Source organism: Thermobia domestica, chromosome 7 (assembly GCF_964235325.1).
Source record: "Thermobia domestica chromosome 7, izTheDome1.hap1.1, whole genome shotgun sequence".
NCBI classification, from domain to species: Eukaryota; Metazoa; Arthropoda; class Insecta; order Zygentoma; family Lepismatidae; genus Thermobia; species Thermobia domestica.
In genome coordinates, this window is record NC_137460.1 from 59,772,359 (window position 1) to 59,916,537 (window position 144,179).

Sequence of the window (144,179 nt, forward strand, 5' to 3'; positions counted from 1 at the left end):
TATACGCTGGACTACCATATTTAAGGAATATGTCCACAATGTCGTTGACTGGCGCAATTTTTCCAACTACTAGAGTTAACCAATAAATATAAGAATTTTCTTTTTTCTTTTTAAGAAATATTTAGTTTTTGAATTTTCTAAAATCTCGTACAAGTCATTTAACTAGGAGCTAAGCCGAATCTTGTTTTCTGGAGAGTATAGCTCTTAAGAGTATATCTTTTGTGCAAGTTTTTGGGAGACGTATATAATAGTGATGGAGCTGTTCTTTATATTTAATTTTTTCTCCTCCTTTAGTTACAAAGATTCGTCTATATCTCTCTCTTTTTAAATTATTATTTACAAGTGTAATTAATATATTTAATCGTTCCCTCCCTTTTTTTTTCTTAGTCAACCATCAGAGCTTCTGATTCTCTAAAGAATCCAATCTTTCAAATAATGCAAAGTGACAAATCTCGTAGTTCAAGAAGCATATTTAACTTACCGTACTATGTATATATATATTTATCCACTGTTGTTAGAATATGCAGAAGCAAATTGTAATCTAGACCATTTATGATGTTTACTTTCAATAGTACTTACACAATGCGGCGCAGCTGTAAAGCTTTTGCTTCCACTGGGGTTCACGACGATACTTTCAGTGACCGTTAGTAGCTACACCGGGCAGTGCAACTGTAAAGCTTTTTCTTCCACTAGAGTTCTCGACGACATTCGCAATGATCGATAGTAGCTACAACATGGAGTGTAGCTATTAAGCTTTTGCTTCCACTGGAGTTTACGCCAACAATCTCAGTGATTGATAGTAGCTACACTATGCGGCGCAGTTGTACATTTTTAGCTTCCACTGGAGTCGACAGTGATATTTCCAATGACCAAAAGCAGAGATACAATGGGGTGTTTCATATAGCCTTTTGTTTTTCTTACTGCTTTACCTGTTACTATATAGATTTTTTCGACACCAGCACAAAGTTAATTCCCTTATCAGGCTTCATACAGTAAATTGTTGAATCTGCTTTTTAAACCGCATTATAAATTTATGATCCTTGCTACCATTGCATTTTTTGTAAATGATACAAGAAGTACAGCCAGCTACAAAAGTTCTTTCCGTTTGGTAAAATTTATTTGGGGAATAACAGTGGTATAGCTGCAAGGTACAGAAAATTACATTCATTTTAATTTACTGAAAACTGTACTCAAATTGTCCTTCCATTCTGAAGTTATTTACGAAACTAATTTTATCAAACGGAAATAACTTTTGTCGCTGAGTGTACGTGTGCCACGATTAGGAAAGATAAATAACAAAATGCCAGTTGCTACATGTACAATACATAAATAAATAATTTCTTCTAGCAAGATAAAAACTGGCAATCATTAGTGGCAATGAACGACATTTTTTTTAGCGCCAAGAAAGTTCTTTTTTCTATCTTCTCGAAAACTACTCATGAGAATTTACCCTCACTCAGATCACTTTGTTCAGCTGGATGAGATCTATCGACTGAAATATAATATGTATCATATTTGGACAATATTTCAATTAAACAGAAATTAAAATATAAGAGTTAATGATAAGAACGATAATTTTAGGCTATTATCTAATTAACCATGCTATGTACTGTAGTCTTGCTAGTGTCATAATAAAGAGTTTAATGTGATTATATTTCAGGATCAGTTTCACCTCAATAAGTAGCCTAGTTCTACCACAGTATCAATTTTTAAGTTTAGAAATTAATTGTTTTTCTTCCATTTTCTAGAAAATTATGCATGATCGTTTACACTCATGTACACAATTTTATCCAGCTCAATAACACCGATCAGTTGGTATGTGTCTCATCTTTAGACAAAACTTTTTCTCTTAAATGCTAATAATGCTCTAATTTCTTATTACGAGGGTAAGTCCAAAATTATACGCAATTTTGAGATAGCTTTTTACGTTATTCATACTGAGCTCTCTCCTCTCTTTATTTTATTATTACGCTGTTGTGGTCAAGATATTAAAGTTTGATCCTAATTCCTCCATTTGTCTTCCCTTTTTTGGATATAGATCATGACCACTAAATTAGAAGTTTGCATCAAAGAGGAACAACGAACAGTGATCCGGTTTTTATGGTAGAAAGGTGTATCAGGGGCCGCAATCCATCAAAGACTTTTGGCAAAATACTGAAACTGTGTCAGGGCGCAACGGAGAGTCTACGAATGGATTGAAAAATTCAAAAATGGTCGCACAAGTGTTAAGCACGAGGATGGGAGTCGGACGACCATCTACGGCTACAAAATGCTGACAACATTGAGCATGCACGTGACATGGTTCTGTTAAACAGACGAGTGACTATTGATCAAGTGGCACATTGTCCAGAAATTAGTCATGGTCCCTGATACACATTCCGATCACAAAAGCCGGATCACTACTCAATGTTCCTCTTTGGTGCGAACTTCTAATGGAGCGACCACGATCTATCTCCAAGAAAGGGAAGAAATAGAAGAACTAGGGTCAAACTTTAATATAATGACGACAACAGCGTAACAATAAAATAAAGCGAGGAAAGAGATCAGTATGAATAATGTAAAAAGCTATCTCAAAATTGCGAATAATTTTTGACTTAACCCTCATAATAAGAAATTATACAGTATTAATAGCATTTAAGGGAAAAAGTTTTGTCTAAAGATGAGACAAAAGGCCTCTCTTTATTTCTTCTAAAGATCACAAATATAATCATTTTCCCTTTTTCCTCTAATTTTTCTTTTTATATCCATGAAAAAGCCTCTTTTTACTTGCTCTAAATATCACATATAAAAATATTTTTTCCTTTTTTTTTTCTTTTTATATGCATAAAGAGGTCTCTTTCTACTTTTAAATATATCATATATGAATATTCCCTCTTTTCTCTCTTTTATATCCATAAAAAAAAAAACACTTTTTACTTGCACTAAATATCACATATATAAATACTTCCATTTTCTTTCTTTTTATATGCATAAAGAGGTCTCTTTTTGCTTGTAAATATCTCATATATGAATACTTTGTTTTCTGTCTCTTTTTTATCTATGAAAAAGCCTCACTTTTACTTGCTCTAAATATCACATATAAGTACTTCCTTTTTCTTTTTCCTTTTTATGTACATAAACAGGTCTCTTTTTACTTGTAAGTATCTAATATATGAATACTTCCTTTTTTCTCTCTTCTTTTATATCCATCAAAAATCCTCACTTTTTACTTGCTCTAGATATCATATATATAAATACTTGTTTTCTTTTTCTTTTTATATGCATAAAAAATCTATTTTTACTTGTAAATGTATCATATATGAACACTTCCTTTTTTCTCTTTCTTTTATATCCATCAAAAAGCCTCACTTTTTACTTGCTCTAAATATCACATATATAAATACTTGCTTTTTCTTTTTCTTTTTATATGCATAAAATCTTTTAACTTGTAAATATATCATATATGAGCACTTCCTTTTTTCTCTCTCTCTCTTTTATATCCATGAAAAAGCCTCTCTTTTTACTTGCTCTAAAAATCACATATATAAATACTTTCTTTTTCTTTTTTCTTTCTTTTTATATACATAAGGAGGTCTGTTTTTACTTGTAGATATCTCATATAAGAACACTTCCTTTTTCTCTCTTTCTTTTATATCCATGAAAAAGGAAGTATTTATGATGAAAGGAAGGATGAAAATGCCTCTTTTTACTTGCTCTATTTATCACACATACAAGGAAGTATTTATACCTTATAAAAGGTATCTCTTTACTTGCTGTAAATGTCACGTATATAAACACTTTCTTTTCCCCTCTCCTCTAGCCTAACCGGCATAACTGCGGGACGTAAAACTAAAGATTTTTCCTTCCCCCCTCTTTTTTTTATTTGCATAAAAAGATATCTTTTCACTTGCTCTAAGTCACGTAGATATGAGCACTTTCTTTTTTCCTCTCTTTCTTTTTTTGTTCATGAAAAGGCCTCTCTATTTACTTGTTCTAAAGATCACAAAAATAAATACTTATTTTTATCCTTCTTTCTTTTTGGAGATGGTTCGTGAATAATTACATGGTAAGAAGTGATTTTATAAACGATTTAAACCTTGTTACATTTGCAATTAAGTTTATTTACATTGGATACAAATCTATCATAAAATAAACATGTGCCCGTTCTTCAAAAGTGATGGTTATGTGATAAAAATTACTAAAATGTGATTGAGTTATTTGTGTAACATTTTCCGAACAATGTATCTCCATCTCGACAAGCAATCCATAACTTGTTTGCAGGATTAAACAGATTCGTCTGTAGCAATCCATAACTTGTTTGAAGATTTGAGCAAATTGGGTCTGTAGCAGATTTTTGTAGACCAAGTGAAATGTTAGCGCAGTGTTTTGTGTAATCTCATTAAAAATCATGGAGGACACCTAAACCCTTTCAAAATCTTGCATTTTTAAAGGAAATTTTAGACTTTCAGTCAAAAAACTACTGCATAATCATAATTTATCCTAGAATCATAGTTCATACTCCATTCTCTTCGGAGTAAGACACACATTTAAATGGTATCTTGCGCATGTGTGGGTACGCGGAAAGGAAAATTCGGGAAATTTTTACCTTAAAAAAAATCTTTCTTGACATTTTGTGTCCTCTGGGTCAAAATTAGTGTAATAACCCTAATGTACCTTGGAAAATACTATTAGTTTGGCTAAATACTGTTTAAGGAATTGGTTTCCTAAAATGGTGGGGAATGACTGCAGGGGTGAAATGCGAAAAAGAACCGAAATGTACGTCCTGCTATTGTGATTGGTAATGTAACTGCGTGGGTAAGGGTATCCGGGAGGTTAGATACACCATGAAGAACCGTGGTCAAAGGAAAAGGCCGCGCTTTTTGAGGAACCAAAAAACATATTAATGGTTCCTCTTTTTTTCTACGCTCCGCTAGGAAACCAAATACGATGGCTTAGATTGTTTTTTTAGCTGCGTATTTTTACTAGAGGAGGTAGTTAAACTTATAGGTAAATGTGGAAACCTCTCACCCAAAGTCCGTGGTTTCTTCCTTTTCATATGGCTAACTCAAAATCACTCTTGACGTCTCGGCTGCCTCCGTGATTTTTTTTCCTTTTCTTTCAGAAAGGTGGGAGAAGCTAGGAAACCAACTACGATGGCTCAGATTGTCTTTTTTATAGCTGAGTTTTTTTTTTTTTTTTTTTTTTTTTTTATCAGAGGAGGTAGTTAAACTTACAGGTAAATGTGGAAACCTCTCACCCAAAGTCCGTGGTTTCTTCCTTTCCACATGATTAACTCAAGATCACTCTTGACGTCTCGGCTACCTTCGTGATTTTTTCCTTTTTTCCTCTCTGTCAGCCTGAATCCCATTATATTGCCCAATTTTATCAGTCTTTTAACTTCACATTAAAGACTTGATTTTTTTACAATTAAAAAGTCTCATTACCTTCTATTATATCCATTGTCCCTTAGGACAAGTCGTTATAACCAAAAAACATATTAATGGTTCCTCTTTTTTTCTCATTAAATCTGTTTTCAACACACTATGGTGTATAGACAATGCATGTATCAAATTTCATTCTGGTATCTTCAATAGTTACCAGAGGAGAAAGTTTTACCAATGCTCTGTTTATATACCTAATCTAAAATATAAATAGGTTATGTACTATCGGAGACTCGAACTAATGAATAACAGTCCTACTTTATCCTACAACACAACGGGGGGCGCGGTGACTCAGTGGTAGAGCGTTTATCTCCGGTGCTTGGGGTCCCTGGTTCGATCACAGCTCGCGCCGTGTGGACTTTGTGATGGACAAACACCGTGCTCGTGGGTTTTCTAGGGGTCCTTCCGTTTCCTCCCACTTTCTTCATTCCACCATTTCACTCATCTCATCACCGTCTCCTTTAGCCTAACCGGCATAACTGTGGGACGTAAAACTTAAAGATTTCATTTCATTTTTCCTACAACACAACGTGATGCAATCCAAAAATCTACAAACTTAATCTTTCACCTTTTTCTCACACACCAACACACGAAAATCAAACACAAATTAATGAAAAAATACACTCCTGTAGCACTTAGAAAGAAAAACTCCGTAAATTAAATATTCAAAATATAGAGGAGGGGTGAAAAGGAGTGGGAAAATGTTGTAAGGTCCATTTTACAATATTTCTATATGTGCTGTAACCCTAAAAGAATGTTAGACAATGCATATGTACTTTTTTACTTTTGTTGACAAGAAGAATTTTACGAATTTTACGAAGAATTTTAAGAATTTTATTCCAGTTAGAAATCACGTGGCAATATGCCAAGATCAAATGACGTCATAGCCGCTACAGCAAGTGCAAGCCGAACGACAACGTATTTCAACGTTTTTTTTTTTTTAATTGACATTTCTAAGAAGTGTGTGAGAGAAAAAAAAATCATATTGTGAACTATTATTACAGAAATGTTTCTGCTCGCTCAGAAGCATGGATAAATACCTGTGGATAAAACAAACGCTTGTAATGACACATGATCACTGAAAAATCTAACTGAACACAGCTATGTCATATAGCTCACCGTCTGTTGCTTGTCACAAGTCCGGACTTTTGAGTTGAGTTGATTTTGAGTTTAATGTCCTTTCAATAGCGAGGCTATATGAGACGGGACCTACTGATTAACGTGGAATCCGAACCACCTGAGCTCCCGCCGGAAATCGAACCCGGGTCTCCCATGCCAAAGGCTCGTACGCTAATCGCTTAGCCACGAAGGAGCTCAAGTCCGGACTTTTGTTGGCAGAAATGTTCATTACGGGGTGTGATTTTCGAGAACAGCTTCAGGGTGCACCTATACTACAAATGAGATAATCAAGCAACTACTGTAATGAACCGTGTCAACCTTACACAAGCACCTTGCGCAGTTCAGCAATTGACCGTGATAGAGGTGTTAAGGCTACAATTCGTCTCCCGAGGGTATCTCATGCTTGCTCAATCGATTTGAGGTCTGGTGACTGCACTGGCCACTCACGGAACCTTACAGTATACAATGTACATTCGTGTAACATCAGTATTCAGTTTGACATGATACGTAGGCATCAGAAGCAACTTCAAGGTTTGGGCTAGTGTACTTCTATGCTCGTTGGTCTTTGTCGAGCATTTAAGACCAGATACTCATCCTCACGCAGTATTGTTGTACGTCGACGACTTCTATTTTGCCTTCCAATATTTTTACCAGCGAGAAAACGATTCCACAGTCGCGATACAACACCGCGAGGAACATGCAAGTCCCTAACCACACCCTGTTAACTATGCCCCATTTCTAATCTACCAATGATCCGAACGCACATTACATCATTCACATGTGCTCTCTGGGCTATCGTGTGTTCCTAGGATACATTCACTATGACTGATATGCACTGCACACTCTGAGAAACACAATTCACTAATTACGTATTTCGTCCGCTACGGACGTTCGTCGTGCTATCGCAGTCTAGAAAACATCTATATCTCCGAACAAGCTGGTAATTTCATTTTATTCAGCAGTGCCAGATGACATTATGGTTACTTTTCGAAATTAACATTCCTCTAAGTTTTGGACATGGAGTGCATATTTTCTGTTATGCTTTTTTGGTGTGTCTACTAAATAGTTATTTTCAAATTTAATTTCTTTTAGATCTGTCGTTTTATATCTTTTTTAGGCCTTGTCATGCCTGATATTTATCATATTCTAATGACCTTTCGTTTTGTTTCATGTAAACAAGATTTACATATTTTATCAGTTAAAAGCAGTATACATTCATATCAAGAAAATACTTTCCTTTAAGACATTGTAAAATATTTAAAAACATATATCTTGACTAAAAAGAACACTATCGAAACATTTTAGAAATGGAACTGTTAGAATTGAATATCTTCTCTTAGAAGGCTAGCTGAGAATAATTTCAGTAACTTTTAAAAAATTAAAGACTTTTTCTTTCATCAGAAACAACATAGCTTTGAGACTATCGGCAAAAGTAACTGTAAATATTCGAAGCATTCTGGTTCAATCCAAGAATTTTTCCAGTTCTGAAAGAAATTCTAGTTTTTCGAGCCCAGAGGTTTCCTGTTTTGATATGACCTGTCTTTAAGAACTCTACATTACACTGTTGAAAATTTCTTTCCAGGCAAAATAAAATGTCTTTACAATAAACAAATTACAAGTTACTTGCGCATATTCAGAAATAAAAACACAATTGTATTTTAAAGTTACCATTTACTGTCAGTTTCTGTGATACAGGAATGAATATAGTTTCTGTGGTGTGTGGAAAAAAGTATTTATTTTAAAACATTCAGTTCAAAATGTTGAGTTGTGGCTATGAACGTGCTGCAGGACATGGTTTAGGCCAGCTTTTGTCAAGGCCTGGGCAAGCGTATTCCTTTGAGGGAAGGTAAGTTGGACAAGGATATAAGGGTTCATCTACTCGCTGATCTGTGGGGCAAGGATCTACAATAGGGCATGGACGACCTTCTCCAATGTCAAAAACATCACATGGCTCTGCAGGGTACAGAGGGCACTCAGCGTTTCGTTTTGGTGGACCACCTTTGTAAGCAGGACAATTGGGCACTTCTTTATAATTTGGACAAGGTTCAATAATACCCGCTTTGTTTCTTGGATGTGGATGGACTTCTTTTCCTCTGTATGCAGAGCACGACCCATATTCCATAGCTTTGCCTTGTGGTGGTGCCCTTTCTTCTTTAAAATCGTAAACAGGACAAGGCCTTGGTTGCTGGATTTCAATTTTGGGATTTGGTGGTCCACGGAAGGCTGGGCATTTATTGGATTTACGCGTGTATGCTTCTGGACAACCACTGGTCTTCCCATAATGTCTTGAGTGGCCTGCGCTATGTGGTGTTAATCCTTCGCACTTGAGGTATCTCTCGCCAAAATTCGGGTAGTACGTAGGAGGTCCACCGCCGCGACTCTTCTTGCCACCTCCGCAATCGCAAAGCTTTAATTCTGCATAAGGGTCATGCTTTTTATGTGAATAATCTGTAACAAGAAACATTTTATTAAAAATAACTTATACTTCTTGATACTTTTTAGTGTTGCAATTGAGGCGTGCGGCAGAACAACGGTACAATCGATAACTTGAGTAAAGTTGGGATTTTCAGTTTAACATCGAGAGCTAGGCTTTCCTATAGTGTCTCAGTTAATATATTAATAGAACCTTTTAGTTTTTCAAAGCTGAGAGGAACAACGAAACACATGCACTATTTGGACTAAGTCGATTCAGCATGAGTTAAAATTTTTTGAATCCCCTCTAATGCACAATTTCTTTGGTGCTGCTTGTTTTGTTGCTCGCCCGCACGCCTCAATTTACAATACTATGATAATATAGTCTGAGTTAAAAATATTGTCACTGATATGCTCATTTGTATTCATGTATTCAATGAACTGTGCTAAAATCAGTAAAGAGGATAACGCGAAACCATTTATGAATAATTGAGTTTTCGTTTATAATAAGGATTTAAAAATGTCTAAATATTTTCACAATTGGGAAATGGATATTTGTGGTAAATTTCATAGTAAAAAAAGAATTATAAATACGAAAATTAGAGCGAGTAAAACAAAATGTTGCTAAATGGACAAACATGTTTTATTTTCGTTTTATTGTTCTTATTTACTGCTCTTTTGACATGAAATTTGCCACATACGTGTCTTTGCTGATTATACAGGGTTTTCATAAAGTCTGGACGGATTTAATTTGCTTATAATTTTCATAAAAATGTTCATAATGAAATCAAATAAAGTACAAACGGTAGCGGAAGGATTAAATTTTTACTTGGCAACACTGTTAGATAAGCGGCAACTCTGAACACGTTGAGAGAGGGAGAGGGAGGGCATGGCGACGTTCTCCTTTCAGCCATCATGTTCTCAGATGAGGCAACCTTCCATGTGTCCGGGAAGGTTAACCGACACAACTGTCGCGTTTGGGGCACGGAAATCCCAAAGGAATTTGAGACACATGAGAGAGATAGCCCTAAAGTGAACGTTTGGTGCGCTGCGTCCTATGATCATCTGATTGGACCTTTTTTTTTTTTTTTTTTTTTTTGAAGAGGAGACCGTGAATGGAGATTCGTACCTGGATATGTTGCAGAAATACCTCATTCCGGAACTGGAGGTACGTGAAATCCAGAACGACATCGTGTTCCAACAGGACGGGGCACCCCCTCACTATGCAATCAAGGTGAGACAGTTCCTTGACGAGAAATTCCCTAACCGATGGATTGGCCGCGGTGGCCCGACCGCTTGGCCGCCAAGATCACCCGACCTTACCCCCTGCGACTTCTGGCTTTGGGGTCATGTGAAAACGGAAGTTTATGCAAAGAAGCCAAGTGGTTTTGAGAACTTAAAGGACAAAATCAGGGCGTCTGTGGCTGGCATTTCGGATCAAACACGGCGGAACGCTGTGAGTGGATTCCAGCGCCGCCTACGCGAATGTGTGGACGTAAATGGCGCCCAGTTGGAGGTGTGGCGGTGAATGAACTGAGCTGGTGCAAATTACAGGTAAAAATTTAATCCTTCCGCTACCGTTTGCACTTTATTTGATTTCAATATGAGCATTTTTATGTAAATTATAAGCGAATTAAATCCGTCCTGATTTTATGAAAACCCTGTACACATACAAACATTATAAGAAATACCGGTCGAATTCGTTATCGAATTATATTCCTACAAAAGCATATTTATAGAAATGCGACAATAATTTTGGACATAAGTGTACATTTATGAATATGAACAAAAACACCAGAGGTGCAAAAAGTGCAGCCAAGTTCGTCAGCCTCAAAAAGTGTTGAGATGAGGATGGATGAGCCAAGTTCCTTGGCCACTGCATCTGAAAGAAACACTGGAACTTGGCGCGAGGTGTCTAACATATTCGAATACATTAAGATGTCTGTTCCTAGTTTCACGGCCGGGACATTTCAGCCATAAGGCTAGTGGTGACCCCCAAATCCACCACGCTCACAAACACCATCCCAAAGGCTCGTTAACATCATTTACTTTGACACTTCGTAGAGGAATATAAGTTTTCCTTGTCTGGGTTTCGAACCACCAATCTTACTGCAGTATACTGTATATGTGCCTTAGCGCATTAGCAAAGTTGATATTCCTAAGGTTGATGGTGGTCCTAAACCCACCCGCCCACCACCACTATCCCTAAGGTTCCTTAACATAATTTTCCTTGACACCTCGCGCCAAGTTCCAGTGTTCCTTTCAGATGCAGTGGCCAAGGAACTTGGCTCATCCATCCTCATCTCAACACTTTTTGAGGCTGACGAACTTGGCTGCACTTTTTGCACCTCTGGTGGTTTTGTTCATATTTCACTTCTTTTTGTAGTTCACCATGTCAATATCGTATATTGCAATTCTCAATTGTGGCATATTACTGGATTTAAATTTAAAATTGTACACTTTTAAAGGAGTCATAATGTGTCACATACAACATTAGTTCCCAAGGGCTCTCCTACCGGGAATCGAACCCAAGACCTGTACAAGAAAGGCGCACATGCTAGCCACTAGAACAGCGGAGAGGATTTATTCTATTAAATATCTGTCAGAGCGTTATGTCCAAACGAGATTCCAAATCATTTACCCGAACTACAAAATCATGATCGCTAACATCTCATTTTTCATTACCTAAATACGAAGAGTATCAACAGAGCCCAAAACCCTTGATGCTGAATCCTCGCTGTTACATCACTAGACATAGCTGGTGTTTCAATATACCTAGTTGTTCTCTACCTTTTCACATTGCGAAATTACGGAGTTCATTACATGACGCGCATACTCAAGTTATTGTATACTCAAGTTATTGTAGGGTACCTTTATGCGAAGTTACAAGTTTCTATCTCATTGGGAAGAACCTAATCAATTTGTTGAGTGAGTAAGTGAATCGATTTCTTGCTTGGATAAGGACAGTTTTTTGCCTATAAAAAGTTTCTCATAGAACATTCTTCAAATTTCCGACTTTTTTTCATACTCAAATTGTTGTAGGGTACCTTTATGCAAAGTTTCAAGTTTCTATCTCATTGGGAAGTACCTAATCAATTTGATGAGTGAGTGAATGAAACGATTTTTTTCCTGGCTAAGAACAGTTTTTTGCCCATAAAAATTTCCCATAGCTCATTCCTCAGATTTCGGACTTTTTGCATACTCAAGTTATTGTAGGGTACCTTTATGCATAGTTTCTACCTTATTGGGAAGTACCTAATCAATTTGTTGAGTGAGTGAGTAAAATGATTTTTTCCCTGGCTAAGGACAGTTTTTTGTCCATGAAAGATTTCCCATAGCACATTCCTCAGATTTCGGACCTTTTCCATACTCAAGTTATTGTAGGGTACCTTTATGCAAAGTTTCACGTTTCTATCTCATTGGGAAGTACCTAATCAATTTGATGAGTGAATGAGTGAAACGATTTTTTTCCTGGCTAAGGACAGTTTTTTGCCCATAAAAATTTCCCATAGTTCATTCCTCAGATTTCGGACTTTTTGCATACTCAGGTTGTTATAGGGTACCTTTACGCAAAGTTTCAAGTTTCTATCTCATTCGGAAGTACCTAATCAATTTGATGAGTGAGTGAGTGAAACGATTTTTTACCTGGCTAAGGACAGTTTTTTGCCCATAAAAGATTTCCCACAGCACATTCCTCAGATTTTGGACTTTTTCCATACTCAAGATATTGTAGGGTACCTTTATGCAAAGTTTCAAGTTTCTATCTCATTGGGAAGTACCTAAACAATTTGATGAGTGAGTGAGTGAAACGATTTTTTTCCTGGCAAAGGACAGTTTTTTGCCCATAGCACATTTCTCAGATTTCGGACTTTTTCCATACTCAAGTTATTGTAGGGTACCTTTATGCAAAGTTTCAAGTTTCTAACTCATTGGGAAGTTCCTAATCAATTTGATGAGTGAGTGAGTGAAACTATCTTTTTCCTGGCTAAGGACAGTTTTTTGCCCATAAAAGATTTCCCATAGCACATTGCTCAGATTTCGAACTTTTTTCATACTCAAGTTGTTGTAGGGTACCTTTATGCAAAGTTTCACGTTTCTATCTCATTGGGAAGTACCTAATCAATTTGATGAGTGAAACGATTTTTTTCCTGGCTAAGGACAGTTTTTTGCCCATAAAAATTTCCCATAGCTCATTCCTCAGATTTCGGACTTTTTGCATACTCAAGTTATTGTAGGGTACCTTTATGCATAGTTTCTACCTTATTGGGAAGTACCTAATCAATTTGTTGAGTGAGTGAGTAAAATGATTTTTTCCCTGGCTAAGGACAGTTTTTTGTCCATGAAAGATTTCCCATAGCACATTCCTCAGATTTCGGACCTTTTCCATACTCAAGTTATTGTAGGGTACCTTTATGCAAAGTTTCACGTTTCTATCTCATTGGGAAGTACCTAATCAATTTGATGAGTGAATGAGTGAAACGATTTTTTTCCTGGCTAAGGACAGTTTTTTGCCCATAAAAATTTCCCATAGCTCATTCCTCAGATTTCGGACTTTTTGCATACTCAGGTTGTTATAGGGTACCTTTACGCAAAGTTTCAAGTTTCTATCTCATTCGGAAGTACCTAATCAATTTGATGAGTGAGTGAGTGAAACGATTTTTTACCTGGCTAAGGACAGTTTTTTGCCCATAAAAATTTCCCATAGCTCATTCCTCAGATTTCGGACTTTTTGCATACTCAGGTTGTTATAGGGTACCTTTACGCAAAGTTTCAAGTTTCTATCTCATTCGGAAGTACCTAATCAATTTGATGAGTGAGTGAGTGAAACGATTTTTTCCCTGGCAAAGGACAGTTTTTTGCCCATAGCACATTTCTCAGATTTCGGACTTTTTCCATACTCAAGTTATTGTAGGGTACCTTTATGCAAAGTTTCAAGTTTCTAACTCATTGGGAAGTTCCTAATCAATTTGATGAGTGAGTGAGTGAAACGATTTTTTTCCAGGCTAAGAACAGTTTTTTGCCCATAAAAGATTTCCCATAGCAAATTCCTCAGATTTAGGACTTTTTACATACTCAAGTCGTTATAGGGAACCTTTATGCAAAGTTTCAGGTTTCTATCTCATTGGGAAGTACCTAATCAATTTGTTGAGTGAGTGAGTGAAACGATTTTTTTCCTGGCTAAGGACAGTTTTTTGCCCGTAAAAAAATTCCCATAGTACATTCCTCAGATTTTGGACTTTTTCCATACTCAGGTCGTTATAGGGTACCTTTTTGCACAGTTTCACGTTTCTATCTGATTGGGAAGTACCTAATCAATTTGATGAGTGAGTCAGTGAGTCAGTGAGCCTGAAAACTGCATATTTTGGGGGTCCAGTACTCGAATATGGTTGAAGGTAGGAATGTGAGATTTGGCATATGAGTACATCTGTGGGATATCTCCTTACATTCTAAATTTCGTATTTCTACCCTTAATAGAATCGTTTTTACAAAGCCTCGAAATCGGCGATTTTACCCAAAACTCTTGTTCGTGTATAATATGCTTACGGCAGTGCAGGCCAGTTTTCATTTTCTTCGCGGAACTTGGCTGCCATGCACTGCCGTGCATGTTGATGAATGGGATTTAAACGACCACCGTGTAAGTCCCCTTACTCGTGAAGATATTAACGGGTTGATTCCATTAACAAATTCGCCTAAATTAATCGCGGTAGTAGCTGTTAAAAAAAAACTGAATTCAAAAATTCGCTTTAGTTCAAGGAATATTGTCTGTAGTGTGTAACATCCCAGTTGGATGATCCAATCTGGATTTATGGAACATCTCCTTATGGATTTATGGATTATCTCCTTTCACTTATTAAAAAACAAGCCAAAAAAATGGTAAATTATATATTATTTTTAGTATGTCAGGCTCTTATTGAGAGCCATTCATGTATTATGAGACACCTCAATATCTTTTTATACAACGCGTTCAACTTGCCAGTGACAACTTGAACTGCTTAGTTTAATATTGCTTTTTGGCGCCTTGTAGCTAATAGTTCGTGACTGAACATGTTTTGTTTTCTTGATCTGAAAAACTTTGAAAGATAAGTGTTTTGCTTTTAATTATAGTTCTCGTTCATTTAAATTAATTCTAGTATATTGTTCTAGTGGGTAAAACATCTAGAGCCCATTAATCATAAAGGAGTTGTGTTCCATCACAACAACACGAAACCATAACCAATTTTGATAACCAGTCAGACCTTTTATAGGATGTTGTCACTCACCATACACGCCTGACCTTGCGTCAGACTGCCACTTCTTTCGCTCTCTTCAACTCCTCTTACATGGTATAAAATTCAGATAAGGCTGGAAAATCATAACATTGTTAAGTTTTTCGACGATAAAGACAGGCCCTTTTATGAATTAGAAATTTTGAAGCTCATTGAAGGATAGTAAAAGGTTATCGAACAAAATAGGTAATATATAACTGAGTGATCTATGTTCTTTATACTTACACGAATCCCACAAAAAAGATCTATTTCTCTGACTTTCCCTGACATTCCGACACAAATTCTTGTTTTCCCTGACATAAATTCTTGAATGGGAAGATATGGGGCAAGTTCTATCATACACTTTTTTGACGGCCTTCTCCATCCCCATAGCCATCCAACACACCATCTTTAATTATCATTTACATATTTGTTATGTTCAATATGAGCAATTGTTATTTACACAAAATTTAACATGTAATTATATAATAATATATGTATGATACAGGAACACATATCTTGACATTGTAAATTAGACTATTTTTCTTTTTGCTTGAAAAAACAATAAAAAGAAGCCAAGAATATATTGCCAACTCTCTCTAAGCCTAATACTATCAGTCCTAATATTACCGACTCTGAGACACCTTAATCCTCACATTTACATTTTAAACAGAATTTTGTTTTGTTTTCAGTTCTTGAATTTATTCTACGAGAGTGTCTTGTTCTTGTTTGTAACATAATTCCATTTATTTCTTCCTTCTTCCAATTTCTAAACTTCAGCACTTAGTTTTCTTTTTTCACCTTTGATTCGTTTCTGTTTAAGGTATTCATCATAGCATCTCCAAACTGAACGAACCATTCTTCGATCAATAGGAACGGATTCCACACCTCCATAGTACACAATTGCATCATGCACCCAGGACCGTTTTAAACCTCCTCGGCGCCCTAGGCACTTCAAATTGTTGCACCCCCCACTATTTCCAGAGCACCTCTCCTTCAGTTACTACCTTGCCAGTTTTGCTTCGGGCGGAATTTTCCCTTAACTAATATTAGAAAACACGTATTTTTCCTAATATTAGTACAGTTAATAGTTTGTTTTTACCCCCAGTTATCCTGAGACAACTGTCCTTAAGTATTCTTATTTATCAAGTAATATAAATCTCTATTTTCAATTAACAAAAGTAAAATTATACAAATGACATTTACATTAGCCGCCGAGATCTAGTTTGTTTGTAATCAGGTAGTTCAACCGGAACGGAAATGACGTTTTCTGCACCAGAGTATTTGAATTTTTTCTCCTTTTTCACTCTCCAATTTTTGCGCCCCCAAATATTTTGCGCCCCCAAATATTTTGCGCCAGAGGCACGTATCTAGCGTGATATAATTAGATTATTATTATTATTATTATTTTTCTTGGCTTCTGGATATATGTAACTTACATGTGTTTTCGTGATAATCCAAACTTTCAACATACAAGTATTAGTCTCTTAGATTTTCGTAAATAACTATAAAGGTGATCCTAAAGTTTCCAAATAAGTACAGATAACGATTACTAAAGTTCATAATTGACATTTTGAGAATATGCTGGCCCTAATTGATATATCACATGACTACCTTTCTACTTAAAAAAAAAAAAAAACGGATTTCAAGATGGCGGCGGAGGTTCGTGATCAACTCTGCCCATTCTTCTTTTAAAAATATGTAAAACTACCACCATTTGCATTGTCTTTCACTATTTTCAAGATTCAACATTTATTTGATGTATTTCAATAACATAGCATAGCCCTTCTCCCACAAACTTTGACCTCCTCCCTCTCCGTTTCTTATGGCGATCAGCCGCTATAACTTTGCACATCTACATATTTTCACATCCTCTATCAGGCGCACTATGTCTAATCCCGCAACTCGATTCATCCATTTGGACCCTTTACTTGTGAGGCATTGCCGTGGGATAAAATTAAACATATTTTCACAACATGCCACAAATCGGAGTATTCTTGTTTCTTGGACATTACCTTTACAAAGAAGTCATCTAACCAGAAGCTATCTATCTTCTCTTCGTATTCTCTGAAGTCAATTGCAAGAGACCCCTGGATTTTAGTACAGAAAGCCATAAATTGACACTTTGCTTTCTCAGGTACAGAATCAGATATTCTGTTATGCTCATGCAGAGTTTGTAGGATGCGTTTCAACCTAGTCTAAGCAAGTTCTGATTTTTTTTTATTTTTTATTTTTTATTTTATTTTTATTTATTTTTTATTTTTTATAATTTTTTATTTATTTATTTATTTATTTATTTATTTGTAGCCTGGAGTCCAAAGCTAACAGGAGACGTACTAATTTGTACTTCAGAGTGCTCCTTCCCACAATCTTCTTGATTATGCCCAGCAAAAAGTTTCGACAGTCAAGCCTGAAAGCTAGTTTATCTAATGCTTTCAGTAGTTTTTCTAGCTTAAAACCAATGTCCACCTTTCTTATTTCTATTAAATTTTCATTTACAGTCAAGTCAAGAAGCTTCATTGTACCGTCAGCAAGTTTCATAACGCTTTGTTTAACACGACGACTCATTAGCTTCTTAAGAGAGATAGAAGTTCTGAGTGCAGGAAACAAACAAATGGCTCAAGACTGGAATTTTCTTTAAAATGGTTCACACTCTGCTGTGATAGTTTTGAAGAAACAATTTACACTTCACGAATTGTTTTGCACACTTACGTTCCCTGACTTTCCCTGACATGTTTTCATTTTCCTGACATTCCCTAACTTTACCTGATTTTCCAGAATATGGGAGCACTGTACATCATATAAATGAATGACCCTTGAAAAACAGAAAATAGCTTCGACTTTTCCGACAACCTAACAGTTTTAGAGAGCTGCCTTGTGATATTTGGTTTTAATTCCCGTGGGAGCTCATGTGGTTTAGATCCCACATTAAATTATAGGTCTATATCTCAAATTGGTTCGGAGTTGAAATGGACGACACTTAACTCCAAACCTACCCCCCCCCCCCTCCAATAGCTCCAGAGAAAAGAAAAGCTGATTGACCACAAATGGTCAATATTAGTAAGAGTAAAATATGTGCGCATTTCAACACAGATAAACCAAAGTGATATCAATATAAAGAGAAACCTTTTTATTTATTTTTATTTGTTATTATTTTTATTTTTTTAAATGGCTGGCAAAGTTGCACAGTTTATCGTTAGAGATGATATGAGACGAGAGATGCCAACAAAGACAGGAGACTGCTTTGGATCCTCGATTTTCACTTATTAATGTCCAATGCAGTTTGCGAAGGAAGTTCGTTGAAGATTCACCCAGCAGGCATATGCTCGAAAGTGGTACTCCGATTTTAAGGAAAGTAGTTGCATCTGTAGCTAAAAGTCATTCGGCTGTCCGTCAATAATAGCTGAAGCAACTGAGCATATCCTGCAACTTTTAAACAAAGTTCATTACTATCAGAGCCAGCAAAGAACTGAATATCCCGCAGGCGATTATATGGAAGATTCTACGCAAACATTTGTTATTCCTACCGATTGCAGTTCTTGCGATCTCTCAAACCGGCCGATAGTGTGAAGCAGCTTTCTTTCTGCAAAAGTATGCAGATTCTAATAGAAACCGATAATTTGGTAGAGTCCTTACAACTTTTGAGAATACTGAACAAACATAATGTTAAAATTTGGACGAAATCCGCCAACTGAATGTGTTATTCATAAAAAAGTGTACAGCTCTTCATTCGTTATCATGGGGATTTCGTACGTAAACACGTTACAGACATGTTTTCTACCGCAGGACGAACAGGACATTCCGTTTTTCATTATCAAATAAAATAGTTCTCTTTCCCATGGATAGTTTTTCCTTTCCCATTCTCATAGAGAATTCGGAACTGAACTCAATAGGCAACTACCAAACAAATGGATTAGCAGTGCTGATCATGTCCATTGTTAACTTCCTCTTTCGCCTCCATATTTCCCGAATATTCTCTCTGAAGGTATGTTAAAGATAGTCTACAAGCACCTTACCACCTCCATGCATGATCTGCGCGTATGCATTACAGAAACACTGCATCATTCGATCGTGATATACTACAACGCGTATGACAGAAACTTACGAGTCGTTATGTGTCAAGTGACAAAAGGACCTCGCACAAAGCACTTGTAATTGGGAAAACAAGTTTAATGTAAACAAAGTTTTTTTTTTTTTTTTTTTTTTTTTTTTTTTTTTTTTTTACTTTCTCTTCCCAAAGATCTTACTTTTATATTTTGTCAACGTGCGTTACGAATGCTTTAATAAAACTAAAAAAACTTCTAATAATTCTGTATTTTGTCTAGGTATTTGGCAATGAAAACAAGCAACACAAAATCTTCAACTTTTTATAGTTAACGTTGATGTATTTTGTTACTAAAGTTATTTCCAATCTTCACTTGATATTTACTAATAAAACACGTTAATTTCTGTCATAGAGAATCTATCATTTGATCTCTCTGTATATAAATAATTCCTGACTGACTGATTCACTGATCAACGGCTAGCCAAACTGCTTAAGCTAGGAACTTGAAATTTGGACAGTACATACGATCTGTAATGTAAGGTAAAAGGAAGAAATGATTTATAGAAATTCGAATAAGGTTCTCACTTATTTGGCGAGCATGAATTTCTTGACACTTCCAGGTCTCCAAGGTTAAGTTTACAAATTTTCAGGTCTATATGTAACGCAAAAAAACAAAACAACTATATTTTTCCCCCGAGCAGGGAGTTTCTCATCTACTATCCATGTGCAACTATCTAGTATGTTTGTGCGTAGAGAAGTACTGCAAAATAAACAAATTTATTTTATAAATTATCCTCTACCACACATCTGGATAATTAACAACGGAGTAAGAGTTCTAAGAAGTGAAAATCCGTATTTAAAATTCCTTTAATTTCCAATGGTTTTGTTTCAGCTTTTCATAAAATCCTCAGACTTTTCCAAAACTTTCTGCAAGTAAACTGAATTCCTTGATCGTTTTAGATTTCCAAGTCGGCGGGAACCCTAACGACTTAAAAATGGGGAGAAATGGGGAGAGATAGGTATATATTTCGCAATCTATTAAGTTAGAGACATGAAATTTGGTAATTTGACTTTATATTTACAAGAATTAAACATGCGTTTCTGTGTTGATATATATTTGGCCTAGAAGGAAAGAAAAAGATATAGAAATGGTTCATTAAGATTTCCGTATCTAGAAAAGCCTTACGTTTAGGGAAATCAATCTGGTACTTTTTATTAAAAATAATTAAACATGTGTTTTAGTGTTCTTTGATACTTGATCTAGAAGAGAAAGGAGGTGAGAGTGGTTTACTAAAATACTTCAAATTTCGTGCGATTTTGAGTTCAAATGAATTCTATATGAAAGACGCAGGAGGAGAAATGCAAAATATTGGCCTCAACAATATGTGGGAGTATTTGCAAATTAAATGTATTTCAATTCCCATCTATTAAAAAGTTGAAGTAGAAGAATAATCGACGTACATGAGGTTTTGTGGCGTAGGAATACATGTTTCCTGGTCATTCCATATAACCAGAAACTGTGGAGACTAAAATCAAGTGACCTTGCAGGCCAAACCAGATTGAATTCAACGTTTTTAACAAATGTTCTCGACCAAATATTTCCTGAACTGATGAACGCAATGAGCAGGTGCACCGTTATGTTGAAATTCTCAATTTCTTAAAATAATTAGTGGAAATTTACCACAAAATTTTTCAACCTATCCAAGTATAAATTCCCAATTACAATCATCATTTAAAAAATACGGACTGATTATTTCTAACCTAGAAACAACACCTTAAGGGACTCATTATAACATTTATGCTCATTGTACACCTAACATACATTATACTTCCATAGATGTAGCCTATACCGAATTTACATCTAAATCAGCCTTTCCCAACCTGGGGTCCACAAGAGTATATCAGAGGGTTCGCAAGCCAATCTGAGAAAGGCACACACAGTGGTAAGAAATACACCATTTTAAGTTAAATGATCGAATTAATAATAATAAGTCAATTTGCGTGAGAAGTGATATTCGACCTACAAGAAGTTGCCTATATACTCCTACGTTTATTTATTTATTTATTTTTCTGACAGAGCCAAAAAGCGTGTAGAGACTGATGTACAGTACGTGTTGTAAAATATCTTCAAACGAAGATCTTCTTTGACGCAACAGGTGACTCAAAAAGGAAAGAGGGAATGAGAAATTCTTCCTCGGAATTCTTTCATTTGTCAAATACCCTTGACCCAAGCTATTTTCTGTGATACACACATTCTTCCTCCTTTCTCCCTGCACCCTTTCCATAGCTTTTGTTATTACAAGTGCGAAAAGTGCTGTTTCCCCCAGATTATTTATTTACAAATGATTTTACTGAATTCCCGCAAGAGGTAGGTGGTAAGAGAAAAATCTGGTGAGTGGGATGCGGCTAGTACAGTACGCAGCAAGAAACCTGCAACATGAGCATGTAAGTTTATTGTGAAACTATGCCTAACAGTGCAAGGAATCAACATAACGTCTAAGTGGCACCAATCACACCAGGAGAAACCTCGGCGTCCTCCTCTGCACATTTATTTTGGAACAAAATACTTCGTCATTTCACAATAAACCTACATGCTTATGTTGCAGGCTTTTTGCTGCGGACTGTACAACCCCGACCATATTTTTAACATACTGGGTGCACATTGAACTTATGCTGTGGTTCTTGAGCATCGAGACGGAGAAGCTTGCACCTATTACTTTATCTAGTTCCGAATGCAAGTCTTGAAGGGGTTGGAAAGAAATACTCTGAATCATATTCCAGAACACAGTTACACTTGGTAGTTGGTGTTAGTAGACAGTAGTGTACTTTTGAAGCTATGGCATTGTGTTTATCGGGAGTTTATGTGTATGTGTGTGTGAATTCCACATAATGGATCGGTGGCTAAAATCAGGTTCGCTAAAACGCGGAAGAAGCGAAACTACTGACACTATAGAAGGAGAAAACAAAAAAACTGTGTGAGCTCAAAAGAAATTACTCAAATATTGTGATAAATATTTAGGGATGTGATTTACTGTAGTTGAGGCAAACGATGTTCGAAAACCGCAGTGTGTTGTTTGTGGCGAAGTGTTATCGAATGAGTGTATGAAACCGTCGAAACTGGAAAGACATGTCGAAAGTAAACATTCAGAGCTGGTTAAAAAACCGGTTGAGTATTTTAGAAAGAAGCTAACAGAACTTAGTGCTTCGAAAAAGATACTTAAGGACATTTCCTCCGGACAAAATAACGAAAAAGCAGTGTTGGTTTCTTATGAAGTAGCTTTATTAATTGCGAAAAAAGGATTATCTCACACAATTGGTGGAGTTGGTTCTTCCAGCTGCCAAAGTGATGACACGCCTAATGTTTGGGGGAAAATTATCAAACGGGTTATCTTCAATTTCATTATATAACAATACCATCAAAAGAAGAATCCAAGAAATGGCTGGAAATGTACAGGACATGTTAATAGCACAAGTGATGGACAGTGAATACTTCACTTTGCAACTGGACTAAAGTACGGACGTTTCTGATAAACCATATTTATTAGTTTTTGCCAGATATGAACACGATAGTGCCATACAAGAAGACCTTTTGTTCTGTAAACAGCTTCTGTTTCACACAACGGCAAAAGCTATGTTCGAAATTCTTAATTCTTTTTATGGTGGAGAATCACATAGAATGGTCACGTTGTGTTGGCATTAGCACAGACAATGCTCAAGCAATGACTAGCAAACATAAAGGACTGATAGTACGCATTCAATCGATTGCTCCGTTAGCGAAATGGACCCACTGTAGTATCCACAGAGAAGCATTAGCTTCACGTGATATGCCATGCAAAATGAAAAGTATTCTGGACGATGCAGTGAAAATTATGAATTATATCAAGTCTCGTTCTCTTAACTCTCGATCATTCAATGCACTGTGCAATGGGGAGTAACCAACAACATCATTCCGAAATTCAATGGTTATCTCCTGGAAGAGTCTTGACCCGTCTTTTCGACCTGCGCAATGAAATGAGGTTATTTCTTTTAGACTCCAAATTTGAATTGAGTGGCCGTCTGAACGATTTCACTTGGCTCTCAATTCTAGCATAGACGTCAGATATTTTCGGCTTTTTAAACTCCCTAAATACACGCCTTCAAGGTAAAAGTGTTACTATATTTATGGTTCAGGATAAGATTGAAGCAACAATCGAGCAACTAAACGTTTTGTCCCGCAGCCTAGACAAAAAGAATATCATTCTTTCTCTTCCCTTAGCGACTTCTTGTCAACAACTGAAGAAGATCCTCCTTCTGATGTTGTTATGAACATGAAAAAACATTTAGAAACCATGACCTTAAAATTCAGGGAATATTTCCCATTAAACAAAGAAAAACTGGAGTGGGTAAAAAATCCTTTCCTAGAGATGGAAAATGAGTTGCCAGGTAACGAAGAAGATTAGTTGTTTGCTCCGTTATGAAAATAAAGTATTCATCCTCCACACTGACTGATTTCTGGTTGTATGCGCGACCAGTGTATCCCGAAATCTCGAAAAGGGTGCTACGATGCTTAATGCCGTTTGCAACGACATACCTTTGTGAATCAACGTTTTCTGCTCTTTCTTATCTGAAGAATAAGTAAAGGAATAAACTTGATGCTGAGGCGGATCTTCGCTTAAAATTTCTTCGTTTGATCCTGACATTTCTAAGTTAGTGGCTGAAAGACAACACCAACCAGCACATTGACTGAAGTGTGTACCTCGGTAAGTCATACACTTATTATCATAATAACTTGTTGAAGTTAATACATTTTATTTATTTATTTATTTTTTCAGAAAAATACTTTTTTCTATACCTGATGGGTAGGCTATTTTGGTTTAGTTTTATCTACGTACTGGATTTATTTATATATTTGCAACATCTTAGTCAAGGTGTCCAGCCCCAGGTTTGAAACCCAGGACCACGCGATTACGGAGTAGGCATCAAACTACTCTAACATGATATACCACTGAAAAAAAAAACACTATATATATTCTATCTCACTATGTCCATTATATGTATATACATTTTTTTAAGCACAGATCTATCTTCGTTAATTTTAAAACGGGAATTTTTGCGAGTCCTTTCAATTTCGCTACACAGGTTTTACTATATGCTTATGCCAGAAATGTTTATTTACTTCTTTGAGTATATTTATTTTGTATTCATAGATACTTGGTGGATTCTAGTCTTTTTTATTTGTAAATTATTTATATATATATATGCACAAATATATATACAAATACAATATTATATACAATATTATATATATACAAATATATAAATAAATATTTCTGGCATATAGTGTTTATATAACCGTATATATTGCATGTATTGTAGACTTCAAAGGGGGACCGCAGTGTGGAAAAGGTTGGGAAAGGCTGATCTAAATATATAGACCCTTGTAAGTTTCTCCTAGCGGTTACATTCTTAGACTCACTTTATTCTAAGTCGCGTGTGCAAAATGTTTATATCGTGGATCAGTAAGCACTTACATCATATTTTCTTGCTACATTTGGGTTTCCGGGATTAACAAGTTTTCTTTTGCTTTTCAAATTAATTCCTTTTTACCTTTAGCCCTCCCATTATTAGTTGCTGTGCACTTAATGTGCTTGTCCTTTGATTTAAGATGCAGAATAGACTTCAAAATTATATTTGTTAAAGCGTGTGGGTAGCTACAGAAAATATATATGCTAACTACTATTTTTAAATTTGGATGTATCTATATTCGGTTTACCTGAGGAAGCTATCATCAGATTATTGATTAGAAAAGTTTAAAAAGTATTGGTAAAAGAGGGGGTAATTTGTAATATGTTGAAGCTACGGAAAGTTGGAAAAAAATATCATAAAGAAAACTGAAGATACATTATATTTACAAGAACCATCTCTCTCTTGGAGGAAAAAACCAAACATCAAAATCAATATGGCCAAGTAGTATAGATTGAAAAATACTGATTGTAGATTTGATATTACTCAACCTTTTATAGTTTACTAATTTTTCTTCTCTTCTAATTAAAAAATCTAACATAGTTTTCATAGATAAGGACAGTACAAATTCATCTTAGTTCAAGTCGAATCAGTAAATACATTTTCTGTAGTTATTATGCTACAAGTACCCAATATATCTTATTCACCAGAATTGGTCCGAACAACTACTCTCTGTTCCCCATCTAAACAAAGAATTTTGAACAAACTATTAGAAAATTAGACCAAATAAGAACTTCTTTCTTTATATTTTCCCATATATATAGTCCTTAATTTAAGACAGTGATTGTCATACTAGAAAAATCTCTAGGGGCAACGGTGTTTTATTAAAATGAAATTGTCAATTTTTAATGCAACACTAAAAGTTTAAAATAATTAAGATTTTCACGAACCAGCTGCAAGATTTTCCCCAAAGGTTACCTATCAGATTGCGAGGTACACACCAAAAGTACATACCGTTTTCTCATACCTACCATACTTTTCAATTTTTGAGTTATATATTTCTGTCAGTGACAGTTTTAACACAATTCCCACCTACTTCTACACACCACTGCAATTTTTATATCTCGCTATCAAAAGCACCTGTGGAGCAGAATAGATGAGGGACCATTTCAATGTTCTTATTCTGTAAAAAAAACACTTTTTCTTATCCGAGAGACCATCTTCTCTTCATCCAGCTATCGAGGGTCCTAATGTGAACCGGCCTTCACAACTTAAGAGCTCTGTCAAATTTATTTCCACGATGCAAGAGAGAATCCTGTAAGATTACAGACATCCCCAATGGTTAGCCTTCTGTCTTTCCTGGCCAGGACCTCAATATAAGAGCAATATTTTTTCGAAATGGTTACATAAATTGGGCTTTCGTACCTTGGTAGATCTTCAGTTGCTTCCTCCCCTCCCCGTAAATTCCTCCACATATTATAGCTAGCAGCGGCAGTGTATCCACAAACATCCTTCAGCTGGCGATGAATATCGATACGTTTTTTACCATATGTAGACAATATCGTCGGCGTTCAGGCAGAAGTCACTAACTCCAAAAACATACGAATGAAGTTAGGTACTTCTAGTACGATAACGATACACAAGGTGAAACACAAGCGATTCTAACGTCAGCCTAGATGTAGCAGGTGAAATTGTTATGCTAAGCCTGGTTATCCTTAGCATAACAATGCCATCTGCTGCATCTAGCCTCATATGTATCAGAACGTCGTACATTTCACCTTGTATATCATGCTCGTACTGGAAGAGGTACCTAACTCCATTTGTATGTTTTTGGAGTTGGTGACTTCTGTTTGGACGCCGACGATATTTTTATTACGCACCTCTATGGAGAAATCCGTCATTTCAAGTCAATACCAAAAAAAAGGCTTTCTTTCCCAGGTAAATATATTAGAAACAATCATACTCAGAAACTTAAATTTTTGCACAGTTAAGATTTAAAGTCTAAAGTTAAGTTAGGTGTAATTATATTAATCTACCCATATTTGCTTTAAACTGTAGCATAACAACATATACTTTTAGTGTGCACGTCGTACATAAATGTTACAGCATGACAGCATGAGTCGCCTGTGCAGTACGCGACTCCCAAGGTAGATATACTTTGAATATATTCGGTTCACGGGGCCCGGGCGTAAAACTAACTGAGATAAATTCAAGTTGGATGCCAATTAATGTCTTAATGAGAACTAACTATTACAAAAATATTTCTTACTGCTTCCTGAGAATTTGTAACATATTTTTATATATATACATGTGTATGTATGTATGTTTCATATGTAAATATGTATTTTCAAAATTTTCAAAACGAAAAAGCAATGGAAAATAATAGTATTTCTAAACCTGTTTACAGAATATTATCGACAAATTAAGGTTCTCGAAGAAAAATTATCAAGGTTTACGATAACTAGTGTAATTACAGTTATCCCTGTTATAAATTCATATTTTCTAAATTTTAGTATGCATCTTTTTACATTCGTTATTTTCAAAATAGAAGAAAGAAATAACTAAAATAAAAAATACCTACTCGTTTTTTATTCTTTTCTGTAAATGGGAGGCATAGACATTACATTTAATCATATTTATATCCCTAACTACACTGAAATACTCTATTTCTTGTAAATTCTTCTAAAATTATATATCAGAAATTCAAATGTATTGTCCCCACTTACACTTCAGACATTCATTTAAGAATTCTTATTCAAATTGAACCGAGTTTTGTTCAACTCTACATAAATTTTGGTTGCAAGTGGGAAAATTTATGAATATTTGTTTAATAACTACATTACGTTTATTAATTCTGTATACAGACAGTTATCAATTTAATGGAATCACATGGAGTTGGAAATACATCAGATGTCTGGGTTGGCAATGGTTAGGCGGTGACCGCAGTGCCGGAATGTTGGTGGCGCTGTGTTAATTCAAACTTTGTACTAGGTGAAAACTAGTAGAACGGCAAAGTGTTATGAACTTAGCAGATAGTAATAGTATAAAATGGGTAATCTCTCTGATTTCCAAAAAGGGCAAATTGTTGGCACTCGGTTATGTGGTGTGAGAGTGACGAGAGTGGCTGGGGCGACTTGCGTTGTCCAAGGCAATGAGGGACTATAAAATTCACGGCAAAATTACATCGGCAAGGTAGAACAGTTGTTGGAAGAAAACTCTCAGTGACAGGTCCTCCATTGCACATTATCACTCAGAACCGTCATGCAATTGCAGTGCAAGTAACGAAGGAACTCAAGCAACGTCTCTCAGAACCTGTGTCAACAATGACAGGCCGCCGCGAGTTACATGATATTGTAAAACTTCGTCCCATATAGGTATAGGTAGAGCGTTAATAAAAAGAATGTCCAGAATCGACTCCCACTACCGGCTTTTATTATAAAATTTCCACTATAAAAAGTATTTTTACAAAATACTGTACAAATAATCTCTTCAAGTTTGCAAGGTTAGTTATAGGTAGTCTTTGACGTAACGTCATAGACAGGATCTCTACAGAGCCCCGAAGCAGGCTAAGCAGAGGGGAATTAAGGACCCAATGCTCCGTGGCAAGCAGAGGGATGGTTAGTGGCCAACAGAGCCCCGTAGCAGGCTAAGCGGCTGAGGTTGGGATTTCCAGTCAGAGCCCCCCGTAGCAGGCTAAGCCAGGAGATAGGATAGGCGTAGTCCCGTAGCAGACTAGAGGCCTTGGGTTAGATTACTCCTAATGTTCCGTGGCAAACAATAGGAGGGACACCAGAAGACTGGTACAGAATTGCCGTCGTCTAGCCAATTTATAGAGGTCCTTGGGCAGCGGTGGTGCTGCTGCTTCGTCGTTATCGTCTGCTCCATGGGAGGGGTCAGAAGCCCGTCGTCTGCAGGTGATAGTAGATTCATCTGGTGTGTGGAATCCTCTTGCTAAACCAGGTGGTGGTGTTTGTAAACACTGGCGTGTATAGAAGTGTTTATACACAATACCATGTGGGACATTACAATATAGACATACGGGGTCCGGTTATACTGGCGAAACCATTGATATAAGGTACCATAATGCTTTAGCATGACTCCAATGGTGCTGTGAACATATAACATTTACCGATGATGAGTGTAAACGTGTGAAATGAGTCGTTGTTCACCTTATTTCAAACTACGGATCTGGTTAAAATGTAGCAGACACCCAACCATGAAACATGGCGGCAGCTCTGTGATATTGTAGGCAGTAATATCCTCGTTTTCAGTGAAACCTATGCTGACGTTTACCTTTCGTGTCACTGCCAGTGATTATGTCGTCATTTCAGGAGATCCAGTACTTACTATTTTCCAGGTATTGTTTCCGAGCAATTACGTCATATTCTAGAATGATAATGCGCCTATTTACACAGCTACAGCTGTTACGGCGTGATTTGAGACCAGAGTTAAGTTGGACACCTCCCCTGGCCCACCCAATCACTGGATTTGAACATGAACATCTGTGGTCATTTTGGAGACATGAATCCGGCGCAGACTTCCGCTTCCATCCTCTCTCACGGAACTGAGCGATGCAATGCACGTGAAATGGTGTAATATTCGATTTGCTACCATTCACGACCTTTATGACTCCTTTTCACGTTTTTTCAGAACTGTTCCGACAGCGAAAGATGCTCCAACGCCATATCAACCTGATAAGTTGGACATTTTTCAAGTTTTTTCATTAAATTAATAAGTATCTCTATGTTTATATTATGCTTAAAATGTTTAGCGCTAAAAGTTAATTAACCAAAACTTATTAATACTTGCTTTTACAAGGTGTGATCAAAAGTAGTACGGTGAATGGAGTTGCACAGTGTCATCTATCAATGTTATGCCTACTGCAACTAGTAAGTCCGGTAACCTAAACCTTTGGTACAGTCAGTGTCGAATTGTGACATGTTAGTTGGTTTCCAGAGGCAGAAGAATGAGGAGGTGTTAAGAGGGTCTGTTGTGTGCAACATCAAGTTTTGTTCTAAGCTGCAAAAAAGTGCCGAAGAAGCTCACTAAATGTCAAAATCAGTGCATGGTAATGAAGTGGTGGCATTGAAGACTGTTTACAAGTGGTATGAGCGATTCAAAAGCGGGAAAGAGTCGGTTGAAAACGAGCAACGATCGAGACGTCCTTCGACGTCAAAAACAGATGAAAACGTGCAAAAAGTAGCATAATTGATTTGTTCAAACAGTCGAATGACTATTCGAGTGCCTTTCGAAGAACTAACATCTTGTATAGGTCCGTGAAAAGCATTTTTAACCGCCGATTAAATAGACAAATGGCTTTCTTCTTCACCACGAAAACGCGCCGTGCCACACCTTGCTTTTGATCTGCGAATTTTTGGCCGAAGAAATATTCCTGTTTGTCCACATTCGCTGTGCTCTCCAGATATAGAACAATGTGACTTCTGGATCTTTCCAAAAATTAAAACCGTGTTATGCCCCAGCAACTGGCCATAACAGCTCTGTTGATATTTTGTTTACTTGTTCGTTGTTTATTGTTTGTGATTACATTTCGTACAAGTTCAATTTTCTACAAAGTTGGGATTTATATGTTTTATTAAAATGTTAACCTGTTCTAGACCTGCACCAAGCAATATTACGAATTACATTGTTAATATTTAATTTAAATGCGATAGCGTATATTATATAACTGTACCGCTAAAGATATGGCTTAATTTATAATTGTTAAGTGTCAATTGGCGAAATAGCTTTCTTTCTCGGAACAAGAAGAAGAAGAAAGATAATTAATTTGAAAAAGAAAAAGAGATAATATACTTCACACAGAAACGTAAGAAATTATAAAAAAGGTTAATCCTTTTCATAAAATATTTGATTAAAATACGTTATTTGGAATTACAGGTGTACGAAATTAAGGATCTACGATATTTTAATCTGGTAATATATATCCGTAAATAATTAATTAGTTCTGATAGCAGTTATTCTAGATAATTATTAATTAAAATACACAATATATTATTTGTGATCATGGAGAGCGAGAAAATAACGTGTATGGCTAACTAAAGAGTTACTTCTGGGGGCTTAAGCCCTTCTACTCCTTGCTATGCCGCCACATAAATGAAAATTTAACATCATAAATTAAGAAATAATTATTATCCAAATTCTAGTATTTTACAATAATCTTTTGGTCAATATGGAAGCTACTCCGGATGATATTCAACCTACTACATATTTCATGGGTTTATTAATATTTACTGTCAGAAAGACCTAGGACACTTTATCAGCATAATATTTCTGATTAGTGAGATGATAACCAAAGCGCATAGCAACACAGCACTGCTTATTTCTAAATATTGTAAATTCAGAATACTCGAACGTTTCTTCTCTGTGCAATTTTGAAGTCATGTCTTGTCTATTTGGCAACGAGGTAAGGATATTTACAACATATGCAGAAGGCTTGATTTAGTATACGAGATTATGATGATAATTTAAATATATATGTATTAAAGAGTAAATAAAATGATGCTATTATTATATATTGAATAAATATGTCCCGTGTGGAAATATTGTCTTTTGCTGAAATGTTGTAACCTGAGATGCTAATTGAAACAGGACATGTACGGAAGCTGAAAGAAGAATTTTAATATCATTGTAAATAACACGGTGCTGATTTCTACCGCTTGGTAATCTATCTATATGTAAATATCAGGAAATATCGGAACATGACCAATATATGTGCTGCATCATTAAATAAACACTATTCATAGACATAATATTTAAAATACATGCTACGCAGTTTAAACTACAAGTAGGTTAATTTATCTGGTCTGCGATTTCATATGGAAACATGAAATAAATAAATATCTACCAATTGGTCATACTATAAAATATGTATAAGGAAATTCATGTACATGTAATATTGTTACTCGTTACTCAACTATATTCTCCTTTCTACAGTTAATTCTATGTATGATGTCTAATTACTCGTTTTTATAAACAAGTTAAAACAAGATTTTGTCTTTTTACTTATACTTAATTTCAGAGAATTTGAATGTTCCTCCAATGACTGTATTCATTCATATCGTCAGCCACGGTAGTTATCTATTCCCGTGCGGTGTGATTGAGAAATCTTCATGATTGCATTTACATCCTCATCACCGAACTTGGATCTAAAATACAACATCTTTCCACGGTTTTCATTCGTGGTGGCGACTCAGTCTACATGCCAGGGCCAAACGGTTCAATTGTCATAACGTCGCCTACGGTCGACGGAATGGATGATCGATGTACCGGAAGGTGAACAAAGTGGAGCGTTACAACCGTGCTTAAAGGAAAACGTTTTGATACTGTTCCTGACATTGAAAGGGCTACAATAGAGCAGCTGAACGCCCTTCCAAAAGAAGCCTTCCAGAAATGCTTCCAGTCATGGGTTCAACGTTGGAATAAGTGCATTGCTAACCAATGACAGTACTTTGAAGGAGATTAAATCAAATAACATATAAGCTTATTACTTTGTTTCTAATAAAATTATTCACCGTATTTTTAATCACACCTCGTATCTATTAACATCAGAAACGCGATAAAGATTATCATAATGATTAAAAGAAAATAGGATGAATTAATTTTGTAAGCAAATGGACAAGAACTACATAAACTTCCTACCTCTTTGATGTGAGATTGCCCTTTGTTTAACAGAATCTTCATACGCAGCTTTTCCACCCAAAGACTGAAATCATAAAAAGAGAAGAAAAGTTCAAATAGCATTCTTACATTGTAGTAGTGTAATGATTCTAACTATAGTTATTAACAGGGCCCGGATCTTGTTGACAAGTCAACTTTCTTCTGTTCCGCATAGGAGAAGGCAAGTTCAAGTAAAAACGTTATCCATCAACTCTAGGTTCTAAAAATATGTTTTTTTAGGATCAACTTTTGGTCTCTTTTTGCTGTTTTGAAATTTCAGGTCATTTTTTTTTATATTTTAAGGTAACTTTTAGGTCACTTATGGTCTTTTTATTCTTTTTTTCTACATAAGGAAATCTTTAAATGAACACGGTTTACGGATGTGGAAAAGACGAAGTTGAATAATCTCTTTTCTTACTTCCTGACTATTGGAGTGGAAAAACTGCATTCTTAACAAGCTAATGAAAACTAAACTGTAGCTGGTTAACGAAATGTGGGGGTTGGTAGGTGGCCAAACAGATAGTTTTGGGTTATTGACCACAAAGAATGTGATCACGTGAATAACTAAAAATGCATTAGAAGGCGTACAAGGGCTTTAAACGTGTTTTTATCTATTATTTTCCTGTAGTCTAAACTTGCTAAGTTTTATTGTTTAAGAGTGCTTCCTAGTTTCAACTCGGGAGTGAACTGACGCTTTCAATACTTACAATGCCGTACAATGGACTGATCAATGGACATAAGTGATAAATGGACTGCAACTAACTGAAACAAAACTTTTTGAATATGAGTGAGAAATGTTAATTAAAAATCCAATGGATATTAAAAAATGTCAATGTTTAATGAAATAAAAGTTTGAGAAAACGTAAGTTTTAAGGTCAATTTTTTGTGATTTTAGGGTCATTTTACAGGAATTTTAGTGTCATTTTATAGGTCACTTTTTTAAAATTTTTAGGTCAACAAGATCCGGGCCCTGGTTATTAAAGTACTGACAAAACTTTAGTAACATATTGCTTCAGACTTTCCTTGGGTTATCTGAAATGTAAACAGAAACAATAATAGGGTACAGCAGAAGTGACAGTGCACTCATCTCTGGATAATACAGACATCGAACCTAGAGAATGAGCTCTTTAATTAGGAGAGTTTGTTAATGGCACCGAAGCCATTTCAAGGAAACACATGCTTTAAGTGGGCAGGCACAATTCGAAGGAAAATTGATTCTTCTACCTGGGGAAACACAATAAAAGAAATGGAACTTAGTGAATATAAAATCAAAGTTTTTAAAAACAAAAATCTTGGAATACTTTTATACTCTACCATCAATCTAAGAGACTTTTGGCCGTGATTATACTGCTAAATCTTCAATGCCCTCTACCTTTTATCAAAACGGAGACGAAGCACAACAGAAAATGGTTCTTACAGCCATTTACAATTAAATTACAGAACTACGTTGCTTAATTAAAAACTAGTATTCAAACAATACCGGACTGCACCATTAAAGACACTGCGCTTACAGGCATGAGAAAAAAAGACCAAAATCATTGGTGGTGATAGGATCAATGACAGATAATATAAGGGGTACAGTGAATATAAGCTTTGTCCTACGGGTTCCTTCAGTACCATGCCCATCACACAGGAAGAAGTTTCTAATAATTTTCTTAGACACTTTCGTGCCTGTCGGACGTGACAATATGTTCTCTCTTGATACCGGTTCAGGCCGCATAGTACAGTATATTTATGACACGTGTACAACCTTAGTGATTATGTCGACAAAATGTCCATCCGTCTTTCAAACAAATTAATGAAGCAATATCTTTTAAATTGTAACTATATCGAATTCGTCGTCGAGGTATTTTAACTACACATTGTTTTCACTTCAAATACTATTTATACCACACAAAGTGTTTTGGCATGTGATTATAACAGAAGAAATATCAATAGTCCCTGCTAGTAGTTAGTCTAAATATGATTAGTCATGTACTACTTGTGACCTGTGACACAACAGGTACTACGTGCTTGTTGAGGTTTCTTGTTTAAGAGAATATGAATCTGTTGTTCATTTGAACAAATTGAAATAAAAGTAAAATTTCACCATAGGTAACACTTATTTTTACTAATCTGTGTTACTATTTCGGTAATATATCAATGCCTTGATCAGATGCCTTATCTGTTTATTTCGGAAGAACTCGGAAAAGGCAAGTTACCAATAGGATCAGTTTTAATTGGACAACTTTCTCGAGAATATCTCGAACAAATTTGTTTATAATTTGGGAGCAAAATACATTAGCTTATTTTGGTTACACAATCTCATTATGATATAATATGCTGCAAAAATTAAGGAACGTTAGGTTACTGATGGATATGATTTCTTGTTCAGAAGTTTGATTTTGAAGGTGGCACCAGGTATAAAAACATTGTCCAGCTATTTGCTAGAATAAAATAAAATAATTAATTATTTTGGTTTGTTTTCTTTGAAAAGTTAGTAACTAACATTAATATTTATGTATTAATAACAAACAATTTATGATGAAAATGAAATGTCCGCCATCTTCCTATTTTGAAACAACAGTGTTATTATATCTAAAATAATAAAGAGTGAATTGGACCATATTAAGTGCATAAAGATTTAAATTACATGAGATGCAATGAGATGCATTCGAACAAACATTATGAGATGGGTTAAACAGAAAACTGAAACTGTAGAAGCTATCATAATCGGTTATAACGTTATGAACCAGTTAACGCGCTAAACTTGCTTTCTGGTGATTTTCTGTTTCATCTGTTTGTATCTAATATGGCTGATGTAGAGGAAAGGATCGCAAATATTTGCAATGCAGTGAAATACGGGTGAATCAGTTGATTTGACTAACAATATCTATGATACTGGGTAAATCAGTTATTTTGATTAACGATTTCTATGACACAACGTAAACCTGTTGATTTTGACTAACGATTTCTATGATACCGGTGAATCAGTTAATTTTGACCAACGATTTGCAACATATTGGGTAAATTAATTAACTCTTTGAATATCTATTTCCATGACCATTTGGATGAACCTATCGTCTGCAGGTGCAATGAAGCGATTTTGCTAGATCTCGACTTTGATTACAATTAATCAGTGACGAATTCAGGTAAATTCATTACCTGAAGCTGATCATTTCAGTCATTTCCTATGAAATAGTAAATCTATTCTTTTGAGAATGCGAGAAAGAGATTTAGTTTGAGAAATGTCATTTAGGATGACCACGTAAAAATTCCTTTCGGTGGTCAAACAGTCTGAGTAACACTCTCCACGAAACTGGAAGAATCTTTGAAATTTTAGTTTCGGTTTCTTCTTTCTAAACCATAAGACTATGAAACCATATTTAAATATGCTTGAAGTAAGCAATATGGAATGCTAGTCCGCATTTATAAACTAAAGTCTAGAATGGATTATAGTATTTATTGAATGCGAATGAAATATCTTACTCTGGAAATAAACGTTTCATCAATAACAAGTTTTAAGTCAATGTTGTTAACAAAAACTTCTCTGAAAGCTGAAGACATTTTTATATTTCTAATCTACTTTTCTATAATAACATTAAGTAATAAGATTATTTATATATACAATATATAATATTAAATATCCATACTCTTTCACTGTAGCCAACATTTTATTATATCAATGTTCCATAAAATATGATAGAAAATGCATCCTGACGAACAATCGAATTAAAAGTATAGACTTCAAAATAGATGATTATCACATCTAAATTATGAATTAAGAATTTATTTCATTCACGAATATAAAATCAATCATCCTTTTAAGCATTGCAGTAGTACATTATAAAACACTTAAAATAGAAGTTGACCATAGAAGGAACCTTCATATTGTATTTGTACTTAATTAATGTAATAGATTAGAAATAGTTTTTACAGTCAATAAACAATAAATCAACATTTAAACCATATTAGTCTGTTCGTATCTAAAATATTTTAAACGTTCCTTTTTTTCTTCAAAATGAATCACTTCAGTCAGTTCGAGATATGTGAATCAGATTCCCGTAGATTAAACATGCTGTCAGTAAAATAATATTATGTATTTTCACTTGCATTTTCACTTCTTTCCTTTTATAGTACTCTGTATGTCTGTTCACACTGATGTGTAATATCAGAATCTTGATGTGTGATCGCTCAATTTATCAAAATTCAGATTGCACTTCCAATTCTTCTGTATATTCTCAATATATTATGTTAATTAATCTGTGTCTTCTTAAGATGATTTCCTAAATCAGCTTCAAGTGTCTTAATAAAATATACATCACTACTATGAAGATACAAGTGACAGACAGCACAGATAAGAACTACAGAACTAGAGATGGAAGCTTATTGCAGATGGGATATAACTCATGAAACTTGAGGCTTAATATTCATACAATGCAGATGCAGTTAAACAATCACGAAATTGTATGCATCTTTTATGCATGATTTATGTTCGGACTCAATATTTGAAAATGGCATCTTTCTTCTTGCTCGAAAACGTTTGAAGTGAATGTAAATATGTTGTTACAGACAAATTACTAAAAATATAAATGATTAACGGTGCTAATGCTGATGGAAGATTCCATACTCAAAAACTGTATTTTAGTTAAAATTGTACTATGTAAAAGAGTTGGTCTTCAATTGATCTAGAGTTAATAAAAGCTATATAAATAAGTCAGACAATGTTCATAAGAAGCATTTAAAGAAAAACTTCACTCTCCAGGGAAATCAACAGTATCACTTTAATGAAGTAGGAACATACTTAATTGTCCATCTTTTTGTCTAATTTATAATATTCCTGTAATCATCTGTTCCCTCTTGAGATTTCTTTATCCAATTTCTTTTCTAACTTTGTATATCTTTTTTACTATCAAGATATTTCACTGCTTCCGTTATTAGTTTTGTATTATTTTTTACTTTTTCAATCCTATTCGTATTTTGTTTTCCTTTTCATACTATTATTCTTCAATTTCTTTCTCATTCTATACTTCCATTATTTTTCTTTGCTTTTCAATTAACAGGTTCTATGATCTGAATTCATGCCAAGTCTGAGCAGTGACGTCTTTCTGTTAATATATATATCGTGGTAAAATGACCCTTGTAGTTGTCAATTCTTCTCCCTTTTCTTTACATATTTCCAAGTAATAAAAAACAACAAAATACTTTAGAATTTTTACGAGTCCTTTATTATATGTTTGGAAACAGAAGTGACCTTTATAGCTGTTCTGAACTTAAATTACACCACTGCATACATCATAAACAAAAGAATCTCTTTATCGAAACAATAAAAATTAAGTTTTTTTCTTTTATATATTTATGTCACCTCATAAGTCAGGTCGTTTTCTGACAGCGCCATGTGACAAGCGTATGCCGAAGTACATGGAGGCTGCTTTTTTATCTTTGGATGGGATAGTTCCTAGTTCAGAAATGTGCAAAATGGGCTGCTCCATGGCAATATGAGTAACAGAGATGTGCATTAGAACATGACAGAGATAGATCACATACGGCATATATAATGCTGTATGAGTTTCACCGAAGTTGTTGCAGTAAAAAAAAATCAACAATACATATGGAAAGAGAATCCTTAATATGTGGAAGTGTGAGAGATTATTCCAGAAATTTTGATTGAGGAACACCAGCCTCATCGATATCCTACGACAAACCAAATCTGTTAAGCTGGACAACGGTGTCCTCTGTGCAACTGTTGAAGCCAATTCACATCGAACAGTGGAAGAACTTGCCACAAAACTCTATTCCACTCATTCGACTCTTCACCGAAATCTGCAAGATTTCAGTTAAATGTCGAAACTCGGAATATGGGGACCCTGTGTGTTGACAATACGACAAAAGCTGCAACGTGTGAACATTTCTAAAAATCTTTGAGTTTTACGTCCCATGGTTATGCCGGGTAGGCTAAAGGAGACGGTGATGATGAGAAATGAATGAAATGGTGGAATGAAGGATGTGGGAGGAAACGGGAGAAACCCGAGGAAACCCACGCAGACGGTGTTTGTCCAACACAAAGTTCACTTGGCGCAAGCTGGGATCGAACCAGGAACGCCAAGTGCCAGAGGTGAACGCTCTACCACTGAGCCACCGCGGCCCCCGTGAATATTTCTAGTTTTCTGATCTTCATATATGTGTGATGTTCATTTCAAACTGTTACCAAACCATACGCTTACGGCAGAGGTCTACTGCCAGAAGCTGGAGCATTTAAGGCTACATTGCTCAAAAACACTTCCTGTACTGGTCATTGCAAGTGTGTGCTCATCCAGAACAACAACGCCCACCCGTATTCTGCAAGAATGACCTAAGTCAAGTTTGTGAAATTTAGATGGGAGAAATTTCACCACGCACTGGATTCATGCATCAGCAGATTTCAGTGTTTTTCAGTCTCCAAAATCACCTTGATGACACTGCATGATGTTGAAGATGTGTGGCACAAATGTCCAACAAGGTGACGTATTTTGATACAGGACTCCTATCAGGACACATAAAATACACACATTCGACTTCTATGGTCGACAGGTGGCAGAAGACTGTGGAAATAGGGGAAGACTATTATGATGTCTTAAAATTGCGTTCATGGTATTTTCTGGTGTTTATTCCGTGATTACTGAAAAGACATTACTTATAGGATGACCTGATATGAAACAAAAGCTGAACATACAATATCAACAGAGATTTCATATCTTACAGGAAAGCAATTCATAATATATTTAATACAAACTGCCACCTGAAAAAAAAAATACTCGATCTTTTCCAGACACCCCAAACTTTTATCTATTTTACAATATAATTAGTTCATTCATTCTGCGAATATCTAATAAATTACTACATTCATAAGAATCAAGAAATTGTTTTCAATTTTGTCTTCTAATCAATCAGCAATAATAACAAATTCGAGGAATCCTTGAAATCATCACAAATTCTAAACTTTTCATATTTACTTTTAAAACTTTTCCCATATACGAAATCCATTGTAATTATTGTTAAGGCAATTAAAAGAATGATTATAGAAGTACACAATTGTTAACCAAATCCAGTAAACAATATATATATAATGCGATGTTAAGCATTGCCTGGTATCTTTTCATATGTCTCGAAGTATCCTAGGAGTACATGTAGTTCCGATATAACTGCCTTAACAGCACAGATAAAATTTAGAAAATAATAGAGATTTTATGGAAACTAACTAACAGATATCTAGAACCTTTACATAGGTACAGTAGTATCTTTTCATACAAATTACTATTTCAAACCCTGGATAATAATGGAAAATCCTGTTAAATATTTTTTTTTTAATCAGGCTTCTTTCAAGTATCATTAAATCTTGCCTTTTATCTATTTCATTTTCAATAACTGAGGTCCGTTTTTGCAGAAATTACGCGTATTTTTCAAGAGGACATTAGAAGGTTAATTCCAAATTTCAGCAAATTATAAGCTGAAGCAAGAATGGTTCTTAAGCCTTTTAAGCCTTTCACCAAAAATATTCACATTACCGTACATAACTTTCATATGTAAATAAATTAATAAGAATACTTTTTTTTTTTTTTTTTTTCAGAAAGTAAGTTCTGCAAAAGCGGTCCTCAATTGCAAGGTTGAATTTCAATTAAGTCGTTGGTCTTCAAATGATCAAAAAGAGAATATTCTGACATTTTCACAAATCTAATTAGTTTCGTGGCATTAGGGTATACGAATACACTTCTTCTGACCTTTTGCTGCTAACAAAATAGCAAAACATACAGAGTTCTACTATTTCACCAAGACATGATGGAACAACCCTTCTAATCGTTGTCAATTCTTTTTATTTGATTTTATCCAAGTAATAAAGAACCCATTAGAATTAGGAATTTTAACTATCAATTATGCACACTTATAACCACAAAATAAGAAATGTAATAAGTTTCGGTCGCAATATTGGTTGAAATATTACATAGGTTAATTAATGAAAAATAGTACTAGGATCTCAGAATTATTAGTAACTTAATTACATAAACATAAGATCCAGTGATTCAGCAAGTGAAAATTATATCATTCATTTCTGTACCCTTTAGAAACACATGCAAACATGTGTATATGCCTACGTAACATATTTAGTGTTCAACATTAACTTGCACCATATGTAAACATCATGTTTTACAATAACTTTATTTCTGAGATAAGTTTAAATTGATAACTAAAATAAAAAGAAATACCGACCACTGCATTCATTTTATATTTCGATTTTTTAAGCCCCCCGATCGTTTTCGACCCGGTATCATAATTAGCCAATGGGAGATCAGCAAAAAGAAATGACACTAAATCCACCAAGAATAGGTCGAAAACTATCAATTTTCCAAAATAAATCAAAATTCAAAACAAAAAAGATAAGGGGATATATGGATTAAGTCACATCACACTGAAGAATTATTACAAAATATACGACGACTTAATTCAAATAAACGACTTAACACATATAAATCATATTATAACAGAGATTCCGAAAATCTTATTGCAAAAAAAACTCTCCCTATCAATAAACAACTCTTTTTGGATTCTTCAAAAAGAAATATCATATTTTAGATTTATTAATGAAACATTTAGTCACAAAACACCAAGAATGCCATTAGAACCATTTTCGTGAAAATCGTGAAAACAAAATAGACCCACATTAATAAACTAGTTTTCCTGATATTTTGTGAGAAAAATTAATTATGGTATATGGTTGTTAACGAAATCGAATTGTTTATTTATGAAATATATACAAAATAGTTAAAACAGGGTGTCTACTAAAATTCCGAAATGAAATTTCGTAACTTTTTCGTGACCTTTTCTTTACCAAATCATAAAATTTCCTAACATTTTCAATAGCGAATTCGGGTGCGAATAAGGCCGAATTTTCATCCATGCGATAGGAACGTACTTTGCTTGCGATTTGGTAGCGTCTAAAGCCGACCATAGACATTTTTGGTGGTGAATTTTGACGTTTTATAGAAAAAAAATTTCAATCTGTACTTACATTTGCACAATTAAAAAAAAATCGTGACCCAAACGCTAAATTTCGTGACTTTTTCGTGACTTTCATGACCGTTTTCTGATTTCGTGACTTTTTCGCGACATTCGTGACTTTCGTGACCGATAGACACCCTGTTAAAGCTGGTTTTTAAAATTCCCATTTCCAGATTTTTATTTTCCACTAAACTACCTTTATATTTGAGTGTAGGTTGAAAATTCGAAACATTCCTCTGGAGAACTTTATTAAAACAGTAATTTTTAAAATGTGATCTTGATATGTTGAACAATGTGACCAATATACATCTATATAGACGGAAGGATTCCAAAAATACATACTTTTAGGCTTGAACGGTTTACGAAACGTGTAAATATATTGAAATCTTGAATTTATTTTTATTTATTTATTTTATTATTTTTATATCTTTATTTTATTTTATTTGCGATTACGAAACTCTCCCTAGTACTGTTCCTCAAAAATAAAAATAAAAAATCCACTCCATCGGTAAACTACTGCTTCTGACTTCTTTCAAGATAAATAGCTTATGTCGGAGTGTGGAAAATAAAATATCTAATTTTAGGTTTCACGTTTATGTTCTGTAGGCTAAAGGAGATGCATGATTAACACGAATTATTATGAAATAATTGACGGAATATAAATGTGGGAGGAAACAGGAAATCTCCGAGAAAACCTAGGTACACATATTGTCTAAATAAAACTAGGAAGAGTCCCCTCGCACTAGGAACTTTACCGCTGAGAAATTTCACCTCTCTCGCAGTGCAGTGCTATTGGTGAAATTAGCGAAATCATCTTAGCCTCTTTTTTGAAATAATAACTAACTAACTCTATGGCCTATGGAACCCGGAGGTTCAATGCAGTGTTCACAAAAGCTCTCCATTGACTTCTATCCTTAGTTAACTGCATCCAGTTTCTACTTTGTATTCCTATTTCTACGAGATCTACCTTAATATTGTCCTCCCATCTGCGCCTAGGTCTTCCTAATGGTCGTTTACCGATTGTTCTTTCAGTTAAGACTTTGAAAGCTTTCCTACTTTCTTCCATTCTGGCTACATGACCTGCCCACCTGAGCCTCCTAGATTTGATGACCCTAACAATGTTTGGTAAACTGTATAAATTATATAGTTCCTCGTTTTGAAGTTTCCGCTATTACCCATTCCCGTTCCTCTTGGGTCCGAATATTCGTCTCAGGATCTTTACTTTCAGTCTATGTTCTTTCCTCAGAGTAAGCGACCATGTTTCACAACTATACATAACAGGCATGATTATCGTTTTATATATTTTAAGCTTCAAATTCCTCGACAGAATTCGCGACAACAAGAGATTTTGAACTGAACACGAATTCCCTGCTTTTAGTTGACATTTAATTTCTTCGTGAATATGGTTTTCGTCTGTTAATATTGATCCTAGATATTTGAAAGTATCCACTTTATCAAAAGTATTATTTAATATTTTAACGCATCCATAATTTGCCGGTTTTTTTTTAAATAAAGGTTTGGAAAAATAAATTAATTCATACCAAGAGTAAACTGTCTTTTTAAAAGAGAAATTATTTATGTTGTATATTGTATTCTAGGATTGTTTATGAACAAAATCACCTAACATGTTTTTGAGAAAATAGTTCGAAAAACTAAGAATAAAATATACTTTGTTGATTTTTTCAAGATGATGTCATATTGTAAGCTTGTTAATGTAATATGTATTGCTGAAATATGAACAAAATCACTACGACTTATTTTTCGAAGAGAAATTATTTATTCAATACTTCAGAACAAGTGACGAAATATTTATTTATTAAGTTTGAACAAGATCGCCCAAGCTCTTTTGAGAAAACTGTCTTAGAAAACCCTTTGTGAATTTATTCAAGAGAACTTCATATTTCATATAGCATTGTTAACAGAATATGATATACGGATACTTATTTGTGAAACATGAAAAAAATAATTTAAGCTATTTTTAATCCACCTCCCCTCGAAAAGGATAAATTAGTCCTCATGGTTGTTTTCAAAAGTGTGTCCTATTGTAGTGTATCGTTGTTTGTTAGTGAAATAAATATTTATGAAATATGTACAAAATCGCCTGAGCCATTTTTGATAAAAAATCGTGCAAAAAACTCATTCAAATCGTAAAGCACCCTTTGTTGATCTTTCGAGAAATCGCTTGTGCCCTATTGTACAAATGCTAATGAAATATAAACAAGATCGTTAAAGTCGCTTTGTGAAGAACGCAAATTTTCGATTTTTACCCTCTAGTAAACTAAACAGAACTTTTTACCGGCATACCTTCATATCCATTTAAAAATTGCTTTCTAAAATTTAAGATTTCATACTTTCACGCACAGGTTGTTCTGGAAAAAACACGAACTTCACATACATGTTAAGGACTTCAACGTAAGAAAAAAGTTAATCTGCGACTAGTCGGAAACGATTAAGGAAATAGAGCCAACTTAAGGTAATTAGTGGAATTAGAAGCAGAGTGGCTACACTGAATAAAACGATGAGGCGCTTCTAATCGATGTCGCAGATAAACCATTATTTTGTATTTAGGTCCTAATTTAAACATGTATGCAAAATCTGTCGGTTCTTTTACTCAGTGTAATCATCCTACGATCATTCCACTAATTACCTTAAATTGGTCTCATTTTCGTAAATAGGCGTTTCCGACCACAATCGCAAATAAAACGATAAGATATTTCCAATTGAAGTTGAAGATATACCATTATTTCGTATTTAGATCCTAAACACGTGTGCGAAGTTTGTCGGTTTATTCTCAAAACACCCCTGTACATTTTTAAGAAAATTGACTGATAATTTATCAAGTGTGAAACTGGTAATTATTATAGTAAATTTGACCGAGACAGAAGATAATGGAATACATAATATCATTATTGTGGTTGTCACCTTTTGCTCGTATGTCACTAAGTAGTTTTTAACATCAGATAACATTATTTTTTAATTTTTTTTCTAAAAAGATCATTCAACATGAAAAATGACAACTCACTAGATCAGAAGTTTTCAGTGGAGTAATTTCCTGTGTGAGTAGTTCTCATTTCACGTCTACTAAACTAGGTTATTTTCGAAGATATAGAATAAATATATGAAGATGGGATTTTATTCATTATCTAGCATTGTAATTTCATCTTCATTTTTAGAAACAGAAATAAAAAAAATAATGCAATTCTAGACGGAAAGGAAAGAGTGATTGGTGTAGAAGGCCGAGTTCCTTCTCCTTCATCTGCATATCAAAATGCAGATGAGGGGCACATTTACATATCATTATTTAAATATATTAATTTGTGGTAAAATTAATTGCTTTTAAATTAGCGTGTATATTAAATATTGTCTTGTTATTATAAATAAAAATGGGTAAACACCGAGCGTAATACGGAAGTATTAATACAATATTGTTGTATATTGTATTTAATTATGTATGTTACTTCCTTTATAGGCTAATTAACCTCTATTATTGCGTGCATCTCATTTACTGGAACATTGTATTGTATATATTACATATGGAAATGAAGTAAAATAGTTATTAAACTGTTCTACATTCAATTAATTAAAGAAGAAATCAAAGAATATACTATGGATTCATGCATAGTCACTTGAACTTTGGGTACAGAGCTACGTGGACAGAGAATTTTTTTTTCTTGGCGACTCGTGGCTGCATCGAGAACTGCATGTGAGGTCCATGACAACTCACACTTGAAGAAATCACTAAATGAGCAAGAGAATATGACTCATTACATATAAAAAGGATCCTGTTCACTTCCTCGTGAAAAGCAATGCTGGTTTGGATACATTGCTGACTGACGCTCAACATGCTTTGTTGAAAAAGTTGTAAAAATTTTAGCGTCATCATGATAGATTTTAAATTTGTAAAGGTGCGATTTCTACGCCTTTTAAAAGAATTTCTCGAGTAGCAAGCTCAAAGCGTCATTCCACCCCTCTTCACCAAAGTTCGTTACCCCATCAGCTAGCGGACCTAAGAAATTTTCCCAGGATGCACATCAGCTTTAAAAAATTGTATTTTATTTTGATTCATTTTATATGTAAAATATTAATATTAACGTATTACGCTCACTAGTTCTTGGAAAAACCGTTCTAAATTCATGACTATATTTGTCAACATGTTTCCCTTCGTTCAAGACATTTGGCTCTTATATCTTTCAAAATTAATAGTAACAGAAAATGTTTTCTTCTCTCTCTCTCTTGTAAACATGGCTACGGGTGTTGGTAGCAAACAGTTTGAAGGGAAGCCAAAAAAAAGGAGACTTCCTTCTAATACCACGAGAGATGACAGTTATGTATAATAATATCAATGTATTCTGTGTATATTTTTCTTTATTTTTGTATATAATATCATGTGTTTCTATTATGCAAAGTGTTGGTTCTGAGTGAAAATAACTAATGTTTATGTGTATATGCTATGGACTTCTGTTTTGGTCAGAAGCTTTTCATAGTTACCGCCATCAAGCTGAGGGCAGCACCTCTCATAGGTGTCTGGCTAACTATGCAGTCAGAAGCAAGTTTCTGTGGTCTGTTTGCACGAGACCACCCAGTAGATGTTGCCCGCGGCATCAAACCCTTTGTGGGAAGATTCCGAGAAGAGCGAGTCCCGCTTTTCTTGGAATTTCATAGTTTAATAACCTTGTTCAGTGGCTAAACGGAGGAAGTTGTTTGATAAATCTGGAGGAGTACACCTCAAACGATCGTGTGTGAAGTCTTCAATACTTCTCAAGTACCGGGAAATGTGACCCAGGAAGGTGAGAGAATCGCTCCCCTGGATTCCTGTGTATTATTATACATGTACCGACATGTATCGGGTACTTATTTGTTCTAGTGAACAGTGCTAATACCCACCTATTTGATTGTGAGTTACTTCAAGTGCATTCGAACAGTGTCAACCTTAAAATTTTGAAAACTACGTTATAATCAGTTGCTAAGTCTGAACATGATAGTTTCATTCATTAACTTAACTATAGCCTAGTAGCTATATTTTGGTCAGCAGTACCAATTAGCCGTTATTCGTCTATAAACTCTCTTAGTATCACAGTGGTGCATTTCACAAATTCCCAGCATGGAAGTGGAATTTTATATTCAAATCTCTATCTAAGAAATTTCTGGCCTGTCACGCTATTACGGCAGTGCCATCCTTGGACTTTGAGAACAAGGAGTCAAGCAGTGGCTTGATTTTTTTTTATTATGCTGACCTTTCCTTAAGTCAGCTCCAGCATAGTTTTGTCTATCCAGCTAATCAAAATCGTCAAGAACCTTTTCTTAGTTTTTAGTGGAATGAGAATGTGGACACTACCTTGGAGATTTTCCAACAGGAACTGTATGTAAAACCTTTCCGAATGAACAGTGCATCGAATATATATATTGATCGTTTTTTTTTATTTTCACATATAAAGTGTGTATTACTATTTTATGTGATATTATCATACTCCTCTCTGAAAGACGGTCAGAGACAGTGAACTTAAAATAATGACGAGTGCATATTAATGTAGCGTATCAGATCAATTAAGAAATCAAACGGATCTTCAGTATAAAAATCATTATCATCATTTTTTTTATGGTATAAATTTTTCAGTGGAAAAATTGTGTGAAATTTCAATTAAGAGTGTGTGTGTGGTGCACCATAAATAATAGAAATTCAATATAAGTGTATCTCAAATGGAAGTGTTAAGTGTGTCAATTTTCATCCATGGTCTACCAAGGCAACATTAAAACTTCATCTATCCAAAGTATTTCTAGAGATCTGTTTTTCCTGCATGGTGAGTACCTAATGCTAATTCCTATGTTTTGTTTTCAGGAGTGTGAGTCAAGGAATCATTTTTCCTTGTCTTTGTACATCTAACCATTTCCTTGAATGGGGCCCAGGGAGAATTACGCCCAAAGAACTAACAAAACACAGTCATGAGTATAAAGAGTAATTAACAGGCTGCTACCTGCTTGTTTTAAAACTAAACTTTTTTCTTTTAACCTATTGTTTATTTTGAAAACTCTCTATAAGTAGCTTCCAAACCATGACTGTAGTTCAAAAATACCCTGAAATCTTTTGTTCATTTATATTCATTTACATATGCTCTACCGACTATTAAGAGTGGCAGTGGCGGCGTCCACAGGAGGTCACCTTTATCTCCAAGCAGGGAATTATGTATGCTGATGCATTCTATTTGCATTTTATGTAAATTTTGGTATTATTTTAAATATCCCTAGCCACTCCACCTTAATTTTATCATTTTTATTGTGGTGGTGTTTCTCTGGTATGCTAAGTTTCGTCTCTAGCTACCTGCACCTCACATAAAACTTGGCTGCCCAGCTTCAGGGCATGATATTCCACGCTCTTGCGCCAAATTCTTGGCGCCAACAGCGTTAAGGGCGATTTAGTATTTCTCTTAAATACTCATGGTCAGTGTACCTTTGGATGTAAAATTTTCGGTTTATGTTTTGTCAAACCCCTCAGAAATTTCCAAGAACTGCGGTGCCTCTTATAAATGTTGTGAATTTTTATTTTTGTTCCTATGATTTTTGTGTTGAGTGATATACTGTGTTTTAGAGAATTCAGGTTTTTTTGAAGTTTAGGGGGGAAGTAAAACCTTTGTAATTTATTTATACTCATTAATGGTATTAACTAGAGCACAGGCTCGTAAGTTTGGAAATAAAGCAACAACACTAGTAGGCCAAACTCTGTTAGTCATTGTGATACAAGGGAGGAAATACCATACGTTGGGTATTATTATTTCAGGTTTAAATAGGTCTTTGATACTAGGTTCCAACTTCTTTACAGAATCTCGTGCCGTGTTAAACTATGACACCGGCCTTCTACATCTAAAACATTCACATGATGTAGAAGTAACATTTAAATCTGTAGATTGCGAGACTGAAGATCTAGTAGTTCGATGTTTGGAGTGGAATGGAGAGTGCAGCAAACCATTTAGTTTAATGGATGAAATTAAAAATGTTAATGTTAATTTTTCCCCGTCAAACAAAAGACGGAAGGCCATAAGGGTTAATGCACAAGATGAGTCTAAAACCCCCAAAGAGCAAGCAACTCGTGCACCAAACTTGGATGATGGAAAATTCCCAAGTGCCCAAAAATTGGCGAATCACGTATTCCCACCAAAAGAGTGGATGAAAGTGAAGACTCGCGCCTCCCATTCAGAGATAAAAAAGTTTGTATCGAACTACTCAGATCTGTCAGCCTCACAGAGAGATAGTTTGAAAGCTGTGCTGCTCAAGCATCAAGCTTTGTTTGATGTCAAGCCAGGTTGCATAGCTAACTACGTGCATGAGATTGAAGTAACGGACAAACGTCCAATCAAAACCAAACTTTATTCTTACCCTAAACGCTACAGAAATTTAGTATACAATAAAATTTCGAGATGGCTCGCGTGGGGTGTGATCAGAAAACAGCCTACTGCATATATCAACCCACTGGTAGTGACAGCAAAGAGTGATGGACGTATACGAGTATATATCGACGGTCGAGCTTTGGCTAAGATATCTGGTGATTTATCTGACCAACCAATGCCTCCCTTGTCTGTTCTCCAAGACATCTGCGATAATTCATGGTTCAGTTGCGTGAATGCAACTGAGATGTTCCTTCAGATTAAGGTCAAAGAAAGTAATCAAAAGTATTTAGGATTTTTACATAAAGGTATTTCCTACGTGTTTCAGAAATTACCTTTCGGTACAAAACAGAGCCTTGCTTCATGTGTTCAAGCACTAGATATGCTTATTGAAACTGAAGCGCGAGAGTACTGCGGCGCGTATGTCAATAATCTAATAGTAGCCAACAGGAGCTTCAGCAAACATCTTGTACACCTCAACAAAGTGTTGGGTTTACTCACTGCAGGTGGCCTAACTCTCAGGCTAAAGAAGTATAACTTTGCAAAAAAAAAATTAAACATACTTGGTTTCGAACTTTCTCAACACGGAATTGGTAAAGATCCGGAGAAAGTGAAGTCGGTGTTAAAGTTCAAAACACCCAGGAACGTGAAGGAACTGCGTTCCTTTATTGGCTACTGCCAATATTACCGTTGCTTCAGCAAAAAATACTCGGAAGTTCTCTATCCGTTGTTCAATCTGCTGAAGAAAAATGTGAGGTTCAAGTGGGAACCGAAACATCAGGCAGCGATGGAGAAGATCAAACAGATCTTCCAAGAAAAAGTAGTATTAAAAACCGTCCTGCCTGATAAACAATTAATTTTGTAGCAAACAGTTTGAAGGGAAGCCAAAAAAAGGAGACTTCCTTCTAATACCACGAGAGATGACAGTTATGTATAATAATATCAATGTATTCTGTGTATATTTTTCTTTATTTTTGTATATAATATCATGTGTTTCTATTATGCAAAGTGTTGGTTCTGAGTGAAAATAACTAATGTTTATGTGTATATGCTATGGACTTCTGTTTTGGTCAGAAGCTTTTCATAGTTACCGCCATCAAGCTGAGGGCAGCACCTCTCATAGGTGTCTGGCTAACTATGCAGTCAGAAGCAAGTTTCTGTGGTCTGTTTGCAGGAGACCACCCAGTAAATGTTGCCCGCGGCATCAAACCCTTTGTGGGAAGATTCCGAGAAGAGCGAGTCCCGCTTTTCTTGGAATTTCATAGTTTAATAACCTTGTTCAGTGGCTAAACGGAGGAAGTTGTTTGATAAATCTGGAGGAGTACACCTCAAACGATCGTGTGTAAAGTCTTCAATACTTCTCAAGTACCGGGAAATGTGACCCAGGAAGGTGAGAGAATCGCTCCCCTGGATTCCTGTGTATTATTATACATGTACCGACATGTATCGGGTACTTATTTGTTCTAGTGAACAGTGCTAATACCCACCTATTTGATTGTGAGTTACTTCAAGTGCATTCGAACAGTGTCAACCTTAAAATTTTGAAAACTACGTTATAATCAGTTGCTAAGTCTGAACATGATAGTTTCATTCATTAACTTAACTATAGCCTAGTAGCTATATTTTGGTCAGCAGTACCAATTAGCCGTTATTCGTCTATAAACTCTCTTAGTATCACAGTGGTGCATTTCACTAATTCCCAGCATGGAAGTGGAATTTTATATTCAAATCTCTATCTAAGAAATTTCTGGCCTGTCACGCTATTACGGCAGTGCCATCCTTGGACTTTGAGAACAAGGAGTCAAGCAGTGGCTTGATTTTTTTTTTTATTATGCTGACCTTTCCTTAAGTCAGCTCCAGCATAGTTTTGTCTATCCAGCTAATCAAAATCGTCAAGAACCTTTTCTTAGTTTTTAGTGGAATGAGAATGTGGACACTACCTTGGAGATTTTCCAACAGGAACTGTATGTAAAACCTTTCCGAATGAACAGTGCATCGAATATATATATTGATCGTTTTTTTTTATTTTCACATATAAAGTGTGTATTACTATTTTATGTGATATTATCATACTCCTCTCTGAAAGACGGTCAGAGACAGTGAACTTAAAATAGTGAGGAGTGCATATTAATGTAGCGTATCAGATCAATTAAGAAATCAAACGGATCTTCAGTATAAAAATCATTATCATCATTTTTTTATGGTATAAATTTTTCAGTGGAAAAATTGTGTGAAATTTCAATTAAGAGTGTGTGTGTGGTGCACCATAAATAATAGAAATTCAATATAAGTGTATCTCAAATGAAAGTGTTAAGTGTGTCAATTTTCATCCATGGTCTACCAAGGCAACATTAAAACTTCATCTATCCAAAGTATTTCTAGAGATCTGTTTTTCCTGCATGGTAAGTACCTAATGCTAATTCCTATGTTTTGTTTTCAGGAGTGTGAGTCAAGGAAACATTTTTCCTTGTCTTTGTTCATCTAACCATCTCCTTGAATGGGGCCCAGGGAGAATTACGCCCAAAGAACTAACAAAACACAGTCATGAGTATAAAGAGTAATTAACAGGCTGCTACCTGCTTGTTTTAAAAGTAAACTTTTTTTTTCTTTTAACCTATTGTTTATTTTGAAAACTCTCTATAAGTAGCTTCCAAACCATGACTGTAGTTCAAAAATACCCTGAAATCTTTTGTTCATTTATATTCATTTACATATGCTCTACCGACTATTAAGAGTGGCAGTGGCGGCGTCCACAGGAGGTCACCTTTATCTCCAAGCAGGGAATTATGTATGCTGATGCATTCTATTTGCATTTTATGTAAATTTTGGTATTATTTTAAATATCTCTAGCCACTCCACCTTAATTTTATCATTTTTATTGTGGTGGTGTTTCTCTGGTATGCTAAGTTTCGTCTCTAGCTACCTGCACCTCACATTGGGAAGCAGTTTTTCATGTGAAATGTATAACTTCCAACTATATAATAAAAATAATAATAAAAAGCCTCAAGAAGAAGACCGTCTCATTCAAAAATTATCCGTTCAGGTTGATATTTGTTCAATTCCTAGTCTCAATAAGAAAGATTTATCCCTCTCTTCACACCTGACTGAGTACTAAAAGCTTTTGGCTAATTAAAACAAAACAAAAGGGAAGTAAAATACTTTCAGAAATTAGATAATATAGAATTTAATTTAATTTGCACACATATGCCAGTGTTATTCTTCAGGGGTGCCCACAAGGGGGGGCTATGACGCAAACTGCGTCATTGAAATATTGTGGGGGGGTTAAAAATCCATATAAATATGTTTGATGGGGGGGGGTAAAATTAATCGAAAAGAAGATTTTTTTCATGGAAGAACACCTACGGATAGACAATTGGGGGGGGTGCGTCATGGACATAAGGGGGGGTGGGCACCACTGTATTCTTAGTCTGAGAATTGAAACAATAAACCAAACCTTATAAATTATTACGAAATGTTATTGATTTTACGTTTTACAGTTGTCCCTTGACATTTAAGCACAGACTTTAAAAAGTAAAAATGTACCTAACGTAAGGATCAAATACAAGTGTATATATATATATAATTGTGAAAGAGTTCCGGTTCGTAATTTTTAACTTTTAAATAACCAAGATAACATTCTATTGAACACCTAAGCTAATTGTTAAAATATTTACCGACATTGTGGCAAAATAAGTAGAATTATTGATGTATCCTGCTCAAATGTACATTCCTGGGGTTATATTTCGAGAAGAACAAATAATATTCAAACACGTATGTGTGTAAATGAACATGCCATTTTCAAATATTTCAATTCTGCATCTGCATATCAACTTACATATTGTAATTTTGCTGTAAGCTTCCCTCTCTATTTACTGTTGCTATTATGTTTGGTTTATCTCCTTCTGTTGAAGCATGATGTTATTCTATTGTAGTGATGGTTATTTTCTTTTGCAGTAACTGGATCTAAGTAGGCAGCGGTGAGTGAATTTGTGTGGAAATAAATTATCTGAAATTAGACAAAACAACAGCATTAGCATTGATGAATACAAAAATGTTCACTATCAATTAATATAAATTAAAAGATGAATAAAGCTACTGCTATATCAAATATATAGGTTTATTATTTTCGAAACAGCTGCGAGAATTGGTACGTGCACCTTTAAATCCAGTCGCACAGTATGACGTTTTACAACAGCCCGAAAACAAGTGACTAACAGCTCACGTTTCACACTCGGATCAGCACTGTTGCAAGTTCACCAAGAAATTAGAAAGTGCTACAAAGCTGTCAGAAAATAGCATGCATAACAAAATCAGACTAAATAAACGGCCGAAGAAAGTTACCTTGCGTTGTCAAATTTCCTGTATGTGTAGGAGGTATGTTCTAAAAAGAATGAAAAGAAAAACACTTCAAAACAACAGTATTCTTTCGATTTGTATATACACAACAAATAAACATGCTTTTACCCGGTTACGCAATTTCTCATTTCGCTTTTCTCAGACACATACTGACCACAGCGCTTTTACTGTGCGCAACTCATCACGTAACAGAATTTCCCCTCCCATGTTCTGGCTCTCTGACTAGCTTTGCGCCAGAAGTCATAAATGTTCCGAAAATAATTTGCCTATACCTAGGTAGTGCTTACTGTTCCATTAATAACAGGAAGGAAATCCTTTTCATTAGTGGTTGCAATATAATAATAATAATAATAATAATAATAATAATAATAATAATAATAATAATAATAATAATAATAATAATAATAATAATATAAAGAAAAGGTATCTTTCCTACCATTGTCATAACTCACATTGTGCAGATTTCATATGGAGCATCTACACTAGACCGAATTAGTCAACTTGTTCGTGTACATGTTGACGAAAAGTTTAACATTTTGCTGAAACTCATGCACATTTTCAATGTTTACGCACCAATTACTACGTTTACAACACGCAAGTTGATCACACAAAGATTTATGGCATGGGATATTGTGAATGGTTACATAACACATGCAAGAAAATTCCATCTCTAAATTTCAGTAGTTTATTTTTGGAAAACTTCATTGTGTAGTAATTTGTGACTACATAGTGACTACTTTATCAACTGCAAATTATAAGTTTGGTGTGGTAATAATATCTACTACTGGATACAATTGACAAAGAAATCATGTTTGACGATAGGTGGAAGAACGAATGGAGTTACATGTATTGAAAAAAGACAATCATTTAATTAAGTAAATTAAACGCAAATTACGCAGTTCTGTGGGATAGTACCTGAATAATTATAATAACAGAACGAAAAGAAAAGACGCTTACAATGATAAATATTGTAAAATTAAACTACGAGAAATAATATAAAATTAAATGAAACAACAATGTAGAAATATCTAATTTGTGTTTTAAAATAATGAAACTAGATTTAGATTTATGTAGATTTATGTGTTAGCTGATTCTATAAATTGCCATAGAGCAATCAATTTTACACATAAAACAATTAAACGTTCAAATCTACTTTACAAGACCACTAAAACAGAGCAAGTTTACAAGCTCAAATATTTCCAAACATTTGACTCCCAGTTTACTGTAGTTAGCTATCTTATGGATATTTCATTCACTACTGATTGCAAACTATTTTGCACTTGTTAAGAATATACTGGGTACTGTAAAATAAACTTACATCTAATCAATTATAATCCCACATTCCTTATAATTTTAAATTGTCTTGTCTGGTATATATAACTTGTATTTGATCATATGCGAAAATATTGGCTCTTAATGTATATTGCCTCTTCAAGTTTAGTCCTTGTTATTAGCCTTTTTTGCATTTAAACAATATAATTAATCCTTGTTCTATGTGGCTGATCATAAACTATTCTATTTGTACTTTTTATCCGCTGGAAAGTTATCACACCTGAAGATCACCCGTTCGTGAACGGATATTGATTTTCTATATTTCGAATTTCGTGTTACAACCTTGTGTCCAATTTTAGAAAGTAGTTCAAAACGTTAAGTGATACTCTAAGAAACTTTGAATACCAACAAGTCACCCATTTCCAAATCTTTTAACGTAAAGTGAATATTTTCTTGATATCCTTTTTCTAAAAATTGATCTTTAGTAAATTGTACATCTTTTTCTTTTCTGCGCAGAACATAAAATTATTAAATGAGATCAAATCGCTCCACGTTCTTCTACAGAAAGTAACTTAAAACTAATATGAACAGACAACATAACATGTTTATCAACTTTGCACTTTTGCACTTGTGAAAAAAAAAGCGTAACATGCTGAGCAACATGTCTACGAACAACGAACAGGAGGGCGCGGTGGCTCAGTGGTGACTTCGTTACAGACGGTTGAACGGAGCGGACGTGTGGAAGTACAGCTCCGACTACCGGTGTTACTAAGTTTGTTTAAGCAAGTGAATTTGTTTTTCTTACATTTAGTGTGTGCACTCTAATTCAGTGATTTTTGTTTTGTGTTTGAGAAGTACTGTAATCAAGTTCGATACCAGCAATGCAAGAACATAGGAAAAACTCAGTCAAATTTGTTTTTGACAAAACCACGCGCAGTAAACGACCTTCGCCAGCCGAATTATATTCCTGGTTATGTATACATTTCGAGAATATATTCCAGGATCTTCAAGCCTTACAATTGCACAATGAGGACTACAGCATGTACATTCAATTCAAAACTAGTGCCTTACATAAACAATTTCTCGACCACGCACCGGAAAAACTGTCTTTTACCCATTTCGATCAGACCACCAGTGATGTTTACATTCTGGATGCACAAATACATGTTACCCGTGTAAAGATCATGGACCTTCCTTTCGATTATCCCGATGAGAAAGTGTCTCAAGTGTTAAGTGACTATGGCGACATACTCAAAATTGAGCATGAAGTATGGAATACTATCTTTCCTACACGTATCTATAATGGCAATCGAGTGTTTTCTATGACCTTGAAAAAACACACTCCTACCAGACTCATTATTGATACTGTGAAATGCAGTGTATCTTACGGAGGTCAACTTCAAACTTGTCATTTTTGTGGTTCCTTGCAACATCTTATCTCTTTCTGCCCAAAGCGCCGGCGTCCAGCTCGTCTAATGAACCCAGACATCGAACCAGCAGTGATGACGGATCTTCGGAAAGTGTCCACGTTACATGAAACAAATTCGGGACCTGCCCGAAATCCCATTTCCCTAGTTCCCAGTGTGGATGATACGCGGGACTCCGTCCCAGAACCTCCCGCTCTTACGGCCACAGAATATCCACCGCTAATGTTGACATCGCAAACTATGGCTAGTGTACTAAAACCTCAAACCATACTCGCGGAAGTTAACGACGAAAAAAACCAGATACCAACAACGACGATCGCATCCACGACCTTCGTGATAGAAGCCTATCTCCTACTCCTAACGTGCTTCCAGAACAGACGACCGTGGCACTAACGGATGAGCATGACGTTAACACGGATATGTCGGCTCGTTCTCTCTCCCCTCCACCTTCTAGTGACGCGAGTAGTGCCGTACTTAGTGTTTCTCCAATATTATCCGTAAAACATGTTAAAAAACGAAAAACAAAAGAACGTGAGTTTCAAGGTGACCTTCAGGTTGTTAACTGTGAGTCTATGGTGTACGGAAGTTGTGTCTAGATAAGCGCTCTACACAACAAGAAGGAATCCAAGGTGTTTGTGATTATAACGTGCTTCTGTTTCTTGTCGCACTGTGGCAGTATTATTATTATTATTATTATTATTATTATTATTGGGGTTAGTGTTATGATTGTTCCATGGTCCACAGCCTGTACTCCCGAGCAATATTTCTTGCCTTGTTCACACACATAAACAGGTGAGTTACGATTGTGTTCTGTTTACTATTAATCGCCTCCAGTTACGGCGGTTGGACGTTTTGGTGCTATGTCTATACAAGGGTCACTGCTTTGGATAGGCGTTTTAAAACATGTTTTTGTTTATATCTTATGTGTTTATAAGATGATAGCCAGTATTAACGGACGTTCATATATAACCTTGAACATTAATTCTCTTAGTAGCATGGCCAATAAACAGGTTTTAGCCCAGTTTTTACTCGAGCAAGATTGTGACATATATTGCCTTCAAGAACTGACCTTTAGTGATCTATCATTTGTTTACAATTATACAGCAATAACGAATGTGGCTCCCAACGTGTTAGGTACAGCAATTTTATTAAAACGAGGACTAGTAGCTTCACACATACAACTCTGCTCGTCTTGTAGAGCGATTAGTTGTGTCGTAGACAAGTTGTGTATCCTCTGTGTTTACGGGCCTTCTGGAACAGCTCAACGTGTGGCCCGCGAGCGCTTTTATGCGGAAGAGGTTGTATCACTGTTACCCACCACACGTTACCCACTCCTTCTTCTCGGGGACACAAACTGTATTATGTCCCCCCAGGACACAACGGGTATTTTTAATCCATGTTTAGCTTTCCAAAAGTTCGTCACTCAACTAGGTCTCGCTGATATTTGGTTACATACTCATCATAATCACCAAGCCACATATAAGTCGGCGCGAGTTCAGTCTCGCTTAGATATGTGTTTTATTTCAAAAGAATATCTTTCTAGCGTGTTTGACATTCAAAATTTACCTTTGAGCTTTTCGGATCACTCATCATTAAAGCTCATATTGCGATTTCCTCAGAACATTCCCCGGTTGTATGGTCGTCCTTTTTGGAAATTAAATAGTCAGCTCTTAACTGATGACGTAATACAACAACTCTTTGCTGATAGATGGGAACAGTGGACACGTACCCAGACAGTTTATCCGAATATAAATATGTGGTGGTGTCATTTTGTCAAACCCCAAATTCGTTTGTTTTTTCAAGGAATGGGCAAACAAAAACGTCAGAGATATAGAGAAACTTTTGAATTCTTATATGCCACTTTATGCGATCTCTGGAAACAACCAAGCAGTATTTCAAATATGGCCGCCATCATGCGAGTGAAACATCACTTAAAACAGCTACAGTTGGAACATTCTCTCAGTGTCTGCGTTCACGAAGGGACACCAGGCAGAATGGTTGCGGAACCTATATCCTTATACCATTACATACATAGGTTACGACGCCAAAACTTACAATGTATCACAGAGGTGACGTCCACGACTGGCACAACCTTTACGACAGCTGATGGACTCTACGCCCATATTTGAAATTTTATCAGGAATTTTATACCCAACTGTACTCACTTCAGCAATGCGATACCTCGTTGTCAGATCCCTTTGTTGCCAGCATTCCACACAGCCTTTCCGATGAAGAACGACAACAACTTATCACACCTGTCACGGTTCAAGAAATACAGGACGTTCTCCGCACGGTCAAGCGACGCACGGCGCCTGGAAGAGATGGATTGATCTACCAGTTTTATGTGTCATTTTTTCCTTTACTAGGTCCGACCCTATGCAATATATATAACTTTTTGTTGCAAGGTGGTCCAATGTATCAGCACGAAGGAATCATTATTTTAATACCCAAAGGAGGAAACCAAACTGGAGTGGCTGATTATCGACCTATCACTCTGCTCAATACAGACTATAAAATCTTCACTGCTATCATGACTCAACGTATCAAGAAGATTGTCCAACCTTACATCAGTTCAGCTCAAACGGCGCTTCATTCTGAACGGAACATCCATACAGCTCTTGCAACCATTCGAGATATTCTAGCCTATTTCAAATTTACACGACTCCCAGTAGGTTTATTAGCTTGCGATTTCCACAAAGCTTTCGACACCGTGTCACACGACTATTTATACAGGGTCTTGCAAGGATACAACTTTCCTGCCCAAATTATATCTGTAATACGTCACCTATACGCAGGAGCGACCTCGCAGCTACAAATAAATGGGCATCTTCTTCCACCGTTTGAACTCCTTCGAGGAGTTCGTCAAGGATGTTCGCTTTCAGGTCTTCTGTTTTGTCTTGCCCTTGAGCCTTTACTCCATCGATTGTCGACGCTTAATGCGGGTGACACTCATCCCTTTCGGCAATTAACAGCCATTGCCTTCATGGATGATCTAACTATTTCTTGCTCAACCTCTCAACAACTCATGTGTGCGTCACAGCAAGTGGAGCTGTTCTCGCGCGCAAGCGGCCTTCATCTCAACATGCGGAAAACAACCATCCTTTCTGTAAACAACTTTCATACTTTGTTACCAGAACATTTGTTACAAGCATTTGATCACACAACTAATAAGACTATTTTAGGTGTTCCTTTCACAGCTGACCTGACTCCTTCCTATGATCACGTATGGAGCCCATTAATTCGAACTTTGCGTATGCATCTGGCAGACACTCGCCTGCGCTCTCTCACGCTTGCTCAGAAAATTCAATATTTAAATGTGTATGTCAGCTCAAAGTTATGGTTCACTGCCCGACTTTTTCCACTGCCAGAAAAATATGCGCGTCAAATTGATTCACTCTATGGATGGTTCATTTGGAAAACTTACATGTTTCGTGTGAAAAGGCAGGTGCTCTATCTTAAACGTAATCAAGGAGGTTTTGATCTTTTTAGCGTCCGACATAAATGCCTAGCATTATATATGGCCACAGCCAAGATGCATATGGACAATGAACTATTGGCACCACAGACAGCGCAGTGGCTTCATTGTTGGGTGCCTCATCTCTGGCAGTGGCCCAACATCCCGCATATGTTCGCTTTCCAAATGTGTGTCCTTCGTACATTTTACAGTTAGCACTCGCATGGTCCACAGTGCCTTTTGAGGATATGCCGGAACATTGGACCCCAAAACTCCTCTATACTGTGTTACTTGCGCCGACTATTCAAAGTGTCATACCCCTATGCCAGCAAAGAACACCAGATCGTAATTGGATGATTATTTGGAAAACAATTCATGCACCATACCTCATGGGACGAGCCACGGACGTTTGGTATGGCATTGTGAATAATCTAGTAGTTACCAACGTACGACTTGCTAAAATAGGCCGCAGTACATCCGAACTTTGTGACTTGTGTTCGCACATAGATACTCTGGAGCATCGCTATACTTCTTGTGTTGACACTCAACCTGTGTGGCAGAGGCTATGCGGCTTTCTCGGACTAATTTGCCGCTGTCCAGCGTCCGCCTTTACATCTACTATTCTCTTCTTCCCTGACTTTCAGTGGTATCCTCCTATGAAACGACGGGCAGTAGTTTGGTTAATTGGTACTACTATTCTTTTTATAGACCAATACAGACCTTATTGTGATCCTCGCCTATATGTAGAGTATCTTAACAGGGTAAGAAAAAAGACTTTCACTCAATCTCAAGAACAACTCCTCTTCGCTCGCTTTTTACAGGTAATATTTGACAATTGATTTTTTCTTTTTTATTGTACCATTCAATTTCTTTGTAAATTAACATTGTTCAGTGACAATATCACGTCTACCAAGCATCAATGTGATATGCTAAATAGCTTGGTCATGTAGCATGTTTTCCGGAAAAAAAAAAGTGGTAAAGTGTTCATCTCCGGTGCTTGGGGTCCCTGGTTCGATCCCAGCTCGTGCCGTGTGGATTTTGTAGTGGACAAACACCGTGTTCGTGGGTTTTCTCGGGGTTGTCCCGTTTCCTCCGACTTTCTTCATTCCATCATTTCACTCATCTCTCATCATCACCGTCTCCTTTAGTCTAACCAGCATAACCGTGGGACGTAAAACTTAAAAATTTCATTTTATTTCATGACTACAAACATGCTGAAAATACACTTTAATATGAACTTAGCCTTATGCAAACAACATGCCCTCTCAACCATAGATTTGATTCAATTGAACTCAGTTGTTTGTTTAATGCAAGAAAGGCAATAACAAAGATTAAACAATCATCTTAACATATTTTCATTCTATAAGGTTTTTTTTTTTTTTTTTTTTTTTTTAATTACTGAGCTTTTAGTATCTATGGTCATGTTAGCCCGTTATGTATGAGGGATGATGTTCCTCGGCGATCACACTGTCCAAGAAAAGGGAAGGAAGGAAGCGACCTGGGACCTATATGTTATATACTATCCATCCCTGCATTTGCCTGGTATGAAGGAAGAAAACCTCACTCAGGATGGCTGGACTGAAAAAGCTTCTACACTTTTCGACCGAGTGTCCCCACCGGGATTTATTGAATTTAAGGTTGATAAGGTTACCATATTTTGAAATGCCAAAATGCAGACACCTGCAATCTAGTTAATTCTCCGGTCCCAAAGGTACGTACCTAATAGCCACACGGGAGTTCTAAAAATAATTAAACAAGAGTAAACATGATGACTTTGCCTATTCAAACTTTTCAGTGAATCTGATCTCTTTTAACAATTCCTCCTTTAAATACAAATAACCAAACATATCTTTACATTTGAATTGTTTAACATTAAATTGACAATACACATGAGCTTAGAAAATGAAGACAAATCAGGGAGTTTCGGAAAATGTATGCGGCCGCAAAATTTTTACTCTCCAAATATGGATATGTCCGCATAAAGTCTAACGTTTAGACAAGATTGTCCAAGGCAATATACGCATTTTAGAACTAAAATGTTTCTTACAAGGAAATAAATAAATTTACATATTGAAATATTTAGAATTTTACTTACCCGCTGCCTAAAAAAGTTCTTTGTTGTCTTCTTAGGGCCTAGGATAGCGGCACTGTAAAACCAGATATCACAATATAGTTGTTATAATTATTATACATTAATTTCAACTCCCAATCTCGAAATTATTCACATTATTCGGATGTTGTCTTTTGTTGCATTGAAGCTACAGTGGTAATTTATGTTGCAAATTGTGTAGATTTCATTTTTTTTTAATATACTGTACATATTACTTCATGATGAATAGGTAACTATCAAATGTAATTTAAAGTTACTAGAGACGAACAAGAAATTACTTCAGAATGGATAATGAAACTTCCAAAGCATTTTCTTCTACATTGGAAGTAAGACAAGATTGTGTATTATGAAGAAATGTAGTTAATTTAGTACTAACATTTAGTACTACATAAAATGCTGTAAGAAGAATAAGTAGTATGAAATAATATCTATCATTAGACCGTAAAGTAGGCTTTTCAGTGGTGTTTGATTCCAAATAAACACAACTGTACTGAAGGCATATATAAGCAAACATGCCAATTGCAAGATTACGGCATATACTTGAAAAGATTCTGCATATTCACAAATTAAGAATAATGTTTTCGGAAGCAGAGACTCGGAACTTAATTTACATTAAGTCTCGTCTATTAATTTTATAAATTTAATTCACAGTATATATTTAAAATGTGGTAGGGGTCCTACAGACCGCAGCGTGTACTTGAAATTGAGTTAAAAACATTTTGGGCTTAAAAGAAAAATGACTTAAAAGTCAACACTTCCATAGTCGTAGTTCATGTCAAATATCTGAATCTCTAATGAATCGTTAGCCTACCGCTCCTTATCGATTTCCAGCACCGCAAGAAATAACTCTGCACCATGCTACTCAGAATTTTTTCTAACTTTCATTTAAAAGTACCAATTATATAGTTTTCTATTAGTCTTCATTTTTACCGAAGTCAATTTCTGATAATTCTTGTGCATCTTCTATTCCAGAATTATTCTACTCATGAAATACAATAATTATGAATTACAATATTAATAATTAATAAAAAATGAGGTTACAAATAGGGAGTATTGATGGGTATATTTCCTGTCATTCCAAATCCCGTCACATCCAACGTAAAATCATTGATTTCTCAGACTTTTGTAATTCAAAAGAAAGAAAAACTGGTTGTCTGTTATATGCTACTTTAGTTGTATTTTACGATACCACTTTAATCTGAAAGCAATCATACATCTTCCTCTTTTGTAAAATTTGCTGCATGGAATTAACGGGTTTTGGAATGGGAAATCTGATTCATTTGATTAAATTAAGTGCTTCGATGGAAATTGCACTAAGATATATCACTCCGATAATTGAGCTCACTTCAGCTGCCACTTATACGCCACCAAGCTCTTCTGTCTCAGTTGGTAGCAGCTGAAAATCTGCCTTTATTTTTCAGAGATATTTCGTAGAACTAAGAAAATAAAAATAATGTTAATATCTTGAAGAAGTAGTATTGTGGCCATTTTGCAAACAGAATTAAAAAGTTAAAAATACAAGAAGTGCTAAAAGATCTTAGGTAAGAAAAAGTTAAAAAGACAAGAAATGCTAAATGATCTTAGCTAAAGAAATGTTAAGAAGACAAGAAATGCTGATGGATCTCAGCCAACAAAACACATTATTTTCTTTAATAATTTAATATATTTATATGTTAAACTTACTCCACGGCCATGTGCTTTCTCTATGGCTCGCTGATGCTGATCTCTTTCAAAGCTCAATATGCCTTTGTTGGTCTCAGCGGCATATCGTTGGCCAAATAAGCTAGTTGCATAAGGAACATGACCTGGAAGAAGAAAATACATACACCTGTAATAAAATAAATTTGACAAATATTTGTAACCATTTTTGCAAAGAAAATAAATTGTTCATTGGCGCAGTAAATGAAATGCAGAAAGAATGTCTTACTTTTTATACATTGATGTAATAAAATCTTATTTTAAAAGACGAATTTTTCTTTAAATTCAACGCAATGTATACAGGATTTAGTCCAAAGTTGATACCCGGCAAAATCTTCTAGAAAAAGAATTATCAAGTTAAACTGGAACTTTCTTTACGTACATACATATGTGGTGTTAAACCTTGTAAATCACTTTTACTGAAATTCCTGACTTTTTTAAAGTATAAAAGTACTTTTAACCAACGAATATTTCCAAATTGCCCCTTAGTTCAAATTGCCAATGCATTTTTAATCCAATATTATATGTTAATTAATCCGGGGGAATTAGGAATTAGAATTCGGGCTTTCGACATCTAAGGCCACCTAGCCCGTCACTATATGAGGGATGACGTCCCTCGATGACGAGTACATTATCCGATGAAAGGGAAGAAAGAAAGGATTGGGGAAGGAAGGAAACGGCCTGGGAGCATTTTGCTAGGTACCATCCCGGTATTTGCCTGGTATGAATGAGGGAAACTCAGGATAAACCTCACTCAAGATAGCTGTCTTGAAAAAGCTGTTATACTTTTCCGACCGAGTGTCCCCACCGGGAATCGAACCCGAGACCGCTCGCACCAAAGGCGAGAGAGTTAGCGACATGTTTATTAATGATAAATAATTGACGTTTTCTCAACGCACAAAGCTTATTAGTTTTTTTTTTTAATTATCTAATAATATTGCAGGTTATAGATAGTTATTATACTACAGAAAATGGACACCAAGTAATATTTTTATAATTAATTTTTGATTGGATTTGTCTTAAACTTTTCACACTCATCTCCATGTTTCCTGAAAACAGACACAGTCATAAACATTTGCGATATCTCAAAAACTACTGTTTTTCTTCCGACAATAACACTTGCTAATTTTTCATATGTTCCTGCCTCTTATATTCGTATATTTCGGTGTTTACTCCTTAGCAAATCACAGTTGCTAATTCATAACTGAGAATTGTTTCATCTTTGATTAGATTTATCTTGCTCCCACTTTTTCATTGTTACAACATGCATCTGAATAGCCCAAATGATTAATATGCTTGCCTTTGGAAGTTGTATTCCTGTATTTCATAGTTAGTGAGGACACATTCTTCATTAGCCTATGAATTTGATTTTGGCATCTGAGAATATTCCAGATATAACATTTGAAAGCAATACAGAATATAACTGAAATATGGAGGATATAGTTCACAATTTGCTGGGTTCTTTTCTTATTATTATTAGGAATATTTTGTTTATTCAAATTTGTCTTACATTTCCGGATTCGTTTACCACTGCATTGATTTGAAACTTGTTGTAGAGTTAGTTGTATTTTATTTAATCACACATCTTTCCCTTTCCCCTTATCAAATGTTTTAGAGTTAGACTGAATGTTACTATACGGTCTCCAGTAAAAGTGCATATACTTTTATCTTCACTTCTACATGGTCTCTCGCCATTTTGAAAACAATTGAGCTACGAAACATTACAATGCAATTTTTTACAACTAGAGCAATTAAAATATGTCAATACTATATACACAATGATGACTCCCTTTATCTTCACAAAAAGAACAAAAATATACAAAAGCTTCTTACTAAGTTAAATATGATATACCCAACAATATTTTAGGATAGACTTAGAAAATAACAATAAACTTAATTTCCTAGATGTGATCATTAGCGGAGCAGATAAACAAATTTCGCACTAATATCCGTATGGATTATTTTTTTCTTAAGATTTTACAAAATTGTGTCAGTAGATAAGGCAATAGGGAAAAAAAAACTGGAATTTGTATATAAGCTTTGCTTTCAAAATGGCTACAATAAGTTTATGTTAGATAGATGGAAACATCAAGCGTTAGCAATTTACAAAAAGAACTCTAGCACACACGCACATAAAACCACACATCAATCCAAAAGATATGAATCTCCTTCCTGTTATGCCAGGACTTTTATATATAAATTGTGAAGAATTAGCAGTAAAAAATGGATTCAGAGAACTTTGAAATCTTCCCAAAATCTCAAAACAGTTTTTAAAAGTTATTAATCGGATAATAAGATTAACCCAGGCATATCTGAAGCAGTTTATGATTGTAATCATACGTATACAGAGATGAAAAAGGAAAATATCGACATCAAGATAGAAGAACATATAAGGGACTTCACACCTAAATGAATATAAGCATACCATTGAAGAAGTAAACATTTTACATAAGACGTTCTCGCTATTAGTAAAATTAACCCATGAGTCCTGTTTTATTAAGGCAAAGGTTCCAAAATTAAACTTGTACAAAGGAAGCTTAAATAAGTAATGAGATTATAACATTACTAACACAAAAAACTTCAAACTCTAGGAAACTGTTTATCATCTATGAAATGAAATGTTTTATTAAATTATTATGTTTCAAGATGAAAATCAACTACTATTCTAATTATATGAGCATTAGAATAACTATTGTAGTTTAAAGAACTTTAATAACAGAAGAAAGTTTTTGATAAAGGTTTTATAGAACAGGTACTGGATAATATATATTGTAGTGAATATTATTTACATAATATTACTTCAAAATGACAAACCGCAATATAAGAAATTGTACAATTTTAGTTTCTCTACACTGAAAAGTTAAGTTTTTAAAAGACTTATTTAATTGATTCGTTTAGTTTGATGCCTCTAGCAACATTTTGCTAAATGTAATTTTAAAACTACTAGTTTGATTTTTTTTTCTTTGTTTATTCGTTTCCAATCATGCTGAATCTAAAAAGATTGAATGTATTAACAACCCAACAAGAAATTTATTCTGCTTCTTTTGCTTTCATTTTTCATTATGTGTAATATTACTTCTCTCCTTCTTTTTTTATAATGTTGTTATATATGTTTATATCTTGATACTATACAAAAAAACTGTACTGTTGCTCAAAGCTCTTCGCGGCACTGAAATAAAAATAATGATGATGGTGGTGCTTATTATTATTATTATTCACGATGCTGCTACAATTATGCAGTTTTGTTGAATTTCTTTTCGTCATTGTAAGGTTTTAAGGATACGAATTTTAAACATCCTAACTAATAATGGAGCCAAAGGTAAATTTCTATAGTTGTTGTAATGGGATATATCTGAGCTATTGATGGCTAGGCCCCGCTTTGGCAGGTTCTGAGATTGTCAATGTAATGAGCAGAGAAGATGTTATGCTATATAAACCAAGCACAACTAACAGTTGTACTTTTTCTACAATTCTGTCACATGGAAATATGTACGATACTACAAGAATTGCCGCGGTATATGAACCCTATTTTGCCCCTTGTTTTCTCAGAGCTTTGTAGGTAAAACTAAGTCACTCAGTTACGGTCAACATTGATAAGCCACTGTTTCATAGATAACTTTATCATGAACACAACTTTAATCATATACTGCTTTACTATTGCTAGGGAACGAACACATACTGATTTATAACTTTTACGAACATGAGCACGGTACATCAATGACCAATAAATGAATACAGATATTAGTCCAGCTTTATTGTGTAAAGATGGCTGGAATTCCCCCCATACAAAGAAACAGAACGTGATAAACCAGGAAACAAGATGTGAAGGAATATGGTGGTGAGGACATGAAACGCACGTTGCCATAAAACGGAAGTTTCGATCATATCAGTAACACGTATGGCCACGTCCAATAGCACAGTATCCTCTATGTCTATTTGAAGTTACGATGCAAGTGCAGAAGTACTTATGTTGTCCCATTCTTTTATAAGATCAATTCTGAGAGCCTGGAAATTTTGGGGTAGTGGACTCCTCGGAATAACTCGTTTTCCAAAAGCATCCAGGCATGTTCGATGGGATAAAGATCTGGAGAACGTGCTACACCATCCACACGGTTGTTCCAAAAGTATCCCAGGTATGTTTGATGGCATAAAATTTTGAAGAACATACTGTCCAGTCCATACAGTTGTTCCGAAAGCACCTCTTGGAGAATATGCTGTCCAATCCATACGGTTGATATCTTTACTCAAGTATCTGTGTAATTTGAGTTGTTCTATGTGGGCGTGTGTTGTCATCCATATACACTCATGTTTAAAATGATTGTCGCATATCTATAACTGTCTTTTTGTAAGAATATAATTTGATAATGATTTTGCAGGGTACTTTTAATACTATGTGTATAATCGGGAAATGTATATTTGTGGTAAATTTCATAGGAAAAGAATTATAAATATGAAAATTAGTATGAGTAAAACAAAATGTTGCTAAATGGACAAGAAAGTTTTATTTTCGTTTTATTCTTGTTATTTACTGCTCTTTTGACATGAAATTTCCCACATGCATGTCTTTGCCGATTATACACATACTAACATTGTAAGAAATACCGGGCGAAGTCGTTATCAAATTATATTCCTACAACAGCATGTTTATAGACATGCCACAATAATTTTGGTCATGACTGTACATGAAGTCAGAACTCACTGCATCACGAAAGAAATGAACATACCCTCTTAGGATCTCGGTAGAATACAGTTTTCTACTAACGAATTCTACAGCATTGAAGACGAGTAGTGATAGTGTTCCATTTTCTATTATGCCTGCTCATACCAGAACTCCAGGATTTCCATTTTTGTCACATTCATATATGTGCTGTGGAGATATCGTCCTCCCTGTTCTCTCCACACCATAGAAAACATATTGGATCATCTCTGTTAATCCCAGTCAAGATATTTCCTACCCCACTGTAAGATAGCACGACAGTCGGCAGGGGACAATACAACACACTTCACTGGTTTTCGAGCATACAACCCAACATTATTCAGTTGTCGTGAAATGGTTTTCTCGCAGGAATATGGGCACCAGAAGCACCGGTAAACGAATACGTATTTTTGGTTTAAGTGTCAGATCGATTCCTTTTCGCTAATTGATCTAGTGCCAATTCTGTCTAACTGTTCCACATTTCCCACGAACACTACTATACACACGCAGAACTTCTTATAACAGTGAATTTCTGAAATCGGAAAATAACACTCTAATAACGATGATTATAGAACATACTTCTATGATGAGCGCAACGGCTTACTAGTCGCTCTACAAGTACATTTATAACAATACAACAGACACAAAACAGTGTGAATAAAAGTTACGTGTGTTTGTTCCCTAGTAATCGTCAAGCTTATGTACAAAAAAACACTAGTAACATTCACGGGCGTCTCTGGCGGGAGGACGAGGAAGACGCGTCCTCCAATATTTTGAAGTACAAAATATTCAATATTTTATTCTAATTTAATTTATTTACTAATGACAGAATAACATATAAATAATAATTATTATATTTATTTGGAATATAATATTCATGCTGTGAAATGATTATAACAGAGTTCTTGATATGTCTTAGGGGGTTCGTAAAGATAAACAGAAAGGTAACAAATGAAATGGAAGATAATAAACAGGTTGAGCTAGGTACTACCATTTACATCACTTTCTTTGATTTCACCCCCCCCCCCCTCCAAAATAATTACATGCCAGAGATGCCAGTGGTAACATTAATAACCATACACCACACACATTTGAATACCTGGGAACTTTTCAAAATAATTTCTTACCCGTGTAGCCAGGAACCATAGGTGGTTTGTAAATAGAGTTGTCGTATGGATTCCTTGTAGGAGCCATATGTACATATTTCCGCAACGGGCCCTGAAGAAAAAATAAATAAATAAATAAAAAATTCAGTAGTAAAAATTGCAATGTTGTTCCCTAAATTTACCGTATGTCTTTATAAATAATAAAATGTTCTCTACTTTCGAAGAATGGTAAGTGCTGCGTAGAAGATAATGGACAAGACATTTGTAAGCAAATACAATTCAGAAACTGAAAAGAAGAAAGAGTGTGTTAAATATCAAAAATGTTAAATAATATAGAATTATTAAAAATATTCAACATTATCTTACCTGTATTTCGGATCTATTTTCATGGTGATATTTCGCCCACTTGTTAAGCTGTGGACTTTATTGAGCTCAACTATTTCGGAAAAGAGTATTTTAAGTCTAATGATTATTACATGAAGTGGTACTATACTATACCAGAAGTAAACTTGTGAAAACTAAGTTTTGGGTTGTTTCAAGTATATTTCTGATATAGTAGAAACCCATATTTAATTCTCCATAAATATAGCTGATCTCTTTTTCTAACTAACTCGAAGTTCATAGGTATAAAAGTAGTCCCCAACTAACATTAATATAATGAGTCCTATTTTGAGTGTTTGAAAAAGAATAGAGTTAATATGTTAAAGATTAAAGAATATAATCTCACAACTGTTTATTCAAAGATATAATTTGACGCATAGATATTGTATATCTATCTATACATATATATTTTAAATTAGTTGTCCACTTCCCTTTAATTTCCTATGTGTAAAGTATATTGAAAACTTTCATGTCGATTGAGGATCAAAATTAAAAGATCCTTTGTTAAGATTGTATGCATTTATAAGAAATTTCCAAACAAAAAAAGGAGCGTTATTAAACCACATTAGCCAAAATTAAACAAATTGATAGAGATTTGAAGATTGATTGGACAAAAGGAAATGCTGGTGCATTAAATCAGACAAGGAAGGTGTTTTCACAATTACGGATAGCAAAAATTACATAAATAAATAAATAAATAAATAAATAAATAAATAAATAAATAACAACTAAAATTGGCAATAACAGCTTAGTCCTGGTATTACTCGATTACTGAATGACTCCCGGCGGCCGGTTTTATACGTAACTAAAATGTGGCGTGGGAGACCCAGGTTCGATTTCTGGCAGGAGCTCATGTGATTCGGATTCCACATTAAGCTGTAGTTCCACGTCTCACCTAGGCTCGCTGCTCTGCTGAAAGGGACGCTAAACTTAAATCAAAATAAAATTAGCAGTAATCGGTGTCTGATTAAAGAAACATTGCCCTCCAGTCTCACTTGACTCAACTGTACACTAACAACGTAATTGGTCGAAGAAAAATGTTCACATTGCACTAATTTGGATCTCTTCAAATTCTTCAACATTCATCAAAACTCAAACTGTAATTATATATAGAATGGGACTAAACCTCAAAGTTTTGTTTTGTGGAATGTTGAAGAGACTCAAATCAATACAATGTTGACACTCTCCTTTGACCAATTACATGATTGAGGACAGGGCCGGCGCTAGCAGTTTTGCCGCCCTGGGCGGTACTTTCACATGCCGCTCCTTTAAACCGCAAGCCTTATTTTGACAGAAGACGTTCAAGTGCCACGAAAAAGTAAGATGAAATGGAAAAGTAAACAGAAAATGAACTACGTCTCTCGAACGCTTACGTAATATTTAAACAACTCCATACGTGACAATATTCAATATGCTCGATTTCACTGTATAATTGTGATATACAGTAGCGCTTACAGAAAATGAAATTTTAAAAAATATACTTTAGTCACGACTAAGAATTTTGATTTTTAAGCTTATTTTATATCAAAAGGTGTTTCCAATAGAATATGGAGCATGAAGATAATATGGTGAATCAGGTATTACGGCAAAACTAAGTGATTAGGTTAAGCCTTATAATGTACTAAAACACAATAGATACATAAATATAACATACCTTAATTGAAAGAAGCTTTTAGTACTTTGATATGAGCAAATTCCTTTATCACATTCGCGTAGTCAATGTTCCAGCCAATTCGTGTACTGTTGATATCATCGCTAGACTACTCAAACGTGTTTCAGACATAGTAGAACGCAGATAGTTTTTAATAAGATTAAGTTTCGTAAAACTTCTTTCTCACATGCCACTGTTACCGCTAAGTGCAGTACTGACATTGGGAGCAAAGTCATGTTCCTTAATTCATTTTAAAGTCTTTTTTACTGAACTTTTAAGTTTAATTATAGAGGATAACACTTTCAATTCCTCTTTCAAATCACTGGTATTAATATCTTTAGATTCTCAGTGTGTTAAAATGCTGGCAAGTTTAGTACACTTTTCAGACAAAAGTTCAGGTGGCATATCTTAAAGATTACTTATATCGTAAAGAAAATCGAAATACTCGCTATAATGTTTAAGTTGCTCAAACCTTTCTCTTAAAGTTAACGCAATCACGTCTAAAACTTTGTAATAAAATACGATCTTGTTTCTTATTTGTGAATCTTCAATAGCTTCATCCCCTGTCTCGTACTGAAACTGTCTGTTCTTCTTCGACTTCGAATTTGCACTGTATTACCTATCCGTAGATCATCCATATCTAATGCTGATGCCAACTCCATCTCATCAACTAAGTCAGATTGAAACTTTGTACCATTTCTGCTCCTCTCAATGTACTCAGATATATTTTCAAGAAACCCCACTGCAACCAACACATGAGAATCAATGCTTTGGAGACTTTCGCTTACTATGTTCATGTGGAGTAAAAAGTCATACCAGATAACGAGTGAGCAAAGGAAAGTCACGCAGCTGGTTTGCCCTACACAGAGTATCGTGGACGACCATTCTATATGTTCTATTGTCGTTACTTATTTGAAGTAAGGTATCATAAACCTCCACTATTTGATATCTAAGTGACGTCAGAGCTTCAATTCGGCTCTCCAACCTTGTGGTGCTTAACGGTTTTGTTCTTCTAGTATGGCCCAACGTTGAACTGACGCAGGACAAAAGTCCGAAACTTTTTTTAACTATACAAAAAAGAAAAAATGAAACGGTGTGTTGAGATCTTGTGGTTGCATCGTTAACGACAAGGTTCAGTGAATGACTGCTACAAGGAACATAGAAGGCTCAGGAATTTATTTCTAAAATTATCTTCTTTATACCTGAATGTTTGCCTTTCATATTGGAACCATTGTCGTATCCTTGGCCTCTCATGTTTTCGATAGAAATGCTCATTTCCTTTAGCTGTTCAATTATTACTTCTGTCAGTTCTAGACCAGTGGTGTCTGTTACCGGTACGAAACCAAGAAAATGTTCGCAAATTTTTACAATTTATTTTCCAGTACTGTATGTAATTTGTACAGAACGAACTATTATTGTCATTTGCTCTGTACCAGAAACATCTGGCGTATAGTCTGGTATTATACTATATAGTATAATACCAGACTATACGCCAGATGTTTCTGGTACAGAGTAAAATGTCTTTGTTGAGAGCTGCAAAATATTATATAATATTTTGCAGCTCTCAACAAAGACATTTTACTTTTAATTTGTTCACCAAGAATTTGAATAATTTCATTTTGGACATCTTTTCGTAAGTAATGGTGGTATTTATTTTGTCCTCCCTTGGTTCTTTTAATGTGTTAGACCATGACGTTGTCAAACTTGACAAAGAGTTCTACCAGTTTCAGAAAATTACCATTATTACTTGTGTAAAGTTTATCTGATGTTCCGCGTAATGGAGGAACATTGTTCATTGTTCACCTAAAAAACTGTATTATTGCAACTAGTCGTTCTATTACGTTCTTCCAATGTTGTATTTCGGCATTTAACATTTTCTTATGTTCTGCGTCAATTGTAAGATCACTTTTCAGTCTTGTTGAAAGCTCCATCCATTTTCTTTGCAACTTAAGGTGAATAAGACACGTTGATAATCTTATCCACCCTAGCTGAAAATCTTATCTACGCCGATGCAAGAGAAATTGAACGAGATACCTGTGGCTAGTAGTTTGATAATTGAAAATGAGGGGGATGTTCTCAATTTTCTGCGTGTGTGAATGCAGTAAGTTCAATTACATTTTCAAGTGAACATAATTATATTTTTCCATGTGGGCCTATTACGAAGCATTACACTTCAATAGTATTCTTTTCTTTTTCAAATTTTGCCGCCCATTAGACTCGCCGCCCTGGGCGGTGGCACGATTCGACCCCCCTCGCGCCAGCTCTGATTGAGGAGCGAAATAAGATAGGTGAAACAAGTGAGACTGGAAAACAATGCTCCTACTGGAAGTAAGAAAAGTAACATATTACGAAGAAGATAATCTACATGACATGTAGTTCTGCAATCAACTCTAGTTTTCGGAAAAGATATGTACTGAAGAAGACAATAACGGAATACTGAAACGTTCACTTTTAGATAATTTTGGATGTTTTGGGGATAGGAATTTCTTAATGAATATTGCATATGCATCCTGTCAAGTCAAGAAGCTATTTAAATGTTATTTGCTTTGGGAAAACTAAATTCCTTAATTTATACTGTTAATATCTACAAATCAAATTTAATGTAATAAACTTAAAATACTGTATAATGCTAATGCGTTTGACAATGTGAGGGACAAATAATTACTGTTAGGAAAAAATGCATAAAATCAAACCAATAAAATCCCTGATCTTATTAAAGAAAATAGTTCTTTAAAAATGAGTTAAAAAAAAACAAAGATACACAGATATTAAACATCACAGATGCACAGATTAAGGATAAATACAAATGAAATGAAATGAAATTCCCAATTTTACGTCCCACGATTATTCACCGAGGCTAAGGGAGACGATAATGAGTGAATGAAAATGGTGGAATGAAGGAAGTGGAAGGAAACAGGAGAACTGCAAGAGCCCACACGGTATTTAATCCACTGCAAATCCCCCTTGGCGCGAGCTGGGATCGAACCAGGGACAACACACACACAATAAATATAAATCTATTAGATGTTTCTGGCTCGTAGATGACACGTTAACTATTTTTAAAATCGATAAGGAACTAACCAGCTTAGTGGAAAAACTAAACAACATTCATCTTAACGTGAGATTCAATTACAGAACTTGAATCTAGTAATACTTTAAACTTTTCAGACCTCACAATTCCCAGATCTAACATCAAATTTACAACTAAATTGTTTAGAAAAGCAGTTACCCGGGATTATTTTGTTCATATATTGGCTCATTCTTTGAAATTAAAGTTATCATCTATTTTTGTTTTCGTTACAGCTTACGACGACGACACAACAATAGGGATTAACTACGAATTAAGAGATTGTAGATTTAGGATTGAAAAATGGTTACAATCTTAAATAAATAAATAAATAAATAAAATTAAAAAATCATTGTAAGAAACAAAATATTAATAGGTTTACATTTATGGTCCTATAAAGAAAATTGTTCAAAAAATTAGGAATTTTATAGAATTGAATGAGTTCAAGATTTCAGCAATAATTTCTTAAAGAGTTTTTCAGAGATAGGGACGTAAACAGAGCTTCACTAAAGAAGGGAAGAGGGAGTCCTAGTTCATATCGTTCTAGAATTTTTGTGTGCATATTTTAATATGGTTAATTTCTATATTTTTTCATAATATCTTGTTGACAGGCGGGCAGACTTAAAACTCGGAATCCCCTTTGCGTATGTCACTGTTCAGAGGTCAGTACAATTCTGCAGGAACAGGTTCTATATTACATTTAAAAGATGCAGTAGCATAACAAGAAGTTTAAGTGATTTAGAGGTTCGTGGCAAGTTAAAAACGTAGGTAATCTCATAAGAATAATGCTATTCAATGGTCAGCACAATCTTACAAATCTTTTTACGTTAATTTGTTTTCACATATAAATTCTGGTACAATGGATTTACATTAGCAAATGTTTTAACCTCATCATTTTTCTAACTCGGCACACACTAACACCCCTCCCCCCCAAAAAAAAGTGTATGATTACACTCTGAGAAGTGAAAAGTTAGCCACAGCTACCGAAGAAGGCGACGACAGGTATTTGCCAAAACAATAGTAGATTCATAATACACTTTAGACTTAGAAAAATAGAAGATACTTGATCAACTCAGTTTTAAAAGTTATTTCATCACATAATACTCAAGAAAGTATTGATTTTAGAAAGGCTTACGACTCGGTTAGGAGAGAAACATTGTACAACGTTCTTACAGAACTTGGAATACCGAGAAAGCTAATTGGATTAATTAAGATATGCTTAAGTGAATCCCAAAGTAAAGTCCGGGTAGGAAAATTTTTGTCCACGAGCTTTCACGTCCAAAATGGCCTGAAACAAGGAGATGCGTTGTCGCCATTATTATTTAACTTTGTGCTGGAATACGCTATAAGGAAAATCAAAGATAGCAACCAGGGCCTAGAGTTGAACGGCATTCACCAGTTGAACGATGGCATATGCTGATGATGTAAATTTAATAGGGGATGATAGGAGAACAGTAGAAATAAATGCAGAGATCTTATTAAACGCTTGCAGGGACATGGGTTTAGAAGTAAATGCAGAGAAAACTAAATACATGGAAGTGCGTCGGGACCGTAATACGGCAAATTGTGGGGGCGTTAAAATATTAAATAATACTTTTGATAAAGTGGATACTTTCAAATATTTAGGATCAATATTAACAGATGAAAATCATATTCACGAAGAAATTAAATGTCGACTAAAAGCAGGGAATTCGTGTTACTATTCGGTTCAAAATCTCTTGTCGTCGCGAATTCTGTCGAAAAATTTGAAGCTTAAAATATATAAAACGATAATCATGCCTGTTGTTCTGTATGGTTGCGAAACATGGTCACTTACTCTGAGGGAAGAACATAGACTGAAAGTATTTGAGAACAGGATCCTGAGAAGAATATTCGGACCCAAGAGGAACGAGAATGGGGAATGGCGGAAACTTCATAACGAGGAACTACATAGTTTATACGGTTTACCCAACATTGTTAGGGTCGTCAAGTCTAGGAGGCTTAGGTGGGCAGGTCATGTAGCTAGAATGGAAGAAAGTAGAAACGCTTTCAAAGCCTTGACTGGAAGACCCATAGGAAAACGACCATTAGGAAGACCTAGGCGCAGATGGGAGGATAATATTAAGATGGATCTCGCAGAGATAGGAATACAAAGTAGAAACTGGATGCAATTAGCTAAGGATAGAAGTCAGTGGAGAGCTTTTGTGAACGCGGCACTGAACCTGCGGGTTCCATAGGCCATAGAGTTAGTTAGTTAGTTAATACTCAAGAAAGAGAATGTGAGCAATTTACTGCAACACAAAAGTATTTAAACGGTGTAAAGCACTTTACTCTTCATTTGAGAATTTGATTCAACTTTTTTCCTCTGGTTTTTAAAGTAAGTCTTAAATAAACGTAAAATTTTGAAACGCAAATATAGAGAAGAGATTAGAGAAGATTTAATAATGGCAATAAACAGTACAGAGTGTCATTCTATATCATCATCATCATCATAGGTATTCTACTATTATTGTCAGATCACTTACGGAAGAGCTTCCGTACATCCTAGTATTCAGTTAACCTCTTCGTCTTCACGTATGATTTTTCTGTTTTAATACCATCTATCAACAGCAGCCTCTTTCGCCCCATTCCTCTTTTCCCTGCTACCATACACTCTCCAACGTCCTTCATAATACAGTTTCTTCTCAGCCAATGTCCCAATCAGTTTTTCTTCCTCTTTTCAATTACATTTAAACTTATTATTTTCTTTTTCAGCATTTCTAATACCTTCTCGTTCGTTTTCCGTTCGATCCAGCTAATTCTCTTCAATCTTCCCCATATTCTCATTTCAAAAGCATGTTGTCTTTTTTTCATCGTTCTTGCGTAATGTTCATGTTTCTGACCAATAAAGTACAATACTCCATGCGAAACAGTTTTTGAATCTTTTTCTTAACCCTCTATTCAAGGACCCACAAAACAGGTTTTTCTTCCTCCGAACTGCTCATTACGCTTTCCTTCCTTTCATTTCACGTTCACACTTCATCTTACTGATAATACTATCCAAGTATCGAAAACTTGTCACCTGTTCTATTTTCTCCCCTCCTACTTCTATCTTGACACTGATCATTTCGTTTCAATCACCATGGCTTTTGCCTTTCTAACATTTATTTTCATCCTATATTCTTCACAGCCCTTCCTCAAATTTTTTAACATCTCATTAATTTTCTTTTCAGATTCCGCAAAAAACATCGTATCATCTGCAAACCGTATACGCTTAATCCTTCTATCTCCTATCGAAATACTATCTTCATTAGGTAGCTCTTCTTCACATCTCTTCTAGATATCAATTAAATAACACCTGCAAAAGACAACATCCCTATCAAACGTCCCTTCCAATTGCACTTTCCTCTATCATTTCTTCCACTATTTAAACACTTACTTGTTGGTTCATATATAAGTTTGTAATAAGTCTTCGATCTTTCTATTCCAATCTAACTTTCGTTAGAACTTCCATCAACAATTCCCAGTTTTCCGGTCTAAAGCTTTTGCTAGAACAATAAATGCAACATATACCTCTTTTCCCTTTTTTCTATAAACATACAGAATGACTGGTATTTTTCGGCCGAAGTTTTGTTTTACCTCGAGTTCGTAAATTAACAAAATTCGCTTTTGTGTTAATCCGCACATAATGCATGAGCCTCTCTTTAACGCCCAAACAATCAGTGTATGGTGTACAATGTCTCAAAATAAAATTTTCGTTCTCTTCTTCTATACGATGTCAACAGCGAACGTTATCTTCATCTGATTAGGCAATTTTTTGCTACTGTGATGAGGAAAAGAAAAATACATAGTTTCAACAGAAAGTGCTAACTTCCATGCCACTCAATAGTGACCATGGAATATTTACAATCGGTATTATCAGGAAGTAACATTTCCAATCTCTCGGTCTAACTCCACCATATTTTTTCTTATGGGGATATCTGACATCAGCAGCTTACATAACTCATACCATGCTTTGGAAGAACTGCAGATCAACTTTCAACAAATTGTGAACAACATTTCACGTGCAATGCTCCAGTGTGTCTTCGGGAACATGACCAGAAGAGCATATTTGTAAATAGTGGACATTTTAATCATTTTTGGTAGTATCTCCATAGGTTGCTTGACTTTTTGATCATTCTTTGTAGATCGATTAATAATGCGGCATATTAATGAAAAACATGAAACTATAAAATCTTATCCTCCTCTTCTCCCTCCTGTACAAAATAATAAAATACTCCTCAACAAAATTAGAAATGGTGTTTCCTGGATATTTCCACGAAAATTCTTCGAGTGATTAAAGTAGTAGCAACAATCGAAACTGGCCCAGCCTAACATAACAAGACAATAAAGTTAAGCACCAATTTACTTAACGAAATTTTTCTTGACGATGTTTATTTGTAGTCGTCGTCGTCTTCGTTTACCTTGGCTATCAGTCGCCCACAAAATTGTCTACATTGTGGATCATTAGGTTTCAGGTATTGGACTATATATAACTTGTAGTGAGAAACTTTTACTTACTCGCCAATATTCGTTGCACCATAGCAGGGTTCCTACTGATCTGGAGAAATCTATTTCCCTGACTTCTTCCTGACCTTTGGCAGGAAATCGGATGGCGTTGGCATATAAATAAGGAATAAATAACGGTGAATATTTATATATGAGATCATTTATTCCATAGAGACAAATGATATCAATTGCTCATACGTACATTCCACTTACCACCCATAAAAATCTGAGCAACGTTCCATACTGTGATCATTAATGGTTGGCTAAGCTGAAATTGGTGCACAATCAATGTTACAAAAAAATATATTTTATAAAATTTCCCTGACTTCCCTGATTTCCCTGACGAGTAGGAACCCAGCATAAACACAGCCACTAGCGTCGAACGGGATGCTGTGGCAACTCAAACACTCTCAATATTCTCTTGTGCGTGCACACTGTACGGTCTCGTTCTTTAAGACATTTTCTTCACAAGAAGGAATCAGTTTCACGAAGTTAAGTTATCTATGTAGTTATTGTATCGACGGATGGAACTTTTTTTTATCTTCTGTTCAGAGCTGGAATAACTACATTATAAAATTTCAGTGTAATAACATATTTATTTTGATCCCTTTCCCTATTGTAAAAATGCAGCTAACGTTCAAAAGGTAAAAATTGTTTAATTATTATTAAACGATTAGCATAACTCGAATTGTACAATAAGCAATAACTTGTAAATAGCAAGAGACCCTCGAATATGCCGAGTAGCAAATCAGTCACCAGTTATTTGGCGAGCATGAATTCCCAGACTTTTCCAGGTTTTCCAGGTCACGATTTACGAGTTTTCAGGTCTATATATAATGCATAAAAGCAACTATATTTTCATCCACCAGGGAGTTACTCATCTACCACAGTAAACATGTACATGCATATTGTATGTTTAGATGCACAACAAATCAATTCATTTTATAAAGTATTCTCTACGAAATAGTCCGGTAAGTCAAAAAGAGAAATAGGTTCTGAAAAGTAAAAATTCCTACTTAAAAGTCTGATTTTTCAAGGTTTTTTTCAACTTCTCGTAAAATTCCCTGACTTATCCAGGACTTTTTACAAGCTAAATTCCCTGATTCTTCCAGGACTTTTTACAAGTAAGCTAAATTAGCTGATTCTTCCAGGACTTTTTACAAGTAAGCTGAATTCCCTGACTTTTCCAAGATTTTCAGGTTGGTGGAAACCCTGGTCACTGAAACGACGGCGAAATCAATCATCAGTGTATAATTACGATAATTATTAAAACTTTATATGTAATATGTCATTATTAAAATCGAAAAATATACTAAGCTGGCTTCTTTTGCTTTAATTTTGTTACCCGTTCATGGTCCCCTGAAGAAGTGGACAACGAAGAACCGTAGAATAAGCTGGAGAACCATATTTATAAATCAATTAAGAGGAGAGGGCGTTGTTATAGCTTTTGGCAAGAGGGATCAAGCTTCAGTTGTTACATCTTTTAAAGAACTCAATGATTGGGGGTCCCATAACTACCTTTCTGTGCTGAGGCCAACTTGTTGGTTGGATGGCCCACCAACCAACCAATACCTTTTTACACCGAGGGCTCGAAGAGATTTATTACCTCTGCTATATTAAAATGACGCCTAAATTCCAAAACAAATGTCATCACACAATATTCTTTTACAGCAAATATGTAATACACACCAGGCTACTGCTTTGTAAGATAAATGGCAAGATGTATGCGATTTTGTGTGTTCCAGAGAGCCATTTCTTCATAGTGTCTGTGACAGCACATTACACCATATCAAAAGTAACAATTACTCTTTGAAATTATAATCTTAGCTCTCAGGAGACACAATGACTTAGTCAGTGGCGTACGCTTGAGGAGTCCGGGTTGGTAATCCCCTTGAGCATTTATCATATAACCTTATCATATATGTATACAAAACACCTAAAATTATATGAGGTTGGGAGTTTGAACCTGCCCCTTGACGGAACTTCTGAATACACCACTGGGATCAGTAGTAGAGCACTAATCTCTCACGCAGTGTCTCCAATTCACTCCAAGGCTAAGTGAACTTCTTGTGGAGATCGGAGAACATGAGCGCCCACATTTTTGCTCCCCAGGAAAGAGTTATCATATTAAAATTTCTCAGAGGTAGTTACTTTTGGGGACATAATTACCAAGATTAGTTGACTGTAGGTTTGATGAAGACGACAGCATTACAGTACCATTATTAAACTACCTACTATTTTCGGAAAAACAGTACAGTAAATTAACAAATTAATGTATTTCAAAACGAAATACAATTTTATTCTCAAGTTATTCTTAATAACCAAGTAGTCAACTTACCCGGTAGTAAGCTCTTGTGGGGTCGTAACATACTCGTCCACCTGGCACAACAACTACGTCACGCCCCGATCCAGTTGAGCAATGTGGAGGTTTGGAATGCCCACCACTGCAATGGCAGTCTTTACTGCAAAACAAACAAATAAATAAAATGAAACATAAAAGTCTTGCACAATTTACGAGGGACATACTGAAAGTTTTTAGATATTCTCTTAAAAAAATTATTTACATAAAACCTTTTACAATTTCTCAAAATAGTCCTCACACAAGCATCAATATACTTTTGCATTCTTAAAAACCATGAGTCAGATATTTAAAAAAAATCGTTTTTTGCAATATCAGAAATTTCATTATTAAACGTTGCGATAGCCTCTTCAATTGTTTGAAAGCGGAGTTCTCGACGCCTTTCCTTCAGTTTTGGGAAGAAGGCAAAGTCATACGGAGATAACTCTAAAGAATAAGCCTGGTGCGGTAGAATACGGACTCCATTTCCCTGTAGAAACTCCAAACTTTTCGTTGCTGTGTATTGCCGTGCATTGTCGTGATACAGAAGGACATTGAAGACTTTCGGTGGGCAGATCTCCAAGCTTCAAAGACACTCAGAAAGCAATAAGTAACGTACCACTCTCTGCTGTCCCTGTACTTCGATCATCTAACTGTATAGTTGCTACATGGCCGGTATTAGAGAAGAAATGTGCCACCATAACTTAATCCACGTTCCGTAAATGGTGGAATGAAGAAAGTGGGAGGAAACAGGAGAACCCCGAGAAAACCCCGATTTTCATTTTGAAAAAAAAATACTGTGAACTGCTATTTTGTTTCGGAGTTTATGTTTTAAATCCATGTTTCATCACCTGTGACGATATTATAAACGTCTTTACTTTGCTCCTGGGAAAATCTTTTAACCACACAGTGGCACCACTCCGCGCGGTCATCTTTTTGCCTAGGCGTAAGAAGATGTGGGACCTAGAGACTGTAACGCTCGGAAGGGAATTGTTGCTGTCAAGTCAATACGAGCAGAAACCACAAGAGCAGTCAAAGAATAATACACTGCTCGGCATTAAAAACTCAATACCAAGAAGGAATTTAGAGTATGGAAAGATAAACAAATGATTGATTAGTACGACACCATAGGGAAGCAGCAGAGGAGCCGGGGCCACCTAAAAACAGCAAATGGAGACAGTCAAAAAAAGCCATAGTTCAGTAGTAGACGAAAGTTGGTGTTAAGTGAGTGTACATACGGTCAAAAGATGACCTGTAGTTGAGCAGGTTTTGGCCTTTGAACGCGGGCGAATAGCGACGTATTGTGAGTTTGGTTTATCCTTTTGCAACATTAGTGCCTATACCGGTATTTGAGGTAGTTGACGGAATGCTGACACAGTGCAGCTCATATGGACTCAAGGTTCACTGAAGCTACTACGCTGCGACATGCCAGCTCCCAACTACCACGGACCGGAAGAGTAGGCAACTTGTGTATATGGATCTGTTGGATCGGATTGTCACATCTCGCACACTAATGCACGCACTGGAGAATGTTGCATAGCGTATAGTCTCTCCACGAACAAATCTAAATCATCTGGCAGAGCATGACATATGGGGTGCATCGCTGTGGCTTCCACTGAGTGCACAACATAGCATAGGTATGGAAACAATAATGATATCGTGATCGTCGCGCATGGAGAGACGAATAGCAAGACATCCTCTTCTGTCTGCAACATTAAGATCGTCCCATCCATATCTATAGCTACCGTGGCACTAGGCTGAGTAACGTCTGAATTTTCCATCGTCATATCGGTTTGGCATCATATGTTGTGTGGGCTGCCATTGGATTCCGTGCCCGTTCATGCCTCCTATGCACTGACAGATATTTGATCACCCAAGGCACATTGACGAGGTGTAGAACCCGATTGTGTGTCCCTTTAATGAAGGTCTTCCTAGGGCAGAATAACGCGTGCCCTAATGTGGCAAGTACTGTCCTACGCTTCCTGGTTGGACACAATATTCTTCTTCCTTGGCCAACTCATTCCCCAGATCTCTTGTGAATTCAATACGTCTGGTCGATGTTCCACAACGCCTCTCACGTCTGTGAATTCCGCTAGCTACAGTTGATGAGCTGTAGCATCGTGTCAATGAGATATGGCTTGCCATACACCAGAAGGACATCCTATGTCTCATATTCTTTTTGCCTCGATGTGTCGCAGCCGTTCTGACCACCCATGACTCACAGGCTATTGATTGTCGTAAGTACTGCTCCACTATCAATACGTTGCCACGCATCACATAGTGGTAAGAGTGGTAAGTTTTAATCATTTGCTACTTATACCAACAGGTCTCTATCTGCAAACCTCGGCGCTACCTTGTGTTTCTTGATGTATTTTTAATGGTGAGTAGTGTAATAATAATAATAATAATAATAATAATAATAATAATAATAATAATAATAATAATAATAATAATAATAATAATAATAATAATAATAATAATAATCTCTATCGCTTTCTCTCGAATAAACAATGAACTTGGTAGCAACATCTGCACACACGAATCACTTACCGGTAATTCCTGTAAATTCTACGAAGTGGATCGATGAGCTCGGATTTGACGTTCAATGGCATTCAAAAGGTGTTCAATTGGATTAAAATCGGGTGAGTTTGGTGGCCATTGAAACAATTGAAATCTACTACTGCGATCCACGAATCACTGGAGCACAATGTTGGCCTTCTGACAAGGAGCATTGTTGCACTTAAAGATACCACGGATATAGTATAGGCCTACATGAAGCTGCATCAGTTCCCGAAGGAGCAGGACGCTCATACTTTTCGGATTATTCATTGAGTATGTACGAACTTACAAAGGGGGTAACAAAGCGACTTTTATTTACTTATCGACTGATACGAAAATAAAAAAGAACGTACCTGTACTTTATATCTGCATGTGTAGTGCCCTTGTACTTTATCTATGACTATGTGTGTGTGGGGGGGGGGATTTAATGCATATCGCATGTCTTGTGCACATGGATACTTCTTACTATTGCACTACGTAGAAAATTTATGGTATTTCATGTAAAAGTGGTAATAGAACACAGAAGAAACGCAGATCAGGGGGTTCTCATGTATACTATTACCGATACCACTCCCAGTTAGAAATATGATCGGTATGAATGAGTATACGTGATCAAAAGTGACCTGCCAATAGCCAGGAATCTTCATGGGTCCTCTGCACGCACTACCAAAACCATGAATGGCTATGTTAAAGTTCGTCAACTTATAATGGAGCTAGTACATGTCTGTTGTCAGGAGCCAGCATCATGATTCATCGGACCATGCAACTTGTGCCATTGCTCTGTGGTCCAATGCCCTGATTTATCAATGCTGCTGTTTGGTTAACATCGGTACACGTGTAGAATGTCGGCTGTAGAGGCCCACATGTAACAGTATGTGTGCTTGCTTACATACACTCGTGCTTTGTTCACTGTTAAAGTCTGCTAAAGGGTTGGGTTAATTGTGCCACAGATGTTTGATGTACCAACATCGACAGTCTACGACGTCTGACATGTTTAATGAGGTGATGCCGCTAAATGTCTTGTGGTTTGTTGGTGGTTTCACCGTCCTTTTTCCACCTTTGGAAGACACTAGCCACGGCAGCTCGCGAACATCCGACAAATCGCGCTGTTTACGAGATACTCATTCCAAATCATCTGGCCATCACAATCTAGCCTCTATCAAACTCTAATATATCGCCACCGTTCCTCATTCTACGCAGGAGGATCATTGACTGATTGAATGAGATCCTTGTCACCATCTGGCCAGTGATCCTGCTGTGCCTCATGGCACTTACGTAAGTCCAACGACTTCGTTTAAGAAGTAGCGGGTGGTTATAATGTTTTGGTTGGTTAGTATATATTTATCTATGCAAACTACTTATTTAAATAGTATCGGGCCACCGTGGCTTACTGATTGGGCGCTCACCTCTGGTTTGTAAAATCCCTGGTTTGCCTCTGCGGAATCCCAGCCTGTGCCACGTAAACTTCTTAATGGGAGAACACCGTGTTCATGGATTTTCTTGGGATCCTCCCGTTTCTTTCTACTTTCTTCATTCCCCTATTATCATCCATCTCATCGTCACCGTCTCCCTAAGCTTCGGTGCATAATCGTTGAAAAAAAAAAACTTGCTAAAAGTCTCAGGGGGGTAACTCAGCCCCGGCCATCCATAGCTATGGGTCTCAGGCCAGTTTTTTTTGTGTTGTTGAATACGGTACCTCATATCATTTTATAGTTTAAATTTCTGTTTGACGCAAACCTTCTATAATGAGAAGTCTATTTAGCAAAGTTATTACAAAATAAAATGTATATTTTAAGAACACTCTGTATGTTTTCCTTCATCGACGACTATTGTACACGTATAATGGGTTAATTCTAATTGTTGGGGGCCGAAAGTAAGCAGAAAACAGAAAGTTTACAAGAGAAATGAGTTGTTGGTACTCAAGCGTAATTAATGTGTGAGTAATATGTGAAGTAAATGGAACAGTGTGTGCAATGAAGAAACAACAGCGAAACAAGAAAATATAGTACACACCTTTTTGAAAGCCATTGCCGATCTATATAAACCATGAAGGTAAGTATAATGTAACCTAACCAAAATTAGGCTCTAAGTTATCAAAAAGTGTGAATTTTTAGGTTAAAATTCTGCACCCCATAATTAGAATTTATCCTAATAGCCTTAACAATCAAATCACTATTGTGTTCTAATCACTACTAGATGATCTACTTATTTATACTTTGCTACATATCTACCAGTGAATCAGGAGTTAGCGGTAATAACATGAACATATTATAATTTTGCACATACATAATTTCAGTTAAGCCTAACACAAATCGATTATACAAAAACAACTTTAAAATTGAGTAAAATCTTACCCTGAAACAGTAGGCATGATGATTTAGATAATTTCGCAAGTAAAATTTAGAAATCCAAAAGAAAAGTTGCTTAAATAAATATAAAAAATACTAAAATTTAGAAATTTTGAGGCCGAAAGATTTCAGCTGCACTCTGCAGCATAATGCTCCAAGATGGCTACTATTTAAAAACGTTGCATAGCAACAACTATAAAGTCGTTCTTCCTTTGTTTCCTTGCCATATCAAAAATATTAACGTTCTAGATTTTTTCTTTATTTTAACTGTTGAGAGCTCAGGTTGCTTTAACTCTGACGTAGGTTTCCCGAATATGTATGGTAATGTATCTTCCCGATTATTATTTATGTGGGGAGGCGTAAGTATTTGATGAAATTCAGGGCCCAAATTTTCAATGTTTATACTAATTGAGTATTTACAATGTTTGAGGAAGTTTTGGTATTTAATCATTGCCTACATACCCCTAATATTGAGTGAAGGATGCCACGAAACAGTGTTTGGAACATATATAGCTACAACCTTTTATTCTTATTATAGAAAGAGAAAAACTGGAAAGTAGCTGGGACCAGGGACCAGCCTTCTCCCAAGAGTCATGCCAGCCAGCCCCAGAACTTTTTACTGGACGAAAATAATCTGATCTGAAAATATCACCCTTTGTAGTATTTCCATTCGATGTATTTAATAGTGACTACTCCGACTACCCATTTTTTTTTTTTTAATATGGCCTTGGTGCTTGGATTTAATAAAAGTAACTAGACTATTGTGATAGTAGCAGGCCCGTACCAAGGGGGTCTAAGGGGCCGGGGCCTCCTAAATTTTTACGGCTCCCCCTAAAATTTTCACGGTAGGCTTGCAAATGAACTATAATATGATGAATAATTATATTACAGTTGGATCGGGTCCCCAACTTCTAGGGATGCGCTCGAGTCGAGACATGTCTCGAATCTCGACTCGACTCGACTCGAATTCGAGTCGAGATTCGAGTCGAGACACACTTTGTAAAATTCGAGACGAGTCGAGACAAACGTATTTCTCGACTCGAATTTTCGAGTCGAGACACGAGTCGAGTCGAGACGGCTCTTAAAAATCTCGACTCAACTCGAATGTCTCGAAAATTTTTCTATAATTTTTAATATTATTTTGAAGAAAGTATTCACTCAGAAACAGCTTGAAACCAATTCCAGCTTTTATTCCTTCAGAAAGGTACAGAACGCATAAAATTAATAGTTAATCTTTAAAGATCAAGATTTAATTTTCAGCTCAATTCAGTTAATTAGAACTAATAGTTCATGTTGTTGTATTTGGTTGTACTGCAAATATAATGATAATAATAATAATTGATTATCTAGTTTGTATAAAACTATTATCCGTAGTTTAAATCTAGTTTGTATAAAACTATTGCGATAAAGTGAACTTCATAAATTCTCTGAATGAGCAGTTGATAGTCTATAGTAATTTAGCATAGTTATAATTATTGCTTTTGTTCCCATGAACGCAATAGGGTTACGTAACTTCTGGATTATTCGCTTGCCCAACTATTTTGAGGCTTTAATATGTTGCAGCATATCAAGAGCTACGGATAATATATAATGAAACATTTGTTGTACATCACATATTGTGATACGAGACTATTTTACATAGTATATCTTATCTAATATAAATAAAATAAAGAGTTTTTTTGTGTCTTTGTCTGTCTGTTTGTGTGCGACCTGGGGACCAGACGAGTGGACCGAGAGTTCCCAAAATTTGGTCACGGGTACCTTGGTTCAGGCCCCAGATCAAGACGAAGCGTTTATTTTTAAATTTCGAACCAGAGGGGTCTCGGAGGGGACGTTTACTGGGACCGACCTGGGGACCAGACAAGTTGACCGAGAGTTCCCAAATTTTGGTCACGGATACCTTGGTCCAGGTCCCAGTCTAAGGCAAAGCGTTTTTGTCAAAATTGTAACCAGGGGGGTCTCAGGGGGGCGTTTACCGAGACATGTAGTAAAAGTAATCCAAATTGATCGACATTAATGTCAAATCCATAGTTTTCACGGTCGCTGAGATCAATTGTGACACTTCCATCAGCGATGACTTGCAAATTCAGCTACCCTGTATGCGGGCTGGGTGTCAGATAGTGAGGAATACCGAGACATGTATAAATAGCCCATATTGATTGATACTAGTGTCAAATCCATAGTTTTCGCGGTCGCTGAAATGAATTGTGATACTTCCACAGGTGTTGACTTCCAAATACAGCCCCCATGCGAAGAATGGGTATATTAAGCTAGTATTACAATAAATGGACTACTTGGATGCCAAGAACTAGTACAGATACTAGAACTAGTACTTCTGTGAATAGGTATTTTTTTAAAGGATTTTTGTAAACACTAAATTATAAAACAATGAACTACATACAGTAGTTATGGTTTTGGTTCCCAACATAAAAGAAATATGAATTGTTCATGAGATATTGAACTTTAACTTTCACTCCTGGAAAATTTCAATTTTGGAGTTAGGCCACTTGTCATCGAAGCAGTTCACTGTAAGATAAATACATTCCGCACATTAGTAACATAGTTGTTCAGGAGCCTTCGATTTCCATCCTCTCAAATGAAAGCTGAGCGATTGCTTGATACATGCTGACTATATAGGAGAAATAGTGTATTAAGTTTTCGAGCTTTGGTGCGTATCCGTATTTACACTCTGATATAACTTTAAGTTCACACTCAAATCGAGCTAATTGTTTAATACATTTCGAAAGCTTTTGTTTATATGCAGCTCATTAAGGAAAATCTATTTCATAATCGTAACATTTATGTACTAAGAAACTATGAACGTAAAGTGGACTCGACCTAGCCTCGTGGCTGCTGTGACTCAGTGGCACAGCTTTCACCCTTGGTGTGTGAGGACTCTGATTCTGTGTGTGTGTGTGTGAACTCCGTGGCTAGTGTACGCGTCTTTGTCGTGGAAGACTCGGGTTCAATTCCCGGCGCGAGCTCATGTAGTTCGGATTCCACGTTAATCAGTAGGTCTACACTTCATATATCCTCGCTGCTGAAAGAGACGGTAAAGTCAAAATCAACTCAACAATATATATATGTGTGTGCTTATGTGAATTTCCTCGTGGCTGTATGGTTAACACATGCACCTTGATCGCGGTAGACTCTGGTTCGATTTACGGTGGAAGCTCATGAAGTTGTTACCGGTATTCCACTTTAAACTATAGATCCATGCCTCATATAACCATACAAATAATATATATGCCTTTGATACACTTATTTTCCGACTTGGAAGCCATCGAAAATTTCCGGACACAGAGTCCCGTAGACCGAAAATGAGAAACATGGCTACAGAGTAAAACTGCCATAAAAATTTAAGCTTTTTAGGCTAACTTAATCCTTATATATAATGCAACTAGCTTGGCCAAGTTATAATGGAGGAAATGCTATCATTTGCAACACTCTGAGAATAGAAAATGTTCGCCAGGTATTACTATCCTCCCCTCTCCTGCAGAATGAAAACCCTGACTAAAACTCAATATATATATATATATATATATATATATATATATATATATATATATATATATATATATATATATATATATATATATATAACTATTTTGTGTAATGTAACAAACAGTGGCGGATAGTATTCATGTTTTCTTGCAGAGGTCCTTACGAGGGTTCGCTTCCATCTTCCTCTCCCCAAGAACTAAGATAAATTAAAAAAATTGCGATTACTTGTTAATCTTGTAAAATTGCGATTACTTGTCAATCTTGTACAAAGGACGCAATTAAAGTCCCAGTGTAATACCCCTTCACATTTAGATTTTTGCCCTGGAAGAAAACCAGTTATTATTGTTTCTTGATTTCTCAGTCTCACCTACATAAACATACGAATAGAATTAAAGGATAGGACATGTTTAGAGTGCTTGCACGTGACATCTAACTATATTTCTCATCAAATGTGTCACAGATAAAAATGTCCGTTTGTACTGCCTCTATTTTCTGGTACACATGTTTCATTTATGTTATGTTGCTAAAATTCGTTAGGAAACAAGTACATACTGCGCCTGTGTGCCTGACAAAACGTAAATGTACTGGATAATTATTTCTTCACTTTTTTCAAAAAAAAAAAAAAAGTAACCCATCTCATGTCGGCTAACAAAAGGAGGTAGCGGACCAAAGATAGCCGTTGTTTACCTAAGGTCGTTACACAGCAGGGGGTTTCACTCAGTCAGAGAGGAAAAAAATAATTTAAAGTTACTACATTTGTTTTGAACTGCAATATACTTCTTCCTTTTATTTTAAGAACCATTTCCTTGTCATTTGTCTGCATCAGAAAAAAATGCAAAAAAAATCACTAGAATGTACCTATTTACCCAAAGTACGTACTAGATCACTAGCTCAATAGTAAAATCACTAAATCTAGTATTATACGAAATCATAAATGTGGCATCCCTGGGTTGGAGCGAAAGTAATGGTTGGAGTAAAAACTAGTCCGTATTTCTACTGCGTTCTGTTGTTGAATTCACAGAAATGTTCAAAAATAAATTCAAGAAGTAAAACACAATCCTACAAAAGACTGTTTACTTGCTCACTGGTTTTAGTATTGTGAACTGAAACTCGCAGTCATGTTGAATACTTCTGTCCCTTTCTAGTCGGTATGTATTGTTTATACTACTTACAATGTTACACCCCCCATAAAATATAAATTCACCCTTTCTCCCTTCCCTTTTTCGAATACAATGAACCGACTCTTTTGCTGAAGAAAGATGCCAAGAGAAAATTGAAACATCTGTGTCTAAACTTTCTTTGAAGCGCATTCTTTTGTATTTGTAGGGTTTTGCGAGTGTTTTCACATCAATATGAAGAGATAGTTAGCCAAATCTTTTACCATGGACTCCTGCTGCGAACTGACCGTGAGTAAACACCCGATCTCGCTGTGCTCAATTTCTCTCGCACACGCGAAATGGGTGTTGTTGTTTCCAAAACAAATAGGAAGTTATCTTGTGCTTTTGCATTTCTGCACGCACACAGGTACCATTGCTATATTTTAATGATCAGAAGAAATATCAAAACCATCCAATATATATGATACGAAACAGCTAACAGAGGGAGGCAAAGATTATAGTATACCAAGTTTTCCGCGTGGTACCATTATGGAGAATAAATATTTGATAAAGTCACGTAGATGCGCTTAAACATGGGTTTAGAAGTAAATGCAGAGAAAACTAAATACATGGAAGTGCGTCGGGACCGTAATACGGCAAATTGTGGAGGCGTTAAAATATTAAATAATGCTTTTGATAAAGTGGATACTTTCAAATATTTAGGATCAATATTAACAGACGAAAATCATATTCACGAAGAAATTAAATGTCGACTAAAAGCAGGTAATTCGTGTTACTATTCGGTTCAAAATCTCTTGTCGTCGCGAGTTCTGTCGAGGAATTTGAAGCTTAAAATATATAAAACGATAATCATGCCTGTTGTTCTGTATGGTTGCGAAACATGGTCGCTTACTCTGAGGGAAGAACATAGACTGAAAGTATTTGAGAACAAGATCCTGAGAAGAATATTAGGACCCAAGAGGAACGAGAATGGGGAATGGCGGAAGATTCATAACGAGGAACTACATAGTTTATACGGTTTACCCAACATTGTTAGGGTCGTCAAGTCTAGGAGGCTTAGGTGGGCAGGTCATGTAGCTAGAATGGAAGAAAGTAGAAACGCTTTCAAAGTCTTGACTGGTAGACCCATAGGAAAACGACCATTAGGAAGACCTAGGCGCAGATGGGAGGATAATATAAAGATGGATCTCGCAGAGATAGGAATACAAAGTAGAAACTGGATCCAATTAGCTAAGGATAGAAGTCAGTGGAGAGCTTTTGTGAACGCGGCACTGAACCTCCGGGTTCCATAGGCCATAGAGTTAGTTAGTTAGTTAGTTAGATGCGCTTAAACCTATTCCATCTGTCCTTGTAATTTTTCTGGTCTCATCAATTTCTCAGGAGAATACGTACAACATATGTCCAAATTCCATATATACTCTTTCTAAACTAATGAGTAAACTCATTAAGAACACCAACTGATATCAATAAACAGGAAAGAAAACAATACTTTATACTTCTTCATTTGGTACACATCTCTTTCATTTGGTACAGAATGAAGCATAGCTTGTTTCTTTTCGAAATAGCTCCTTCGTGTCACAGCTGTGGTTAGTTTTGTTTTGTGTTAGGATGAAAGAGACAAATACAACATTTGCTTCGCGGTGAAGTTATATATATTATTAAGATGAGCGGTGATAAGCGAGGTTTAACAAAGAGTGCCTTTCGGATGCACAATTTAACGGGTAGTTGCAGTCCGTGTTGAGAATCGAACCAAAGCTATGTAAGACATGTCAATATTGAGCTCTTTTGTGGTAAAAGTGAACTTCAGAAACACACAAAAGACTTGAAACATCAAGCTAATGTAAAGCAATTGAAAAATAGCCTACCTATCGCTGCATCTTTTCTGTGGCAAGGCGCATGCAGTGCGCAACAACAAGAATCGTGTTAAGGACTTTTTTTTCGAACATAACATTCCCTCCCACACCATAAAAGACAATATAATGTTTGTTAAAAGAAAGTGCACATAATATTTTTAAATTTTGTTTGTGATCCTATCATGCATAATTATAAATAATGCCTTTCATACTACGAGAATGAGTTCAACTATACGTCATGGTCCCTTTAAAGCGAGGCCGCGGTGGCTCAGTGGTAGATCGTTCACCTCTGGTGCTTCGGGACCCTGGTTCGATCCCAGCTCGCACCAAGTGAACTTTGTGGTGGACAAACACCGTGTACGTGGGTTTCCTCGCGGTTCTTCCGTTCCTTCCACTTTCTTCATTCCACGATTTCACTAATTTCTCATCATCACCCCTCTCCTTTAGCCTAACCGGCATAACTGTGGGACGTAAAACTCAAAGATTTCACTTCATTTTTTCCCTCGAAAGCGATATTTTTCAAAATTATTTATTGTTAGATATTGTAAATTTACGGTATCTATTTTAGTGGACGGGAAATTTTGCATCTAATCGGATAATTTCATGGCTTTTAACAGGAATTCGCAGTTACGAAATTTGCATCACTGTCTTTTGAAAGGATGCCTAGAAAAAATACTACTAGAAAATAACTGAAAACACAAAATGAATTTGATAGCCAAATTCACGTCATCTTGGTGCGTCATCATTTTTCTTTAAATATTTGTATTTAGTATTAGATTAGAGTTTAGTGTCCATTTCAGCATCAAGGCTATATGAGACGTGAACTTACAAATTAACGTGGGTTCAGAAGCACACGAGTTCCCATCGGAAATTGAACCTAGGTCTCCCGCACCAAAGACGCGTACGCTAATCATATGGACAAGGGTGTTCAATATTTAGTAATGTGTACATAAAGTTGTGAAATTGCGCTTATATAATGGAATGCAATTTCTTCTACTGACATAAACCTTCACAATACTCAGCTGGACAAAGTATCTTTAAAAAGAAAATATCACTGTTTATGTTTCAGTTCCTGGTTCGACTGAAGGATGGAACAAATTGCAATGAGCGTTTTTGGATCCTACTTTGTGTAGTTGATTCATCATAAACTTGGTATTTGATACGGATATGAACTAAAAACGTACAAATATAAATTTAAGTCATTCAAATACCTTTAAACAAAAATTGAATATATATATTTATATCGTTCGTGAAAGACTTGCCTTGACGTGAAAGACTTGAAAGAAAGTCGTCGTATATCGTTCGACTTGTTATTTCTTTAATACAAGTACATGAATACAGTTAGCTCCTCTTAATGAAAATAAGTGGTGGTTGGTCTTTAAAACTAGTGTGGAAAGATTAGTAAAGAATTTGGCATAATTTAGAAACATATATGGTAATTCAGGCCCGTGTTTGGCATCATCGATTGTCTCAAGAGTGGCAACCCTGACTTAAAGGTTTCGCTTCGAGAATAATGGATTCTCTGGGATATATCAGATATACAACTCGAGTTGGAGCAGTATTCTCTATAACAAGCTTTGAAGCAGGCAGTATATCTGTTGAAATAAGTTATTTCTGAGTATATGAGTGGAATTCAGAACAATTTTGAGTCAGTTCGACTTGTTTCTAGTTAAGGCAAGGTAAATCAATCCCCGGATAGAGAAATAGATTACTCTTATGTTATTTCTTAGTAGGGAACATCTAACATTTTCACGGGAGACAGTGTCCTTTTATGGGTATTGACATTTCCACGTATATTTAAGATTGCTAGCAATACCTGGTTTCCATAGTAACGGAGCAAATCGTAGGGATTTTAGAGTGAAAGCCTTATTTGAATTGTGAGCAAGAAGGATGCTTGTTTACGAGGTTCAAAGACTGTTTTTAAAACCACAGTCTGACTGTATTCAACTGAGTATGAACTTAAAGAATACTGGACTAGTTCTCGATGCGAACCTAACCTCAAAAGAAGATTCTGCTGAAGGCGCTTCACTTCTCTGGTGAGAGGAATTTTCTTATATTCAACCAACTCAATCCTATAAGTAACAGAATTAGCCTTTTTGTTGGAGAGTCTGTTTATAGACCATTCCATGTTTAGGACTTTAGGCCAGACAGCTTTCTGATTATTGAAATTGTCTTTTAAATGTGAGGGAGTATGATGTAAGAAAACACATGTTCTGCTCTCTCATGATTAAAGCACAGCTTAGCTGCGTTAAAGAAAATCGATTTGAAGTTATAGTTTCATGAAGGCTTAAGTAGGCGACTTCTTCTCCGGACTGAAAAGTTGGTCTTCTATTTCATGACAGTTAACTTAAAGGAAATTCTTCTCAACCTGTATGGACTGTGGAAATGCTTTATTTATCAAAGTTTCCCTAAACATGTGGTATGTACTACTCTGTGCTTGTTAATTACCCTACACAAACTTACCGGGCAGTTCAAATTTTTACAGTTAAAGAAAAGATTACAAGACTAATAGTTATTTACTATATGTTATTTTAAATGCGATACTAGTAGCAATAGAAGCCACGAACTCATTTTTTTCTTTTCTTTCTTTCTTTTTTTAATTGCACACACAAGAACACCTGTATATCAAAACGGTCATGTTCGACAATGTTCCTGGGTTCATTGCGTGTTTCTATCTCTTGGTAGATGAATGTTTGCCCAGAATCACTATTGAAAATCGGGTTGCAGACCGCGAAATGCATGTTTAACCCTTTGAGACCTGGTGGTAACATTTGTGTACATCATATTTGCGAACAAAAAATACTACTTAGTAAATAACCAGTGGTTTTGAAATAGTCTTTGTTACTACTTATATTATTATGTAAACAAATTAGATGGAGCACTATGGCTCAGTGGTAGAGCGCTTACCTCTGGTGCGTGGGGCTGTGGTTCGATTCCCGGCAAAGTAGTTTTGTAGTGGACAACATCTCTCGGGGTACTCCCGATTCCTCCCACAATTTCATTCCAACAATTCTTCCATCATCATTCACTTACTTTAATCATTATCTCCCTTAGCCTAACAGACATAATCCTGGGACGTTAAACTCAAAGATTTCATTTCATTTTTTAAAAAAACCAATTAAATCATAATTAAATTGAAGGCTTATTCTTTTAGTATGGGAAACATATTGACACCCATGGCTGTAATCAGGCTTCAAGATTTGGTCGGAGAGACATCATTTAGGGTCAGGCTCTTAAGTATTCTTTTAATAAACAATGCTGAATAAACTAGACAATCGTGTTTTAGGATTGTAGAAAACGACCGTGAATTATGTTCAAACACAATTATTATATTTATTTATCTGACTATTGGATCTTTACACAACAGTGTTAAACAAAAGAGAATAATTGTTTGTATAATAGTATTCAAGAGTTTTCTCATCATGTTTAGTTTTGTAAACAATTCAATTACACTTATTTGGTGTTTATTTCTAAATAATAAGTCCTAATACAATTTTATAAAGTTGTAATTCTTCTTTAGTTTGTATCACTTTACACAATGACAAATCCAAAAGGTGTGTTGTATCGGTGCAGTACCAGTTTTTCACGTTTTTCAAAATTTTCCAAATCCCAAAGAATAATCTTTAATTTCTGATATTTTAGTCGTCACAAATTACAATTTTATAATGTAGTCAATGTTTATAATTACTGGGCAGTTGGGCGTTTAAACTAATGACATCATAATAAAGTCAAAACCATAATTTTGAGTTGAATTGATTCTGAGTTTAACGTCCCGTTCAGATAAACTTTCTTATAAATACATACGCACCTTACACACCTTTTATAATTGCTATGCTTAAGTTCATAAAAACAGAAATTCTCTTTTAGTGATACTTTACACAAGATCACGAAGTGGATTCCAATTTAATTAAAGGCAAAATACAATACAATAATCCACAAATATTGCCTCAAGTGAGTTTAAAGATTTCTAAACATTAGTGCGAAACCGGGCTCTGCCGTTGCGATCAATTTGCAGGTCTTGAGACGAAAGTAAGAAGGGACTTACGCACATAGTAAGTAAAAACAATTAATATGCCTGTAACTTTTCCCCAAATGGGTGTATCTTAAAACTAACCTCACCATTGTTTTCCTAATTAAATTCTAGCCCGAAATTATGTATCATATTACCCTATTCCCATTTTGAAAACTTGACCTTAATTCAAAATGGCGGATTTCAAGATGGCTGCCGTCAAGGTCATACCTATCATACGACTTCCCCCCAGGACTTACATGTATCCACATGGTTGTTCTTCACTTTTCTTCATTAACGCTCCGTTTACAAAGGGTAGTAAGGGACTTCTGTAGTAATCTCTAATAACCACATCACAACTCTTAAAAGTTATAAAAAAAAAGAGAGAGAAACATGCACCATGGCAAAAATTTGTCATCACAAGTAATGCACAGCCGGACATTTGAGTGATGTCCCTTGTGGAATGTGATTGAACGTGACGTCAAAACGCATCGCCCCCCTTCCCGGAATTTACGGGAATTAGGTGACCTGAGTGTGCACATGTGGTGTCAGCTCTCTCCAGCTACCTATCAAGGATCATTGCGTGTATGCCAAGACGTGTCGCCGTTTTTATCCATGCCAAAAGTCGACATACTGACAATTAGGTAGGTAGTCATAATGGTCTGGCTGATATGTGCGTATATTTTAACTCGTACATTTTGTCTCGACTCGAATTTCGAGACGTCTCGACTCGAGAGTCGAGACAGAGACTGTCGAGTCGAGACACGAGTCGAGACAGAAACATATTTTCGAGTCGAGACACGAGTCGAGACAACATTTTCTCGAGTCGAGTCGAGTCGAGACAGGCTTAAATCTCGACTCGACTCGACTCGAGCGCATCCCTACCAACTTCTATCTCCCCCCTTATATTTTTGGGCTGGCTGTGGGCCTGGATAGTAGATAGTACAGCGACCTCTAAAATTGCGCTTCTCATTTATAGAATACGTTGCTGATTTGAATAACTTTATTAGTACGCATTATTTTTTTGTATTGTTACAAGTAATACGTCTATTCAGTGGCGTAAGTAAGGGTGCCTTTGTAGTTTAACCGCCTTTGAGCAAGATATTATGGGAAAATAAACATTCAGTATATCTTTTTGGTTTAACGTTCTACCCATAATCCCTTTAGATTAAAAGATATGGATTGTTAATGAAAGTAATGATTGTGAAAAAATAATTCGTCCTCGTCCTCTCCTGCTGGAATTGAACCCGGAGTCACGTACATCAAGGACACACGCACTAGCCATTGCTTTTTACTTTGTTTGGTTTTATTTTAAAATTATTTTTTAAAGCTCATCGCAACCGGGACAGTGTTCCCTATGGCGATCTGTTGTAAATTCTACGTAATTCAAACACGACAGGCGTATGAACAGAAATATCGAGGACAGTTGAAAATCCTGACCATGCTCTTCAGGAGTTAACTCCCAGTAGATTACGCCTCATGATCCGAAGCCGAACGTCTGAAAGGGGAGGGGCAATGAGGTAGGGTATGTTTTAGTATGTAAACAGAAGCAGCAACTTTTAGTGTAAAATAGTTGCATAATACTATTATAGGCCACTGGAAAGATCTAATTAGGATATAATTAGGCTTTACTCGTAACACCTGTTCAATTTGATTCCACGATGTAGGTACTGATTATAACATGTGGAGGCTTCACACACCATACTGATTGATTGAGCTTAAACAAGTTGTACAGTTCTAAAATCATTCCGTAAGTCATGTAACGAATCTTTGGCATAAATTTCATAGCATTTGTGCGCGTCTTTCTTGGTATTGCAATTTTCACATCAATGTATATAAGGGGTCCGATGTGGGAATGAAAAAAATAGAAACACAAAATTCTTGTCAGAAAGGAAACCCGTGATTAAGCCTACCTTTTCTTTTTTCTTTCTTTTCTTTTTCTTTTTTTGCGCAATACGTACAAAGTGAACAAAGTCATATACAGTAGAAGATGGATAAAATATTACGTAGGGCCTACTTTATTTTATGTAATGAAAGTTTTGTTTTAAAAATTTTGCTTACTCGCCTCTCTCTGAAACATTTTATACTCTTATCCATAAGAAGTCATAAAGTAATCAAATACGAATAATCTTTTTTTTTTTTTTTTTTTTGTTTGAAGTCTTTATTTGATTCAAAATGCTAAATTCTCTTGCGTGTGTGGTTCTGAGAATACGGAGATCGCTGACAATTCGGAATTGTATTGCGAGATAATAAATTTCTGATATAAGACAGGACTGAGCAAAAGAGTTCATGGGGCTAGTAGAAGGAGACATTTTCTTCTTCTGTTTCTCATGTTTATTTGTTTAATAAAGAATAATGACTTTTTTTTTTAAGCTTAGTATAGGTTTTGCGCGAGTGTTTGAACATTTAATAAGGAAATTTATGGATTTTTAAATAAAATGGAGATGGAAATATTGGTCTTCTCGGCGACATCACTTGTTAGAATTTTTGAATGTTATTTAAAGGGTTCCTGGTCCGAGTCCTGTTAACGTCAGATCACTTAGGACCTGGCCATGGGCGGAGTTAGGAATTATCTGCTGGTCACAGACCATCCATCTTATAGGTGACATTTTTATTTTTTGTCAAAAAGTTGAGGGCAATGCTCCTCCATGCCCCCATAGCTCCTCCCATGGGCCTGGACGATAGATTTTTAATATTTGGTTCCGCCGTAAAATAATAGAGATCTGGACCTTAGTTCTGTTTTTACCTAATTCTTTTAGTGATGATCTACGAAGAATGCTGGCTAGAAGTGTCCTCTTCTCTCCTATCTATTTTAAAACTTCTTCGTTTATTGCTTTCCCTGTCCATTTTATATTTTGCATTTTCCTCCAACACCACATTTCGAAGGTCTCTAAATATTTCTTCTCTAACTTCTGTAATGTCCAATCTCTGAACCATACAGTCCAATGATCCATACACTTGTATATAGTATGGACCAACTTCTTCTTAAGTCCAATATTGAGTCTGCTAGTTAAGAGTGATCTTTTCTTATTGAATGCTTATTTGGCTATGGCAATTCTTGACTTGATCTCTTTGGTGCAGTAAGTGTCTTTCGTCAAAATACTTCCCAGACACTTGAAATTATCGACCTCTTCAAGTTCTCTTTGTTCTACTGTTTTTTACATGCTAGTTAAAGGAAAATTTGAGTCATTAGATTAGGAGTTAATTTCCTATATTTTAGAAATTACGATTTAGTGATTTCATCAGGAGTCACCTCTCGTAGAAAGAAGACAAGTTGTGAAGAATCAATCATTTAGAGTTCTTTAGAAAGAAATAAAGAGATTTCGGTTAAAAGGAAATGTGCTGAGTGCTTGATTCAAGATTTGAAATAAAAATGAAACGAAATGTTTAAGTTTTACGTCCCACGATTATGCTGGCTAGGCTAAAAGAGGTGGTGATGATGTGAAATGAATGCAATGGTGGAAAGGATAAAGTGGGAGGAAACGGGAGAATCCAGAGAAAATCCTCGTACCACAAGTGAACGCTCTACCACTGAGCCGCCGCGACCCTGACTCAAGATTTATGTCTAGACTAATTAAACGGCGTGGCAAACATCTTGGCATTTGAAGGCGGCGCTCCAAGTTCCCTTTAAATGCTGCTAGCAAATGAGAGGCCAGCGGTACTGCCCCGTTTATTTTGTACACATTCACTCCAGCCTATTCCCTGCCACCTGATCGCGCTGTAGTTCGTCCGCTAAGCCATAGCCACTCCCCTTAGCACTCGGCAACATCGCGTCAGAGCTTGCGTTTTATTCATTTAGCTGAAATGCCCAGATGTTTGTCACAGGCTTTAGTTAAGTATGAATTAACTAGGTTCTTGTTGCTCCTTTTGAAATTTTGGTCACTTTTTCTGCGTTAACAATGGGTGAGAGTATGATTTTATGCTTTTATTATTATTAGTTAGTTAGTTGTAAGAACTGTTATCCTTTATGAACATTTTCTTCTCTTTCTCTCTTGAATAAGTTAAAGAAAAGAGGGAGAACGAGAAGTAAGCAAGAGGATTAAAGCATCAAAGAAATTATTATTATTATTATTATTATTATTATTATTATTATTATTATTATTATTATTATTATTATTATTATTATTATTATTATTATTATTATTACATTGTAAGGTTTTGCCTGATGCGTAGAGAGTAAGGACACACCATACAATACCTATATGAAAAGTTATCTTTTTAAGTACATTTATGCATTCCCATATGAAAACTTCTGTTTAAGTACTACTTTTGTGCAAACCCATATGAAAAGTTTTGTTTTAGCTATCTTTGTGCACATCTATATGAAAAATTTTGGCTACTGCTATGGCCCAACAACCCCACAATTTCTCCTACTTTCGAGATACTGAAGCAAATATGGTGCTGGATTTCTTTTTTCATACTGAATAGTGAAAGTGGTTCCAGAGGAATTAGTTGTTTAGATAGCTACTCAGTATTTATATTTTGGGACAGAAGGAAGCATTAACCAAGAGAATAAATAATATATATATATATATATATATATATATATATATATATATATATATATATATATATATATATATATATATATATATATATATATATATATATATATATATATATTAATATTCTGTAATTTCTTCTAACAAAGTAAGAATAATAAGATTTTGGTTCAGATATATACATTTGGAGTTTCGGCAGCATTACGGGATCACTGCTCAAGCAGAATTTTCATGGAAGGATTTGTCGCGTGCTAGGAGAGCGTGGCTAGCAAATAACCCATTAAATTAGTTGAGCATTGCAACTATGACACGACGCTTGAGACAGTGTCGAAATTTGTTGAACTCTAGCTAGTGCTTGTCACCATCAGAAATAACCATGAAAACAGGAAAAATGTAGACTACGGCAAACAGCTCACGTAATAACTCCAATCCACTTCCAGCATCAAGTAAATAAGACTGTAAAATTGTTCTCAAGTTATAAAGGTGACCAAGAAAGTTCTATGGCTTTTTGTGGAGGGCTGTGTTCAATTGGCTCTCACACCGTGAGTTCAATGCGAATGGAGATAAGGCGAAGGTCAGTTGTTCGTGTGGGTGTATCCAACATACTACCTGGTTGTGGCAGTTCAGTTACATCGTGAACTTGCGTAAGGACAGAGTAAACATAGAACCTCCACAGAGCGTCATAAGGGCATATATGCTGTCCTACTAGGGTCAAACTAGGGTCAAACGCCACTGCAGTGAAAGATATGTCAGACCTTCGGTGAGGATGTCGTGACTACGCAGACAGTGGAGGGGTGGTTTACCATAAGGACGGTGACAAAACATTCGAAGACGCACCACGTGCCGGAAGACCAACAAATGTATAAAATGAAGATCTTCAGGCAGCAATTGAGGCAAACAGTAGCCAGATATGTGAGGAACTCAGACTACAATTCAGTGTGAGTGGAGAAACCATTCGGCAGCACCTTCATCAACTCGAGAAACACTACAAGTTGGGTCGATTGATTCCACATGATTTGACTTCTGGTCAGAAGGCAACGCGAGCAGATACCTGTGTTTATTTCCTGTCTCGTCTGAGGAATGAGCCATTTCTGGACAGGGTGTTGACATATGATGAGAAGCGGGTTCTGTACGAAGCTCCACGGCGCCGTCATCATAAGGATTCCATGAACTGGTTCCAAAACAGCCAAAACCAGCCCTGCACCAGAAGAAGGTCTTCTTGTGCGTTTGGTGGACTGCTCACAGCATCATGCATCGGGAACTGCTACCAGTTTGTCAGAGTATCAATGCAACTGTTACTGTGTACTGTCAGCAGTTGAGCCATGTTCAAGAAAAACTCAAAACTCTGGAGCCAGCATATCTGAATCGCTAAGGGATCCTCCTGTTACAGACAACGCTAAATCCCATAAATCGACAGAACTTTCTTGGTTACCTTTATATTATACATATACGAGGTGTGACACACACACACACACACAGAGAGAGAGAGAGAGAGAGAGAGAGAGAGAGAGAGAGAAAGAAAGAAAGAAAGAAAGAAAAAGTGCATAACTTGAAAAAATATTGGAGTTGGCAACAACTGTTTTGGTGACGTAATCCTCCTCTATCCATGCTGCCAGTTTCGGCTCAACCGGTCGTAGCAGTTGGAAGTATTGCATCAGTGAGTGAACACGTGCCGGAAAAATGTCTAATGTAAAAACTGAACAGTGAATCAACATTAAGACCAGAACATTGCCAAAGTTCGTGAGGTGATCTTGGATGGCCGAAGATTAAGTGTTCGTGCAGTGGTAGAGTTGGTCAATTTAAATAGGGAAGCTACTCGACGCATTTTAACTGACGAGGAAACTTTGTGTGAAGATTGTTTCAAAAGTTCTTCCCGATGACCAAAAACAGTGCAGTAAAGACTTTTGTGTGAACATGTTAGAATGCATTAGAAACGAGCCAAATTTATTGGAGTCTGTTGTAACTTGAGATGAAATCTGAATTATTACCTATAACCCTGAAAGTAAGCGCCAGTCAATGTAGTGGAAATGTCAAGGATCCCCAAGACCCGAAAAAGCGGGAATGTCAAAATCAAAATTCAATGCAATGTTGATTGTCTTCTTCGACATCGAGAGAATTCTAATGATTGAGTGCGTCCCTATCGGTCAGACTGTTACTTAGCAATACTCCACTGAAGTACTAAAAAAATTCGTGGAAAAAAATTTTAAAAGGCCACATTTGTGGAGTAGAGTATGGCTGTTCCAGCAGGACAATGCGCCTATTCGCAACGCCCTATCTGTCAAACAGTTTCTGATTAGCAAAAACATTACTGTGATGGATCATCCACCTTATTAACCAGATTTGGTTTCCTGCATTTTTTATTTCGTAGACTAAATTTTGCATAAAAGGAACCCATTTTACCTCTGTTAAAGACGTTCGGAGAATCTCCTTAAGGGCTTTCCAGGAATCCAATTCCAGAAATGTTTTCAGCAGTGGCAACACCGAATGAAAAAAGTGTGTGAATGCTGAAGGAGACTACTTTAAATGTGATAACATCACAGAGAACTAATTCTTATAAGTACACTGATTTATTGGAACCAATGGCGCAACCAGGATTTTATTTCGGGAGGGCCAAGACTATCTAGTACAGTAGTCTGCAAACGACGTGCTGCACCATTTGATATGGACAAAATTGAAAGTTTGAAATCTCCTCATTACAAGAAATTCAGTTATCCCTATTATTAACATGCTAAAAAGACCTTAAAATTCACAAATTCCCTGTTATTAACAGTTACAATTTTTGTAAGTGTTTTGACTTAATTCAATATTCATGTATACTTGATCTATTTTAGGTTTATTGGTACATTACAAACTTTGCAATATTATTCATTAAAATGTACAAAAAATACACTTTACAATTTATAACAACGGACTTTTAAATGTAGTCGTGAAGGAATCGAAATTTTCAAACGCTATAATACAGTTACAGGCTTTCCAAGATCAAACAATTTAATAGCTATAAAAATAAAGTTAAATGCTACAATATTATGAACAACATATAGGCTATCGATTTCAGTTATTGTTCATGTATATAACTTACAAAATTATATAAGGAAGGTTAAAAAATATATATTATCATTTGGCACATAAACCTCGACAGATTAACAATTTCATACACAGCACACTCTTGTTAATGAAACATGCCTTATTAAATATGATCACTAAAGTTATTCAATACAATATTCTACAATTAATTCACAATTTGAGAAGTTTCCCATATTTACAACTTTACATCAAATCTCCTTGCCTTCTTTGCAGGTCCAGTTATTCGGAAAGGACAGCAGTAAAGTATCCAAGACGATACTTCGCACGTGATGTCTCATGTCTCAATGCAGATTAAGAGCACTCTTCACGCACGGTGTGTGTGTTTGGGTGTGTGTTTGTGTGTCAAGGTGACCAGACGTTCCGTTTTAGCTGGGACAGTCCCTTATTTTCAACCGTTGTCCCGTTTTTTTCTGATTCTCAAACGGGACGCCTAAATGTCCCGTTTTGAAGTAAACATGACCCAGGTGTCCCGTAATTATTATTCAAAATATAAATGGTCAATGTTAATTCTACACTCTTCCGTACCAACACTCATTGGGAAGGTTCAGCCGTGCCTAGAACTTCTGAATATTCAAATGAGCATTGAGTGTTCTGTGGTTCAAGTGGGAATTGAGTGGGAATTCTGAGTATTGAAGTAGTTAAAAGTATTTTTGAGTAGTACTTAAGTTAGAAACGCTGTGTTATCATTCTTTCTTGTGTATTTTGTAAATTGAAAACACTGCTAAGTCCCAAAATGCAATATGGAAGTCCCCTCTCCCCGTCGCCGATTCGTATGCGTCCCGTTTTTAAAAGTAAAAAGTTCTGGTCACCTTGTTGCGTGTGTGTGTTTGCATATTTTTAAAGATACTGGACAAATGACAAGCAATAATGATTTTTTTTTTCGAAATTTCACCGAAATTTGTCTGCAGTACTGCTGTATAAGATAGACCAGGTTAGTTTTGGGAGGGGCCTCCCCCCCCTCCGTGCTCATAGCTAGTTGCGCCAGTGATTGGAATAGTGAATGCTGAAGGAGATTACTTTAAATGTGATAACATCACAGAGAACTAATTCTTGTACGTACACTGATTTATTGGAACAGTCTTTGTGTGTGTGTGTGTCACACCTAGAGCTGCCAACTTCTGAAAATGGAAATAACGGACTCCCTTCTAGAGTGCGTATATTCTTAACATTGTGACATCTCTGCTCGTCAAAAATGTAAAAATAACTTTGGTTATTTTGAAGCATTTATTCAACTTACTTAGTCCAGTTTTGGTTGAGTCGGCACACGTAATTTTTGTAGTCTATCGCCAATAATAAGTCTATTTAAAACAAAAGCAAATATAATTAGCAATATAATTATAATTGCACAAAATATACTTGAAAAGTAAGTCTTACCAGCTTTACTGGGGCCACTGGTGTCTCTGGCATCTAAAATTTGGGGTGGGGAAATCAAAGAAAGTGATTTAAATCCTACCTAACCCAACCTGTTTATCATCTTCGATTCCATTTGTTACCTTTCTGCTTACTTTCACGGACCCCCTGAGGTACCGTATATCAAGAACTCTGATTTAATCGTTTCACAGCCTGAATATTATATCCCAAATAATTATTATTATTTATATGTTATCCTGTCGTTAGTAAATAAATTATATTAGAATAAAATATTGAATATTTTATACTTCAAAATATTGGAGGGGACACGTCCCCCGCCCCCCCGCCAGAGACTAGGGATGCGCACGAAACAAGATTTGAGGCTATCTCGTCTCGAAAATATGCTGTAAAAGTGATGTCTGTAAAAGAAAAATGTATATTTCTCTATTGGAAGAGATTTGACGACTCGAATTTTGTCAGGAAAATCCTGTCTTGACTCGTCTCGTGTGCATCCCTACCAGAGACGCCCATGACTGGAGCTGGTAGTGTCTCATAATGCCTACACACTTTTGCTCGATCTGGATGCATTATTTAATTGGAAGATGTGGCTGAGGATGAAGTAATGCTAGCTGCGCTCTCCAAAATGTAATTTTGTTGATCTTTAGCAGTTTTGATAAGTTCAGTAAATTTTCCTGCCTCCAACTCTTCAGCAAATTTCGCGCTCGACAGGTGGATATGAAAGCGAATTATAAACTCTGCTTTAACCATCTCCATAGACAAACGATTTCTTTCGTCACTCCAAAATAATCTGAGTAGAACAGAGAATAAGGTCTAGTAAGAGGAAAAATTACCTGACATTTAACGTCCGCTTTTGAGGTCGTACTGGACACTGGACAAGGTGGACAAAAACCGAACAGTCCGGTAAAATACTGGACGGTTCGTAACCCTAGTCACAACTCATAGTATATCTGACGCTATTATCAGTATGTCTCAAGAATTAATGCTGTTTGTTTAATTTCCTTTAAAAATGGTTTATTTTAAAATTATGGATATATTTTGCTGAAAAATAATATAAAGATATGTGTGCGTATATATAACTCATTATTATATATCAATGCGACAATATACCAAATTTTATTTCTCTCTTGACTAATCAATTTAATCAGTACAAACAAATTGCCTGCGTTGTGGCTTTTCTGGTCCTTTCAGATTTTGTTTAGCGTTATAAGTCTCCTCTGTGAATGTTTTTCCTAACTTATGAATATGTCCAGGTACGTGGCCAGCATAATTCGGAATCATGCCCTCCGTCTTCAAGTAAATTTCTCCTGCTTTCGGATAGTAGACTTCACGTCTTGTTCTTGGAGTGTGCTTGGGCAATCTCTTTTCTTTTTCATCTTTGACATGTTGGAACTTGTCGATTGGATACTTCAAGTCGTCCTCCTTCTTGTGCTTCTCATAATCACAAGTAAATTCACACAGAGCTTCTTGATGAATGGGAACGTTGGTCTTACCAAACTTCTCCAATGTGCGAGGGATATGGCCACCATAACCTGAAAATAAATCGGTAGCAAACATGTGTCAGTATTTTGTTTCTTTGTCATTTATGAAGAGAACTGGTAAAATCTCCACATATTTCACACGGAAAGAATAAGATTTATTGAGAATTTTAAGTTATATATATTTTGTAAAACTCTGTCTCATATAAGTTGTAGATAGAGCGTTAATAAAAAGAGCTCGACTCCAACTACCAGCTTTTATTATAAAATTCCACTATAACACTATTTTACAAAAAATAATACAAAGATAATTTCTTTATGCTTGTAAGATTAGATATAGGTAGTCTTTGACCGTGAGGTCGCAGATAGGATCTCCACAATGACCCGAAGCAGGCTAGGCAGACTGGCGTTAGGGATCCCAATGCTCCGTGGCAAGCAGTGGGTTGGTTAGACCACAGAGCCCCGAAGCAGGCTAAGCGGCTGAGGATTCTCAACAGAGCCCCGAAGAAGGCTAAGCCAGGATAAAGGAAAAGCCAAGAGTCCCGAAGCAGACTAAAGGCTTGGGGTTAGGTTAGTCGTAATGTTCCGAAGCAAACACTAGGAGGGACACCAGTTAACTGGTACTGGTCCGCTGTCGGCTGCTGAATTTATACATCCCCAGACGGCGATGGCGCTGCTGCTCCGATGTCGTCATCTCCTTCGTGGAAGGAGTCAGAGTCCTTCGTCTGCAGGTTGTAGTGGATCCACGTGGTGTGTAGTATCTTCTCGTAAAACCATGTGGTGATGTTTATAAACATAAGCGTGAAAAGTTGTTTGTACACAACACCACGTGGGACATTACAATATATATATGGGGCACGGTGGTAGAGCGCTTACCTCTGGTGCTTGGGGTCTATGAGTTTGATTCCAGGCCAAACAAATTTGTGATGGACAACATTGTGTCCGAGGGTTTTCTCGGGATACTCCAGTTTCCTCCCAGTTTCTCATTCCAACAATTCTTCCATCATCAGCATCATCATTCACTTATCTTAATCACCCGTCCCCTTTAACCTAAAGGGCAGATCTGTGGCAGGCCGGTATCCACGGGGGACATGGGGAGTCTGGCTCCCCCCATATTTCTTACTGCCCCCCTCTAAAATTTTCACGGTAGTCTTGCAAATGAACTATAATATGGTGATAAACAATTATATGGTTGGATGGGCCCCCTAACTTCTACCGCCCCTCCCTTACATTTTTGGGCTGGCTACGGGCCTGACTCGTGGGGCATGTTAAACTGAAAGAAACAACAATTTAAAGGAAATTTTAAGCAGAATGCAAATTAAGTTACAGAAGTTACCTGTATTTGCAATAACGAATGATACTTTACAAAGTGTGACAGTCATTGTTAACGGAAGTTAAATTTCAGTTTATATAAAAATGGCAGCTAATACTTAACTGTATAGCCACGTGATTTGATAACTAGATTATACCGTTTTGGCATGGATTTCACTAAATTTTGCACTGTCTCTACTTGAATGCAATGTTTACTAGACATCGTTTATAGTCTGTAGCCTTTTAAAACCCACTTAGTTCCAACAACTTTTCCTGTCTTACCATTTTCTTGTTTCTTTATATCATTACTCATAAAGAAGTTGGTCTATGGCCTCGGACTTGCGATACATTCAGTATTGTTATTTATTTGTTCTTTTCTAACGGTAACAAACATACTACTTGTAAATCAATTGGCTTAAAAATAAATATGGCGCACATATTCAATCCCGTTAAGAAATACTATGAAACAAATTGATTGGTAGCTTCCAGGCCTGTATTTATATATTGTGCGCCCCTGTGCTCTAAATAATTTGCCGCCACCCACACAAAATTTGCCTCGCCCCGGAAATGACCAATATTAGAGTTGAATTCATAGCTTTTGGGGCCGCTGAGATGAATAGTAACAATTTTAATCCGATTCAACTTCAAGGTCATATTCCACTCCCCAGGGAGGGGGCGAGATATTTAAAGTGATCCAGTAGCGTAGCCAGGATGTGTGTTTTGGGAGGGGCAAGTGTTGTTATAGGTACATATAGAAAAATTACAAACAAAAATTTATAAACATATAAATATATAAACATATAAATATATAAAAAATTACAAACATCAAAGTACATTGTCGGACCTCTTTGGAGGGGCCCTCTGCGCCCCCACTTCCCTACGCCACTAGATTAATAGTTTTCGAGGTCGCTGAGTTTAATGATATCAGTTTCCATTATGTTCAAAAACTCATCCTCACCCCTTGGAGTGAATGTGGGAGAGGATAACTTTTTAAAAATAATCAGATAAGCTAGCTAATTTGCAACTACTATAGTTAGAGCGAATTAAACACATTAACATATTTTCTCGCGCTTGCGCGGTACTCTGTGGGTAAGTTTTAAATGTTACTTTATTGTGATTTGTGAATCTTAATTCCAAAATTTTTCCGCCCCCTAAATTCTACCGCCCTGTACTCGAGCACAGAATAGTACTTACCTAAATACAGGCCTGGTAGCTTCACTCATATATACGTGTAATTCAGCTTAATTCAACTTACAATTCAATAACGCAGTGATTAATACTATCAAATTTACATTTTGAGACACAACGCGAATGAGGAAGGCATGAAGTTTGCATTGTTTATATAAGAGAGCAATTTAAAAATAAAAAAATCTAGGAACATATGTTTTAATATACTGGGTATTCGGAAATAACACCAAAAAATGTCATTAAATGATCTTTACCACTTAAACATGAAAAAGATTACAGACCAACATGATTGCACAAACGCGTCTTTTTTGAGCTAAGGTTCACTGAAATTTGGTAGAAATTAGTGCTGTTAAAATTCAAATAATTTCATTATTCGGATACTAGATTCTACCAATATTCGTTATTCGATTAATTGTTGGAATAATTATGCGGACAATGAATAATAATTCGAATAATCATTCGGATAACGAATAAGGGAGGTGCAGGTAAATACGCCATGTGAAGGGTATTCGACTTTCAATGGCCGTAATTTTCATGACACACAAAGAACAACACGTGTGCGTTGCAGAGTAGCCTTTTCCGCGGGTAGAAAAAAAAATGTGGCAATGATGCTACTCACTTCTGTTTTGTACCCAAGGTAAAAGAAAAAGGTGTTACAAACTGGCATATTTACCAACACGTGCAGGTAATTACGCCAAGTTTAGGATACTACTAGAAACCTGTAATAAATCTTGTAACTGCTTCCATCGTCTGTATTATATGAACTCAAATATTACTACACAACATGGCTGAAGCAAAAAAAAAGAATAACCCAATTGCAAGATGAAGATGGAAAGAAATATAAAAACAATAATCTCCAAAGTTGAAATGAAGTTCCAAACTTCTTTGTCTTCTTCAGTCAGTTCTGCACAAGCTCTGGCGTACTTAGCTGCACCATGCTTGGTATTGATTTAGTAGCCATGGAATCACAAATACTGAAGTATTACACTTACAAAACAAAGTATTCCTAGACGGACACGAAATAAGGCGTACATTGCTGTAAACAATTGACAATGTTCTGAGTTACTACGGTACTAAGGGCGGATTCTTGCCTCTATTGAAATAATAACGTCCTCCCACAAAAACTTCCCGAAGCAAACAACACAGCACTGCGTTCAGTTTCTGCTCTGTCTCCCCGAAGTATTCGTCAAATCGGACTTGTCCAATCCTGTGGCACATATTGGAGTCGCATTCTATCGGATTTTGTTGGAAACGTCCCAATAGTAAACACTTGGCGTATTTAGCTGCACTGGCGTATATACCTACAGTTACCTTATATATTCCGAATCTTAGATTCTTCCAGGGGCGGCCACAGGGTTAAGCTCGAAGCATAGAAGGAAACCGGAACACATTCTACACTGAGAAAAATCCATTGTCCGGACAGTGGTATATTGTGCGAATATACGGAATCCTTATGTTTACTACGGAAATATGTATGGAGCATACGTTATCCATATGCTACATACATACTGCCCTTTTCCCGCTTAGATGTTACGCCTATTAGATGATCATGGCGCTGCAGTATGTCTGACGTCTAACAGTCTTTTATATATTACATACGTATACATGTGTTACACATATCAGCTATATATTACGTCCATCTGAAGATGAGATCCTTACCACTTATATATTCTTTCTTTCATACAGAAAGAACGTATAGATGGAACATTTCTATGGAAAGCGTTATAAAACATACGTTTTCAGTTTTACATTTGCTGCAGGATGTTACAGTCGTACGTTAAGAGTCTTCACCCCGGCGAAATTAAAATACCGCTAATTTTACAGTAATTATATTATATCTTCAAATAGATAAAAGGATAATCGAAATGTGGAACAAGAGCGCCCTAGACAATATTATTTTACATGAGAAACCGTTATCACGACTCACTTATCTGCTTTCGATTTCCAGCCATTTTGAAAATCGGCATTTATTTTCGCGTTTTTTTAAACAGCTGAAAACGGAAAGCCACTAGGTGACTTGTGATAACGGTACCTCAGGCAAAATAATATTGTCTAGGGTGCTCTTGTTCCATATTTCAATTATCTTTTATCTATTTGAAGATATCATATAATTACTGTAAAATTAGCGGTATTTTAATTTCGCCGGGATGAAGACTCTTAAGTCCAAAAATTATAGGATTTATGCATATAACTTACGATTTTATGTACGCCATATAGAGGATCTGCGTTTTTCTTTTTTCTGTGTAGAAACGAAAAATGATAATTCAGGAACTGAAACCCGGAACACATTCTATATCACTGGTAAATTAATGGCATCTAGGCTTAAAATAACCACTAAGTATACTTTTTTATCCGATATTTCTTTCTCGAGTTCCGATTCTGTTCATATCCTTCTGACTCCAAAATGACACATTTGTTCAATCATGTTGGTCTTTATTTTTTCTTGTTTATGTGTAAAAATTTATGTCCAGTGGTGGATCTAGCAAGAGGCGGGGGAAGGGGGGCAGACCCCCAGTCTTATGAGTAACAAAAATAATTTAAGCTATTATTAATATATTTTTAAACGTTTATAGTAAACTCATGATATACCTATCATAGTCTGGGTTCTCCCTGCGCCCCCCAGTTTTAACCTTCTAGATCCGCAACTGTTTATGTCCTAAAAGTACTTTTATGTTATTTCCGAATATCTTGTATTAATTATAGAATAATGCATACCTCCTACAAAGTACTTGTCAGGACGGCCACATTCCATGAAATAAGGCGACGCGTACTTATCCCGGGGCTTTGATGCCTGCTCACCAACTGTTCCAGGACAAGGGCATAGTTGTTCTTTCTTCGAGTGCTTTTCGTGCTTCTTCTAACAAATGAAATAAAATATGGAGTTAAAATTTCTCTATGGTCTAATATACACTACAATAAGCCTATTTTTTCTTACAGTAGTATAAGTCAAATTCTCGAACAGAAAATGCGAGAGCGCACAATGTTTGTTGCTGCTCATTACAAAGCTCATTTGGTGCGAACTGGGATCGAATCAAAGGCTGCACTAGAGGTGATAGGATTGTCAGATCTTACCGCTTTTTCCGTAAGTTTTATGTTTTTCTAGTACCTTTTACGTTATACGTTTTTATTTCTCCCATAAAATGATTTCTTCCATCTTTTAAAAAATAGAAAAATGAAATGAAATCTTTGAGTTTTATGTCCCACGGTTATGCCGGTTAGGCTAAAGGAGACGGTGAAGATGAGAAATGAATGAAATGGGAAGAAACGGGAGACCCCGAGAAAACCCACGCACACGGTGTTTGTCCACCACAAAGTTCACTTGGCGGGGGCTGGGATCGAACCTGGGACCCCAAGCACCAGAGGTGAACGCTCTACTACTGAGCCACCGCGGAACCTTTTAGAAAAATAGATAAAAAAAATATATCCTGGACTTTATATAATAGGATTGCAGTCTTATCTTCTATTTAACAGCACCTTAACCATAAGTTTAAGAATAGTTTGGTTTTTAGCATCTTAGCTTTTGTCTGTCAACACCGTCTCGATCATATCGTAGTTTCAATATACTGACGTCAAAAACAGAAGCTACTGTGAACTAATACGAGGGACGGTCAATATATTTTTGCCCTTGTATAGAACTGTTTAAGTTATTTCTATGTAAATTATATACGAAATGCGGCAATATCTGATGAGACTAATGTGTAAATTTTATGTTTCTAGGTTCAACATTGTTGAAGATATGGCGTCTGGAAAGAGTGAAAGTGTAGAAGTGGCGGAAGTGGAATATCGCGCGGTCAGTGGTGGAGCGCCTACCTCTGGTACGTGGTGTCCATGGTTCGACCCCCGTCCAAGTTTTCTCGGGATATTCCCGTTTCCTTCCACTTTCTCATTCCACCAATTCTTCCATCATTCATTTGCTTTAATCATCGTCTGCTTCCTTAGCCCAGAGGGCATAAACGTGGGACGTTAAACTAGTGTATATATATATATATATATATATATATATATATATATATATATATATATATATATAGGTATTATTACAACTTTTTCATAAATGCAAGCCTCGCAACATAAGAATCAATGTATTCATTATCTTAACAAACTTCTTCCAATACAATATTTATACGACCGATCGTTTATTTATAGCAAGTGCGCATCAAAGGTCTATATCCGTTTGTTCAAATGGTCATTGTCATTATCATATAGTAAAACCAATTTGCACTCACCTATCTTTCTTACAGTTAAATGATATGTGGTCACCATACTGGCTCTAAACCTGAGTCAGCTACCTTTTCGTTCAAGTGGATATCCAACTGACTCACGAAGCAGGCTTAACATTAGGTCCAAAACACATGAAGTACCACCAGAAATCGAACTCGTGTCTCGCACGACGATAGCCATATAATTACAAGAAAACTCCCGTAGTCATATGTGCTAATAATTTTATTATACGTGAACAGAAATTAAACTAAAGTCAATTACCCAGATCTACCACCCACGAAGGGGGTTATGGCCAGTTATACGGCTTTTGGTACAATAATGTGTAGACAACACAGAGGCGGATCCAGGGGGGGGGGGGGCGATCGGGGCGCCCAGAAGAGGAAACTTCGTTATTTTACATATATAAATAAAACCCATCCCAAAGTTTGGAGCCCTTAAAAGTAGCAGTATGACAACCCACCGCCCTCCCCCCCAGAAGTCGGTCGTGGAACCGCCCCTGAGACAACACATCTGCTTTCATTACCGATGTCTGTTGCTTGCTATGTCAAAGTTCGTTACATCTTAATTCAAGTAGTTTCCAGTGTGTTCATACTGGGAATCAAGCCTAGGACCACAGCCATAACAACCTGAGGTGCAAATGGTACGAACACATAAAGGCCACGGGACAAATGGGTCCCACATTCGCTATTTGCAGCTCATATTACTTATAACTGAATATTAAATTACCCTGTTACTCATTTTGTAAATGTGAGATTTGTACAGTACATTATAAAATATCAGATTAGTAGTGAACTTGTTTGACCCCTTTCGAATGGTTAAAATACAATGTTCAAAAAGTATAAATATTAAAACGATCACCAGCTCACATTATACATACAATACACAATATCACGCAAATAGCAAGCTTTGGCTGATCGAATGAATAATACTTGGTGTAACGACCCTTATTGTGAGCTCCAGCGCCATCTGTTAGCGACCGGCTGAACTAAATCAAACCTAGCGAAGAACACTTGGCTCTAACAGGTGTATCTGTAGCTTTCTAGACCTAGTGACCGTCATGTCTTTTATTCACGTGACTCCCCAGTTTGCATCACGACACTGGGTGGGACTTGAATCCGGGACCATGCGGATGTGAGTCCAGCGCTCTAACCACTTGACTACGGTGTTCTTCCGACTGTCGAAAAGAAAAGAAATCGCTGACACGACGGCGAAACTTTATCAATTTAGCCAGTCATTGCAACAGTGAAGAGTCCCGATGAGAGAAGGCTCCGCAGAAGGGATGCGCTCGAGACAAGATTTGTCGCTGTCTCGTCTCGAAAATGTGCTGTAAAAGCGATGTCTCGACTCGAAAAATGTATATTTCTCTATTGGAAGATCCGCGTCTCGACTCGAATTTTGTCAGGAAAATCCTGTCTCGACTCGTCTCGTGCGCATCCCTAGAACTAACGGGGAACCGTTAGATCTATAAACCAATTCAAGGGCGTCAATGAGACAAAGCATCTGTTACATCTTCAAAAAAAAATACTAATTGCGGGAGCAAGTTACAATACAATCCTGCAGCAAGAAAAGATCTCTGGTTGGACGGCCCCACAAATATCTTCCTACACTAGAGACAGGCCCGTATCCACGGGGGTTTAGGGGGCCTCCCCCCTAAATTTTTGCTGTCCCCCTAAAACTTTCACGGTAGGCTTACAAATGAACTATAATATGGTGATTTACTATTATATTGTTGGATCGGGCCCCCTACCTTCTACCCCCCCCCTAAATTTTTGGGCTGGCTACCGGCCTGACTGGAGACCTGGTTGGAGACCCCGAAGACTTAGGATCACGTGCACCAAAGGTCCGGAAGCTAAACATTTGGCTAAAATTAAAGCACGTGACCATCTAAAATTCAGTAAGAGTACTTTTGACCAATGAGAAGATTCACTGTAATAAATCTTGTACTGTTACTTGATCTACTTGAACAAACAAATTAAAAGAAAAAAAAAAGATACATACACAAATATCGCCTTCTGTAAATGTTGCCATTCCAGCTCAAAACAACTTCTCTGAATTCTTTACGCTCGGGAACCAATTCTTACCAAATATACTGAACTCAATTTTGTCACTGGTATTTAAACGATGATTTAAAGAGAATTTTCATTATCTCAAAATAACGCATTGACGAAAGTTTCTACTTAAATTATTAAAAGGGGGCCAACACCCTCAGTGCTAATGTCCCTATAAAACTCTGCAACAAATCATCTGGATAATAATCAGTATAAAATAAAGCCGTAATACAGCTCATCACTTCTTTCATGGTTATTTAGCCTAAGCTTTTTTTATGTCTGTTTTATCTTTTTCCAAGTATTATCACAAATACGTAGTAATAGGTTCATCAAATTATCTTTTTTACTTATGTATTTTTGCACATCTAATCAAATTATTATTATTATTATTATTATTATTATTATTATTATTATTATTATTATTATTATTATTATTATTATTATTAGCATTGTATAAGCTTTGTAATAAGCATTGCATGTTTTTGTTATTCTTTTTTTGAACCAATATTTTATTTCTATTTTGTATGATCAGTTGTATGTTATGTTTAGCTGCATGCGCTCTATGCTTGTATAAACCCTTCTTTCTTCTTTTTTTTTTGGGGGGGGCACTTGTGGCTGTAATGCTGTTTGTTCCCAATATACATTTCAAACATTTCAAACATTTCAAACATTATTATTATTGGGCCTCAATATAGCAACATTTCAATCTGTACGAAATCTGCTGTATCTTTTTAGCAAATAAGATAAATTTTATTTTATCATTACATAAAACGACTGAAGAATAAAGTTCTCCTAGCATCCTTAAGCTCATCACAATATGAAGACACAAAGGAATAACGTAAACACTAAATTCTGACAATAAAATGTAGACCTATTTGTTTTTGCCAACACTTTCAACTGTCTGTTTCAAAGAAACAACAATTATTCAACTACTTGATAAATATAGAAGATTGAAATTTACGGGTAGTTTTTTTTTTTATCATATATTGAAGAAAATATGTGACATACAATAGCTTCATTGTATGTGTGTGTATTTTTTTTTTAATTATTATTTCTTAATTTTATAATAAGTGTAACGTGGAAAATTCAAGAGCAAAATGGGAATTTCTGCCTCTCAGGATGGGTTTTTTATAATGTTTTAGGTTGGCAGCGCTGGGTAACAGTGAAATTACTGTCCTTGGTGTTATTCTTTGATCGGTTGTAAGGTTCATAACTTCTGTTCAACTAACCACTAATAAGTTGATGCTACGTTTCTGTTCCGTTTTTTTTTTCTTTGTTTTGTTTTGTTTAAATGTTGAATGCTATATTCAATCATTATCATATATATGATTTTTAATAAATTGTAGTATGTAGAAATTTGGGTCTCAGGAACCGACGATCTGCACATGTTCGGTAAGTGGGTCCTGTTTTAGGCTTAACAAAAAATTACAACCCTAACTGTTACTTGTATCCATAGAGTATATAATAATAATAGTAATACATAAATACATAATAATATAATCATATAGTTATGATGTTAATACTATGTTAACCTATTTTATGAATCATAGAACCAGTTGTTACACGATTTGAATCTCATCACTGCTTAAAATTAAAATTATATTAGGAAGGCCAAACTAAAGCCTATTCTCCAATAAATATGGGTTTTTAATAATACCTATATCCAGTGATGATTTCAGGATATTTCCCCTTTCCCGGGGGGAATTTCAATACACAGAGTAGTACTACAAAAGTACTGGGAATCCACGTTGAGGACAATAGAAGATATGGTCCGGGGGGGGGGGAATCTCGCAGTTTACACCCTGAAATCATTATTGTCTATTTCAGATTAGTACTATATACTACCTCTCGTTTCGATCTGTGTCGATCGGCTTGAGCAGCCTCGAATTTCTTCAGCGCGTCAGCAGATGACAGAGCGTAGCGTCCTCCGAACTCTTCAATATTCCCTGGTACGGTACCTATGAAAGTAAGTAGAACAACAATGCACTGTAAGAGTAATAAAGCTTTAGTTGTTATATACTGTACAGGGTGGTCCAAAAGTAATTATACGCCCCTGTATTGATGAAGTATAACATCTAGCTTATAGGTTTATTTGCCTCGACTGTTCCGAGCTAAAGATATAAGTAAAAAGATATTACGAACTATCTACCTGAGAAACTAGATCTAGATCTACCTGATAAAGAAACTAGATCTACCTGATGGATAACAATAAGAAATATTTTAAAAAAACGATGAGTTGATCAGTACGGGATATGTATAGCCTACCTACTTTTGGGTCACCCTGTATATTGAGGGCACCATACTACAGAAATGCCAAAATGCTGACATACTTTCACCTGGCTTACTCGTTATTTAAACACTAACTTTCCGAAAATCTTCTACTTTAAAATTTCCTTTTTAAACATTACGGGAAATAGAGGGTTTTTATAAAAGAATTACGGGATCTAAACGCTTGTCATTTGTCTTGCGTGTCAAATTATTATTATTATTATTATTATTATTAGTAGTAGTAGTAGTAGTAGTAGTAGTAGTAGTAGTAGTAGTAGTAGTAGTACAGGGTGGCGCGTATTGTATCTACCAGTTGCAGTTGGCAACCCTGATCAAATGCGCGTACGAATGCTGCGCATGCTTACGGCACTGAATAGCAGGGCCTCTGGCAATTAGTTTACCATGGAGCGGTGGTCTGTGCAGACGCGAATTGCGGCGGTGGAAGCCTTTATCCGAACCGGTTCTGTCAGTGAGGCTCAGCGGGCACTGCGACGAAACAGTGATGATCGCCATGTTGCTATACCCGAGAGACACAGTATTCTGAGATGGGTGAGACAGTGGCGGGCCACAGGTAGTGTTGTGAACCGGAAATCACCAGGTCGTGGACGAAGTGTTCGAACAAATGTAAACTTGGAACGAGTGCGCGTAGCGATGGAACGCAGTCCCAAACGTTCAGCACGGCAACATGCACGAACATTACATTTGACACGACGTTCATTGGGTCGTTTGCTGGGTGATTTGAAGTTCCATCCGTATAAACTGCAGGTGGTACAAGAGTTGAGAGCCATTGATAAGGAAAACAGACTCAATAACTGCCAGAACATTCTTGAGTTGATTAACCGAGATCCACTGTTCCTCCAACAACTTTTGATGTCCGATGAAGCAATCTTCCACCTGACTGGGTATGTTAATAAACAAAACTTCCGGTATTGGTCTCAGGAGAATCCTCGTTCATTACATGAAAAGCCTCAAGGTAGCCCAAAAGTTGTGGTATGGTGTGCAGTTGGAATGTGTGGCATTATTGGTCCCTATTTTTTTGAGGATGACGCCGGACATGCAACAACTGTAAATTCCGACCGCTACTGCCATATGTTACAGACGTTTCTCATTCCGGAATTGCAGGAAAGGGGTGTGATCAATAACGTTTATTTCCAGCAAGACGGTGCTACGGCACACACGGCACGCCAAAGTATGTCTATACTCAGAGAAACATTTCCAAACCGCGTGATATCCCGATTTGGCGATGTCTCATGGCCATCCCGTTCCCCAGATTTAACAGCTCCTGATTACTTCCTCTGGGGATATGTTAAGGAAAGGGTCTTTGCCAATCGCGTGAAGACAATTGACGAACTGAAGACTGCCATTCGTCATGTGATAAGTTCCATTCCACAGGATACGTTAATGCGTGTGATGAATGCCTTCCCACGTCGCCTGCAGCAGTGCATCCAGGAAAAAGGCGGACATTTACAGGACGTTATTTTTAAAGTTTAGTGAGCTCCTTCGACAAGTGTTGTACAGTGTACAAATTGCCAGTCCATATACTTATATTCCATAACAGTTTTGCATTAAAACTTGCATAACACACCTTTGTATTTTCATTTGAAGTTGGTAGATACAATACGCGCCACCCTGTAGTAGTAGTAGTAGTAGTAGTAGTAGTAGTAGTAGTAGTAGTAGTAGTAGTAGTAGTAGTAGTAGTAGTAGTAGTAGTAGTAGTAGTAGTATGCTATGAGAAAACCCATATGTTCCCTGGGAAGTTACGGTTGTTGCGTTATCAGATTTCACTTCCATTTGACTTTTAACTAGAACTTCTGATATCACGGTTTTGGCCGGGTAGTGTGATGGAGAATCCAGACGACGTGACAAACATCTTGGCATTTGAAGGCGGCGCTCCATGTTCCCTTCAAATACTATTAGCAAATGACAGGCCAGTGATGTTGCCACGTTTATTTTGTACACATCCACGTCTATCCCCTGCCAGCTGATTGCGCTGTAGTTTGTCTGCTTAGCCAAAGCCACACCCTTTACCACTTGGCAACGCCGCGCCAGAGCTTGCGTTTTATTCGTTTAGCAGAAATGCCAAGATATAGTCACAGGCTTTAAATCAGTAATCTCTGTGTAATATAATTTTGTGTTTCTCCAAGTAGATGACATTGAGCGAGTACGTGAACCACTTTTTGCTAATGCAACATGAAGGATCACCGTCTCATTTCAGTTGTTACGTTCGTGCTGCTATTGACAGACTACTTGCTGGCAGGATGATCGTTAGACGAGGGCCAATTGTTCGGCCTGTTCGTACCCCTGACTTGACGCCTTTGAACTCTTTCCTTTGGAGGTAGGTAAAAGATCTGAGGCATGCTTCGAAAATTCAAAATTTAAATCACCTTAAACAGCGACTAATTAACAAAATCACATCCGTCCCATCAAATATACTGGGACCGTACTGGTAGGAGATAGTAAAATATCGGCTGGACATATAAAGGTTCACCAAAGGTGAAAAAAAAAATGATTTGTACTACTGTAGATCCAAAAAGAAACTGTCAGATATATCCTTTCATAACATTAATTCTGTGATCCAATGTTTCCTTCATTCACCTGAATTAACCATTCGTTTTACGAGTATTTTTACCTCACAGAGCATAGTTGTGGAGCATTAACGATTTCATTTCAACTCTTTGTACCAACTCAGAAAAGACCATAGTTAAATAGTTACTTTACACTCAATTTTGACTGGGATGATCCCAGTTTGAAGTCTCTTGATCTGGTGTCTCGCCGATTTACATTATATCTCGGTTTTCAGTCGTGAGATTCTTTTTAGTCCTTTTTGTGTGCCCTATCCTCATTGCAATATTCTAACAAATAATTTTTAGTATTACATAATTTTTATTATCAAGAGCTGCATACGTAATCTCAATTTAGAAAACATTTAAATCTTATAAGAGTGTGCCACATCATGGCATATACAGTATATAGCTATAATCGTTGCATCTAAGACGCGTGTTACTTTTCTAATCATCATTACTGATACATCCAACAAGACAAATTAAAATGGCTCTCTTGCTGATTGGGAACTTGCTACCAAAAGTAAACTTTCTACCAAAGCGTTCCTGTTTGGAATAGCAGAAATATAGCAAAGTCCAGAAGGTATATTGTCGTTGGCTTCCCGCGCTTGGACCTGCTCGTCACTGGGGTGTGATAAGAGGGTAGCCAATTACCACCAACCGTCTACTGCACTCAGCGAACCACGAGTAACCAAGCTGGCCACTCCCCATAAACGTCACTACAACTTTTCGCGGGAAGCCAACGACGTTATACCTTGTGTACTATAATTAAAGAGAGTTGAGTTGAATTGATTTTAGTTTAGCGTCCCTTTCAGCAGCGAGGCTATATGAGACGTGGACCTACTGATTAACCTGGAATCCGAACCGCATGTGCTCCCGCCGGGTATAATTAAAGAGAATCAGAGATATATGACTTACGACGTGTTCACTACATTCTAAGTTTAAAAGTAGCTCGACAACTGTAGGATGACAATACTCGCTAAAACGATTGAATCATTCTTACAGTGATGCCAACCCGTGAGATTAATCCTATTTTGTGGGACTTTTTTGACATTAATTTCTCAAATAGGGATAAAGGAAATTTGCGTTAAAATTGGCAGCATAGGGGAAAGGAGCCTTATTTGGGGAGGGTTCCTAATTTGGGGAGGTGGCGTATCTCAGTCGAGGAGATCCTGACACCTAGTATGGCGCGCTGAAAGCATTGTACTGTACAAAGGCTTTGTGGAAGATTCCAGAGCTCAGGAGCCGCATGGCTGTTGTAGTGGAAGCAGTAGTCTGAAGTATATGTTTTTGGACTGTGCGAAAGTTTTGGACTATCGTCAGTGCTTTTAATTTACAGAACAGTGATACTTGCTGGGAAGGCATGAAGGACCCTGAGAAGTAAATGAAGTCTGTAGAATTGTTATATATCGTTCTATTGTAAGGAATTGTAGTTTGAAGGACTACAAATATATGACGAAAGTGAAAATAGAAGGGAGCCTTATTTGGGGAGGTCGTACGGTGCCTAATTTGGGGAGCCCCAATCTTGGAAACCATTCGCAACACAGGGTATTACATGACGTTTTCCCGTTTTCCAGATGGCTCCGAGAAGAGAGTGGGATCTAGGTCGTATGGTTGTGGCCATCGCAGCAGTCAGAAAGAAAGAAATGGGATCGTTTAAAGCAGCACGAATGTTTGGGGTGCCACAGACTACGTTAGAGTGATATGTAGCTATATAGAAAATACCTAAGGAAACACTTACAACACCAATAGGAAGAAGACCGGTATTCCCTATAGAACTGGAAAAGGACTTAGCAAGTTATTGCAAGATAATGGAAGAGCATTATTATGGACTCACCAGACGGGATGTCAGACGTCTGCCCTATCAACTAGCGAAGAGTAATGACATTCCTAATTCGTTTTCACAGAAAGACAGAGCAGCGGGGAAAAAATGGCTGAAAAATTCATCGCTCGAAATCCAACACTTTCGTTTTGAAAACCTGAAGGATTGTATTTCACTAGCTATGGCACAAGAATCGGGTGCAGTGAACAGAAAATGATACAGTGCAATTGTGTTTGATTTCGCCTGTCCTAAAAGTTTGTGTTCAATTTTTAGCTTCCTCCCCAAATTAGGAACCTCAAAATCTACTAACAAAAACTCCTAATCTGCTATCATTCAACATTTTTCACAAAACCTTGCAGCGATGTCACTGATTGGCAATTTGTATTTGTTAGTTAATTTAACTACGTACACCATTCATATTTTGCTAGAACGCTGTTACAAATAGGGAACGTTTTATAGCTTCCTGAAAAAAAAAACCTCCCCAAACAAGGCTACTTTCCCCTATATGGAATTTTTTCATATTTATTTCACACAAAGAAAATTCTCTCTGAACGAGAAGTAGGCTAATGATACTTGCATAAGCGTGAAATTGTCAAATTTTGTTATTTTAAAGTGCATATTAGTGTGAAAGTGTTTTATGCATGAACGCATAAATCTCAAAAACAAGCAACAAGAAGCGTAAATTGTCCTCTGGAGTTTTAAAACAAATCATAACTGGAATAAAGTGAATCACCACACGAGAAACAGTCAATTTATAAAAAGTTCCATGGAGAACGAAGTTTGTCTGGTTTCATTACGTTGAGTAGAACATTATGGCACAAAATCGTGATTTTTTAAAAAAATACTAAATTTTGACAACAAAATGTGCTTGTTTTCACCAATAATTTCAATCGCCTCTTTTAAATAAGGACAATACTCATTAGGAATTTAGAAGATCGGAATTTACGCATAATTAACTTAAATATCGAGAAAATAAAGTAAGTAGTTTCAATCTTCTTATTTTATCAATTTTGAAAGTTTTGTAAGTTTTGAAAGTTTTGTACAGTGCATGGGAAATTTACGAGCAAAATGGGAATTTCTGCCTTTCAAAATGGGATTTTATAAGGTTCCAGGTTGGATTCACTGCATTCTTAACATAAAAGCGAAAGTAGAAGGCTGTCATTTATCGTTTGATTTTAGTAAGATGAGAAACGTTGATACTCAGCAACGTCTATGAAAGCTGAACGCAATGCTCCTGTGCGTAGTGTCACTGTTTCCAAAGCTGTTATTCAACCATGCAGATTCCAATCTTGGAAAACTGTAATATCATATGAAAGATGGCTGTATTTTTTAATATTTGAGTCGATATCAGGGACTAATATACTCTTATTTTTTATTGGTCCATATACACAATCGACCAGATATCAGTTAACTTACCTTTGTACCCTGGCACCATGGGGTTCCTGTACACATTGTTTTTATACCATTCACGACTAGGAACCATGTCAACATGTTTGCACTTTTCCTCGGGATCCTACAATAAACAGTGTATTGTATGTAGTTTTCTAAAATAACAATTAAATGCAAGACTAGTTTTTCTCTATATTGTAAATAGTAATTACAGAAAGCATAAAATAAGATTTTTCATCCTCACGTCAACTGCTTACTTTCATTTTTTATTCGGCCATTTTTCCTATTTTTATAGTACATTTCCTGATGACAAAAATGTTAGTGCTAGATTTCATACTTAGTGCGAGCATGGTGTCGTAATTATGACAAGCAGTTAATTATATTGCTTAGAAAACATTCTGTTTATTTATTTTTCAAAAACGCTCTCTCGATTATGCAGTTAATGCAGTTATGGAAACGTGCCGTAGTCTTTTCACTACAAATTAGACTTTTATATAGTACAGTAAGTTCTTGGTGTACACTGAGAAAAATCCGTTCTTCGGACAGCGCTATATTGTACAAATATACGGAATCCTCTTGCTTACTACAGAAATCAGTACGGAACATACGTTATCCGTATACTACATAGGAACTACCCTTAGATGTTACATTATGCAGTAGGAGGATATCTGATCAGATGGCCCAAAAGTAACTATACAGTACCGTACTGCATTTTATATCATTTCTTATTGCTATCCATCAGGTAGACTTAGTATCTTTATTTGTTCTTAATGTGTTCTTAGTTAAATCTTAAGCTCGGAAGAGCCGAAGCAAATAAACCCATAAACTAGAATGTTATACTTGATTAATGCAGGAGTGTATACCTACTTTTGGGCCACCCTATATGTACGTTACCTTCGTCAGCTGTATGTTATATACGTCCATTTGTATGTGAGATCCTGACCGCCCATATTGTTTCATACGGAAAGTACGTACAGATAGAGCACTTACACAGAAAGTATTATAAAACATGCGTTTTCAGTTATACGTTTGCTGTACGTTAAGTTCAAAAACTACAAGATTTACAAGTGTAACATACGATTTTACGTACACCACATACATTTTTTCTCAGTGTACTATTGGAAACGTTGTTCATTAAATTAAAGACCTGTATTGTAAGCAGGGGTGAAAGTGGATCTGAAAAGGTGGGGGGACGGCAGGTAGCGGCATGACGCCACGCCGTTCCCTCTGTCTATCTTTGCCCGTTGTATTTTTTTACGAAATTGTGGGACGCCCTTCATATATTTTCGAGGTGGGAGGATGACGTCCCCACGCGTTCCCCGCACTTTTATCCCTGCTTGTAATTATCCAAGCTTCTTGATTATCAAAAAAACTAGAGGTGTGGTCTAAGAGGTCTGCGATGTGTTCATCCTGCAGGTGGACTTGCGTCTGTTATGAAGCACTGTGGTGAGTACTGTCGTGTGATCTCGGCATGGTGAAAATGACTGAGTAAACCAGCAGAAAGTTCTGTGCGAAACTTGTTTTGGACTTCGCCGTCTACGTAACATTGTTCGTCGAAAACAACAAGATCTTTGGAACAAGCAGATCTACAATTACATCAGAATAACGCTCCGTTCATGCAGCTCACGTAATTAAATATTCTGGTGGTTCGTCAAGGTCCCTATTCTCCGAACATAGAGCCCCATGTTACTTTTGGCAAATCTCGAAAATCAAGAAATCTTAAAAAAAAAAAAAAAAAAAAAAAAAAAAAAACACTTTCACACTTGGTCATCAAGGTTTCAACATTGATCACAATGGTGAGAAGTGGTTGCCATATTTTAAAATTAGAAAAGCGGGGAATTCTAAACCGTACGTAAGTACTGATGTGAGCTTGTGTATTACAAATACTGACCTGGGCTCCTTCGTTTTATTATTATTATTATTATAGTGATTTCTTTGTTAAGTGACACTTCCAATGTACTTTTCTAACGAGACTAAAGAAAAGCAAATTTAGTTTTTGCCTTTAATGTTTTGTTAAGTTCAACAAATGTGAGTCTCAAATTGTAAAGTAAGTATCAAGTAAGATGTTTGTAGTTGTAAGAATATCTGTAAGGCAAGCTTTCGAAAAAAAAAAAAAAGTAAGTGATATATGGCAGATATTGTTCATACGGTTTCCTCTGTAAAAAGCACAAAATAATTTCTAAATTTTTATCATAAGAAAGGTAAAACACATTTATGAGTTTTGGTCCATCTCTTATAGAATTTCTAATCATTTTTAAAGATTGCTGCTTGAAATCATACTAACATACAAAATTACTACGGTATCACAATATATGAAATACAGCATAAATATTTTAAAAGAAAAAAATATTAATAATGAATCTAATTTAAACAAAATGCTAAGGATATCGTAATTCAATTTGCAATCATTTCTGAATATATAAAGACTAGGTAAAAACATAGACTTGTTCAGTTGAACTGGACAGAAACGTCATCAAAGAAATACGCACCCATGAGATCATACATTAGTATTCATGAGTTGGACCATAATGTGTATGATTATGCCATTTTTTTTAAACATATTTTTCACTCCCTTTAACTTTCTTTTAAAAAATCTCTATTGCATAAAATCTCCAGTCCGGTGCTTTTTCGTGATTAAGAAATAATTAAGTGAGGGACGAATATAGGAACTGAAAATCAGGTGGTACCCGCTAAAATCGGGTAATATGGCATGGCAACCCCATGAGAAAGCGCTAAGTGAGATTAATCACTTTTGGCGAAAACAATCATATGAAGTGATTCCTTTTAAATACGAATTCAGGCTCCCAAGACTAGATTTCACCTCAGTTCTTATTCTTCCAGTGTAACCGGAAGTAGAAAAAAACTAGTAAAATAGTAGTGGTTTCCGGTTTCAATATTCATTTCTATTTAGTATTCAGCGTCCATTCAGCGTCCGAGAAACAGTTCCATACTTAAGCTTACTTCTGTATTGCAGCCACAAGCTATATATCTACTACTTTCTGTTTTAATGTTGAATTTGTATAGTCTGGAAGTCTACAATGTGAAACGAAACTCATTTGTTTTTGAAGAATCCTTTAGAAAGAATGTTTGTTACCTAATAAAGAATTAGTGTTTCCGATCTCGACGCTGATTTAATTTATCTTTCCCATCTATGATTCTAAGAAATTCCTAATTTATATAATCACCGTGTATTCAGAAGGAATACCTTTCTAAGTTCCGCACTTTGAGAATGATTTTTTTTTTTTTTTCAGTTACTACTTTGAGTAGAAGTCGATATTTTTACACTATATTTGTGTATGAACGTTAAAGCGTTGATGATAAAAATGCACGTCGGTGCAGCAGTTAGGATTCTATTTACTTTTTCGCCAAAGAGAGAAGTTGTGTAAGTAAATTTCCATGTTTAAACATAGAAAACATGCGAAGGTAAATTTTAAAGTAAGATCCGTTTGTAAATACAAATTCAAATTTTGCGTTCCTTTAAAAATGAGTGCGCGCGCAGGTTCCCAGCATATGTTGCGTACAACCGAACGTCATTTACATTCACGGCATCAGTCTGTACGCTTGTTCAGCAAAATCGAGCGACCCGCCTACCGTATAATAACGGTAATTCGGTTCCTAACAGCAAGAAACATGGTGGCTGCAAATTCATAGATATTTACGGCGCACGGTGAGAATGTGATAAATTATAAGAAAGTGATGTGACGACGGGTCAGTTGTTCAAGAAAGCTTGGGAAAATGTCAATGACAAAGTCCGACTTAAATAAATTAGACCTTCCGCCATACAATCCAGACCTTGTGTATTGTGCTTATCACCTCTTCTTCCGCCATTTGAAGACCTTTCTAGATGGCAAGCATTTAGAAAACAACCATAAGTAACTGACTATTATCATAGACAGAAGAGTTCTATGAAAAGGGTATCCTAAAATTCATTGTTCGTAACGATAAATAGCGTTCAGTGCACTTTTGTTAATTTTGGACATATTTTATCTTTAAGAGGCCTCATCACTGCGAAATTAAAATACCGCTAATTTTACAGTAATTATGTGATATCTTCAAATAGAAAAAAGATAATCGAAAAGTGGAACAAGACCACCCTAGACAATATTATTTTGCGTGAGATACCGTTATCAAGACTCACTTATCTGCTTTCGATTTCCAGCCATTTAGAAAATCGGCATTTATTTTCGCGTTTCTAAATAACTGCAAACGCAAAGCTACTAGGTGACTCGTGATAATGCTACCTCATGCTAAATAACATCGTCTAGGGAGGTCTTGATCCACTTTTCGATTATCTTTTTTCTATTTGAAGATATCACATAATTACTGTAAAATTAGCGGTATTTTAATTTCGCAGTGATAGGGACTCTTAAGATCTCTACCTGAAACTCCTGTCATAGCTTAAAATATTCATCTCCAGATATGTGAAGGTCATTTTTCGAAACCTGCCAAATTCATCTTGAGAAAAGATTTTTCCATACATGTTATCTCTTTTCAGATAGCGAGAAATACTATAGAACTTGAAACAAGTGATATTTAAACGTTTTCTCAAAATGAACTTGGTACACTGAGAAAAAAAAATCGTATGTGGTGTGCGTAAAATCGTATGTTACATTTATAAATCCTGTCGTTTCTGGATTTAACGTACAGCAAACGTAACTGAAAACGCATGTTTTATAACACTTTCTGTGTAAGTGTTCCATGTGTATATACTTTCCGTATGAAACAATATTGACAGTCAGAATCTCACATACAAATGGATGTATAAAACATATAGCTGACGAAGGTAACATACGATTTTCATTACTAGCATGTTGCGCTAGCATGCTCGGCTACGAGGGCCGACAAAGGTAACATACATATATGTATGTAATAAAAGGAAGACTGTTAGATATCAGACATCCTCTAACGGCATGATGTAACATCTAAGGTCAGTGCCTATGTAGCATACGGATAACGTATGCTCCGTACTGATTTCTGTAGTAAGCAAGAGGTTTCCGTATATTTGTACAATATACCACTGTCCGGAGAACGGATTTTTCTCAGTGTAGGTTCTGGAAATGTCTTTCATATATTGTAAATAATTTTTATAATGTAGACAAATATATATAAACTTTTCCATGTTCTTAAGCATATCGCACAAATTTTACAACTCTTTTTTACACAACTTTGGTAATTAGGTTTGATTCTGAACATGTAAAATATTGAAACCGACAAGGAAATTACGTAAAAAAAAAAAGAAAGAAAATCATATGTAGCTAAATTCAAAAAGTAAACTTTTCTCGTGGTAACTTGAATCGTTCCTGTTGCAAAAGAGATCTTACGTTTAAAAAAATGTAGAATCTACATAAAGCCTTCAAAATGTGTATTTGTAATGCATATTAAATACAGGAATATATTAAATGAAAATATATTCATAAGTTTTTATTTATTTATTTTTTTTGCCAATCCAACCTAAGTGGCATTGGAAAAAATTAGTATTTTGAAGTTTTAAATAAAATAAATCAGGTCTGTTAAAAGGATGAAATACTTACATGTGGTAACTTGTAATCAAATCTAGCGACATCAATTTTTTCCAGTTCTTTCTTGGCGTCGTCCTTAGCTTGTTCACAGGGACAATATTTGCGTGCTCTGAAACAAATACAAAAGCAATAATAATAATAATAATATCTGGGTAGAAAGTTAATAACATTTAATTACACTTTCTTTTAACAAAATATAGTCTTGAAGACAAATCCATAATAGTGCTGCTCAATCTTTACGACTATATCAAGAACAACTAATGAAATCAAGCCATCATCGAGATGAGAATAAAAGCACATCTCACGTTGAACTGGTTGACGCGTACCTTAAAAAGAAGTAGGATGTAGATGACTTGAAATTGGATATAAAACTTCAAAGGCAAAAAAGATTAAAACTGGAGATGATTGAACAGAACAGAACGTACGGACGGAGCTTTGTTAACAAATCCGGACAACGTAATCGATGTCAAACAATTGTCAGTATGGCTTAAGATCGGAAAAAACTTCGGCAATGATCTGCAAGATACATTGTGTCCGAGAAGTCTTTGTGCCCTTAGGTTTGAGTATGACAGAGAACAACGTAATACTGTATTCATGTTCATAGACAGCACTGTCGGGTATCCCTGCATTCAAGGTCACGTAGACCATTTCAGTTGGATGTCATAGCTAATGTGAGCAATTGCAGTTGCACTGTTGAAGAGTGGTTAGTGGCATGTGTGCGAGTAAACGAATGATTACGCACAGAATAAGTAATGAAACAGATAATGACTGTGTTTAGAAATTGCTTTGGCAAGGATCTACCACGTAAAGCAATCCTGCTTGATTGGGAGAAACGTACGTTTGCTTCAGGATATGTCAAAGACAGACAACGTAGTGGACGTAAGAAGACGTGTGAAGAAACATGTGAAACAACTGCGACATCCAATTGTTTGATATTAAGTGTTTAACAATAATATGTGCTAAATAAATAAACTACAATTACACTGATATTAATCGCTGTGATACTCAAACTTAGGGTTACGGGGACTTCTCGGACACCCTGTACAAGCGTGTTTTTCGATAAACAAAGATTTAACCACTATGATCATGGGAAGAGAACAGTCAATCACTCGGCAACTCAATGTGGTCCAATGCTGAATTGCGACTTAAAAAAGCGACACAATGGCGTGGTCTGGAGCCTACATTTTCTATTCACCATAGTGACCAAGAAGTGCCAAACATAGTGACCAAGAAGTGAGAAGTCGAATGTAGTTGTAATGATGGAACTAAAGATAGGACACAATAAACCAAACCTGATGATCCAGGACCTAACGACGAACAAGATACTACATCTTGATCAAGATGGGCATCAGAAACAACAACATCTTAGGCAAAACTGAGCTCACCAAGTCACGTAAGTACGAGTTAATAGTCGCCGAGCTGAGGCAGACGTACCTAGGTAGAACGCCGAAATGACACAATTCCAGTAGTGCTCCTCTGGGATAGACTGATCTGGTCTGGAAAGTATGTGAAGCTACACGGTATATACAAGCGACTACAAACGTACACTGAAGTACTAGTGATCAAGAAGTGAGAGCATCCTCAACGACCATAGACATGATAACTTGCCCATCGATAGCGACCAAATGGCTCCCTGAATAGAGACCATCAATACCTTTATATAATGTAAATTCATTTTGTAGATTATTCATAAATGTTATTAAAGGCACATGTGGCATTATGAGCCCCCATTTTGTTTAGTTTTTCTATTTTAAAGTTTTAGTTTTTAAGTTTCCGTTTATTTTTTAAAATGAAAACAATATTTCATGAAACTACTGTTAAAATATCACCATCTTGAGTAACTTTAAGGACATTAAGGGGGAGAATAAAATCAAAGCAAGTCATTTTTTAGAAGAAAAAAAATTGTGTTTGTAATATGAGCTGCTAATTAAAATAGACAAAATAACTAGTTACGAAAAATCGTATGAGATGAAAAACGATACAATCATCACAAGAACATTGATAAAATCATTGTAAATCCAGTGGAAAAATAATATCAAAAGTAAATTGAAAAGCTCACTAAGAAACCATTTTACAAAGTTTTGTGAGATTTCCTGTGTAATGTAAATTTCTAAAAGTTACAAAAATAAACATTCTTTTAATATCCAGCGCAATCGTTGTTTAACATTTTTCAGAGAAGTCATTGCATTCACAGTTCTTTACAGTCATCTGTCAAAAATTATCTCACAGAACAGATAAATTGATTCATTATTGGGATTCTCACTTCGATTGGTGTTTCTAAATAGATTTCCCAGGATAGATATCTGATTCCCATGATTCCTTGTCTGAATCTTCAAGAAACTTCCATTTTACTGTCTGCTTTCTTTTAGTTTGAGTTTTCTTACTAGGCTGTTCATTATCTTTTCCTTCTCTCTTTATTATCCTTCAGTTTCCTTTCCTTTAGCTGTGTCGGATCTCCTTTTTTATCTTTTCTTTTTTTCTTTTTTTTTTTTTTTTTTTTTTTTTTTACCAGCCAAAGTTTTTGGGGATCATATACCAAGCACTTCTGGGGCCTGATATTACAACTCTCGCCATATTGGAATTCCAACATTCATAATCAATCTTTGTAACTTGTAAAATTACATAGTATCTACATAAAAACAGCCTTTCCTACATGTTTGTGTCCGAGCGTTATACTAGTGAATGATTGAATTCCGGATATATATGAAAGCCCATAAACATGCAAATTACTGGTATGAGCCGCTAAAATTAGTACATAACATATTGGGCCGTAGAGAACTTTGCATTTGGATCAATTTTACACGAATTCCGAAGGAACACTTCGCGAATGTACTGTACCTTGTAAGCCAAAACAGAACAAGAGCACTCTGGTGGCAAGACAACATTACTAAACAAGCAGTTCAACTTATCACCACCAGATTGAGAGCGCTGTTACATGCTTGCCAACCAAACGATAATTTATCGTGATATACGGTAATTTAAGCTTTAATGCTGTATAAGATAATGCCCTTGCGATAATAGATGAATATATGATAATTTTAGAATGCACTTTTTTTTTTTTTTTTTTTTTTTACAGTTTTCGAATGTGCAAATAAATTGTAGATATGCATTAAATAATTATAGAACACACACTAAGGTTTTTAACAGTCATTCCCGCTAAAATAAATCAATAACGATTTTGCAATTGGCAAATGGCAACCTTGTATCCATCTCTAAGTTCAATTACGTTTGCGAAAGGTGGAAATGTTGTTGTTCAGAGTAGTGTTAATGATTATAAATGGCGAGGACAGTGATGCCGATTTGGAGTTCGAAGCTGAAGATTACTATCATTGCTTTTATTAGTACTATTATGGTTGTTTCTAAATTATCACATACATAACGAATATACGATGATTTTTTCTAATATACGTACGATAATTTTAAAGACGAAAATCGATAATTTTTGTTTTCTGAGGTTGACAACTCTGGTCAAAACTGAACAAGATCCCTCTGGTGGCAAAAAATCACTAAACTAACAGTTCAAGTCATCACCACCAATTGAGAGCGCTGTACGATAAAATATTGAAAGGGTTCGTGTTTCTCAAACTTTTCAAAGCAGGGAATACTTTTTGTTGTTGTTGTTGTTGTTAGTCAGAATGTTCTTTGGATCACCACACTTTTGTACATTTCGAAAGAAAATTTACAATCACTTTAATAAATAAAGAATTGAGCATACACCAATATAGGTTTTACCAGTATAGTTATATTTTCAAAATAGCAATAATTAAAATCATCTTAATTTTATGTGTGTTAAAACATGACAATACATGGGCTAATGTATGTTATTTTTTTAACAACTGAAAACTATCAATGATATTTTATAGTAATGCACCTTATACGTTGTTCGAATTTCTATAATTTTTACTTTATTAAATTGTAAATTTATATTTATAAAAATCTATTATATGTGTTTGAGATTCTCAGTTGTAGTGTGTAATACGCAATTTACTTGAATTTTATTATTTTTTCTGTCCTTTATTTTATATTTTATTTTACTTTTTTGGATTAGTGATCACGGTAAGAGCACCATAAAGACATACCGGTACCTCGAGGACCATTTGTGGTTCGTGGACCATAGTTTAAAAAAGTCAAAAGAGTATTAAAAAAAAGAGTATCAAACTAGAGTAAAGGCGCGATTATCCACGGAATTGCGTGGCAAGGGCACTGCGAATAGCGAAAATCGCAGATAACCCGAAAAATACTAAAAATGAGGTGCAAACACGAAAAAAAATATTTCAATATAAAAACTGTTTTATTGTGCATAAAATATAATAAAACTTTTAAAATGTATTTGCTCTACGTCTAAATCATTAAAATAAAGAACAGTAAACAAAAAAACAATACTGTGCTGTAAACCTGTCAGTAATTTTCGACCTTCGCACCGTAGGGCCTATTGTATTTTCCCGGTTGTTGGCTTGGATTTTTATTTTTTAAGATCGTAATTAACCCTCCAGACTCTCATTTCGCAGTGAACAATGAATGTAATTTATTACCATGCAAATCACTCTTCGTAATTCTCATTTTTCATACCTTACAAAAATCGGCTGCTATTTATCAGAGTTGGGTTGCACTTCGAAACGAGCACTAATATAGGAAATATTTATTTTGGGTTAGCTCTACAACGCCCGCCCCACCTGACATACTCACTCAGAAACGACAAATTAGATTCTATTAATTTTATGAAAATGGGTCAAAACTTACCTAACCTTAAGCTAATCCGTTCTTACCCCCTACCCTACTTATCCCTATCTTACTATACTCTACCCTACCCTCCTCTGCTATATCCTTTTAAAGCGGTCCTATTTATAGATGCGCAGCTGGAGCGTGTATTGTCAAGTTTACACTTTATTTTTACAATGCAATTATTTTTTTACGTTGTAGAAAAAACAGTACTTATTTGCATGCGAAGTGTCAATTTGAAGGGTAAGGGGAAAAAAGGAGGAATGTCACAAAACTGAATTTTCGAGAAAACGGCGTTTTTATATTGTAAACCGCGTAATAAAGAATAGGGTAGTCAAATCTTTTGCCCCGTTTTGCATGGACATTTCGGCATTTAGGCATAAATGGCCTATACTGTCAAATAGTACTAAAAGTCACCAACAGATAGGACAAAGCACCCAATAAGGCACACACATAGACATTCCTCCTTTTTTCCCCTTACACTTCATTTGCAGTCACTACTTATGGAAAATAATTGTGCGCGACTGCAACAAGACTTAAAAAAAAAAAAATCACGACACTCATGGATCACCCATTTGCAGATAATTAGAGCTTTGCTGTATATTATTATTATTATTATTATTATTATTATTATTATTATTATTATTATTATTATTATTATTATTATTATTATTATTTTATTATTATTATTATTATTATTATTTAAAAGAAAGTCCCTCTTATGTAATTCTATATAACTTATAATAAAATAAAATCTTAGCTAGGGTTATTCACACCATAGTTAACCAAATTAATCTGGTATGTGTCTTCTTTCTCTCCAAAATATCTATTTTTAAACCTCCTTATTATATTGATTCTCATCAAACAAAGCAAGGAGTTTTTTTTAAACTTTTTAAATACTGTAAACCAGTATGCTCTGTGTTTACTGTAATTACAAATACTATATGCTCTGTATCACATCACAAATAGCTGTTCGAAAATGTTCTTAAAACTAATAATAATAATAATAATAATAATAATAATAATAATAATAATAATAATAATAATAATAATAATAATAATAATAATAATAATAATAATAAACCTTTATAATTCAACCATACAAGACAAAATATTAAGGCATTTTTAACTACATACATAAGCTTTCATATTACTCAGAGTACTATAATTCTATTTCTAGATACACACAAACATACCTGAATTTCTCTAAATCTGTGATAGCGATGGACATGTTGATTCTTTCAGAAGACTAAAAATTTTAATTGGAAAAAGATCTCGAAATAGTTTATTTTTTTAAAAAAGAAAATAATAAACAAATTAAAACATGATCAAAACAAGATAATTTTGAAGCCGAAAAAAAAATTCAGTAATGGCCGAAAATAAAATTGTTGCTAAGCAAATGCTTACCATAAATATTGCAGTTTATGCCGAGCCCATTATTAAGAAATTTCTAATAAACTTTTTTTTTTTTTTTTTTTTAATTTTTCATCGAAACAGTTTTGCCATATGCGTATCTAGAGAATGTGCACCTGAGTGAGCGCAAACATCCAAACAAAACTTCGTCAAGGTGAGTGAACAAAACATTGCTATTTTGCAATATATTATTTAATACGACGTATGATCATGATAAGCTTTTAGAGCTGCTGAACTGATGAACAAGAGATGTTATTTTGAGTATAAAGCCTCAAAAAAGACGGAATTAGCGGGAGTGCTCAGAGAGGTTTCCTAAAAAAAAAAAAAAAAAAAATTAAGACTGTCTGATATTGCTGCAGGCCCATATCCACGGAGGGGGGCAAGGGGGCCGCCCCCCTAAATTTTGGCTGGCCCCCATAAAATTTCACGGTAGGCTTGCAAATGAACTATAATATGGTGATGAATTATAAGATGATCGGGTCGGGCCCTCGCTAACTTCTACCAGGCCCCCCCTAAATTTTTGGGCTGGCTACGGGCCTGTATTGCTGTACCGAAAATGGGAGAATCTTTTGCATTAATATCAGAAGAAGAATTAAAAGTCTTATCACTTCATTATCAGTAACATACAGAACACTGGTTTTGGTCTTACAGTGAAAGAATCAGAAATTTCACATGCAAGATCGTTCAAAGAGTGTGGAGCAAGATCGTTTTTCAATAACAATGAAATTGAGTGTGTCAGTATCATGACCATGTCATGAAATTGTTAATGACTTATTTATAATTCAGTCATTCAAACAGAAAATCTGAGCTTCATTTAAAAATAAATATTAACTTTTTTTTTTTTAATCTTGCTATATTAAATTTACCAGATATTTTTAACAATGACGTTCAAGAAATGGTACGAAAATTACGTGTATCTGCGAGTATGTGGAGAAAAGTTGTCGTCACGATTGGGATGTAATTTGATGGTGGGCGTTAACCAAAGAAGGGCTTATATACGCATGTAAACTAGGTTCAATGCACGCAGAAAAATCATGATAACATTCACCCCCTAAAATTACATATGTGCAGTTTTGTAGGATATCGTGCATTGCGTGGCTTGTCATTTACCTCGGTACTTGATCTTGCATTTCTTCGTTATTCTCCTACAGAGCCATCTAGTAGCAAAGAACGTGACTATCACAAAACTGATTTATTCTCCTCTTTGTAGATGGCTCTGCAGCTAAGTGTAAGTGAATAAAGTTATGACCTGAAATCCGCGATATAAATGAATGGAATATGTTGTCGACGCTAGACCCAACTCACCGAGATCGAACTGCAAAAACTGGGTGTTAAAAAAGTGTGCTCAGACTATCAAAAGGGATTTTCGAAATGGTAGAAAAGCAAGTGGTGCTTTCAGATTTTCCTCGTGGGGACTTTCAGTACACGAGTAATGAAAATAGACGTGGACGCAAGATTCCAGGTGGGGTCCGGTGTTCGAACACTTCTCAGAATTTTTGTGAAGCTGCCAAGCACTTACACAAAAAGAGAAGAAAAATAAGAAAAGAGGGAATAAACTAAAAAAAAAAAAAAACACGAAAGACGAAAAGGGAAAAGAGGAAAATTGTAAAAATATTTCTCCGTATTTCTCTAATGGTAGATAATAGCAGGGTTGTAGTCGTGGTTATACGGCGGTACACTCTGTACACGCTTTCTTTAATCTTAGTCATTAGAGTGTACTTGCTGTTTCAAGAAGTATACAGGTAATATATACTTTTGTTTTGTTTAAATATGTTTGCTTATTTATTTAATTGGGTCATGACTCCAGTCATTAAGTGCAGGGGCGTCATTTAGGGGGGGCAGGGAGGGGCATTTGCCCCCCCTGAATTTGAGATTTATATAGATTTTATCAATAGAGTAGTAGTAAATGAGTGAAAAACGCGAAATTTTACTTATATCGAGGGGTTCTTCCCCCCCCCAAGCAAAATCTGAAATGACGCTCCTGATTAAGTGATTATAAACACTTTCTTTTCTACCCTATTCTTAGTAGCTATTCAAATAGACTCGCCATGCGAAAAAAAAAGTCCGATTTCCTCACTACTCTGTGACAGCAAAAGGTGTTTGTTAGATGCAACTAGAGTTTAGTGTCTCTTTCAGCATTGAGGCTATATGAGACATGGACCTATATCCTAACATGAAATCCGAAGTAGATAAGCTCGCGCAAGGAATCGAATCCAGGTCTTCCGCGCCGAAGACGGATACGCTAACCATATAAACCGGGAGGGAGGATCACAAAAGACAAAGAGAGAGGGAAAGAAAGAAATAAAGAAAGATTACGTGTGCTCTGTCACTGCCCAAGTTCGTGTTGTTTTGATTAGTGATTATCTCTGCGAAAGGTTTGTTTAACGGTTATTATCGTATTTCTTTCACCTTACTACACTACTCGGGCGCGATATCTTCTGCTCCTTTTCGCAGTGGGTTGGTTCCTTCCCCTGTATCTACACCTATCTATATTATTAATGAATAGATTTATCTAAGGAATGTTATCAAGAATGTTATCATCGAGAAAACAGCATAAAATGCTTTTAGACTATAAAACAGTATCGCATCCTTTCTATCTTAATGGAATTGTTAATATATGCATTTTACATTGTTCATTTTAAAATATGCCTTCTCCATAGTCACATGTCTTTTATGCCAACCATAGATGTTCAAAAAACTGAATATACTCTATGAAAATTTTAGGACTAAAGCTCTGGATAAGAAGTTCGTTTATTTTTTTTTTCGGAGAAGGGGACATAAATTTCTTCTTTTTTCTTTCATAATAAGGTAATTTCTTCTGGACGGAAAGTTGATTCCTTTTTAAATCAGAAATTAAACGAGTGTTTCTCTGTGCCATTTTCAGCTTTTTTTTTTTTTTTTTTTTTTTAAATAGCACAATTCTTACCTGCACAAAACCATTTATATTTAAAATACTAGGTTTATATGTTTGTGGACGTTTATTTGTTTGTTGACAATCCTTTCGACAGTGAGTTCTCGGGAAAATGCCGTTTTCACTAATCGATGGCAAATTTAGTGTAGATTGTTCCGTGTCGCCATGTTTTGCCTAACCAATTATCTGACACTTTTATGACAGATAAATGATAAGATTTGTGTCCGCCATTTTACGCAAAAAAGGATCCTCGTTTGGCCTAATCCTCATGACTCCTAATATGGCGAACAATAAAAAAAAGTGGAAATTCAACTAGAGGGAAATATAAGAGAAAATTCCCTAGTATATGAAAAATTAAGAAATGCAAAATATATATTATTAATATTAATATTATATTAACTATTTTCGAGGATTTAGGGTTACTAAAACTCCTTTATGTATTTATTATGACAATGTATATATAAGAATATATATATATATATATATATATATATATATATATATATATATATATATATATATATATATATATATATATATATATATATATATATATATATATATATATATATATATATATTAACACGTTCTCTATCAATCCAAACGATTAATGGTATGGATTCCAAATCTTAAAAATAGATTTCACCTGAGCTTGAATCCAATTAAAGTAAGAATTAGTAGAACTTTCGGTTTCAATATTGATTGCTAAATATTAAAAGTCGTAAGAGATAACGAGAAATCGTTTTTGAGAATTCAGCTTCCGATAAACATGTTGCATGTCTCACATTATCACTCTATTGCTGCCGGAAGTTATAGATATATTTCCGGTTTTAATATTGAACCTGCATAATTTGGAAATTACAGTAGTTTAACAATGTAAAAAGAAACTCACATGTTTTGAACATAAAATTAAGTAATAGTATATTTCATATAAACAATGAGTTTGCATTAACATTTTATAGAATGCGTAACTGAATAACTGATACAACTCATGGCCAGGGAAATCACAGCTCTTAGAAAACAATATTGCAAATTTGGTCTATTGCAATTGTTGGAAATAAAATATTGTATTTAATTTATTTAATTTCATAATTAAATATTCTAAAGGAAAAGTGATATTTAGAGGGAATTTCGGGTGCCTTCGTACTGCATCGAACACCAGTAAACCTTAGCCCAGACAGCCACCCAACTGAATAAGGGGTTCAGCCGGATAGTAGACAACGTTCGCTTCACCGTATAGAATTCAGAAGCCGAAAACCCACGAGGTTACCACTTATACGAGGTTATACGCCACTGCGGTTAATGTCTTACATTGGCAACAGAATGCCGAGACTGGACCATAAAAACAAGTAGCATTGTGTGATGAGTCTTGATTTCAATCTCATCACGCCGATAGTGATCTATAATTTGGCGCCAGACCAACGAAATCATGTCAGGTTGGAACTGTACAAGATAATGGAAACTGTATGTTGATTTGGAGTGTTTTTCTGTAAGCAATCTTTTGGAACTTTGGTACATGTACTATGTACCCCTATTGTATCGAAGTACGAAGATCTCCAGAGTCAACTATATCTTTATCTATTTCTGTCGTACGAGTGGAAATGGAATGTACCAGCAGGACAATCACCCACGTAACAGATCTGTTTGGAGGAGTATTCCACTTCTTCCTGCTGAAACAACCACCGAGAAGCCAGGATTTCAACCTCATTCTACATCTCAGAGACTTATGCTAAGGACGTTCCCGGTAGTATATGAAACGAGTGGAAATTCAGTTTAAAAATTGTAATTTCGAAAGTAATAATAAAAACTGAATTTTTTTTTTCTTTCTCCGTTAGTAACGCATTGAGATGTTTGGATTGTGGAATTATCCAAAGAACAATTTGCCAGCGGAGTGGTTTGTCACAAATCACTCATTTCGATAACAGTTGTCCATTGTTAAGTTATGAGCAAATTTAGGGATCTTTTGTCAGATCTAGCTCGAAATATTTACAACTTCATACGAATTAAAATTACAATAAAATCATAATAGGATCCCTTATAATGTATTAACAGTTTTAAAAAAGCATTAAAACTGGAATGAAATCCTCTGAAAGATCAGCAAAATCTACAATAAAATAAATTTTGCATCCACATAAGAAGAAACAAACTATATTTCCTTTAATATACCAATTAGCAGTACCATTTGACAATATCAGATATTTGGAAACAAACTGCAAACTAAAAGTTTTTTCTTGAACAGCACTCACCTTTAAACAAAATTAATAACAGGTGTAACTTGTTTTTCTCTCATCTCAAATATAGCCACTATAGCAAATAGTCATATTACAAACTAGTTATGGGAAAACTAATTTGTATTTCTTGGTTCTTCATATAGTGGGGAATATTTTTTTCGAAAAATTTCTTTCAAGTTTTATCTTCACAATTTTTTTATAGTCCGCCATTTTAGGCCAAACGAGGATTAGGCCAAACGAGGATTAGTCCAAACGAGTATCCTTGTTTCGCCTACTACTGAATTACTAATTACTACTAATTTCGGAATTACTACTGAAAGTAATCTTACGAAATCTTACGTATTAAGGTAATCTTCGCAAATCTTACGAAACCACCACTGAGACGGTGTGCTGAACGCTTAGGGCCGTCTTCTAGTGGAGGATACCATAGCATAGCCAGTAATTCAACTTTAGGGACACTATTATTATTATTATTATTATTATTATTATTATTATTATTATTATTATTATTATTATTATTATTATTATTATTATTATTATTATTATTTGTATCGGTTCTATAAAACAAGTCTCTTCTATTGAAACTACAGTTCGAAATGCTTATGTTTCTCTAATAAAAGTAAGTCGTCTGAACCTCCTTTCTTTGTAGTTCTTTATTCAGCTCTCTCTATGTACATCCTCTTTCCTTGTTCGGCAATATTCCGATCTAAAAAGTCAATTAGGGGAGGTAGGGGAACGGAAATTTTCCCACTTTTTTAAAATTATTTTATTATTATCCAAGTTTCAATTTTATTTCCCTATAGTGGATTCTACAATTTTAAGAAATGCCTTTACACCAGCATTCAGAAACTGTGAATCCTATATCAGTCCGAAGATATGTTGATTGGTTTCCAAACTGCATTTTCATCATAGGCGGCCGTACAGTATGTGCAGTAGGTGCAGCTGTACTTACATTAACTCCCGCATTCATTTCTCCTACTGCAATTTAATTAGTTTAGAATCTCTATTCTGTTTTATGTAGTTATATTTGAGCAAATCCTTAAATCTCTCATAGATTGCTTGTTATTATACAACACTGTAAGTATTGTTTAGTGAAAGTGAAGAACTTAGTTTTATAGTATACAGGGTGGCCCAAAAGTAGGTATATAGCCCGGTACTGATTAACTCATTGTTTTTTATATAATTTCTTATTGTTATGCATCAGATAGACTTAGTTTTTTTATTATTTGTTCTTAAAGCCTTTTTACTTATATCTTAAGCTCGGAACAGCCGTGGCAAATAAACCCATAAGCTAAAACGTTATATTTAATCAATGCAGGGGGTGTATACCTACTTTTTGGCTACCCTGTACTATATACTATATGCATTTTATATATTTGCTCGTATGAATATACTTTATATATATGCATAACCTTATTTATTATGTATATGCTAGTATTTTCGTTTTTCTCTGTTTAATCCATTCCCAACTCGTACGTTTATTCATTACATTGGTTGCCAGCAAATGTAACTCATACAACCAAACATTTCACTGGTGTTGTTTTGGCTGCCTAACTACCATATTAAGCGCCCTATAACTATAGTTTTAGGGTTGCCTAAATTCAACCTGGTAAACCAAACCAAACCACTTAGCATAACAACCCTTTGTGTGCCTAAGCCGCTCCAACGCCATCTCTTAGCGACTGGCTGAACTATTTCCAGTCTAGTAATGAACACGTGGTCAGGCGTATTAGGAGCTTTCTAGACTTCGTGTCTGTCAGTTCTTTTCTTCATTTGATTCCTCAGTTTGCCTCACGACGGTTGATGCACGTTGAAAATTAGGAAACACCACCTTGGAATCTAATCCAAGACTACGCGGGCGTGAATCCAACTCTCTATCCATTAGACTACAAGCTTCACATATTCAATTAAAACCTAATATGAGTCTAGTTTACGAAATTAAAGTCATAAGTGGCTATTTTTGATATGATGATATTTAATACGGTAGTAAAATCTTATTAGTCACATAATTTTCTTCATTCTTGACTCTTATGTCGTGTGTGTGAAATAGGAAACTTGTGAATTGCATTTTTTTATCCCTTGAATTAACGTTCTGCGTCCACCTGTTTGCCTGTTTTCTTTCACAATGGAAACCTTTATTTCCTATAATCCTTTCTTAGATTCACGAATTCCCTCTCTAACAAACTTGCAAATATTGTTGTCCACGGGACGAGACAGAGCTCTTCCAATAGAAACTAAAATGACCCGTTTCCATTCCCGGTGGAAGCTCACGTGGTTCGGATCCCACGTTAAGCTGTAGGTACACGTTTCATATAGCCTCGCTCCTTGAAAAGGTCACTAAATCCAAAATCACATCATCAATAGAATCAGATATACTTTTCGAGACGAAGCATCACTTTGATTGTACCTTATTGAGACGAGACAACCTCAAATTTCATCTCATGAGCAACACTAGCTGCAAACAAAATAAGCTTCACAATCTTTAAGTAATTGTAGTGATAACACAAATAAACTCTGCTAAATACAAAAGAGGAGCACATGATTTCATGAGATATTCGGAGAGGCATTTTGCAATAAGGAAAACAATATATCCTTTTATCATAGGCAACCAACTTTTGCCTGCTACTGTGCAGGTTGCATAGAATCTAGAGAATGCTATAGATTTTAACCTCTACAGTCCCGATTTTTTTTACTGCACCAAAAAATTATTTCTGAATATTTTCTAGTTAGTTATATGTATTTCAGTGTATTGAAAGCAATTTCATATTAAAATGTGCCATAGGGGCAGAGGGAAGGCATGTGCTCATTCGAGTACTTTAGGGGCGTACTACATATATTTATTGTAAATATAAAAATAAATAAAGGATGTTTTTGCTAGAAACTAAGCAAGTATTAGAAGCAAGGTATCAATTAAGATTTAGTTGTTTTGTTTTGAAGCAAAATTATTTATTTTAACATCATTGTGATACATTCAGTATAATTATAATTATTTATGAGAATTTATGAGTATAATTATTTATGAGAATTTAGTTGAATTCACTGCATACCATAAACGACTTTTTGCAATTGTTTAGTGAAAACTCAAAAGTTAATGGCAAAAATATTGTTGCAGTGTTTACAACAAATTATGCTATAATTTTGTGATGTATCTTAACAAAATGAGAAATAAAGAAAATGTACTAGTTGTATATTTTTACCTTCAGTACCTTATAAGATAAGCTGCTAGCATAATCATGTACATTCAATGTTTCATTAGAACAATCATGCATTTCACATCTCGAGAATAACTTTACATTTGCCATGTAATACTATCTAGCATGCACTGTTATTTTCATAACATATAACCTTGCAAACCCGGTGAATGGATTTATTTGGTGTGGAACGCAAGAAAACAACTTCTATTCTTCTATTTTGCAAGCAAAGGAAAGCTTCGCAGTTTATGCATTTAATCCTTGTTCTTTCTCTGCATTTTTCAAACCTACATCGATATTGTGGTTTACCAGGGACATGATCTGGCCAGTGATTTACTGAACCATACTTTACATGATATTGAGGCATAGATATAACATTTTGTTCTCTTTTTTTCACAGAAATCACCTTACTGTTATTGTTACTTGGCCTGTCAACTTTGGGACTGTCACGTTTTCTGGGTCAGACGCTAATAAAGAATTAGCAATGTTTGATCTAAATTCTTAACAGATCGAAATCGTCCTTTTTGGTGTACCTGCAAGCTTACAATCTATTTCATTCAAAATACAACAGTAAAATCCAAGAAATGAGTGTATACTCTTACAGTACATTTCTTAGTCTTAGTGGAGATTCTGTAGTATGAAATCAATCCATCTTGCAAATCTACACCCCCATTTTCTCATTACAATGTTTTACTACAGAATGCCTAGGTACACAAACATGATACTTATCTTCTTTGCTGTATCTTAGGACTTGATC

General features: G+C 35.8%; 2 protein-coding genes across 2 annotated transcripts; both read right to left on the reverse strand.

Annotated features, from left to right (window-relative positions):
• Nucleotides 1-8,190: 8,190 nt before the first annotated feature.
• LOC145690150 (uncharacterized) lies at nucleotides 8,191-85,904 on the reverse strand. Its single transcript, XM_081764758.1, has 6 exons — nucleotides 85,721-85,904; nucleotides 80,808-80,931; nucleotides 68,886-68,976; nucleotides 63,048-63,169; nucleotides 32,340-32,403; nucleotides 8,191-8,987 (listed from the first exon to the last, which is right to left on the reverse strand). The coding sequence occupies exons 1-6, from the start codon at nucleotides 85,735-85,737 to the stop codon at nucleotides 8,311-8,313; spliced, it is 1,095 nt and encodes a 364-aa protein (XP_081620884.1). The 5' UTR covers nucleotides 85,738-85,904; the 3' UTR covers nucleotides 8,191-8,310.
• A 20,341-nt stretch (nucleotides 85,905-106,245) lies between these two features.
• Nucleotides 106,246-135,046, reverse strand: LOC145688885 (CIMIP2 protein CG18335-like). Its single transcript, XM_081763050.1, has 6 exons — nucleotides 134,873-135,046; nucleotides 128,970-129,066; nucleotides 123,466-123,562; nucleotides 117,244-117,356; nucleotides 111,845-111,986; nucleotides 106,246-106,684 (listed from the first exon to the last, which is right to left on the reverse strand). The coding sequence occupies exons 1-6, from the start codon at nucleotides 134,905-134,907 to the stop codon at nucleotides 106,293-106,295; spliced, it is 876 nt and encodes a 291-aa protein (XP_081619176.1). The 5' UTR covers nucleotides 134,908-135,046; the 3' UTR covers nucleotides 106,246-106,292.
• Between the last annotated feature and the right edge of the window lie 9,133 nt (nucleotides 135,047-144,179).

Excerpts from the sequence above, each read along its gene's own strand:
- LOC145690150 (XM_081764758.1), bottom strand. Across the intron at positions 68,977-80,807 it reads CCACAAGAGCTTACTACCGG|GGCCCGTTGCGGAAATATGT; the intron begins GTAAGTTGACTA and ends TTTTTTCTTCAG. Across the intron at positions 8,988-32,339 it reads GGCAATCTCACATCAAAGAG|ATTATTCACATAAAAAGCAT; the intron begins GTAGGAAGTTTA and ends TTCTTGTTACAG.
- LOC145688885 (XM_081763050.1), bottom strand. The coding sequence starts at position 134,907 with ATGTCCATCGCTATCACAGATTTAGAGAAATTCAG. Across the intron at positions 111,987-117,243 it reads GACACAGATCGAAACGAGAG|AAGAAGCACGAAAAGCACTC; the intron begins GTAGTATATAGT and ends TTCATTTGTTAG. Across the intron at positions 106,685-111,844 it reads TGACAAGTACTTTGTAGGAG|GTTATGGTGGCCATATCCCT; the intron begins GTATGCATTATT and ends ATTTATTTTCAG.